The sequence below is a fragment of the Mesoplodon bidens genome, assembly GCF_964165515.1.
Source record: "Mesoplodon bidens genome assembly, chromosome: Y".
In the NCBI taxonomy this organism is placed as follows: Eukaryota; Metazoa; Chordata; class Mammalia; order Artiodactyla; family Ziphiidae; genus Mesoplodon; species Mesoplodon bidens.
The window spans coordinates 53807762-53933607 of record NC_138180.1 but is presented as its reverse complement, the minus strand read 5'-3'; the positions used below and the strand labels follow the sequence as shown (position 1 = coordinate 53933607).

Below are 125846 nucleotides of genomic sequence, written 5' to 3'. Positions count from 1 at the left end.
TTCCGTCTGCCCCGAGCCCAGGCTCTGCAGGTACCTGAGCAGGGGGAGCTCGGCCAGTGCCACCTGCAGCCGGGCCTCCTCGGTGCGGGCGCTGCAGCGGAAAATATGAAGAACCACCGTGAATCGGTCGAACACCCGCACGCCCCAGGCGGCTTCCAGTTCTTTCTAGAAGATGGAGTGCGAGGGAGGGGACCTGTGGTGACCCCAGGCCCGTGGAGACCTGTGTCCTCACGGGGACACTGACCCACTCCCTCAGCCGCCGTGGGCGGGAAACAGCGAGCTTCTGAGGTACCTTGGTGGCTGCAGCCATCCTCTCCGCATTCAAGAAGACGGCGGTGATTTCCGGGGACCCTCTGATTTTCTCTAGGAAAAGAGGCTGGCCTCTCAGAGGCCTGCATGCCCACGATGTCTGTCTGGGGACCCTGCACTTTGGCCGTGTTCGCCGGACACCCCGAGCCTCTGAGCACAGTATTTGTCAAGTGTGGGTCGGGGAGGACCGGACCGGGTCCCTCGTCAGGGGAGTAGATCTCACACACATGGGGGTCCCGTGACCCCACGGGGACTGAGTGCCCGTTAGACAACAGATGGGCGGTGAGCGCCCCCCTTGGCACGTCTCCGGCTCTGAGCTGTGAGCTAGACATGGGTTTGGGGCGGGGACGTCGGGGTCCATGGAAGGCAGGGGTCACACGCAGGACCCCCTCCGCCGGGCACTGGCGGGGCGTGGGCTGGGCTGGGCTGGGGCGCGGGGCTGGCGTGCGCCCGACTCTCACAGGTCCCGCCTGTGTCCTGGGGCCTCGTTTGAATTCTCACGCGGGCGTGGTGGCTTTTGCCGTCTCATCCAAGTTCCTGTGAGGCCCAGAGGGACGGCCATGCTTGCTCTGTTTCTGGGAGGGTGATGGGGACACGTGTGCTGGACTCACCTGTCAGGCGCTCCAAGGTCCCTCTGCCGAAGATGAGCTTCCGGTCTGGCGTTTTGGTGGGCACCACCATCGTGTCCACCACCGACCAGCCATCCAGCGTGCGCCCCAAGCCCCACGGGAGGCCAGCCCCCCATCCCGTCCCCACGCCCCCGCCCCCTGGGAGGCCACCCTCGCACAGAGTCTCAGAGCCGCGGCCCCTCTGTGGCGCCCCTGCTTCGCTGTCTGTCCCCACTCCCCGGACACCTGGGTGCTGCCGTCTCTGGGGTCACCTGACCCTCCTCAGGGCACAGCCAGGACACAGGCCAGAGGCTCGGGAGTAGGGGCCGGGCAGGGCCTGAGGCCACAGAGCAGGGTCCCCCCATTCTCTGGGCTGTGCGGGGGTCCCCATCTTCTGGGACATGGGGGGTGGGGTCTCCCCATCCTCTGGGACATAGGGGGCGGGGTCCCCCATTCTCTAGGCCAAGGGGAGGCGGAGTCTTCTTGGGTGTGACTCCCCATGGGCCCGCCAGCTCGTCCCACCTCCTCCAGCTGCTGGTCGCTCAGGTCAGCAGGTGCTTGGTCACGCCTGACCTCCGTCCTTCAGCTGCAGGTCTGACCCAGCAGTAATCCCTGCAGGTGCTGTCTCTCCCGATCCCAGGTGCCGCGGCCCCAGCTCCGTGGTGAGAGCCTGCGCGGGGGCCAGCGGCCTCCCTCCTGCTGCGCTGCACAGCTGCTCGCTTGGGGGTCTGGCACCCCGCAACCCCACCCCGAAGGCCAGGGTTAGGATTCGGTGGGGATGGAAACGGAGAAGCACTTGTGCAGGTGACAGCCCAGGGGCACAGGCACCGTAAGGCACTGAACCCTGATCCCAGGACCACAGCAGGCTTCCCCTCCCCCACACATCAGCCCCTCCCCACAAAGGTCCACTTACAGCAGTTCCTTTCACCTCGTGCATCACGTCCAGCTATCGAGAAAAAATTACCAGGCGCACCAAAAGGCAACCCGAAGAGACACAGCAAGCGTGAGAACCAGACGTGCCAGGGATGCTGGAATTACTGGACCAGGAATTTACAATCATCAACTATGATGAACGTGCCAAGGGCCCTGATGGATTTAGTAGACAGCATGCAAGGACGGATGGGCAAGGCAAGCAGAGGTGGAAATCCCGAGAAAGAACCAAAAAGACCTGCTAGAGATCACAAGCGCTCTGGCAGAAATGACGAGCGCCTCTCATGGGCCTGCTGGTAGACTGGACTCGGCAGAGAAAGGATCCCGGAGTCTGAGCATATGACAACACGGAAAATTAAACACGCCTGCTCTGCAAAGACGTCATCAGCGGACTGAGAAGTTAAGCCACAGACCTGGGAGAAAATACGTGCAAAACACGCATCCATAAGCACTGGTATCCAAAATATAAAAACAATTCTTAAAGTTCAGCAATAAGGAAACAACCTACTACAACGTGGGCCAGAGGCCGTAACAGACACCTCACCAAAAAGATATACTGATGGCAAATGAGCGTGTGACAAGATGCTCCACGTCCTCTGTCATCAGGGAAATGCAAACTAAAACAGCAATGAGGCACCACCACACACCTATCAGAACAGCCGGAATCCACAATCCTGACAACACGAAATGCCGACAAGCATGTGCAGCACCCCCCCCCCACGCATCGCTGGGAGGGACGCAAGATGGTACGGCCACGTTGGAGGATGGTCTGGCAGTTTCTTACAAAGCTAAACACACGCTTACCACACAATCCGGCTCTCACTCTGATCCCTGGAAGATCCTGCCCACTGTCAACGGACTTACAACTGTCCCCACTTCGTCGTTCTCAGAGTCTGGAGGACATCCACTGAGAGGGACGTCAGCGCACAGCAGTCACACGGGGGCCGCGTCGCCCCCGAGACGCCCAGGGATGGGGCCCGAGTCCCATCCTCCTCACCGGGGGCTATAGCCCTCCGCGAGCACCCAGTCTCGCCGGGTCGGCAAGCGGGTTCTCCTAGCGCACCCCGCCCAGCCCCGGCGGGCCCACTCCTCACCGCAGTTTGTGTAGCCCACCACGGAGACCACAGGGATCTCCCGCCGCCTCCGCTGCGGGCCCAGGAGAAGCCTCTTCCGGCGGAGTCTGTCCAGGGCCTTCCGAATCTTCGCTTCCTTATCTTTCAGGAGGCGCTGCTGCCCCTGCAGGAAAGACTCTCCTAGAAACATGCAAGATGGCAAGATGTCAGTGGGCAGACACGAAAGGCGCAAGAGACACGGGGGTGCCTGCGGGGGACGTGGACAGGCTCCCTCTTGGGGCTGCAGGGACCCCCCTCCCCATCCCAGCCTGCTCCCCTGTACACTTGGCCCCCACACCTTCTGTCCTGAGACAGCTCTGCCCAGCGCGAGGCGGCCTGGCACTTCTGCCCTCTGAGGTCACCTGGGCTCCCCTTTACCCAGGAGGAAGAGGCCAAGGGGAGAGCCTCAGAAGGGCCCCCATGATACCCACAGCGGGCTGAGTGGTGCCCCAAAGATGTGTCCACACCCTGACCCCCAGGACCTACAAATGGGGCCTTATTAAGAAACAGGGTCTCTGCAGGTGTGATGCAGGGAAGGGTCTGAGATGAGGTCCTCCTGGAGGAGGGTGGCCCTACGTCCAATGACAGGGTCCTTCTAAGAGACAGAAGAGGAGAGACACAGAGGAGAAGCCACGTGAAGATAGAGGCAGAGACGGGAGGGACGCGGCCACGAGCCCAGGGACGCCCGGAGCCCCCAGAAGCTGGAAGGGGCGGGAAGGACCCTCCCCTGGAGCCTCCAGAAGGAACCAGCCCCTGTAACTCCTTGATCTGCTCTGCGGGACTCACGGAGGATCAATGTCTGTGGTTTTAAGGCACCGGTTCGTGGTCCTTCGTTACGGCCGCACCAGGGAAACACCTTGACACCCTCCTTTGACTGTGACCACGGACGAGGCCCCAGCAGGACCTCTGAGGGACGTCGTCCCCTTTGTAGGGGTGGTGGCCACGACACCCGCCCTTCTGAGCTCCCGGTGACAAGACGTCAGACACTGTACCTGACCCCGTGACGTTGCGGGAGTCCCGCCCTCGGCCGCCCAGGTGGGCAACGTGGTTTTACAGGCAGGACCTGGCGTGGAAATGGGTCGGCGCAGGAGACGGGGGCACGTGCCCGTGGGAGGCTGGCACAGAGCCCTGGGTGGGGAGTGGGCATCTAGACAGGAAGAACAGGCTCGCTCGGGACCTCCCCGCCGCGTGGGCCTTCACGGGCGGGGACGCAGGGTCCCTTGCTGGGTGGCGCTCCTTGTGGGCCGCGTGCCCTGGTAGGTGTGCCGCTTGGCCACGTCCCCACTGGCCACATTCCACCCTCACCACCCTGGCAACACTCCAGGTAGGGAAAGCAAGAAGGGGTCCAAGGAGGGTTCCGTCTGCCCCGAGCCCAGGCTCTGCAGGTACCTGAGCAGGGGGAGCTCGGCCAGTGCCACCTGCAGCCGGGCCTCCTCGGTGCGGGCGCTGCAGCGGAAAATATGAAGAACCACCGTGAATCGGTCGAACACCCGCACGCCCCAGGCGGCTTCCAGTTCTTTCTAGAAGATGGAGTGCGAGGGAGGGGACCTGTGGTGACCCCAGGCCCGTGGAGACCTGTGTCCTCACGGGGACACTGACCCACTCCCTCAGCCGCCGTGGGCGGGAAACAGCGAGCTTCTGAGGTACCTTGGTGGCTGCAGCCATCCTCTCCACATTCAGGAAGACGGCGGTGATTTCCGGGGACCCTCTGATTTTCTCTAGGAAAAGAGGCTGGCCTCTCAGAGGCCTGCATGCCCACGATGTCTGTCTGGGGACCCTGCACTTTGGCCGTGTTCGCCGGACACCCCGAGTCTCTGAGCACAGTATTTGTCAAGTGTGGGTCGGGGAGGACCGGACCGGGTCCCTCGTCAGGGGAGTAGATCTCACACACATGGGGGTCCCGTGACCCCACGGGGACTGAGTGCCCGTTAGACAACAGATGGGCGGTGAGCGCCCCCCTTGGCACGTCTCCGGCTCTGAGCTGTGAGCTAGACATGGGTTTGGGGCGGGGACGTCGGGGTCCATGGAAGGCAGGGGTCACACGCAGGACCCCCTCCGCCGGGCACTGGCGGGGCGTGGGCTGGGCTGGGCTGGGGCGCGGGGCTGGCGTGCGCCCGACTCTCACAGGTCCCGCCTGTGTCCTGGGGCCTCGTTTGAATTCTCACGCGGGCGTGGTGGCTTTTGCCGTCTCATCCAAGTTCCTGTGAGGCCCAGAGGGACGGCCATGCTTGCTCTGTTTCTGGGAGGGTGATGGGGACACGTGTGCTGGACTCACCTGTCAGGCGCTCCAAGGTCCCTCTGCCGAAGATGAGCTTCCGGTCTGGCGTTTTGGTGGGCACCACCATCGTGTCCACCACCGACCAGCCATCCAGCGTGCGCCCCAAGCCCCACGGGAGGCCAGCCCCCCATCCCGTCCCCACGCCCCCGCCCCCTGGGAGGCCACCCTCGCACAGAGTCTCAGAGCCGCGGCCCCTCTGTGGCGCCCCTGCTTCGCTGTCTGTCCCCACTCCCCGGACACCTGGGTGCTGCCGTCTCTGGGGTCACCTGACCCTCCTCAGGGCACAGCCAGGACACAGGCCAGAGGCTCGGGAGTAGGGGCCGGGCAGGGCCTGAGGCCACAGAGCAGGGTCCCCCCATTCTCTGGGCTGTGCGGGGGTCCCCATCTTCTGGGACATGGGGGGTGGGGTCTCCCCATCCTCTGGGACATAGGGGGCGGGGTCCCCCATTCTCTAGGCCAAGGGGAGGCGGAGTCTTCTTGGGTGTGACTCCCCATGGGCCCGCCAGCTCGTCCCACCTCCTCCAGCTGCTGGTCGCTCAGGTCAGCAGGTGCTTGGTCACGCCTGACCTCCGTCCTTCAGCTGCAGGTCTGACCCAGCAGTAATCCCTGCAGGTGCTGTCTCTCCCGATCCCAGGTGCCGCGGCCCCAGCTCCGTGGTGAGAGCCTGCGCGGGGGCCAGCGGCCTCCCTCCTGCTGCGCTGCACAGCTGCTCGCTTGGGGGTCTGGCACCCCGCAACCCCACCCCGAAGGCCAGGGTTAGGATTCGGTGGGGATGGAAACGGAGAAGCACTTGTGCAGGTGACAGCCCAGGGGCACAGGCACCGTAAGGCACTGAACCCTGATCCCAGGACCACAGCAGGCTTCCCCTCCCCCACACATCAGCCCCTCCCCACAAAGGTCCACTTACAGCAGTTCCTTTCACCTCGTGCATCACGTCCAGCTATCGAGAAAAAATTACCAGGCGCACCAAAAGGCAACCCGAAGAGACACAGCAAGCGTGAGAACCAGACGTGCCAGGGATGCTGGAATTACTGGACCAGGAATTTACAACAACTATGATGAACGTGCCAAGGGCCCTGATGGATTTAGTAGACAGCATGCAAGGACGGATGGGCAAGGCAAGCAGAGGTGGAAATCCCGAGAAAGAACCAAAAAGACCTGCTAGAGATCACAAGCGCTCTGGCAGAAATGACGAGCGCCTCTCATGGGCCTGCTGGTAGACTGGACTCGGCAGAGAAAGGATCCCGGAGTCTGAGCATATGACAACACGGAAAATTAAACACGCCTGCTCTGCAAAGACGTCATCAGCGGACTGAGAAGTTAAGCCACAGACCTGGGAGAAAATACGTGCAAAACACGCATCCATAAGCACTGGTATCCAAAATATAAAAACAATTCTTAAAGTTCAGCAATAAGGAAACAACCTACTACAACGTGGGCCAGAGGCCGTAACAGACACCTCACCAAAAAGATATACTGATGGCAAATGAGCGTGTGACAAGATGCTCCACGTCCTCTGTCATCAGGGAAATGCAAACTAAAACAGCAATGAGGCACCACCACACACCTATCAGAACAGCCGGAATCCACAATCCTGACAACACGAAATGCCGACAAGCATGTGCAGCACCCCCCCCCCACGCATCGCTGGGAGGGACGCAAGATGGTACGGCCACGTTGGAGGATGGTCTGGCAGTTTCTTACAAAGCTAAACACACGCTTACCACACAATCCGGCTCTCACTCTGATCCCTGGAAGATCCTGCCCACTGTCAACGGACTTACAACTGTCCCCACTTCGTCGTTCTCAGAGTCTGGAGGACATCCACTGAGAGGGGCGTCAGCGCACAGCAGTCACACGGGGGCCGCGTCGCCCCCGAGACGCCCAGGGATGGGGCCCGAGTCCCATCCTCCTCACCGGGGGCTATAGCCCTCCGCGAGCACCCAGTCTCGCCGGGTCGGCAAGCGGGTTCTCCTAGCGCACCCCGCCCAGCCCCGGCGGGCCCACTCCTCACCGCAGTTTGTGTAGCCCACCACGGAGACCACAGGGATCTCCCGCCGCCTCCGCTGCGGGCCCAGGAGAAGCCTCTTCCGGCGGAGTCTGTCCAGGGCCTTCCGAATCTTCGCTTCCTTATCTTTCAGGAGGCGCTGCTGCCCCTGCAGGAAAGACTCTCCTAGAAACATGCAAGATGGCAAGATGTCAGTGGGCAGACACGAAAGGCGCAAGAGACACGGGGGTGCCTGCGGGGGACGTGGACAGGCTCCCTCTTGGGGCTGCAGGGACCCCCCTCCCCATCCCAGCCTGCTCCCCTGTACACTTGGCCCCCACACCTTCTGTCCTGAGACAGCTCTGCCCAGCGTGAGGCGGCCTGGCACTTCTGCCCTCTGAGGTCACCTGGGCTCCCCTTTACCCAGGAGGAAGAGGCCAAGGGGAGAGCCTCAGAAGGGCCCCCATGATACCCACAGCGGGCTGAGTGGTGCCCCAAAGATGTGTCCACACCCTGACCCCCAGGACCTACAAATGGGGCCTTATTAAGAAACAGGGTCTCTGCAGGTGTGATGCAGGGAAGGGTCTGAGATGAGGTCCTCCTGGAGGAGGGTGGCCCTACGTCCAATGACAGGGTCCTTCTAAGAGACAGAAGAGGAGAGACACAGAGGAGAAGCCACGTGAAGATAGAGGCAGAGACGGGAGGGACGCGGCCACGAGCCCAGGGACGCCCGGAGCCCCCAGAAGCTGGAAGGGGCGGGAAGGACCCTCCCCTGGAGCCTCCAGAAGGAACCAGCCCCTGTAACTCCTTGATCTGCTCTGCGGGACTCACGGAGGATCAATGTCTGTGGTTTTAAGGCACCGGTTCGTGGTCCTTCGTTACGGCCGCACCAGGGAAACACCTTGACACCCTCCTTTGACTGTGACCACGGACGAGGCCCCAGCAGGACCTCTGAGGGACGTCGTCCCCTTTGTAGGGGTGGTGGCCACGACACCCGCCCTTCTGAGCTCCCGGTGACAAGACGTCAGACACTGTACCTGACCCCGTGACGTTGCGGGAGTCCCGCCCTCGGCCGCCCAGGTGGGCAACGTGGTTTTTCAGGCAGGACCTGGCGTGGAAATGGGTCGGCGCAGGAGACGGGGGCACGTGCCCGTGGGAGGCTGGCACAGAGCCCTGGGTGGGGAGTGGGCATCTAGACAGGAAGAACAGGCTCGCTCGGGACCTCCCCGCCGCGTGGGCCTTCACGGGCGGGGACGCAGGGTCCCTTGCTGGGTGGCGCTCCTTGTGGGCCGCGTGCCCTGGTAGGTGTGCCGCTTGGCCACGTCCCCACTGGCCACATTCCACCCTCACCACCCTGGCAACACTCCAGGTAGGGAAAGCAAGAAGGGGTCCAAGGAGGGTTCCGTCTGCCCCGAGCCCAGGCTCTGCAGGTACCTGAGCAGGGGGAGCTCGGCCAGTGCCACCTGCAGCCGGGCCTCCTCGGTGCGGGCGCTGCAGCGGAAAATATGAAGAACCACCGTGAATCGGTCGAACACCCGCACGCCCCAGGCGGCTTCCAGTTCTTTCTAGAAGATGGAGTGCGAGGGAGGGGACCTGTGGTGACCCCAGGCCCGTGGAGACCTGTGTCCTCACGGGGACACTGACCCACTCCCTCAGCCGCCGTGGGCGGGAAACAGCGAGCTTCTGAGGTACCTTGGTGGCTGCAGCCATCCTCTCCACATTCAGGAAGACGGCGGTGATTTCCGGGGACCCTCTGATTTTCTCTAGGAAAAGAGGCTGGCCTCTCAGAGGCCTGCATGCCCACGATGTCTGTCTGGGGACCCTGCACTTTGGCCGTGTTCGCCGGACACCCCGAGTCTCTGAGCACAGTATTTGTCAAGTGTGGGTCGGGGAGGACCGGACCGGGTCCCTCGTCAGGGGAGTAGATCTCACACACATGGGGGTCCCGTGACCCCACGGGGACTGAGTGCCCGTTAGACAACAGATGGGCGGTGAGCGCCCCCCTTGGCACGTCTCCGGCTCTGAGCTGTGAGCTAGACATGGGTTTGGGGCGGGGACGTCGGGGTCCATGGAAGGCAGGGGTCACACGCAGGACCCCCTCCGCCGGGCACTGGCGGGGCGTGGGCTGGGCTGGGCTGGGGCGCGGGGCTGGCGTGCGCCCGACTCTCACAGGTCCCGCCTGTGTCCTGGGGCCTCGTTTGAATTCTCACGCGGGCGTGGTGGCTTTTGCCGTCTCATCCAAGTTCCTGTGAGGCCCAGAGGGACGGCCATGCTTGCTCTGTTTCTGGGAGGGTGATGGGGACACGTGTGCTGGACTCACCTGTCAGGCGCTCCAAGGTCCCTCTGCCGAAGATGAGCTTCCGGTCTGGCGTTTTGGTGGGCACCACCATCGTGTCCACCACCGACCAGCCATCCAGCGTGCGCCCCAAGCCCCACGGGAGGCCAGCCCCCCATCCCGTCCCCACGCCCCCGCCCCCTGGGAGGCCACCCTCGCACAGAGTCTCAGAGCCGCGGCCCCTCTGTGGCGCCCCTGCTTCGCTGTCTGTCCCCACTCCCCGGACACCTGGGTGCTGCCGTCTCTGGGGTCACCTGACCCTCCTCAGGGCACAGCCAGGACACAGGCCAGAGGCTCGGGAGTAGGGGCCGGGCAGGGCCTGAGGCCACAGAGCAGGGTCCCCCCATTCTCTGGGCTGTGCGGGGGTCCCCATCTTCTGGGACATGGGGGGTGGGGTCTCCCCATCCTCTGGGACATAGGGGGCGGGGTCCCCCATTCTCTAGGCCAAGGGGAGGCGGAGTCTTCTTGGGTGTGACTCCCCATGGGCCCGCCAGCTCGTCCCACCTCCTCCAGCTGCTGGTCGCTCAGGTCAGCAGGTGCTTGGTCACGCCTGACCTCCGTCCTTCAGCTGCAGGTCTGACCCAGCAGTAATCCCTGCAGGTGCTGTCTCTCCCGATCCCAGGTGCCGCGGCCCCAGCTCCGTGGTGAGAGCCTGCGCGGGGGCCAGCGGCCTCCCTCCTGCTGCGCTGCACAGCTGCTCGCTTGGGGGTCTGGCACCCCGCAACCCCACCCCGAAGGCCAGGGTTAGGATTCGGTGGGGATGGAAACGGAGAAGCACTTGTGCAGGTGACAGCCCAGGGGCACAGGCACCGTAAGGCACTGAACCCTGATCCCAGGACCACAGCAGGCTTCCCCTCCCCCACACATCAGCCCCTCCCCACAAAGGTCCACTTACAGCAGTTCCTTTCACCTCGTGCATCACGTCCAGCTATCGAGAAAAAATTACCAGGCGCACCAAAAGGCAACCCGAAGAGACACAGCAAGCGTGAGAACCAGACGTGCCAGGGATGCTGGAATTACTGGACCAGGAATTTACAATCATCAACTATGATGAACGTGCCAAGGGCCCTGATGGATTTAGTAGACAGCATGCAAGGACGGATGGGCAAGGCAAGCAGAGGTGGAAATCCCGAGAAAGAACCAAAAAGACCTGCTAGAGATCACAAGCGCTCTGGCAGAAATGACGAGCGCCTCTCATGGGCCTGCTGGTAGACTGGACTCGGCAGAGAAAGGATCCCGGAGTCTGAGCATATGACAACACGGAAAATTAAACATGCCTGCTCTGCAAAGACGTCATCAGCGGACTGAGAAGTTAAGCCACAGACCTGGGAGAAAATACATGCAAAACACGCATCCATAAGCACTGGTATCCAAAATATAAAAACAATTCTTAAAGTTCAGCAATAAGGAAACAACCTACTACAACGTGGGCCAGAGGCCGTAACAGACACCTCACCAAAAAGATATACTGATGGCAAATGAGCGTGTGACAAGATGCTCCACGTCCTCTGTCATCAGGGAAATGCAAACTAAAACAGCAATGAGGCACCACCACACACCTATCGGAACAGCCGGAATCCACAATCCTGACAACACGAAATGCCGACAAGCATGTGCAGCACCCCCCCCACCACGCATCGCTGGGAGGGACGCAAGATGGTACGGCCACGTTGGAGGATGGTCTGGCAGTTTCTTACAAAGCTAAACACACGCTTACCACACAATCCGGCTCTCATACTCCTTGCTATTTGCCCAAAGGATGAGAAAACTTACAGCCGCACAAAAACCTGCACATCGATGTTTATAGCAGCTTTATTCATAATTGTCAAAACGGAAGCAACAAAGATGTCCTTTAGTACATGACTAGATAAGTAAACTGTGGTCTATCCAGACAACAGAATATTATTCAGCGCTAAAGTGAAATGAGCTGTCAGGCCATGAAAAGACATGGAGGAACCTTAAATGCATATGACTGAGTGAAAGAAGGCAGTGAGAGAAGGCTGCAGACTGTGTGATTCCAGCTCTATGACACTCTGGAAAAGGCCCAACAATGGAGACAGTAAAAGGCCCACTGGTTGTCAGGGGTTTAAGAGGGGGAGGGAGGGATGAATGGGTGGAGCACAGGGGATGTTCAGGGCAGTGAAACTACTCTGTGTGATGCTGTAACGGTGGATACATGTCACCATCCATTTGCCCAAACCCACAGAATGTACACCACCAGGAGTGAACCCTAATTAATGTAAACCGTGGACTTGGGGTGACGACGTTATGTCAACATAGGCTCGTCAGCTATAACAAATTCACCGTCTGGCGGGGATGCTGAAAACGGCAGAGGCCATCCATTGGTGAGGGCACTGAGTATATGTGAAAAATCTGCATACGTTCCTCTCAATTTTGCTGTGAAACTAAAAGCACCCTAAACAAAAGTTTTTAAGAAAAAAAAGGAATGAAGCACTGACACAGGCTACGACATCCGTCTGCCTCAGAAACGTGGCGCTCAGTGAGAGAAGCCAGACACACAAGGCCACGTATCACTCACGTGAAATGTCCACGACAGGCAAATCCACGGGGCCAGAAGGCCGATTCCCGGTTCCCAGGGGTTGGGTGCGGGAGAAGCAGGGGGGAGGCCTGCTACTGAGGGCACAGGGTCTCCTTCCGGGGAGATGAGCACGTTGTGGAACCAGACACAGGTGGTGGCTGCACAAGGCTGTGAACGTACTAGTTGCCTCCGAGTGGTACCCTTCAAAGCGGTTCATCTTACGCTCTGCGAACTGTATCTCAATAAAGGTCTAAGAGGAGGAAAGGAATACGGAGAATGCCACCCCTCCCCCGCAACTGGGTCACTGCTCTGCTCAAACCCAGAAGACCTGTGATGACCTGACTCCTCGCATGGCTGCACCACTGCAGTGACTTGCCTCTGACAGCCCCGAAACAGCCGAGGAGCGGCGGTCCCAGGAGGGCCCAGGACGTGCTCGCTCAGGAGCCCTAACCCTGGACACTGTCCCTGTTCATCCGTGGGGTCCGTCTCCCCAGGCCATCCAGGACCACCCTGGTGAGACGGCCCCGTCCCCGCCCCCCTCCGTCCGCCTTCCCGCTGGGTTCTGAACACAGCACTCAGGTCAGGCGGCGGGCTCCTGCCTGGCGTGTCTGCTGTCCCCCCAGCCCCACCGGAGCGGGTACAGTGGGGTTGCTGATGGCCGAGGGCCATGGAGGCAGGTCCCAGGCGTCTCAGGGGCTCAGCCGGGCTCACGGTTTCTGCTACAAAGGGCCTGTGAACACGCCTGTGCACAACCTTTGGGCGCAGTACTCAGTGGTACACAGTGAAAGCGGGTCAATAAAGGCTTAAAGCTGAGGGACACACCCCGTGCAAACCGGCGTTAGTTGTTGGATTCTCTTCCTTTACAGATGGGGATGCTGCGCGCGGCAGCAGGGCCGAGCGACAACCTGGGGCGCGTCCGAAAGGGGAAGGGGCCCCGGACCCGCTGTGTGCACGGGGGAAGGCGCCCCAGCCCAGAATTAGCATTTCCAGGCCCGCTGCAGGGATGCGGCTCCCGGGAGCGGGTCGGGTGGGGGCGGCCCAGCCTCCGAGTCCCCGCCCCCATAAGCCCGGCCCTAGGGGTCCCAGCCCTCGGAGTCACGCCGCCATAAGCCCCACCCCTTCAACCCGGCCACTCAGGAGCCCCGCCCCCGACGTCCCCGCTCTACGAGCTCCAGCTCTCGGAGCCCCGCTCCCTGAAGCCCTGCCCTATGGGCTCCAGCCCTCAGAGTCACGCCCCCCAACACCACGCCCCTTCAGTCCGGCCAATCAGAAGTCCCGCCCGTCGGCGTCTCTGCCCAGAGCGCCAGACCTCGAAACCCGCCCCCGGCGTCCCCGCCCTTTAAGTTCCGAGACTTGGCCCTCTTCATGACTCCCACCCCCACCCCCACCCCCACCGAGTCCACGGCCACAGTCCCGGTCACCTCGGGTCCCCTGCGGCTTCCCGGGTCCCCACGTGACGTCAGGGTGAAGCAAGCACACGCGCTGGGCTCCCGCCGGCAGCAAAGGGTCCCTCCTCAGCAGCTCCTCCTCCTCCGCTTCCTCAGCCTCCTCCTTTCCTCCAGTCCGACTTCTCCGGCCACCTGCATGTGGGCCCCGCCCCCCACCCCCTCGCCCCTCCGGGCCCCCCAGGCCCCCGCGGAAGGCGGCGAGCGCGCGCTCGGGGCAGGGTGGCAGCGGCGGCGCGGCCCTCGGAGCCCCGCAGCCACGAACGACGCGAAAGAGCCAGGACCCCGGGCGGACAGCGGCTCGCAGGGCGCACATACCGCAAGCGCTCCTACGCCACGGGCGGGGCCTCGGGAGCGTGCTCTCGTGCAGTTGCCCATTGGCCGCCCGGGTCACGTGCTCGCAGACGCCTGATTGGTGCGCGCGGTCCGGGCCGGGAGGCCAGTCTGGGACGCCGCAGCCTGGGGATATGCTTTTCTCTGCCGCGGGTGGTCGAGGCGACCTCCCAAGGCAGGTGGTGCCGGAGCAGGGCCCGGCCGGGCACCCAACCCGGTGGGCGCTCCCCCACGCTCGCCACCTCTCCGCGCCCCGGTCAGGCCTCCGCGCAGGGTCCGGGTCCGGTCCTGGGGATCAGTTCCATCTGGGGATCAGTTCCGGAACCCTGAAGTCTGCCTTGGTGGATCCGAGTGTGGCTCCAGGGGTCCCAGACCCTGCCTTGGTGGGGGTCCGAGGGCGGCCCCGGGAGTCCCAAACGCTGCCTTAATGGTCCGAGTGCAGCCGTGGTGTCCCAGGTCCTGCCTTAGGGCTCTGAGTGTGTCACAGGAGTCCCAGATCCTGCCTTGGGGGTTCAAGTGCATTTCTGAGGGTCCCAGACCCTGCCCTAGGCGTACAAATGCCCACCCGGGTCCTAGACGCTGCCTTAGGGGGAGTCTGAACTCTGCCTTAGGGGTCCCGGTTCAGCCTGGGTTTCAGACCCTGCCTTGGGGAGGGGTCCCGGATCTTACCTTAAGGGTCCGAGTGCGGCCCCGGGGGTCCTGGACCCTGCTTTGGGGATCCAGTCCCATCCCTGGAGGTCCCGGACTTTACCTTGGGGTCTGGAGTCTGGACTGGATCGGTATTGCAAACACTGCTTGGGGGGTTCAAATCCAGTCCGGGGATCTGAAGTCTATGGTGGTAGCTTGACTGTGGCCCTGGGGGTCCAGGCAAGTCGCGGTGGATCCTAAATTCTGACTTGGGGCTGTGTGTCTGGCCCAGAGGTCACAAACTTGGCCTTAGAGTCTCCTGTCTGGCCCTGGCAGGATGAAGTCAGCGCTGGTAGCCCGAGTGTGGGAATGCAGCCCGGGGGCCCAAGACCCTGCCTTGCCGGTGGGGGTGGGGGGTCCTAGTGGGACTCCACAGGTCATGAACCCTGCTTTGGGGGTCCCATCCTATTCCTGGAGGTCTCAAACCCTGTCTTGGGGGTTCCACTCCATCCTCGGGGATCCCAGACCCTGGCTTATGGGATCTGAGTGCAGCCCTGGGAGTCCCCAGCCTTGCCTTGCAGGCCCAAGTCTGTGACAGTGCATTCCCAGGCTCTGCTCTGGGGGGTTGGAGTGCCGCCCTTTGGGTCCCAGACCCTGCCATGGGAGTCCAAGCCCATCCCCAGGGGCCCCTGACTTTGCCATGAGTGTCCGATGCTGTCCTCCTTCAGGGGTCCCAAATGCTGGTCAGAGCTTCCCAATAGGATAAGGGGGTGTTCCAAAGTCTGCGATGGTAGCCTGAGTGCAGCCTTGAGTGTGTGAGTCATGCTAGGGGTCTCAGGCCCTGCCCTGAAGGTCCGAATCCAGCTGGCAGATGGAGCTTGGTTCATGATAGCAGAGTCCTCGGCATCACAGAAAGTGGGAGGCGGGCTGATTCCAAAGGAGCACCCCTCGCGTTCACACTGTAATCAGTCATGTCCTCCTGGCAAAACTTAAAGATGGCATATGGTGTGGAGAGCGTCACAAGGAACCCCAGCCGTCTCTAGGGGGGTCTTGTTTTTACGGGAGAATGGTTTCAATGGGAATGTTCCTTCATAAGTGTCTGCAGAAAGCCATGGCCTTTCTGATGTTTCAGGAGACGGTGTTCAACCACATCACTGTAACATAGAGAAGGAGGGAGACCCCAGAGGGACGTGGAGACGTGTGGCCTGAAACGGGGTTGCAGACACAATTTCCATTTAGGAATGGGTGTGGAGGCTGAAAAGGAACCTTTGAGGCCAGGACCTGTCATGTGCACAGCTTGGCAAGTGTGGTCAGGCTGTGCACAGTTACAAGTTTAAATTGAGATGGAGATTATCAGCCTCAAAGAAAATGGGTGAAGGCTTAGAATCTTGACCCAGGGTTGCCAGTGGGGCCCCGGACAGGTGGTCATTCCTGGGGGCCATTTCCCCGTGGATAGAAGGAGAGGCGGAATTAAAACCCCCAACACAGAAATCACGCATGTGTAAGTTCTGGTGGCTGGTCCTTTTGTGGCTAGTCCCCCTGCCCTCCTCCATCACAACGGCGGGACACAGCCGGGAGGCCCAAGGAACGCCGTAGACCGGGTCCTGTTAAAACCTTGAGCTCCTTTGTCCCAGCCAGCACGGGTGCGTCCGTCCGTAGGGCCGGCTCCGGTGCTGGGGTTGTGCAGGGCTGCATGGGGAGGGTGGCTGACTGCTCCGGTCCTGCCACGCCACCTGGCGGGAGATGCGGAGAGGTCACCTCGTTCCAAGCCCTCCTGCACGGCCTTACTTGGGGGGTGGAAGGCCCGGAGCTCCTGTTTCCTGAGCACTCGGTCTGAGGGAAGCGCTGGTCCCCTCCTGCACACAGACCTCTCCGGCTTTTCTCTGCTTTGGGACTTGTCTCTGTGCTGCCCTGGCGTCGTCACCAGGCTGTCCCCCAGAGCCTGCCTTCTCCGGGGTTTCCAGGGGTGTGTGGGGGGAGAGTTAACAGACTCGATCATGAGGTAACGCAGTTGTTTACTGCTTTACTATTGATCGCATGTCATACGGCTGCTGACAGAGGGCAGATGGTTTCCCCCTGAGTACGCTGGGAGCCCTAAAACCTCACCGAGATGAAACTGCAGGCCTCTGTGGAGACGACTCAGCAGACAGTCGTAGAACATCTACCACTGTTCATGGTAAACAGCATAGATGTTGGTGTGACGACGATGATGAGGCTGCGGGAGGAGCTGGGAAACCGGGTGAAAGAAGTGACCGCTGCCTGGTGTCGTCCTGTGAAGGCGGGTTCCCAAAGGTGCACCGAGGGCCACAGGGCTGGAGACACAGCGTAGACCGCAGCTTGCAGTGGAACATATTCCATGTCCTTGATTCTCTCCTACCAGTGATTTTGAGACACATCGTTGATTTAAAAACTTTTTACCACCCTTCCCACCCCCAACGCAAAAAAAAAAAAAAAAAATACAGACAAGCCCCAGCCATTACAGATTTGCTTGTGGGGGTGCGGTGAGAAGTCTCGGATTCACGGACGATCCTGCACTTAGAACCAGCGGAGCTGGTGGGTCACCTCTCCCCCTTCGCAGCAGTAGGAAACGATGACTTTGATGCGGTGCCTCTGTCCCCATGGTTGTTGCCAGTTTTTTTCAGTGGTTCCCTTTTGTAACTTGCTTCCCTCTACTGACAAGAGGTGTTAAGAAGTCTAATGATGGGCTATGCACTTAAAATCCCCAGGGTTCAGGGGTGTCCGCACCTTTGCGAGAGATGTCGTGGGTGAGTCGGGGTGGCAGTGTCATTACATGGCTTACAGCTTCAAGGGCTGCATTTAGCAACGTGACTTTTCTTGTACCTTAGATGAAGGTCTGGCCAAATTGTGATGAAATCAGAGTCTGTCTCAAAAGGCAGTGTCCCTGAGAATGTGTGTAAATGCTCCTTATTAGGGATTTTGTCAGTACAACAATCTGCTCAATTTATATACGTTCGTTACTTGGGCTTGAAAATGCATTTTCCCTCCATGGAAAAAAGTGACATCTTTGTGTAGATACTTAGAAGGTGCAGAAAAGAACCCAGAAGGAAATAAAGATCACCTACAATATGACCATACAGAGATAACTGTTGTTAAGATTTTGTTATGTATTTTTCCAATTTTTTTAAGGTACATATACACACAGGTTTGTGGATTTATATAGTATATATTGTTTTATAAAATTTTTAACTTAAATTGTGTCCTGCATATACTTTCAGTACATAAAGTAGCACTGTGTCTTGACTGCGTAGAATGTGATTCAGTGGCTATTTCATCAGTGACTTCATCCCTCATGTTAACTGGGCTTACATGCACGCCTGGGGATGTGACTGCCGTGTGGCGAGGTTACTGTTCTCTAGTCACTCCTCATGCGTTTCATATGAAAATAAGTGGCAGCCCGACTATAATTTGGATAGTTATACCGGGCAAATCACTGAAATGTAGAGGAGTTTCCCATTTGGGCATTAAGCGTGAGTGAGTGAGAACCGTTTTTTCTTAATTGAAGTGTAGTTGATTTACAATGTTTCAGATATACAGCAAAGTGATTCGTTTATATATATATATATATATATATATATATATATATGTGGTTTTTCATATTTGGCTTTTATTGTGTTGAGATAGCTTCCTTCTATTCCTAGTTTTCTTTTTCTAATCATGAAAATGTGTTGAATTTTGTTGAATGCTTTTTCTGCATCAATTGAGATGATCATGTGGTTCTGTCCCTTAATTCTGTTGTTGTGGTGTCTTATTTTGATTTTGCATGTTGAACCATATTTGTAATCCAGGAATAAATCTCACTTGGTTATGGTGTATAATTCTAATACGTTGCTGAATTTGATGTACTAGTATTTTTGCATCAGTGTTCATAAGAGATATTTATCTGTAGTTTCCTTTTCTTGTAGTGTCTTTGGGTTTGGAATCATGGTAATGCTGGCTTCATAGAATGAGTTAGGAAGTGTTCCTTCTTCTTAAACGTTTGGAGAAGTTTGAGAACGATTGGTACTAGTTCTTTAAATATTGGGTAGAATTCACCAGTGAAGCCATCAGATCCAGTGCTTTTCTTTGGGGAGATTTTTGATTACTGACTGAATCTCCTATTAGTTATAGTGCTATTCAGATTTTCTACTTCTTTGTGACTTAGTCTTGGTAGGTTTTGTGTTTCTAGGATTTTTCCATTTCATCTAGTTATTCCATTTGTTGGTGTACAATTATCCTTAGTACTGTCTTAGAATCCTTTTTTTCTTGTTCTGTAGAATTGGTAGTAATGTCCCCACTTTCGTAATTCTGATTTTAGTAATTTGAGTCTCCACACTGTTTTCCTTAGTCCACCTAGCTTTAGGTTTGTTAACTTTGTTGATCTATTTGAAGAACCAACTTTTGGTTTCATTGATTTTTTTTCTATTGTTTTTCTCTCGTCTATTTTATTAATCTCTGTTCTAACCTTTATTATTTCCTTCTCTTTGCTAGCTCTGGATTTCATTTTTTCTTGGTAATTCCTTAACTTATAAAGTTATGTTGTTGCGATCTTTCTTGTTTATTAGTGAAAGCATCATACAGCTATAAATTTCCCCTTAGCACTACTTTCCCTGCATCTCATAAGTGTCGGTATCTTATGTTTTCATTTTAATTCATCTCTAAATATTTTCTAATTTCCCTTGCTATTTCTTCTTTGATCCATTGATTATTTAAATGTGTGTTGTTTAATTTCCACAGTTTTGTGAATTTTCTGGTTTTCCTTCTGTTACTGATTTCTCACTTTATCCCATTGTTGTCAGAGAAGATAACTTTGTATGATAGCTATCTTTTTAAATCTATGGAGACTTAATTTGTGGCCTAACATATGGTATCTCCTGGAAACTGTCCCTTGTGCACATAAGTGGAAGGTGTGTGCCGTTGTTTTGGTATTTGCCTGGTAACCTAGTTGGTTTGTTGTGTTCATTTACCTTTTCGTCACTTATATTCTGTCTGGTCGTCCCATTCCCGAGAATGGAGTATTGAAGCCACGAACCGTTTCTGTAGTGCACTGTCTGTTTCTCCTTTCATTTCCACTAACATGGTATATCTCATTGTTTCTTAAGATATTACTTGATTTTTTTCATCAAAGTCTTGTAGTTTCCAGCCCACAGATCCTATACCTATTTTGTTAGATTGATACCTAAGAACTTACTTTTTAGGGTGCTCTTCTAAATGGTGCTGTTTTTTAAGTTTCAGTTTCCAGTTTTTCATTGCTTGTTTACAGAAGAATGACTGATTTCTTCATACTGACCAACCTTGTATCCTGCGGCCTTGCTAATAAATTCAGTTTTGATTTCGAGGAGACTCTTCGGTTACGTTCTTTGGGATGTTCTGCGCAGCCCATGACGTCATCAGCAGATAGGCGTGGCTGTATCTGTTCTTTCCCAGGCTTACTGGGCCTTTCATTCCCTTCTCTCCCTTCCACTGACCAGGACTCTGGGACACAGGAGGAGCGGCCGTCTCTGCCCTGTTCTCGGCCCAGAGCACATGCAGGTGTGCACCTGCATCCCCTCCTGCATAGGAAGGACACTGGTGCCTGCAGTGCTCGCTGGTGCTCAAGGGCAGCCCTGCCAGCCACAGGGAGCAACTTTTACCTTTGGCCTCGACTTGTCCTGTTAACATCTGAGGAGTGGGTTAAAAATGAGATACAAAAGGCATTTTCCGCAGTATTATGTATAACAGCAGTAAATGTCCCAAGGGGGAGTGGTGGTTAACTGAGTTACGTTACATCCAGGGCTGGGGGGCACAGGCAGCAGCAGACAAGGTGTTGAAGAACTTCAAAATGTTTTAAACCTGTGTGTGTGTGTGTGTGTGTGTGTGTGTGTGTGTGTACACTTGTCGTTTTATTTTCCTGAAGACACCTGGGAGCATGTGGCTGAGGTGAGGTCCCTTCCGTGTACTCGAGTCAGCAGTGCTTCCTTCAGCCAAGACCAGGGGCCTGTCGCAATGGGGCTGTTGGTGGCAGGGAGCCACCTGGGCTCAGCGCTGTAGCCTGTGGACATTGGCCACAGTCCTGTCGGGCAGCTGTGTCCACATGTGGCCCCTGGTTTCTGCTGTCGAGGCCATACCCCCAGGTTGTGCCATCTCCAGGCATGACCCCTGGGTTCCACCATGAACCCAGGGTTCCGTCATGATTCCAGGCTCTGCCGTGACCCCCAGGTTCCACCATGACCCTGGGTTCCACCATGATTCCAGGCTCTGTGACCCCACGAGGCTGCGGTGGTCTCGACCCCTCCTGCCAGGCCACTAGGCTGTGCCCTCCCCGGAAGCGCAGGGAGAGCGGTTCCCTGCCTGTGTTTTGTGGTCTCACTCATCCCACAGGACTTCTGTCCCTAGTCGCTGGCCTGAGTTCCCTGTCTCCATCCTGGGTCCTGACAGGTGGGGTGATGGGTGCCCTGTAACCCTGCAGACAGGGTTGGGGGACAGGTCTCCAACCCTCCAGGCATGCACATGGACCTCCCTGGACGCTGGTGGTTCATGGCCATGGTGGCAGGTCAAGGACCCCGGCTGTCAGGCTGTGGCAGGGACAAGGGCGGGGAAGCCCCCATGGAGGCTGGAGGCTGTGATGCTCCCCTCAGGGCCCAGGGAGGATCAGAAACCCTGGCTGAGGCCCCGCCTGCAGACCGTGTCCCCTCCCCCGACCCCAGATGGGGTGTTCGGTCCCCTGTCCTCAGACCCAGTGTCTCGTCACGGGTACCTAATAGTTCACATTCACAGGTGTGCTCACCGCTGCCTGTCGCCCCCAGGCCACGTGGGTCGAGTCCTATGAGCAGGTCGGAGTCTCCCTGCTGGACCTCATCAGCCGGTCCAGGGCTGCAGCTGCGAAGAGGAGCCTCACACGGGTGCTTCCTGGCGTCCTTCACACTCGGGTCCTGAGGCGCACTCTCCTGCCCAGTCAGTTTCCAAGAGACCAGGCAGGCTCGGACCTCTTGGAGGGGCTGGCTTAGGTAAGGGGCTGGCTTGTTTCCTGGGCAACGTTATCTGGTATCTCAGAGGGAAGGGGGACTGTGTCCACCCAGGGAAAGAGACGTTCACGTCCTGACCCCAGAGCCTCAGGACGTGACCTCGTTTGGAAGTAGGGCCTGGTTGTGTAAGTAGGTGAGACAGGGGCCTTAGGGTGGCCCCAGTCCTGTGTAACTGCGTCCTTATAAGATGAGCGGAGACACGGACACAGAAGGGAAGCCACGTGAAGATGAAGGCAGAGACGGGAGGGACGCGGCCACGAGCCCAGGGACGCCTGGAGCCCCCAGAAGCTGGAAGGGGCGGGAGGGACCCTCCCCTGGCGCCTCCGCACTTCCCAGCTAGACGGCTACCGTGAGTGGGCCTGAGCTGAAGGCAGCACCATGGCGCTGACCATCCGGTCTTGCCCGCGTGGCGCCCTGGGGAGCGGCTCTCACAGGACACAGACCAGCGAGTTGTTTTCCCTTGAGACCGTAGGACGCTGGTCCTGTAAACAGGCAGGCCTGTCTCACCCTTCCTCCTGGGCTCTGGTCTCACAGGGGACTGGGCACCGTGTGGGGCTGGGCGTTCAGCCTCTGCACAGGACCCCTGGGTGTTGCTGAAAAGTGCGGGTTACACCCCAAGAATGACGGAAGGTGAAATTCTCATCTGTCTCTGGGGATCTGACTCTCCAGGGGCCTCGTGTGAGTGGAATCACACAGTATTTGTCCTTTTCTGTCTGGCTTATGTCACTGAGCATAATGCCCTCAGGGTCATCCACGCTGTAGCCTGTGTGAGAATTCCCTTCCTTTTTAGGCTGAATAAAATTCCTTTGTGTGGATGGACCATGTTTTGGTTTTTTGTTCACCCATCAATGGACACAGGTAGTGTCTACATTAATGCCTCATGTCTCATAATATTCAGGGAGGAACTCGCTCAGTGCAGCCGCAACTCAGATGGGCCACCTCCTCTGTCCTCACGGGGTCCTGACGCCCGGTCAAGGGGGTTCATTCTCGCCAGACTCGGCATCAGGAGGGGGTTTTTGACACCCCACATTGGGTCTCCTTCCTGTGAGACCCTGTGTTGTTTTTTTTAAAACATCTTTGGAGCATAATTGCTTTACAATGGTGTGTTAGTTTCTGCTGAATAACAAAGTGAATCAGCTATACATATACATATGTTCCCATATCTCTTCCCTCTTGCATCTCCCTCCCTCCCACCCTTCCTATCCCACCCCTCTAGGTGGTCACAAAGCACCAAGCTGATCTCCCTGTGCTACGTGGCTGCTTCCCACTAGCTAGCTATTTTACGTTAGGTAGTGTATATATGTCCATGACACTTTCTCACTATGTCCCAGCTTACCCTTCCCCCTCCCTGTGTCCTCAAGTCCATTTCCTATGTCTGAGTCTTTATTCCTGTCCTGCCCCTAGGTTCTTCAGAACCATTTTCTTTTTGTCAGATTCCATATATATGTGTTAGCATACGTTGTTTTTATTTTTCTCTTTCTGACTTCATTCTGTGTGACAGACTCTAGGTCCATCCAGCTCACTACAAATAACACAATTTTGTTCTTTTTTATGGCTGAGTAATATTCCATTGTATATATGTGCCACATCTTCTTTATCCATTCGTCTGTCGATGGGCATTTAGGTTGCTTCCATGACCTGGCTATTGTCAATAGTGGTGCAATGAACATAGGGATTCATGTGTCTTTTTGAATTATGGTTTTCTTTGGGTACATGCCCAGTAGTGGGATTGCTGGGTCATATGGTAGTTCTATTTGTAGTTTTTTAAGGAACCTCCATACTGGTCTCCATAGTGGCTGTATCAATTTACATTCCCACCAACAGTGCAAGAGGGTTCCCTTCTCTCCACACCCTCTCCAGCATTTGTTGTTTGTAGATTTTCTGATGATGCCCATTCTAACTGGTGTGAGGTGATACCTCATTGTAGTTTTGATTTGCATTTCTCTAATAATTAGTGATGTTGAGCAGCTTTTCATGTGCTCCTTGGTCATTGGTATGTCTTCTTTGGGAAGATGTCTATTTAGGTCTTCTGCCCATTTTTGGATTGGGTTGTTTGCTTCTTTAATATTGAGCTGCATGAGCTGTTTATATTTTGGAGATTAATCCTTTGTCCGTTGATTCCTTTGCAAATTTTTTCTCCCATTCTGAGGGTTGTCTTTTCATCTTGTTGGTAGTTTCCTTTGCTTTTCACTTTCAAGTTTCATTAGGTCTCATTTGTTTGTTTTTATTTTCATTACTCTAGGAGGTGGACGAAAAAAGGTCTTGCTGTGATTTATGTCAAAGAGTGTTCTTCCTATGTTTTCCTCTAGGAGTTTTATAGTGTCCAGTCTTACATTTAGGTCTCTGATCCATTCTGAGTTTATTTTTCTGTATGAGTGTTCTAATTTCATTCTTTTACATGTAGCTGTCCAGTTTTCCCAGCACCACTTATTGAAGATACCATCTGTTCTCCATTGTATACTCTGGTCTCCTTTGTCATAGATTAGTGGACCATGGGTGCATGGGTTTATCTCTGGGCTTTCTATCCTGTTCCACTGATCTACATTTCTGTTTTTGTGCCAGTACCATATTATCTTGATTACTATAGCTCTGTAGTATAGTCTGAAGTCAGGGAGTCTGATTCCTCCAGCTCTGTTTTTTCCCCCTCAAGACTCAGCTTTGGCTGTTCAGGTCTTTTGTGTCTCCATACAAATTTTAAGATTTTTTCTTCCAGTTCTGTAAAAAATGCCATTGGTAATTTGATAGGGATTGCATTGAATCTGTAGATTGCTTTGGGTAGTATAGTCATTTTCACAATATCGATTCTTCCAATCCAAGGACATGATATATCTCTACATCTGTTTGTATCATCTGTAATTTCTTTCATCAGTGTCTTATAGCTTTCTGCATAGAGGTCTTTTGTCTTCCTAGGTAGGTTTATTCCTAGGTATTTTATTCTTACTGTTGCAATGGTAAATGGGAGTGTTTCCTTAATTTCTCTCTCAGATTTTTCTTCATTAGTGTATAGGAATGCAAGAGATTTCTGCGCATTAATTTTGTATCCTGAAAGTTTACCAAATTCATTGATTACCTCTTGTAGTTTTCTGGTGGCATCTTTAGGATTCTCTATGTATAGCATCATGTCATCTATAAACAGTGACAGTTTTACTTCTTCTTTTCCAATTTGTATTCGTTTTATTTCTTTTTCTTCTCTGACTGCCGTGGCTGGGTCTTCCAAAACTATGTTGAATAATAGTGGTGACAGTGGACATCCTTGTCTTGTTCCTGATCTTAGAGGGAATGCTCTCAATTTTTCGCCATTGAGAATGATGTTTGCTGTGGGTTTGTCGTATATGGCCTTTACTATGTTGAGGTAGGTTCCCTCTCTGCCCACATTCTGGAGAGTTTTATCATAAATGGGTGTTGAATTTTGTCAAAAGCTTTTTTTTTTGACATCTATTGAGCATGATCATATGGTTTTTATTCTTCCATTTGTTAATATGGTGTATCACATGGATTGATTTGTGTATATTGAAGAATCCTTGCATCCCTGGGATGAATCCCACTTGACCATAGTGTATGATGCTATTAATGTGTTGTTGGATTCTGTCTGCTAGGATTTTTGCATCTATATTCATTAGTGATATGGGTCTGTAATTTTCTTTTTTTGTAGGATCTGTCTGGTTTTGGTATCAGGGTGATGGTGGCCTCATAGAATGAGTTTGGGAGTGTTCCTTCCTCTGCAATTTTTTGGAAGAGTTGGTGAAGGAGATGGGTGTTAGCTCTTCCCTAAATGTTTGATAGAATTCACCTGTGAAGCCATCTGGTCCTGGACTTTTGTTTGTTGGAAGATTTTTAATCACAGTTTCAATTTCATTACTTGTGATTGGTCTGTTCATATTTTCTATTTCTTCCTGGTTTATTCTCAGAAGGTTATACCTTTCTAAGAATTTGTCCATTTCTTCCAGGTTGCCCATTTTATTGGCATAGAGTTGCTTGTAGTAGTCTCTTAGGATGCTTTGTATTTCTGCCATGTCTGTTGTAACTTCTCCTTTTTCATTTCTAATTTTATTGATTTGAGTCCTCTCCCTCTTTTTCTTGATGAGTCTGGCTAATGGTTTATCAATTTTGTTTATCTTCTCAAAGAACCAGCTTTTAGTTTTATTGATCTTTGTTATTGTTTTGTTTCTATTTCATTTACTTCTGCTCTGATCTTTATGATTTCTTTCCTTCTGCTAACTTTGGGTTTTGCTTGTTCTTCTTTCTCTAGTTCCTTTAGGTGTAAGGTTAGATTGTTTATTTGACATTTTTCTTGTTTCTTGAGGTAGGACCGTATCGCTATAAACTTCCCTCTTAGAACTGCTTTTGCTGCATCCCATAGGTTTTGGATCGTTGTGTTTTGTCATTTGTCTCTAGGTATTTTTTGATTTCCTGTTTCATTTCTTCAGTGATCTCTTGGTTATTTAGTAACATATTGTTTAGCCTCCATGTGTTTGTGTTTTTTACGTTTTTTTCCGTCATTGATTTCTAATCTCATAGCGTTGTGGTCAGAAAAGATGCGTGATATGATTTCAATTTTCTTAAATTTAGTGAGGCTTGATTTGTGACCCAAGATGTGATATATCCTGGAGAATGTTCCATGCACACTTGAGAAGAAAGTATAATCTGCTCTTTTTGGATGGAATGTCCTATAAATATCAATTAAATCTATCTGGTCTATTGTGTCATTTAAAGCTTCTGTTTCCATATTAATTTTCTGTTTGGATGATCTGTCCATTGGTGTAAGTGAGGTGTTAAAGTCCCCAACTATTATTGTGTTACTGTTGATTTCCTTTTATAGCTGTTAGCAGTTGCCTTATGTATTGAGGTGCCCCTATGCTGGGTGCGTATATATGTATAATTGTTATACCTTCTTCTTGGGTTGATCCCTTGATCATTATGTAGTGTCCTTCCTTGTCTCTTGTAACACGCTTTATTTTAAAGTATATTTTATCTGATATAAGTATTGCTATTCCAGCTTTCTTTTGATTTCCATTTGCATGGAATATCTTTTTCCATCCCCACACTTTCAGTCTGTATGTTTCCCTAGGTCTGAAGTGAGTCTCTTGTAGACAGCATATATATGGGTCTTGTTTTTGTATCCATTCAGCCAGTCTGTGTCTTTTGGTGGGAGCATTTAATCCATTTACATTTAAGGTAATTATCGATATGTATGTTCCTATTCCCATTTTCTTAATTGTTTTGGTTTTTTGTTGTTGTTGTTGTTGTTGTTTTGCAGTACACAGGCCTCTCACTGTTGTGGCCTCTCCCGTTGCGGAGCACAGGCTCCGGATGCGCAGGCTCAGCGGCCATGGCTCACAGACCCAGCCGCTCCGCAGCATGTGGGATCTTCCTGGACTGGGGCACAAACCCATGTCCCCTGCATCGGCAGGCGGACTCTCAACCACTGCGCCACCAGGGAAGCCCTGGGTTTGTTATTGCAGGTCTTTTCCTTCTCTTGTGTTTCTTGCCTAGAGAAGATCCTTTAGCATTTGTTGTAAAGCTGGTTTGGTGGTGCTGAACTCTCTCAGCTTTTGCTTGTCTGTAAAGCTTTTGATTTCTCCATCGAATCTGAATGAGATCCTTGCTGGGTAGAGTTCTCTTGGTTGTAGGTTCTTCCCTTTCATCACCTTAAATGTGTCATGCCACTCCCTTCTGGCTTGCAGAATTTTTGTTGAGAAAACAGCTGTTAACCTTATGGGAGTTCCCTTGTATGTTATTTGTCGTTTTTCCCTTGCTGCTTTCAATAATTTTTCTTTGTCTTTAATTTTTGCCAATTTGATTACTATGTGTCTCGGCGTGTTTCTCCTTGGGTTTATCCTGTATGGGACTCGCTGTGCTTCCTGGACTTGGGTGGCTACTTCCTTTCCCATGTTAGGGAAGTTTTCAACTATAATCTCTTCAGATATTTTCTCGGGTCCTTTCTCTCTCTCTTCTCCTTCTGGGACCCCTATAATGTGAATGTTGTTGCATTTAATGTTGTCCCAGAGGTCTCTTAGGCTGTCTTCATTTCTTCTCATTCTTTTTTCTTTATTCTGTTCTGCGGCAGTGAATTTCCACCATTCTGTCTTCCAGGTCACTTATCCATTCTTCTGATTCAGTTATTCTGCTATTGATTCCTTCTAGTGTAGTTTTCATTTCAGTTATTGTATTGTTCATCTCTGTTTGCTTGTTCTTTAATTCTTCTGGGTGTTTGTTAAACATTTCTTGCATCTTCTCCATCTTTGCCTCCATTCTTTTTCCGAGGTCCTAAATCATCTTCACTATCATTATGCTGAAATCTTTTTCTGGAAGGTTGCCTATCTCCACTTCATTTAGTTGTTTTTCTGGGGTTTTATCTTGTTCCTTCATCTGGTACATGGTCCTCTGCCTTTTCATCTTGTCTGTATTTCTGTGAATGTGATTTTCATTCCACAGGCTGCAGGATTGTAGTTCTTCTTGCTTCTGCTGTCTGCCCTCTGGTGGATGAGGCTATCTAAGAGGTTTGTGGAAGTTTCCTGATGGGAGGGATTGGTTGTGGGTAGAGCTGGGTGTTGCTCTGGTGGGCAGTGCTCAGTAAAACTTTAATCCACTTGTCTGCTGATGGGTGGGGCTAGGTTCCCTCCCTGTTGGTTGTTTGGTCTGAGGTGACCCAGCACTGGAGCCTACCCGGCTCTTTGGTGGGGCTAATGGACTCTGGGAGGGCTCACGCCATGGAGTACTTCCCAGAACTTCTGTTCCCAGTGTCCTTGTCCTCACAGTGAGCCACAGCCACCCCCTGCCTCTGCAAGAGACCCTCCAACACTAGCAGTTGTGTGTGGTTCAGTCTCCTATGGGGTCACTGCTCCTTCCCCTGGGTCCTGATGTGCACACTGCTTTGTGTGTGCCCTCCAAGAGTGGAGTCTCTGTTTCCCCTAGTTCTGTCAAAGTCCTGTAATCAAGTCCCGGTAGACTTCAAAGTCTGGTTCTCTAGGAATTCCTACTCCCGTTGCCGGACCCCCAGGTTATTAGGAAGCCTGACGTGGGGCTCAGAACCTTCATTCCAGTGGGTGGACTTCTGTGGTATAAGTGTTCTCCAGTTTGTGACTCACCCACCCAGCAGTTATGGGATTTGATTTTATTGTGATTGCGCCTCTCCTATTGTCTCATTGTGGCTTCTCCTTTGTCTTTGGATGTGGGCTATCTTTTTTGGTGAGTTCCAGTGTTCCTGTCGATGATCGTTCACCAGTTAGTTGTGATCCCAGTGTTCTCACAAGAGGGAGGGAGAGCACGTCCTTCTACTCTGCCATCTTGAACCAATCTCCTGGATTGCCTTTTGAGTTTTACTTTTGGGACGGGTTCTTCTCTGTTTGCAATCTCTGACCCCCCGGGGGCTTTTCAACGAGGGGTGAGGACACAGTCTCACCGGGTTTTTCTCCTTCCTTTGTTGGGTTTTCCGTGCCCCCTGGAGACTGCATCTGCACGTGGCTCAGCTCAGCTCTGGTCAGCGTGGCTGTGTAGCCTCACCGTGGCCGCCTCGCTGCCCTGGGGGCCCCACCCTCCCCACAGAAGGAGCGTCCCCGGTTGAGGGCCCAGCACGGCACCCTTCCTGCCATCTGCAGGAACCCCAGGGCATCTCAGGGGCCGGGTGAGGGCACCACTTACCTACATGTGCGTCTGCGTCTGCCCGGGACAGGCGTCCCTCACCCCAGGGCCTCTGGGCAGTTCCTGAACCCGCCTGCTCTCTGGTCAGGCTGCAGACTGTCCCCTCCATAGACCCGCCCACTTGGGCATCCCCGCACACCCGACCTTGGCCCATCCTTACACAGGGTACCAGGGAGGGCCCCGTGCATGAGCTTCGTGTTGAGTTTGGGGACTTGTGCTGCTGACAGTGATGCGGGGAGGGGTCTCCCCGTCCCTCGGGGTGGGCAACTGTCTGTCCTCTGTCTCATCTGAGCTGTCATGTTGTCATGACGACGTGCAAGGCGGCTGGTTTTCTGATTCTTCGTCTTCGTGGAAGAGTTGACCCTAGAATCGTGGAGTCCGGGGTGTGGCGAGTGGCTGTCTCACGCTGGGTTGTGTTTCCTCGTGTGTTTCCCACACCAGCACCCCTGCCTTCACATCGGGGGTTACTCACAAGTGTCGGCAGATTCTCTGAGGAGCCCGCCTTGAATCGGGGGCCAACCTGGTCTCGGTCCCGAAAGCATCTTGGAGGAGATGGTGCTGTTCTTCTCACCTTGTCCACTCGTCTGGGTTCGGCACCATGTCTGAGCCATGGTAGGGACAGCCTGCAGCCCCCGGGCCTCAGGCTTTCTTGCTGCTGCTGCAGATTCTCCCATCTCGGGGGTTGACCCCGTCCCTCGCGCACTGCAGCGGTTTCTCAGGAAGGGCCGGGACGGAGCCCCTCTCTTGAGCATGAGCACTGGGCGGGCGGGTCCTTCAGGATCCAGGGCTGTGCACAGGCCAGGTGCCCAGCTTTCCCTGGACAGCCGTCGGACGCCCTTTACCCTCCCCGTCCTGCAGCGACGTGGCGACCCGCCTCCCCATTTCTGCAGATTCTGAGATCTTCACACTCTGGTTTCACGTTAGGTTTCCTGCAGTTTGCTCCTGGGAGGCAACAGCCTGGTTTCTTTCTCGTTGTGGAGTAGCCTGAAACGTCCAGACGATCCCCAAATTCTAAGAACCGAGCATCGGCGTTGGTGGCCACGTCGGGCCCCACGCAGGCTCTTCTCTCTTGGTAATGAGTCGTGAGCGTCTCCCCTGGTCAGCGGGTTTCCATCCGGGTCGTTGTGTTGAAAGGCTGTGAGGGCGTCCGTGGATCGGAGGTGACATGGCCGGTGTGGGTGTAGCTGGATGTGGGCAGACTCTGCCCCCAGCATCTCGGCCGTGGATCAGTGGCCTCCATGTGTGTGTGTTGCTGTGGATCTGTGCCCCCACCCTGGCCCCGTGTCTCCAGCCTCAGGGGTCCCCGTTCACCTGCACAGCATCAGCCTGTGGGTCACCCTTCCCTTGACCACACACCTGTTTCCCAGGACCCTGTCATTACTTCGCCTCTGGGGGAGGCAGAGATGGGGAGGCTCCTCCGGATTCTTCTCTGGATTGTCTTGAACCTGGGTCACCTGGGAAGGGGGCTCTGCCCTGCTGTCTTGGTTGACAACCTGATCCAGACACCGGCCCACTCCCCTGAAGTATGGGGGCCAGGGGAGGCCCCAGGCAGGTCTGGGGTCCGAACCCCTGTGGCTCGGCTCAGACCTGGGTCACAGGCCTGTGGGTGTGGCCACGGTGCACAGAGGTTTTCCAGCCTCTGTTGGGGGTGAGCAGACCCACCCCCTTCCCCTGTAAGGAAAGGGGGTGTCAAGGTCGCGATGGCTTCTCTTGGTAGAACATGCAGATATGGATCCCCAGACCTGGGACACTGCCTCCTCCCACCCCTGCAGGTTCACCCGGACCCTGGCATATTGGGTGCCCCCAGACCGCCCACCCCTGCACATGGGAGGGCCCTGACACGCCTGCGCGTCCGTGGACACATACAGCCTGGGCAGCAACCCCACTGAGTTCATGTGCGTCCCCTGCCACTCCACGGGGCTGCTGGCTCACAGCCTGGTGCTCACGCCACCCACTGGGTGCACAGGTTAGCTTAGGTCCCGCCCCTCTGCCTGAGCCCCGCCCATTTCTCTGAGCTCCAGTTCCCTCCCATCAGAACTCTGCCGTCCTGAGCCCCGCCCACCTCTGGCCCCGCCCTAAGTCCTGCCCCTCCTCTGCACCCACCCTGGCTCTAAGCCTCACCCCTCCACCTGAGCCCCGCCCACTTCTCTGAGCTCTAAGTTCCGAGCCCCGCCCACACCTGGCCCCACCCACACTGGCCGCGCCCCTCCTCTGGGCCCATCCCTGTATAAGCCCTGCCCTCTCCCTGAGCCCCGCCCCCAGGGATGGGCAGGCCTTTGCCTTCCTGGAGGCCCGAGGCCCCGGAGCCCCAGGGGAAGGACAGAGGAGGACCACAGCCGCCAGCACGTCCCCAACCTCGGCGTCCTGCTCCTGCTCGGCCAGTTCTGCAGAATCCTGGCAGAGCGTGAGTGCCCAGGCGGCGCCGTAGTGAGGAGGGCCGGGGGGATTCCCAGGGGGCAGGGCGCTCCCCCGCCCCCGAGCCTCCATGTCCCCGCACGGCATTCTCGCCGTGAGCGTGGAGAGGGGGCACAGGTGGGCTCCTGGAGGGTCCCCTCCCCTCCCCTGTCCCCATCCAGGTACCCTGTTACTGCAGGCTCGCCCACCTGTGGGACTCCATCCCCGAGGGTGTGCAGGCCTTGGGGGAGGGGGACACGGAGCCTGTCGACAACACGTTGCCGCCCCCAAGGGGTCTGTGGGGAGGCGGGGGGTGAGAGGCCAGCGTCCTCAGAACAGGGAGCGGCCTCGGGAGGGAGCAGCGGCCCTGCTGGGCCACCGCGGCTGACCACTCCTGCCACTGCAGAGCTGCCCGCGGGGACGAGCTCCACCTGGACCCACTGGCCGACACCTCCGTGGTCGGCAGGGAACCCAGAACCGTCTGCAGGGTCCCCAGTCCAGCAGGTGAGGCGTCCCCTGCGTTGTGGGAACTTGGGGGGCAGCGAGGGAGCAGGTGGGACTTTGCAGCCACCGGGGTCTCCCAGCTGAGACCTGAGCCCAGCGTGGGGATGGGAGGGGCCGCTGTGCAGTCAGCACCAGGGATACAGGCCCTGGTCCCAGTGACCCAGGGCCACTGTGTACACCATCACCAGCGGCTGGCTGGTTGTCAGGTGGCCCAGGCCCCGCTGAGCTACCCCAGGTGCTCTGATACCCCAGGTGTGGACTGGGGCTTGCTTGGGAGCCTCAGGCGTGTGCCCAGGCCCACGTGGCTCAGACCACTGGGTTGGGGGCACCCTGGGGTTCTGACGTCCCTCCTGACTCCGGGCTGGGGCAGTGCTGCCAGGGCCCTGGGACGGCCCTTTAGGAGCAAAGGTGCCCCCCTCCGGGGCACCCTGTGCAGACCCCGCGTGGTCAGTGCACCAGCCCGGGGAGGGGGGGCTCCAGGCGGGAGTGCGGCTGGCCTTGCCCCCAGCCATCTTCATGGCCCCCACAGCCATGGCAGGTGAGGGTCCCCCGTCTGCCTTCTGGGGACTTGCCAAACTGTCCCTGAACTGACTGGGAACCACCCTGTGGGCGGCCAGGCCGACCTCTGGCCCCGTATTTGTTGGTCCCGGGCTCTAACGTTTGTGCATCTGTCCATGTGTCCTGAGCACCTGTCCTGTCTGTCAGCAGGGCGGGTCTGACTGAAAGCAAGCCACACTGCCGGAGCTCACATTGGCAGTTCCTCCTCCATCGCCAGGGGCCCAGGGGCCAGCGTGTGCCAATGACCCAGGCCTCGGGGCCCCCAGGCTGCGGGGCGGGTGACGGCAGCCCTTGCCCAGGACAGGGCTGTGTGACCATCAGCTGGGGACCCGCCTGCCCCCAGCCCACTCAGTGGCCAGTCGCCGTGCCCGGCTTGGAAGGCAGGTGCCAGAGCTGGCCCTGCTCCCATCCGTGGGGCTCGGTGCATGGTGCCTGCGGCCCTGTGTGGCCCCACGTGGTCTGGCTCCTCCTCTCGCTGCCGGCCCTGCCATGGGCGCGTCTTCTGTCCAGCGCCGCGGGCCCAGCTGCAGGGTGGACAGACTCATTCCCTGAGGTCTGCTTAGCACCCAGACCTTAGACGACCTGTCCCCGGCCTGGGCAGGGGGCTCGTCGGCCACCTCCCCTTCGACACGCGGGCTGCGCCCTCCCCGTAAGTCTCAGGTTGGTGCCGACTCAGCTGGGCGGACCCGGGAGTGGCCCGAGCGGCGTGGAGGGTGGGCGTCGGGACCTCCCCGTGGTGTCCGCACGGAAGGCTCGCACCCCGTCACGCACAGGTCAGAAGTGACCGCAGGTGAGAGTGGCCATCCAGATGGCGTCAGCCCCCGCACCGCGCCCAGAGGGTCAGGCTGCGAAAGCCCGGGGACCTGCGCCCCCGGCTCCCTGCCCTGAGGGCCGCCACACCCTGTGGTCTCCCTGCAGTGACACCACTGTCTGTCCCCACGTCCCTCTGTGACCTGAGTTCGAAATCCCTGGCCGCTGTGTCCGTTTTTGTCCCAAGGTGAGCCTGGGGCTCAAAATCTTTAACTTCTTTATTTGAAAATACAAACGTGATCTCATAAAACGTTTTTAAACTGCTCTGCACGGCAAATAAAACTCAACTTTACATATGCTGTACATTTACACAAAAACAGTTAAAGATATGCTGACGTGGGCACTCCCTCTGGGGGAGAAGCTGCGGCCGGGACAGTGGCCCCTGCGGGGGCGCCCACGGGATGGAGGCGCCGGGGCTCTGGAATGTTCCTGACGACCACACCCCGCCCCGAAGTCAGCGCACATCCACGACCGCGGGCAGATCTTCTGGGGCGGCGCCTGGTTGCCGCTCAGCCAGACGACGCGAGCCTGGAAACACCTACACTTGGAAGCTGGACAGCGGGGCCGAGGTCACCCTGCCCGCCGGGGACGCTGGGGCGTGTGCGTCCTCACCGCCAGGCCGGGCCTGGGGCCCTCGCACGCGCATCAGCTCCTCCGGGGTGGGTGGGGACCCACCTCAGTGACCATGACCGTCTCTGACCAGCTCCTGTGCTGAATAACTAAGAATGTCTCTCCATACAAACGCACTTCACTTCCTGTAAAAGGGCTCAACAAGCACACAGTTCTGTTCCTGAGGCAGAGGCTGCGCTCACGCCCCACGGAGGCCACAGGTCACGAGGGCGGCAGGTCGTCACCTCCGCGCTCGTACTCATATAGCTCGACGGCGCCCAGGCCGGTTGGCACCTCGAAGAAGGGCCTCTGGGCCAGCGGAGACCGCAGCGCACTCAGCTTCTGGTCCACGGGGCTGAGCTCCGCCTCGTACCTGTAGGGAGGGGCTTGGTGAGGACGCGGGCGGGCGCGCACCCCCCTGTGCTCCCCTACGGCCACAGGTGCTGCTGGCAGCCCCCTGGCGCGTGGGCGCAGGGCCGCCACACCGACGGCCTCCTTGCTGAGTCCTGCCCGTGGGGAAAACAGGCCCGTCTTCCACCCAAACTCCTCCAGAGGGTGGGCGGAGGCCCCCTCACTGTTGCAGGAGGCCGTGACCCCGATTCCAGGGTGGCTGCCAGGAGGCCAGCGTGAGCCCGGTGCCAAAGCAGGGCACAGTGTCACAAGGAAGTGCGAGTCACCTCTGCAGCACAGTCCAAGGACAAACGAGAAGGCCCACGTACTGTGACCAGGTTTGTCACGGGAAGGCAAGGCCGGTTCAAGCACGAGAACCTCGCCGTGTCTGTATCGGCAGACGACAGGCGAGCAGCCATCTGGCCAAAAAGGCACCTGACAAAGTGCAGGACTCAGAGCCTCCGCGGACGGCAGTGAAGCGCGGTGTCCGCAGGCTGGGGAAGCACGTGGGCTGAAACATCCCACAGCAGCGTCACGCTTTCCGGGCAGCGGGGGACTCCACACCTGACGTGGGATCAAGGCCACGCCGTCCCCCATCACCACTTTCATTCAGCATCGTGCCGGGTGGCGGAGGAACCACAACACGATGAATAAACCACATTTCTCTAGGTCACCAGTGAACTGCCGGGATGGAGACTTTAGCAGGACCTTTTCAACACTAAAAATGACGACGTACTCAAGTACAAATCTCACAAAATACGTGTAAGATCCACACACTGGAAACTACAAGACACTGGCAGGAGAAGTCAGAGACCTAAATAACCGGAAAGGGTGCTTTGTGGATCAGGAAACTCGATGTCACTAAGGTGTCACTGTTCCCAGAGCACGCGTTCCTTCCTCAGAGTCTCAGCTTAATATTGTGTAGAGACAAGCTTGTTTGTAAACATCCACGTCCAAACAAAGGAACCAGGACAGCCAACACCGCGCTGGAGGATGCAGGGTCTCACCACGCAGAGGCCGGGCTTCCTCGGAGCTGCAGGAAGCACAGCTGGTGGGGGGGGGGGGCGGTGCGGCAAGAGGCCAGCCACACCGGTCACGAGACAGACGGTCCCGAGACCAACTCACAGGTGGTCACCTGGTCACAGTGCCAAGTCTCACCATGTAGAGACCAGGCTCAGCCCAGTAAATGTCCCCCAGGCTCTTCCTGGACAGTCAGGCCGACTCTATATGATTCACACAGAAGCCAGAGCAACCGGAGTGACCAAGACGATTCTGAGCGAGACCAGAGTCAGAGGCCTTGCTACGTGAGTCCACTGCCCACACCCCGAGGCCACGGCAGGCGAGACGGCGTTGCACTGGTGGCTGGACAGAGATGAGCGTCAACAGAACCGAAGGAGCTCACAGACCCCACAGACACGGTCAATTGATTCTCAACAGAGATGCCGATTTGGTGGCCTTGCGTTAAACTGGACATCCACGTGCATAAAAAAGTAACCTGGACCAGACCCCATGCCCCCCAGAGGAGGTCACTCAGAGCAGATCACAGACCCAGCGTAAAATGAAAAACGCTGAAACTTCCAGAAGGGTCTCTGTGGCTTTGGATTAGGCAATCCTTTCTTACACATGACACCAAAGCCCAGTCCACGAAGACAAAGTGACAAATGGCAGTTCATCAAAGTTCAGAGCGTCTCCTCCGTGATACACAAGGTTAGGAGAAGGAAAAGATACACCACAAACCGCTAGGAAATACAAGTCCCCTCCCTCCTGAAGGACTTGTATCCAGAAGACGTAAAGAACCCCTGAGACTCCATCAGAAGGAAACAAGTAACCCACGATGGGGAACAGAAGACACAGCCCTTCACCAGAAAAGAGCAACAAGGACACGAACAGCTAAAGCCGGGATGCAATCCTGCTGCACACGTACGAGTGGCTACAATTTAAAAAACAAACCAACCGTAACCACGGCAGAGCCGGCGAGGATGTGGAGCCGCGGGAACTCACGCCCGACGCTTGCAGGGGCGCAAAGTGGCGCAGCCACGTGGGAAGATGGGTGGGCGGCTTGTGGAGGTAAAGGTGCATCTGTCTACCAGGCGACCCGGAACCCCCCGCCCAGGTTCTGAGCCAGGAGATGAGCGCTTACAGCCCCACAAATCCAGCTCGCGCAGCTCGACAGCAGCACTGGCCACGCGTTCCCAGGCCCGAAGCAACGGACACCAGCAAGCCAACGTCCCCTGCTGGTGAGGACGCAGCCAGGTGTGGAGGGGCCCCACCTCCTGACGCGCCCAGGGACCCGCGGGGCTCTCGGAGGCCTCGTGCTGAGAGCAAAGGCGGGCCTGGAGGGGGTCCACCTCCATGACCTTCTGGAGAAGGCCAAACCCCTGGACCAAAGACAGGGCCCGAGGGTGGGCGGGACCTCGGGTGACGGGCGTGCTCACCCTCCTGCCCACTCTGAGCCCCCTCGGGGTGGGAGTCTGAGGACCCCTGGGCAGGCAGCACTGCTGGCAGCAAACTGAAGCCCCCCCTCAGAGGCGGAGGGTGACCCTCGGGCCCCGGGCTCCACTGCCCCCCCGAGCACCACACGAGCAGCTGTGCCAACCCCGGCCCTGGTGCCGAGCAGCCACGCCAGGGGAAGAGGCAGGTCGGGAGGCTCTGGGCGGGACTGGCGGGGGTCCGAGCCCGCCAGGGACCCAGGCATGAACACTGGACCCCAACCCTCCTCTACCGCAAGGCTGCTTTTAAACCTGAGGACCAAGGCCCTGGGGGAGACGCCCAGTCCCCGGCCCCGCCCCCCTCACCTGTCCACACCCGTCAGCCACGGAGGAGGAGCATCGTCAGCAGACGTGCCCACTGAGCTACAGCCACGCTCCCCGATGGGAGACTCCACGAGGGGCCGCCCCTCCGCAGGGGTGGGGTCTGCGCCCCTCCAGCCGTCTGCCGGTCCCAGCCCCAGAGGGCGGAGGGAGCTCGGGAGACGGGGCCCTGGAGGAGCCCATGGGAGCCGGGGAAGGGACTGCCTCAGCAGGAAGCCCTCCCGGGCTCAGGGCGGCGTGAGGCCGGGCGGTGGGGCAGGGGGCGGGGGGCTGAGGGCCCGGCCTCCGTGGGTGCCTGCCCTCGGGGCGGGGAGGCGGCAGGTGGAGCGGAGCAGGCGTCTCTTGCCTGCGGCCTCAGGCCCTGGGCCGGCGGGCTCCTCGGGCTGTGACACGGGGCGAGCGTCCCCGCGTCCCGGGCCCCCGTCTCCGCCGCACCCTTACCCGTCCTCCCAGGGCTCCCCCACGGCCTCCTCAGCCACCAGGATGTCGTACTCCTCAGCGGCGTACCTCTCCCAGTCGGACAGCTCGGGGCCCTCGCTCTCGCTGTCCTGCGGGAAGCATGCGCGTCGTGTCACACGGTGGGGGGGACCCAGAGGTGCCCCCATGCGCCCCCCCCGCCCCACCGCGCCCCCCCTGCCCCCACGCCCCCACCATGCGCCCCGCGCCCCTCCACGCCCCACGCCCCACGCCCCCACCATGCGCCCCCCCGCGCCCCCCCTCACCCTGAACAGCGAGATCTGCTCCCTCTGCTCGTGGTCCAGGTACTTCTCGATGTTGAAGAAGGTGTCGAAGAAGACGCTGGCCAGCTTGCACCTCTTCAGGTCGTGAAGCGTGATCCTCCCTGCGGGCAAGGGCGGCACGTGAGCACACGCAGCTCCCACGCACGCCCAGGAACCACGTCCCCTCCGTGCGTGCGTGCGTAATGACACGCCTTAGGACACGGCACCCCCTGCCGCGAACCGGGCCACGGGTGTGGGCAGAGCCCGGGGGGTGGGAGGGGTCGGGAGGCAGGGCCCAACGCAGTGAGGGCCGCCCGCGAGTCACCTGAGGGGGGGACCCAAGCTGCCCTGGACCCGCGGACACGGGGCAGGAAGGCCCAGGCCACCATGGCCCCCGGTGACGACACCTGAGACCAGGGTCCAGGACATGGACGCACGACACCGACTGAGGCGGGTGGCTTCAGGCAGACCCTCCCTTTGACGCTGGAAGGTGTCCTGGGCGCCCCTGGACGGACGCACCTGGGGGGCTCCCGGCTCCCACACCCACGACACACACCCCGGGGGCCCCAGCACAGGGCCGGACGAGGGGGAGCCGAGGGCGGGGGGCCTCTGCAGTGCCCACACTGGGGTTCCCGGCTTGGCCTCCCCACGTGGGCCCTGAAGGAGCACAGGCACAGGGCCATGGGGTCGGGGGACCACCTTCCCAACCCCCAAGGACCCACTCCCCCTGGGGTGCCCCTGTCTCACTGGGGGACCCCACCCCCAGGCACCACCTTCGCTCTGGGGCTTCACAAGGTCCAGCATCTGGCACAGGCAGTCCTCAAAGGGCAGGGCCTCGATGGCCATGCTGTCCAGCCGGCGGCACTGCTCCTCATAGAAGTATTCCAGCTCGAACATGGACAGCACCCCGTCCCCATCCAGGTCCATGCAGCGGAACCAGTACTCAATGCTGTGACACCGGGCCACGGTCAGCATGGACGCCCAGGACGGACCCCACCACCTGGGGACGCCTCCCCCAGTGCGAGCCCTGCGTGGGACAGACGCCACCACCCGGGGACGCCTCCCCCAGTGGGACCCCGCCTGGGACAGGCGCCACCACCCGGGGACCCCCCCCCCAGTGCGAGCCCCTCCTGGGACAGGCGCCACCAGCCGGGGACCCCCCCCAAGCGCGAGCCCAGGTGGATCATGGGGCGGGGGCGCCTTGGCTCAGGGGTGAGCTCTAGCCCCTGCTTCTAAGGGTTCCAGCAAGTGGAGCGGAGGGCAGCTGCCAGACACTCACCTGGTCGGGGTTTTCTTGTCTTCCTCAGAGATCAGGAACCAGACAAAGTCAGCGTAGCTTATTTTTCCTTCTTTCTGCACTTTTTTCCCTCTGGATTCAGGGCCGGAATCGAGAGACAAAGACTGCGTCAGGGAGAAGCAGCCTGAGGCGGGGACCCGCCCACCTTCCCCGGGGCGCAGGGAACCCTGCGTCTGGCCCAGGCCTGTACCCTTGGCTCCTACTGGGGACAAGGCCTGAGAGAGACCACGTGACCCGGAGGAGGGTCCCTGGGGCCCAGCTCGGGCAGGAGCAGCCGCCACGGTCACAGCCACCTCACAGCCTCTGGTGCAGGGGCCTGTGTCCCCGGACTCACGACCTCGTGGCAGAGGCGTGTATGCGTCCCAAGTTACGACCCCGTGTGACGATGGCGTGCCCCTTACATGTGACCTCATGTGGCTGGCATGTGTCCCCCGACTCGTGACCTCGTGTGACAAAGGTGTGTACGTGTGTCCCTAACTCACGACCTCCTGTGACGATGGCACGCACTCCCAGAGCACGGCCACCTCACATCAGGAGCGAATGAGCCAGAGCCGGATGTGCGTGTGCAACGTCAGCCCAAACCCTGACGAGCCCCGCTGGGCGGCTGGGACGCACCGCGTCACGGCTCCGGAGAAGATCCTGTCGATCATCTTGGTGGATATGGCTGCAAAAGAGGACGCAGGCCGTGAGCCCCGCACGCTGCTCCTGGCCCAACGTTGCGGCCCTGCAGATGGCTGGGCGGGGCCCAAGCCCAGTCAGGGGAACCCTCGGGACCAAATCTCCTGCTCCAGGCCTCCCTCGGGCGCTGCCCGGCGCGTTCCAGTCCAGGACCTGAGCCCAGAGCAAAGCCGGAGTGAAGAGCTGGCCCAGGGGCCCCAAGACAGAGCGGCCGGTAAAGGCAGGACGCGCACGTCCACCCTCTCAGAGGCTCTGCTTCCAAACACTGTTTGTTGTGATCAGCACACAAGTGCGTCCAACCCCCAGGCAACTAAGAGGATGAAAGAGTGAAAGACATCAAATTAGTCGGCTGGGGCTGCCATAACGAAGCACCGCAGACGGGGCGGCTTAAACAGCACATGTTATGTCTCCCCCATCCCGAAGGCTGGAGTCTGAGATCCCGGTGTGGGCAGGGCTGGTCCCTCCCGAGGCCTCTCTCCTGGGCGTGTAGACGGCCGTCTCCGCCCTGTGTCCTCCCAGGGTCGTCCCTCTGTGTGTGTCTGTGTCCTGATCTCCTCTTCTTATAAGGACACCAGTCCTCTGGGATCAGGACCCACCCTAGTGACCTCACTGTACCTTCGTCCCCTCTTTAAAGGCCCCATCTCCAAATACAGTCACATCCTGAGGTCCCGGGGGTCAGGGCTTCATCGTGTAAATTTTGGGGACACTTTGCAGCCCATATCCAAGATCTATAACCACGAAAATGGAGAAATAAAGACAAAGTGTCTTTTCCCCCAAGTCATCCTGCCTCAATGAAAGTCACCTCTAATGGGAAATGACTGGATGGTATCAGAGGCTGAACAGTGTTTCTCAGAAAGAGATGTCCACATCCTCACTCCTGGGCTGTGAACAGGACCTTATATGGAAACAGGGTCTCTGCAGATGTGATGCAGTGAAGGGTCTGAGATGAGGTCCTCCTGGAGGAGGGTGGCCCTACATCCAATGACAGGGTCCTTCTAAGACACGGAAGAGGAGAGACCCAGACACAGAGGAGAAGCCCCGTGAAGACAAGAGGCAGAGATGGGAGGGAGGCGGCCCCAAGCCCAGGGACGCCTGGAGCCCCCAGAAGCTGGAAGAGGCGGGAAGGACCCTGCCCTGGAGCCTCTGGAGGGACCACAGCCCTGGGACACCCTGACCTCAGACGTCTGGTCCCCAGGCTGGGGGAGGATGGATTTTAAGCCCCTGATTTGCGCTCATCCGATACAGCCGCCTCAGGAATCCCCTCCTGGAAGACAGTCCTTCATAAATGCGTTGATTTTGGACCTCTGGCCTCAGAACTGGGAGGATGATTTCCTGTTCTTTGAGGGTCCGCCCCCACCGCCCGCCATGACGACAGCCCCAGGGACCTGCACAGCTGACTCACTCACTGCCACGGCCGGCAATCTGGGAGCAGAGCCCGCTCGTCCGTGGGACCCGCGACAGGTCAGCCCTGCCTCTCCGCCCACCCCTCCCCATGACGTAAGGGGGAGCCCCGCCGCCTCTCACGCAGGACCTGGCAGGCCAGGAACCGGCAGGTGGAAGCGGGGGGACGCGTCACGGCGCTCACGTCCACAGCTGGGGGGCTGTGCCCGAAGCCACCCAGTGTCCTGTGCTGGCCGCAAGACCACGGTCCCCACAGTCGGTCGTGTCTCGAGGCCACAATGCCACCAGCCCTGGCTGGTGACAAAGCCCCGACACCGGTCCCACGAGATGCCCTGACGTGAGACCTCGACGGGGTGGACACAGGGACACGGGGATGTGGGCCCCAGGAGAGGGTTGTGGGGACGGGCGGGGACAGGTGACCCCCGATCTGGGGAACCACGTGCCGGCCACCACGGGTCTGTGCCTGGAGCTATTCCCGAGATCACAGAGGGAGTTGGAGTTGAGACCAGGCGTCGACTTTAGGGACCGAGTTGAGAGAGACCCATGTCCGCTCAGGCGTCCACAAGCCAGCGCTCACGGCACCCTCGCGAGGCCAGTCTGAGAGATACAGCAAGCAGACGGTGCCCTGGGGAGCTCACATCAGGGGACCATCCGGGCCCCATCGACCACAGATGAAACACACGCCCGGAGAATCAGAAATTCGGGCGTGTGTGTGGGTACGTGAAAAATCCGTTACATGAAAACGTGCAGTCTTAAGAAAACTGTTTCTAAAACTAAGAACCCACGGCGCACTTAAATTCTGGCCCACTCTGTGCACCCTGAGCATGTGACTTCTTGTCACAGGAGGTGGGAGGTGATCATTTTCTCTTATCACAGAAGCGTTTACACTGGATCCCCCCGCTGCTCCTGAGCTGTGCGCAGGCCACAGTTCACCTTCTCAAGCCTCTGTGATGAGAACGCACGGAAGCTCAGCCAAACCCAGAAGCCAGAAGTGAAACCTCTCAGGGAACCGCGTCTCTGCTCCGCCGTTCCGGGCCCTCAGAATGGCTCCTGGAGGCCGCCGCCGCCGTCCCACCCGCTGCAGCCCAAGTGGCCCCGAGCTGGAATTTGGCCTCGGGACGGTGCCCAGAGCCATCCACGCAGACAGGGCACCATCCACTCCGCGGACAGGCCGCTCGAGGCCCCAACACAGAGCAGGAAGCCGCGGGAGGAGGGAGGGAGGGAGGGGGGGAACGCTGCCCCACCTGCAGAACAGGTGTTTGCTCAGCTACAGGAACAGGTGCTGGGAGCTCAGGGCGACACCCAGACTGGCCCACGCCAGGGCTCATCAGGAGACCTGGCGTGAAATGACGGGTGAGGTGGCCCCCAAATACCTGAGGACAAATGGAGGGGAGGTGGGGCGGGGAGAGCCGGGGGATGGACGGATGCGGCCTGTGTGGGGCAGCCGCTACCTCTGCTCAGGACGGGGGCTCCACGCCCCCCAGAGAGCGCCTCCACCAACGGCAGGACCTGTGCGTCCCAGTCCCCGCAGGTCCTGTGCTGTGTCCCGTGCCCGCCCCGGTCCCTGTGGGTCCTGTGCTGTGTCCCGTGCCCGCCCCGTTCCCCATGTGTCCTGTGCTGCGTCCCGTGTCCGCCCCGGTCCCCATGTGTCCCGTGCTGTGTCCCATGTCTGCCCCATTCCCCATGCATCCTGTGCCGTGTCCGGTGTCCATCCCGGTCCCCGTGGGTCCTCTGCTGTGTCCCGTGTCCGCCCCGGTCCCCGTGGGTCTTGTGCTGTGTACCGTGTCCGCCCCGTTCCCCATGCATCCCGTGCTCTGTCCCGTGTCAGCCCCGTTCCACATGTGTCCTGTGCTGTGTCCGGTGTCCGTACCGGTCCCCATGCGTCCTGTGCCGTGTCCTGTGTCTGCCCCATGCCCCACGCGTCCTGTACTGTGTCCCGTGCTGTGTCCCGGTCCCCATGTGTCCCGTGCTGTGTCCCGTGTCTGCCCCATTCCCCATGCATCCTGTGCAGTGTCCAGTGTCCGTCCCAGTCCCCGTGGGTCTTCTGCTGTGTCCCGTGTCCGCCCCGGTCCCCACGTGTCCCGTGCTCTGTCCCGTCTCTGCTCCATTCCACGTGTCCTGTGCCGTGTCTGGTGTCCGTCCCGGTCCCCAGGGTCCTGTGCTGTGTCCCATGTCCGCCCCAGTCCCCATGCGTCCTGTGGCGTTTCCCGTGTCCGCCCCGGTCCCCAGGGTTCTGTGCCGTGTCCTGTGTCCGCCCCGGTCCCCAGGGTCCTGTGCTGTGTCCCTGTCTCCCGTGTGTCCTGCAGGAGGACACCAGAGGCAGTACAAGGTTCAGGCCTCGAGGGTCAGGGAAGGCAGCCATGCTGGTCTCCCTGGAGACGCAGGAGCCCAAGGGCAGCGCCCGCCCCAGTGCTGTGTCCCTGCTGCCCGCAGGCCACGTCCTCACCGTGGTCATTGTGCCGGGCCAGGTCCTGCGCGTCAATGAGCAGGTCGTGGTCCGTGTCCAGCTCCCAGAACTTGCAGTAGATGACGTAGAAGTGCTCGTAGGAGAAGAACTCCGTCAGCTGGTTGATGTCCACCTCATCTTCCAGGAGCGCCACGTTCTGCCACGACAAACCCAGAAAACCACTGCCAGGCACCCCCGGCTGCAGCGTGGGGACGGGCCTCCCGCAGGTGGGAGCCCCCCCAGGAGTCTCACGTCATGAGGGCGGAGGGTCAGAGCTGGTGGAGACCTGCTTGAGGGCTGGGAGCCCAGCACCCAGGTCGGGGTGCACCTGGTCAGGGCCGCGAGACTGCAGCACGGAGCAGCCCAGGCACGTTTGCTCCCGTGGCCGGGGGCTCCCGAGGCGAGCGGGTCGGCCCCGCCCTTGCTGTCATGCAAGGTCCACAGAACCCGGGTGCACCCGCTCCCCAGAGGGCGGGGCCGTGCCTCCGGGACGGACGAGGGCAAAGGAAGGGCACACGACGAACGGAAGAAGAAAAAGCGTGGGCGGGTGGATAAGTGAGAGGCAGGACAATGAACGGATGACGGACGAGTCAGGGGGTGAGGGGTGGATGACGGTGGAGGGCTGGAAGGTGGGTGGGGTGACGACGACAGGTGGGCAGGTGAACGGGGTGACCGCTGGGAAGCTGGGTGCTGGGTGGGTGGAGGGAGGGGGAGGGAGGCTGGGAGGGCGGACAGACGGATGACCCGGGGTTGGTGTAGCGATGGGTTATGGTGGTGGGGGACGGATGCAGGGACAGGCGATAGGGTCGGGGAGGAGTGGGTAATGGCCGGGCGGGGGGACAAGAAAGAAGGTGGACGACGGGTGGGTGGACTGCATGGGAGGAATAGGTGATGCGTCAGTCGATGGAGGGACGGGTGACAGGCTGGTGGGTGCAGGGAGACACGACGGGTGGGCGGACCGACGGACGACGTGTATGTGGGTAAAGAATGCGCTGCTGGCGTGTGGGTGGAGAAATGGATGGCGCTAGGGAAGGGAGGGAGGGGGTCCGGGTGGGGTAATGAGGACAGCTGGGTAGACGAGTGGGGTGACCGCTGCCAGGCTGGGGGAGGGATGGGGCATTGATGGGGGGCGGGTGCGGGGGGGTGGATGGGTCGCGGTGGAAACTGGGGAGGATGAGTGGGCGGCGCATGCAGGAGGCCCCGTGTCCCCTCGGCCAGCCGCCACACACCTGCAGGAACGTGCTCCTCCGGAGCTCTGCGCACGTGATCCTCCCGGACCAAGACCTGTTGACCGTGTAGAAGATCCTCTGTATGACCTGTAGGAGGAGGCCCGTCGGCTAAGCACTGGGACGTTGGGCGCTGGGGGCCCCGCACGTGACTGTGCAGCAACCCCACGTGTGGTCCTGCAGGTACCCGGCCTGGGACCTCGCCTACGAACTCCTGCCTGGCCTCACCAGGAGCTCCGCACCCTGGACCGCAGGGCCCCGTGTCGCCGGCAGAGGGCGACCGCCCCGCACATCATCAGACGGGGGTGGTGGGGGGAGCAGTCCCGCCTCCAGCTGCAGGGAGGACACAGGTGGCAGGAGAAGCGGACCCGCTGCCACGTGCGGGGGGACGTCCGGGTGAGACGGCCGCCCCTGAGCTGGGACGGCGTGGGCACGGAGTTCCTGCGTGGCTGGGAGCCCGTCTTACACTGCAGGTGGTTTGAGAGACTGCCCCCAACGCTTCCACGGACACTCAACTGACCACTGAGTGAAAAACGTTAACTTAAGGCCAGAGAGTGCCCCTGCCCCCTGCACAGTGAGGCCCACCTTGGCCACGGGGCTCAGCTCCGCTCCCAGGTGGGGATGTCCCCACCTGTGATACCCCTCGCCTGTCCCTGTCACGGGCCGTCCCCTCACCTGCCCTCCTCCCGGGGCATCCCCGCCAACCTGTCCTCGTCCGAGACATCCCCTCCCCCCCTCCCTGCTGGAGGCTGTCCCCTCCCCCCGGACGTGCCCTGCCTTCTTGTCCTGTCTGCACAGGGAGGTCGGGGCATGGGAACGGAGCACCTGGAGCACAGCCCCGTTCCCACGCTGCGCTCCCTGCCGCCGCTGGAATGAGGCACGGCTCCGGGGACCGCTCCTCGGCCACGAGCCCTCAGGGCGACGCGGACCGGTGAGGGGGCGGAGGGAGGCCTGGGGAGCCGCGGGCACGCGGACTGCCACGAGCGTCCGCTCCGCGCCGCACGACAAGCGCGCCCCCGGCCGGCGTGCCATGGGGCCGCCGCGCCGCCCGCCTCCACCTACAGCCGGAGGGCGTCCTCCCCCCGTGACCTCAGACCGGGGCGGGGGCTGGGCCACGGGGTCCTCGTGTCCCCGAGCCAGGCCGGCACCCCGCCTGCAGCGCTCAGAGCGCCGCGCTCCAACTCGCTGGGAGTGCTTGCCTGGACCCGAGGAGACCGGGCCCTCAGGAGGAGGGTCCCGGGCGTCCTCTGAGGCCCCTCCTGCCCAGAGAGGGAGACCGCTGGGTCTCTGGACGTCCCCTCGCCTGCCCCGCCCTGTCTGACCCCGGGGCACGCGGCCAGGACCACCCAGGCTCTCGCTGAGTGCGCCCAGCTGGGGACCCAGGGGGGATACACAACCCGCCCGCGCCCGAGGCCCACACCCGCTTCCTGGTGAGAAAGCGGGCCGTAAAGGGCCATGGGTCCAGGAGCTGGGTGTCCATTCCCTCACGGTGGGCCTGGAGCCCGGGCCTCAGGCGCCCACGGAAGCCACAGGGGCAGCGGACGTGCTCGTACTCACTGTGGTGATGTAGCGGGAGTGGAACTCTGACGCTTCCTTCAGGAATGCCAAGCCCGGGTGGGTGTTCACCACGTCCTGCACATGGGGGACAGGACACGGCCCTGGGATGTGCTGCCAGGCCCAGGGATAAGAACGCACGTGTCCACCACCAACATCCAGCTTCACACATCCAGCCACAGAGCCGCTCACGCGTCACCCCAAACACACGGTTACATGAAATCACATCAAATTAACGGATCACACAGAATCATCTGGGCCACGAGCTAAGGAAGCACGTCACCTCTCGCGGCCAAGGGTAATAATCTGACACGTGGAAATGTATAAAAGACCACTGTGGAAGTCCATCCCGGATTCTGAGAAAGAAACCTTGCGATATCCTCACTCAACAGACCACTGCAGTCCCAGGAACCCTTTAAGTCTCTTCCATTCAAATGGTTTTGGTAACTTTGGTTACTCCGTGTTCACGGGAAACACGCGGGTAACCAGGGACCGCCTTCGATTCTCCTCTACAGGATGTAACACAGAGCGCTAAATAAAACCGTGTTTACAGGAACCAGAACGGCATTTGGAAACAAGCGTTCTGCAAACCGCGACCGGCCGGGGTGCCCGGCGCCCCGAAGGTGCTAAGCCCTGTCCAGCTCCACGCTCCGCAGGCTCAGGTGTGGAGCTGTCCACGCCGTCCTGCCTCTCACGTGGGTTTGGAGGGGCTGCATGGAGCCAGCTTCGGAGGAGCCCGCCCGCCCGCCCCTGGGGTGCAGACACTGGGGCGCTCCTGCGAGGAGGGGGCAAGGGCGTGTGCGGCGGGGAGGCGGGGCCGCACCTGCAAGAAGGGGACGAAGTCCTCCTGCGCCAGGGAGTTGCCGCCGGGGCTCGTGAGCAGGTGGACGAACTTGGCCGCGTCATCGTGACAGCTCTGGAGCATCCTGGGCGACAGAGAGCACCCTGGCTGCACCCCGCGCGCGCGTCCACAGGCCCCTCCCCAGACTCCGGGGTCGGGTGCTCCGTGAGGACGGGCACAGACGGATGGGGCCCCGCAAGGGACACGACGGCCGTGCCGGGCACCCCTGGACATCCGTCTCATTCCCTTACTGTCCCGGCCGCAGGAGCACCGGCCAGTGGAGGCAGAGGCACGGCCGGGCCACCATCCCGCCCCGGGACTCACTTTCTCCACATGGCGACGAACTTGTGCACGGAGACGGAGCCCGTGCGCTCTCCCCCGGCGCCGCAGAAGAGCGGCCCCTTCCAGTAGAGCGGGCAGCCGCAGGCCTGCGGGGGGAAGGGGGGACGACACAGGGTTAGCGCGCGCTGGGACCCCGGCTGCCCGAGCCCCCGAGGCGGCCGGGCGCGCACCGCGTGCAGACAGCCCTACCGCGCAGCCCAGCGCCTGCGCCAGCCGCAGGGGCCTCGGGGGGAGGAGCAGCCTCTCCCAGTGGACACTCCGGAGACGCTGACGGAAACGGCGCTCCCGAGTACGGGGCACAAACCACCCGCCCCAACTGGTGGCGGCTCATAAGCAGCTGTACAGAGGCAACGAGCACGTCCCCAGCCCTGAACGTGCAGCACCTCCGATGATGCGTCAGGACGGCGTAAACGACAGAGCAGGTCAGGAGATGCTCGGGGTACGACAAGGCCGAGGCTGCGGCCCGGGCACATCTCCGGGGTCGGGGCGACCGCAGGGCCGTCAGCGCAGGTGCTGACCGGGAAGCAGGCGGGAAACCTGCGCTCTGAGCTTCCCTCCCGAAGACGCAGAAGAAGGGCGGAAACAACGAAGGCTGAGAGAAGAGACAGAGAGGGCGGATCCGCGACAGAGAAAAGCCAGCACGGCCGAGCCAGCTCTGCGGAAAGCCTCTACGCTGGCAACAGCCCTCAGCGACACTCCTGCAGGAGCAGAAAAAGGAGGCGCGCGCTCCGCACATCAGCGGTCACTGCAGAGCCCACCAGCGCCGCGCAGACAGGCAGTGGACACTCCCAGCAGTGGAGGCCGGGCAACGCGACAACTGCAGGCGAACGGGCGGACTCCTGACTAGTGAACGTGTCTAACCAGAACTGACAACGGACATCAGACGGTTCTACATTTCAAGAGAGCGAACCCGTGGCTTAAAACCTTCCCACTGAGAAAATCCCGGGCCCAGCTTTAGGGAAGAAATCACGTGGATGTACCCACACTCTTCCAGAGAATGGAAACAAGGGACGTCTCCCAACTCCTGTTACGAGGCTGCACGTCCTGGACCCGGACACCTGTGAAGGGAGATCAGGCGCCCTCAGCTCCCAGGAACAGAGACGCCAACATCCCCCACAAATCCAGGCCGCCAAATCAAATCCAGCAGTAAAAAAAAAAAAAAAGAAAAATTACAGTGAAACAAACAACAGGCCAGGAAACTTAAGAACAGGAGGGAACACAGCACTGTAATTGGGGGTGTACACAGGAGCCCATGGCTCGCATCTGCACGTGGGGAAGCGCGCAGGCCAGCTCTGCCCTGAGCTGGAACGGGACAGGCTCCACCAGCAGAGATGGAGGAGGGGACGCTCGGGGCAGAGACAAAGGCGAAACTGGTCATTCAAAAATACGTGACGGTAGGGAGAATTCCGAAAGGGTTACGAAATACCAGAATGACACTAAGTCCCCTACACATGAACGAGTTCCATCCCGAGAGCACGTTCCGAAGTCCAGTTTGTCCGTAAGTCCAACAAAGTCAGCCTAGGTACCCAACTAACACAATCGGCTGCATAGTACTGAACTGTAACAGGTTTCTAATGCTTTCCATGCAAATGATACATTAAAAACAAACACAAAAGATGAAAAAAACATTTTTACAGTCCCTTGAAAAGTACAGTAGTGCAGTACAACAGCTGGCACATGGGGGCTGGCATCGAGGGAAAAGGCCAGAAGGGTTACTGCCTGGAGGAGGGGGAGGAGGTGGGAGATGGTAGAGCTGAAGGGTCGCCAGCAGTACCCGGCGGAGGGCCAGCTGCAGTGCCACTCGCACTCGTGCCTGACGCTGACAGGAAGCCCGTTTGCATCTCGAAACGTTCCCAACTTGAAGGTTGTGTACGTAGGGGACTCACGTGTAACAGAAAACCAGCAAAGCTGCGGGATCCCAGGACAATGTACAAAAATCAATTATATTTCCACACACTGGCAACAAGCAATTAGAAAATAAAAAATGTTAACAGTGCTGTCCATGAAAAGCATAAAAAACATCAACCTACAGGTAAACGTAACTGAAAGTGCGAGATCTCTACAAAGGGAACGAGAAAGCGTGGCTGGGAGAGATCAAAGACCCCCCAAATGGAGGGACAGACCATACAGATTCCTGGACTGGACACTTAATGCTGCTGACACATTTTGGACCGGAGACGTTATTACAGGAACAGGCGTTAGTTTCTGCAAAAATCCCCCGGTCAATAATGTGTTAAAATGTCAACTGTTCCCCAGATGACCCACAGATTCAACGCAAAGCCAATGCACACCCAGCAAGGTGTGTTTTGCAGAAATCAAGCAGCTCATTCAAAGCCCACATGCAAACGCACACGACTGTCAAGCCTTCCGTGCAGTCACAGCAGTGAGGCTGTGCATCAGGGCAAAGAGGAAGTGGCCAGTTTAGGGTCAGACCCCCCACGTGCCACCCACCAACTCAGCACACAGACAAAGCTGGCGGCAGCTCAGAGGGAACGAGTGTCTCTAGTGAGAGCCCAGCTGGTCAGCGGGGCAACTCTACAAAACCATGAGGGAGGGATCCCAGCCCCAAGCGTGGACGGTGAAACTCCAGAAGGAAATGTAGGAGATCGTCCCGATGCTGGAGAAGCAAAGGTTCCCTAAACGTGACTCAAACACCAAAACTCTGAAAGAGAAGGTGGGTGAGCTGAACCGCTTCCCCACCAGAACTCCGGGGCAGAGGTCACCGAGAGCATAAAAACAAGCCGCAGACCAGGAAAACGTTCGCAGGGCATTATCCTGACAAAGAGGTCACACACAGACTTTAAAGCAAAGGTACAGGAAAAAAGGCAAAGGGCCCAAGAGAGCGACAGGCCCTGCAGGGAAAAGGGTGTGAACACGGCCAGGACTCCGGAGGGAGAGGCAGAGGAAAGGCGCAAACCGGGTCCCCACAGAAGCCCACACGGGCGATGGCGCTCACAGGACCCGGGTCACGGGCATCGCCCGCAGGTCGGGGAGCTGCCGGCAGATAGTCTGGCAGGACGCACCGCCCGACCCGAGCACCGGCCATGCACGCCCGTGGCCAGGGGCCGCCCTGGGGGAGACCACCGGAGTCCGCTCCTGCCCACTGCGCCAGGCCCAGAACGTACCGGCGCCTTATCCTCGGAGCCCCAGGAGGGAGCAGCCCAGCTGCGCGGGAGCCGTGCGTGTGGACGCTCTGTGGCTTCGCGCACACGCTGGGGTGGGGACCACGGGGCGAGGTTCGGGCACAGTGTGGGCTGAAAGGCCTCTGCTCCGTGCAGGTGAGCGCGCGTCCTGGGGCGACAGGCAGCAGAGGCCTCCTGCCAGGGATGCTGGCGCCAGGGCCCCAAGGGGGCTGCGTGAGCCGGGGCGTGGAGGACACTGGCTGCTCCCCGGGGCGGGAGGCCGCAGGCGGCAGGGACAGGGGAGCCAGGGGCCTCGGGCATCTCGCCTGGGGTGCTCGTGCGGACACGTGAGAGCTCGCTGGGCGGACTTGGGCGACGGCACCGTCCCGTCCCACGGCCGTGCGTCCGTCCACCGCACGGCAGTGGTGTGCCCTTGCCCGTGGGGTGACGCCTGCATTCCCGTCCCCAGACGAGCGGCGCCTGCACTTCCAGGGCCACCGCCCCCCCCACAGGCAGCTGCAGAGTCCATCCTAACGCTGTCACTGTGACCTCTGTCCGCTACCTCTCAGGACCGTCTACAAACATTCTAAGGGAACGGGAAACACCAACTCTGAAATCCAGAGGTACGAAGAAACGCGTTTAAAAATACGGTAAAATGTCACCCTGAAAGGAAAAACACACGACATGGTAAGGTTTTACAGGTTTGTAACGTCTATCTAGTGTACGTGATGGGAGACCCGGGCAAACGTCGAGGCCCGTGTCACCCCGTCAGGAGCAGTCCTGCGGTGACCCCGATCCCCGCCCTCACGCCCTTTATGGCACCCCCCGACGCCTGCGCACACACAGAGCTCTCCATCCGTCCATACAGCCTGTCCCGAACACGGCAGCATCTGGCTGGGGCCTGGGGTCTGGCTCTTCTCACGTGGCACAGGGCATCTGACGTCCACCCGTGCAGGACTCTGCATGTGGACCATGAGCAGGTGCACGCTCGTCTTTGCCCGGTTCCCCCTACGGGGCCCCTGACCGCGTGGGATCCCCTCAGAGAGGGAGTCCCAGAGCAGCTGTGCTCCCGCCACGAACACCTGGTGCCGGGAGCGTCTTCTGCTCTGATATTTGGCCTCTGCCCCCGGCTCCTGACACGGAGCCCCCAAGTCCCTTGGAATCTCCTGGGGGGACGGGAGCCTGTTTGGTCGTGGGTGGGGCTGTCCTTACAGAGCTCACGCCATGGTTCCTGAGCCAGAACTGTCAGCCCCCGGCATTCTCTGCAGAGGGCGAGGGCAGAGGCGGAGGGAAGCCTCGATCATGCGCACGGGATGAAGCCTCTGAAACACCCCCTAAGGGAGCGGGTGCGGGGGCCTTCTAAGTTAGGGAACGAATCCACCGCACCAGGACAGAGGTGCATCCCAACTCCACCAGGACAGACTGCTGCACTGGGGACCCCCGACGCCCCACCGCGACGCCTCTTCACCAGGCCGCTCACCTGCACCCCTCATCATACCCTTTATAAGGATCCCTTTATAGTGAACTGGTGTTTCCCTGAGTCCTGTGGGCTGCTGAGCAAACTGCGGAACTCAAGGGGGGGTTGTGGGAACCCCCGGAATCCAGAGCCGGTCAGATGGACACACAGGTGACAGCCTCGGAGTCGGGCCTGGCGTGTGCAATGAGGGCGGCCCTGTGGGTTCAGCAACCCCCGTGCTAACTCCAGGCCGAAGGGCTCAGAACTGGACGGACTGCAGGATGCCCAGATCAAAGCCCACGCGTGTGCTGACAGAGGCCTCCGTGCGCAGGGAAAGGAAGCGGAGACTGTCCTTCTCACGGATCAGCCGTTTGCCCCTCTCTGTGTTCAGAGAAGCGGGTCCACTGATCGCGGGCGCGCAGGCTCCCGAGAAACATGTCTCAGCAAGAACAAGAGTCGTGTCGCGATGACGGGAGAGAAGACGGGGTGTGAGGATGGAGCTGATCTGGGGACAAGAGGTCCTCACACGACACAGCCGCCCACAGAGGCACAAAGGCCACGGCCCCCAGCCCACAGCTCCCCGGGGAGACCCAGCAGCCACTCAGCATCAGGAGCAGCACCCTCTCCCGTAAGCGACGGAACAGGCAGAAGCTGCCGAAACGCCGGGACCTGGACACGCTCGGAACCCAGGGAGCAAACCGACACTCAAGGGCTGGAGGACCTTCAAGTGCACGTCTACCAAGACGACCACCCTCAGCCCAGAAAACACGTCTCAGTACATCTGGAAGCCCTGAGACCAGAGCACCCCTGCCCACGACAGAACGAAACTGGAAATCAGTAACCAAAACATGTCTAAACAAGCTGCAGGAGTTGAAAATCAAAACAACGAAATTCTAAACAACACATCGGCCAAAGGAGAAGTTACAAGACAAACACAAATGTAGTTTGCACTGAATGAGAAGGAAAAAAAAAAAACACGAACAAACCCCAAAACCAACACATCAACCGCGTGTGGGATGTCGGTCAAGCAGCACCGGAAGGAAGTCCACAGCACTGAGTGCTTGCGTGAGCAAAGCAGAAAGGCTGAGTGGACAAAGCTGCCTCATAAGAAACCGCAAGGAGACCACTTAGCCCTACTGTGAGCAGAAGCGAGGAAACAATGAGGACGGGAAATCGATGCAATAGGACATCATTACAAAAACGTCAGCGAAACCAAAAGCTAGTTCTCAGGAAAGGCCAGGAGGATGAAGAGCTCGGGGCCCAGCTGACTGAGGGTACAGACAGAGAACACCAGTGCCAACATCGCAAGGGGCAGAGGGAGGTCAGTACCGGCCCTAAACGTGCGGAATCTCATCAGCGACGTGCGCCGATAAGCTCCCCAAGTCATGGGAGCCGGGCACACACTTGAAAGACGGGGACGACCCCATCAAGTGCAGCGTCCACAACCTTCCCAGGGAGAGGATGTCCAGCCCCGATGCCGCACTGTGAATTCTGCCAACGTTTAACGTAGAACACCAGCCCACTTCCAAACACGCGGCTCCAGAAAAGAGGGCAATAGCCCAACCAAGTCTGTGAGGCCAGGCCACCCTGCTACCGAGCCAGAGAACTCACTAGACAAGGCATCTCCAGATGGGAGTTTCTCCTGAGCCGGGATTTACACCCTAACAAGACACAAGCAATCAGAATCCAAAAGCACGTAAGGAGGAAGAGACAGGATTTATGATGAAATGGGATTCATCCAAAGGCGCAAGGCAGCTTGAGGGAAGAAGAAAAACCACAGGAGCACTCAATACGTGCAGAAAAGCACTGGGCAAATTTCAACACGCCTTCAAGATTTTACACAGTAAAAGGGCTCTCAGCAAACTAGGTTCCTCAACCTGATACAGGACACAGGAGCAGCTGCAGCTCCCACGCTGCGTCTGCGGGGAGCGACACGCCCTGAGGCCGGGGGTTGAGGGCTATGCTGCTCCCACACCCCGAGTCAACGTCCTCACGGAGGCCCAGCCAGCACAGTGAACAAGGCAAGAAAGAGGATACAAGACACGCAGATTACAGAGGAAACGGGGACACTCTCTTGATCTGTAGAGCACCTGATCCTCTATTAGAAACTCCTAAGGAACCTGGAGAAACTGACCTGATGAGTATGTTTCGTCCAAAGTCAACACACAAAAACCAACGGTAGTTCTGTACCCTTCCAGGAACAGCCATAAACTGAAGTAAAATAAGGCTACTGACAGGATCATCAGATATGAAACACGGGCTTGTGCCCAAGTATTCATACATTTGATGAAAGATGAACATGACAAAACGGTACTGAGAGAAATTAAGGATGACTTAAAGTCTGAGAAATGTCGGGGTCATAACCCAGCAGACGCGATGTTGGAAAGGCGTGGATTGTCCCCAAATTCACCCACACACTCAAACGATCACAACCCGAATCCCAGCAGGCTTCTTTCGCAGACGTGGGAAAGGTGATTCTGAAGTTCATGTGGGAATGCAGAGACACCAGAACAGTCTCAGCACTTGAGAATCAGAGAGAAGCAGGAAAATCAGCACTGCCTGAAATGAACACAGCAGTGAAGCTACAGCAGCGGGGCCAGTGCTGTCCTGCTGTGACAGACAACCCGTCACCGACACCCAAGAGCGTCCAGGACAGACTCACGTGCAGCGGTTCCTGTCGGAAGGAGGTGCCGAGGCAAGTCAGCAGGAGGACGAGGTGCCCAACGAGCGGGTCTGGGGCCACTGGACTCCGTGTGCACAGATGCACCTTCCCTCCTACCCCACGTGTGCCAGTACCCAGCTCAGAGTGGAGCAGAGACCTGAAGCGAAGAGGCACCCGAATCGGCCTTGAGAAGAAAACACAAGAGAAAAATCCTACTGGCCTTGGATTTGCCAACACTTCCCATCAAGGATACAAATGCATAAACCAAGTAGGGAAAAAATCTGAAAACTGGACACAATCAAAATGCAAAACGTTTGCAATTCCAAAGACTGTTACGACATCAGAAAGACAAGTGAACATGGGGAGAAAACGTCTGCTACACAGCACCTCTGACGAGGGCTTGTATCCAGAATGCATGCAAAGCACATATAACTCAATAGTAAGAAAACGCCAGATTTTTAAATGGGCAAATCATCTGAACAGGCGTGTCATCAAAGAAGACATTCAATGATAAATGGGCACATTTAAAAGATGCTCACCCAGTACTGTCAGTCATTAGAAATGTGCAAATTACAAGTTATCTCCATATACCCAAGAGGATAGAGCTGTGGTCTGAATGTTTGTGTCCGCCCCCCACGGCCCGTGCAAAGTTCTTATGTTGAAACTTAATCCCCGAGGTGATGGTGTCAGGAGGTGGAGGCTTTGGGAGGTGAGGAGGTCATGAGGGTGGTGCCCTATGAACGGGATTAGTGTCCTTAGCAAAGGGACTCCAGAGAGCTCCCTCACCGCTTCCTCCATGCGAGGGCACAGCGAGAAACTTCTGTACCCCAGAGGACAGCCCTCACCAGAACCAGCCCTGCTGACACCTTGATCTCAGACGTCCAGCCTCCAGAACTATGAGGAGTAAACTTCTGTTGTTTATAAGCCACCCGGTCTGCAGGATTTGGTACATCAGCCTGAACCAAGACAAATGGCTACAATTAAAGAGAGAGAAAAGCAAGCGTGCTGAGGATGTGGAGCGACGGGAACCCACACGTGCTGCTGGGGATGCAAGACGGCGCAGCTGCCGTGGAAATCAGCTGGGTTGTCCCTCGGTAAGTCAAACACAGAATTACCATATGACCCAGCAATTCCACTCCTAGGTATGTGTACACACACACACACACCACTGCCCACCCCCTCCCCATAGCCAAAAGAACTGAAAACGGGACCTCACACAAACACTCATACTCAAAAGTTCACAGTAGCACTGCTCACAGCAGCCAAAAGGTGAAAACCACCAAACGCCCATCTATGGATGGTGGAATAAGCAGAATGGGGTCCAAGCACCTAATGGAATATGACCCAGCCATGAAAAGGAGTGAAGCTCTGACACAGGCTACCACACGGATGGACCTTGAGGACATGATGCCAAGTAAAGGAAGGAAGTCAGACACAGGACAATTAGTGTATGGCTCCATCAATATGAAATATTTAGAATAGGCAAATCCACCGAGACAAGAAGCAGATGAGTGGTGTCAGGGGCTGGGGGAGGGGGAAGGCCGTGACTGCCAAGGGGCCCAGAGCTTCTTTTGGGGTGATGAGAGTGTTCTGGAACTAGACAGTGGTAAGGGTCATGCAACACTGTGTATGTAATAAGGGGCTCTAAATTTTAGATTTTAGAATGGCTAACATGCCGATAGATTTTTATGTGAATTTTACCACAATTAAAAAAAATAAGTACCTACTCTGTGATTCTGTTTACATGAAGTTCTAGGAAACTCCACTCCACAGTGACAGAAAGTAGACCAGTGGGGGCCTGGGGCTGGGCCAGGATGGACTGGAAAGAAGCCAAGTTTGGGGGATGCTGGAAATGCTTCTCATCTCAATTGTCTGCCTAGCTTCATGGGGATTCACACACATCAAAGCTCACTAAATGGTACACAGTAAACATCTACTGTTTACCTCACATCAGTTATACCTCAAGAGAGCTGCCAAAAAAAGAAAAAGATGCTGATGAGAAACAAACACATAACCAGGGATTGAACATAATCATTAGGGAAATGAGACACGAAGCCACAGTAAGTGACCTCTGCACAGGCACCAGCTCGGCTAAAGTTAAAAAGCGTCAACACCAAGTGCTGACAGCTTACAGAGCAACTGGCGTCTCACACACTGCTGGCTGGACACACATAACGGACAGTCACACTGGAAGACAGTTTTACAGTTTCTTATAAAATTAAAGATATAGTCACCAGATGACCAAGCAATTCAACTCTGTAGCATTTCTTACCTCAGAGAACTTGCAAAGGTGTTGCACAAATCCTGTGTACAGACATACACAACAGCTTTATTCATGAGACAAAACTGGGAACAACCTTTCATCCACCAGTAAACAGATACACCAAGGGACATGCGTGCACAGAATGCTACTCAGCAGTAAATGCTAAGGACAAACATTGACGATTAGGCTGGGTGAAAGAGGCCAGAAAAACCCAAGACAACCCACCACATGATCCCATTCATGTGAAATTCTAGAAGAGGCAAAACAACAGCACCATAGGGCCAGGGAGTGAGGGTGAGGTAGGCCAGGACCTGGGACCCTTTGCTGCAGGGCTTGCACATGGACAAATGTCTCCTCCAGCAACAGATAAAATAAACTACAAGGGACTAAAAATAACTGCACACACGTGCAGCTGGGGCAAATTATGAACAAGACACAAGAAAGTCAGAACCTAACTGTCACTTCTGCGGTGCCAGGAGCAAAAGCAGGGTCCTGCACCCATGATCCCTGTACACGGCACCACCAAAGGGGTGGGCAGATGCCCAAGCCACTCCCTCTGGCCCAACCCACTGATCAAGGAGTCCAAGGGACGTCCCTGGGAATTAGTGTTCCCTACCTTGCCGGTGATGTGGATCCACAGGGGTGAACATTTATCAAATTCCGTCAAACTGTATACTTAGAACTGGGGAGTCTAACTCTGTGTCAATTATATCTCAATAAAGCTGACTGAAAAATAACTGTTCAAGAAGCTGGAAAAAAGTGACAATAGAAAAAATGTAAGAAAGTAACAAAAATGAAAGCAGAGGTTCATGAAGGAGATGAACAAAAAATTATTCAATGAAGCTGACAGATTCTTATCTGAAAAAATATAAATTAACCTCTAGCATGACTAGTCAAAAGGAATCAGAGATAAATAACCCTACAAAGACAAAGGGTCAAATGTTCAGATTTGATGTTCTTGGATTGAAAGAATCGATGCTGCCAAAATGAATATACTACCCAAGGCAATCTACAGATTCAATGCAAACCCTATCAATTTACCAATGGCATTTTTCGTAGAACTAGAAGAAAAAATTTTTAAATTTATATGGAAACACAAAGACCCCCAAATAACCAAAGCAATCTTGAGAAAGAAAAACAGAGCTGGAGGAATCAGGCTCCCTGGCTTTGGACTACACTACAAAGCTACAGTAATCATAACAGTATGGTCCTGGCATAAAAACAGACACACGATTCAATGGAACAGAATAGAAAGCCCAGAGACAAACCCATGCACCTATGGTCAATTAACCTATGACAAAGGAGGCAAGAATATACAATGGAGAAAAGACAGTCTCTTCAATAAGTGGTGCTGGGAAAGCTGGACAGCTACATGTAAAAGAAATAAATTAGAACACTGTGTAATACCATACACAAAAAAAGCTCAAAATGGATTAAAGACCTAAATGTAAGACCGGATATTATAAAACTCTTAGAGGAAAACAAAGACAGCCACTCTGGCATAAATCACAGCAGTATCTTTTTGGACCTAGCTCCCAGAGTAATGAAAATAAAAACAAAAATAAACAAATGGGACCTAATTAAACTTACAAGCTCTTGCATAGCAAAGGAAACCATCAAAACAAAACAAAAAGACAACACACAGAGTGGGAGAAAACATTTGCAAACGAAGCAACTGACAAAGGATTTATCTCCAAAATATACAAACAGCTCATGCAGCTCAGTATGAAAGAAAACAACGCAATTGAAAACTGGGCAGAAGACCTAAATAGACACTTCTCCGTAGAAGACATACAAATGGACAAAAAGCACATGAAAAGATGCTCAACATCGATAACTATCAGAGAAATGTAAATCAAAACTACAACGAGGTATCACCTCACACTGGTCAGAATGGCAATTGTTAAAAAATGTACAAACAATAAATGCTGGAGAGGGTGTGGAGGAAAGGGAACCCTCCTACACTACCAGTGGGAATGAAAGTTGGTGCAGCCACTGTGGAGAACAGTGTGGAGGTTCCTCAGAAACCTAAAAACAGAGTTGCCATGTGATCCAGCCAACCCACTCCAGGGCATATATCCAAAGAAAACCACAATTTGAAAAGATAAACGCACCCCAATGTTCATTACAGCACTATTTACAATAGCCAAGATATGGAAGCAACCTAAACATCCATCAACAGGTGAACGGATAAAGATGTGGTACATACGTACAATGGAATATGACTCAGCCATCAAAGAGAATGAAATAATGCCATTTGCAGCAACATGGATGGACCTAGAAATGATCATACTAAGTGAAGTAAGTGAGACAGAGAAAGACAAATACCATATGATATCACTTATATGTGGAATCTAAAAAATGATACAAATGAACTTATTAACAAAACAGAAACAGACTCACAGACTTAGAAAACAAACTTATGGCTACCAAAGGGGAAAGGCAACGGGGAGGGATAAATTAGGGGTTTGGAGTTAACCTATACACCCTACTACATACAAGACAGATAATCAACAAGGACATACTGTATAGCACAGGGAACTCTACTGAATATTGTGTAATAACCTAAGTGGGAAAAAAATTCTGAAAAACAAATAGGTATATGTATAAGTGAATCACTTTGTTGTACACCTGAAACTAACACAACATTGTATATCAACTATACTCCAAAAGAAAACAAAAATTGTAAAAGAATCATACAAGAAGATAAGGAAAAGCTTTAGAATAATACATTTATAATCATGCCAAGGATTGTTTTAGAAAAAAACATAAATAACCAAAATCGACCCCAGAAAGTAAAACCCTTAATAAAGCAGTAACGTTAAAGGAAATTAAAACTCAAAGAGGAAAATGTGGAGGAAAGAGATCACGGTGGAGGAGGAGAAGGACGAGAAGGACGTGGAACTCACGTCCTCCCACAAATACATGAAAAATCCACCTGCGTGTGGAACAGCTCTCACCGAACACCTACTGCACGCTGGCAGAAGACCTCAGACTTCAGAAAGGGCAAGAAAATCTCCATGGAACCAGGCAGGGCAAAACAAAGAAGAAGAGAAAAAGAGAGAGAGAGAAAGGAATGGGGACAGGACCTGGGCCCCAGGGAGGGAGCTGTGGAAGAGGAAAGGTTCCTGCACCCTGGACAGTGCCCTCGCTGGCAGGGAGATCAGCGTGGACAAAGAAGGAGCTTCAGGGCCTCAGAGAGAGCACAACAGCAGGTCTGCAAAAGGCAACACAGACAGTGACCTGCACATACGGTGCTCACTGCTGCCCTGTGCTCCCCAGACTGAGACACCCGTCCACTGGGGCGGGCGGGGGCTGGGTGCTGAAGCTTGGGCTTCAGAGGTCAGACCCAGGGAGAGGATGGGGGTTGGCCTGCCGATGCAGGGGACACGGGTTTGTGCCCCGGTCCAGGAGGATCCCACATGCCGCTGAGCGGCTGCGCCCGCGAGCCATGGCCGCTGAGCCTGCGCGTCCGGAGCCTGTGCTCCGCAACGGGAGAGGCCACAACAGTGAGAGGCCCATGTACCACACACACACACAAAAAAAACCTAGGAAAAAATCAATAAGACCAAAAGCTTGTTCTTTGAAAGGGTAACAAACCCAACAAAAATTGACAAACCTCTGGCCAGGCTCACCAAAAAAAGAGAGAAGACTCAAACAAAATAAGAAATGAAAAAGGAGAAATATCAACCAATACCACAGAAATACAAAAAACCGTAACAGAATACTATGAACAACTATATGCCAACACATTCGACAACTTAGAAGAGATGGACAACTTTCTAGAAACATAAAACCCACCAAAATTGAATCACAAGAAATAAGATACTTTGAAAGCCTGAAAACTGGAAGTGAAATAGAATCTGTAATAAAAAAAACTCCATACAAACAAAAGTCCAGGACCAGATGGCTTCACAGGCAAATTCTACCAAACATACAAAGAACTTTTACCAATCCTTCTCAAACTCTTTCAAAAGACTGAAGAGGAGGGAATACCCCAAAGACATTCTATGAAGCCACCATCGACCCAATACCAAAACCAGACACTACCAAAAAAGAAAATTACAGGCTAATATCTTTGATGAACATAGATGTAAAAATTCTCAACAAAATACTAGCAAACTGAATCCAACAACACATAAAAAAGATCATACAACATGACCCAGTGGAGCTCATCCCAAGTTCACAAAGATGGTTCAACATATACAAATCAATGTGAAACACCACATCAACAAAAGAAAAGACAAAAACCAAATGATCATCTCAATAGATTCAGAAAAAGCACTTGACAAAATTCAACATCCATTCATGATAAAAACTCCTACCAGAATGGGTATAGAGGAAACATATCTATAAACATAATAGAAGTTATTTATGACAAACCCACAGCCGATATACACTCAACGGGGAAAAGTTAAAAGCCTTCCTGCTAAAATCTGGAACAAGGATGCCCCCTCTCACCACTTCTATTCAACATAGTATTGGAAGTCTTAGCCACAGCAATCAGACAAGAAAGAGAAACAGGTATCCAAATTGGAAGGGAAGAGGTAAACTTGTCACTATGTGCAGATGACATGATACTATATATAGAAAACCCTAAAGACGCCACACAAAAACTACTAGAACTGATAAACGAATTCAGCAAGGTACCAGGATACAAGATTAACATACAGAAATCAGTTGCATTTCTTTACACTTTAACATACAGAAATCGGATGCATTTCTTTACACTAAAAATGAAAGAGCAGAAAGTGAATGTAAAAAAAAACAAAAAAACACCAAACCCCCCCCCAAAAACTAAGGAATAAACCTGACCAAGGAGGTGAAAGACTTACATGCTGAGAACTACAAAACATTAACAGAGGAAGTTAAAGATGATTCAAAGAAATGGAAAGATATCTCATGCTCCTGGACTGGAAAAATGAGTATTGTTAAAATGGCCATACTGCCCAAAGCAATCTACAGATTTAATGCAGTTCCTATCAAATTACCCATGACATTTTTCACAGAACTAGAACAAATAATCCTAAAATTGATATGGAACCATGAAAGACCCAGAATTGCCAAAGCAATCCTGAGGGAAAAAAACAAAGCAGGAGTCATAACCCTCCCAGACTTGACAAAATACTACAAAGCTACAGTAATCAAAATACTGTGGTACTGGCACACAAACAGACATGTAGATCAGTGGAACAGAATAGAGAGCCCAGAAATAAACCCACGCACCTATGGTCAATTAATCTTCGACAAAGGAGGCAAGAATATACAATGGAAATAAAACACTTTCTTCAACTGGTGGTGGGAAAGTTGGACAGATGCACGTAAATCAACGAAGTTAGAACACACCCTCACACCATACACAAAAATAAACTAAAAATGGCTCAAAGACTTAAATACAAGACATGACACCATAAAACTCCCAGAAGAGACATAGGCAAAACATTCTCTGACATAAACCGTACCAATGTTTTCTTAGACCAGTCTCCCGAGGCAACAGAAATAAAAACAAAAACAAATGGGACCTAATCACACTTTACAAGCTTATTTTTGCACAGCAAAGGAAACCATGAACAAAACGAAGACAACCTATGGAAGGGGAGAAAATGTTTGCAGAGGATGCAACCGACAGGGAACTGATTTCCAAAATATCCAGCCAGCTCAGCTACTCAACAACAAAAAAACACCCAATCAAAAAATGGGCGGAGAACGTAAATCGACATTTCTCCAAAGAAGACAGATGGCCAACAGGCACATGAAAAGATGCTGAACATCGCTAGTTATCAGAGAAATACAAATCAAAACTACAATGAGATACCACCTCACACTGGTCAGAAGAGCCATCATTAAAAAGCCTACAAATAACAAAGTGCTGGAGAAGGTGTGGAGAAAAGGGAAACCTCCTACACTGTTGGTGGGAACGTAAAGCTGGTGCAGCCACTACGGAAAACAGTGTGGAGGTTCCTCAGAAAACTAAAAATAGAGTTACCATATGTTCCAGCAACCCCACTCCTGGGCATATATCTGGAGAAAACTACAATTCAAAAAGATATATGCATCCCTATATTCACAGCAGCACTATTCACAACAGCCAAGACATGGAAGCAACCTAAATGTCCAGAGACAGAGGAATGGATAAAGAAGATGTGGTACATATATACACTGGAACATTACTCAGCCATAAAAAAAGAATGAAATAATGCCATTTGCAGCAACATGCATGGACCTGGAGATGATCATACTAAGTGAAGTATGTCAGACAGAGAAAAACAAGTATCATATGATAACGTAAATATATGTGGACTCTCAAAAATGATACAAATGAACTTATTTACAAAACAGAAACAGACTCACAGACATAGAGAACAGACTTTGGTTGCCAAGGGGAAGAGGGGTGGGGGAGGGATGGATTGAGAGCTTGGGATTAGCAGACGCAAACTAGTATCAGGTTGGCCAAAAGGTTTATTTGGTTTTTCTTTGTAAGATGGCTCTAGTAGCACTTAGATGTCTTTAACTTCATTCAAAACAATTTTGTTAGACTGTATGTGGCAGCTGTCATACCAGCATGCATTTAAAAAAAGACTTATCAAAATTGGTTAAATTTTTGTGTAGCCATTTTAATATTGAAGATGGGAGAAAAAAAGCAACATTTTCAGTATATTATGCTTTATTATTCCAAGAAAGGTAAAAATGCAACCGAAACGCAAAAAAACGATTTGTGCAGTGTATGGAGAAGGTGCCATGACTGATCGAACGTGTCAATAGTGGTCTGCGAAGTGTCGTGCTGGAGATTTCTCGCCGGACGATGCTCCACGCTAGGGTAGACCAGTTGAAGTTGGTAACAATCAAATCCAGACGTTAACTGAGAACAGTCAATGTTACACCACGCGGGAGACAGCCGACATACTCACAATATCCAGATCAAGTGCTGGAAATCATGTGCACCAGCTTGGTGATGTGAACCGCTTTGATGTTTGGGTTCCACTTAAGCGAAAAAAACCTTCTTGGCCATATTGCTGCATGAGACTCTCCATTGAAACATCATGAAAACGTTCCATTTTTAAAACAAATTGTGAAGGGTGATGAAAAGTGGATACTGTACAATAATGTGGAACGGAAGAGATTGTGGAGCAAGCGAAATGAACCACCACCAACCACACCAAAGGCCGGTCTTCATCCAAAGAAGGTGATGCTGTGTATATGGTGGGGTTGGAAGGGAGTCCTCTATTGTGAGCTCCTTCTGGAAAACCAAACGATTAATTCCAACAAGTGCTGCTCCCAATGAGACCAACTGAAAGTGGCACTCGATGAAAAGCGTCCAGAATCAGTCAACAGAAAACGCATAATCTTCCATCAGGATAACACAAGACCGCATGTTTCTTTGATGACCAGGCAGAAACTGTTAGAGCTTGGCTGAGAAGTTCTGATTCATCCACCGTATTCACCAGACATCACACCTTTGGATTTACATTTATTTAGGCCTTCACAAAATTCTCTTAATGGAAACAATTTCAATTCCCTGGAAGACAGTAAAAGGCACCTGGAACAGTTCTTTGCTCAAAAACATAAAAGGGGGCTTCCCTGGTGGCGCAGTGGTTGAGAGTCCGCCTGCCGATGCAGGGGACACGGGTTCGTGCCCCGGTCCGGGAAGACCCCACATGCCACGGAGCGGCTGGGCCCGTGAGCCATGGCTGCTGAGACTGCGCGTCCGGAGCCTGTGCTCCGCAACGGGAAAGGCCACAACAGTGAGAGGCCCGCATACCACACACACAAAAATAAATAAATAAATAAAATAAAAGGTTTTGGGAAGATGGAATTATGAAGTTGCCCGAAAAATGGCAAATGGTAGTGGAGCAAAAGGGTGACTACGTTGTTCAATAAAGTTCTTGGTGAAAATGAAAAATGTGTCTTTTATTTTTTACTTAAAAACCGAAGGCACATATATATACAATGGAATATTACTCAGCCATAAAAAGGAACGAAAATGGGTCATTTGTAGAGACAGGGATGGACCTAGAGACTGTCATAAAGACCGAAGTCAGAAAAAGAAAAACAAATATCGTATATTAAGGCATATTTGTGGAATCTAGAAAAACGGTACAGATAAACTGGTTTGTAAGGCAGAAATAAGAGACACAGATGTAGAGAACAAACATATGGACACCACGGTGGGGAAGCAGGCGTGAGATGAACTGGGAGATTGGGATTAACATATATACACTAAGCTGTATAAGACAGATGACTAATAAGAACCTGCTGTATAGCACAGGGAACTCCATTTCAGTGTACGGTAGACACTAACAGAACACTGTAAAACAACTCTACCCCAATTAAAAATAAGTTGTAAGTATGTGAGGTTATGGATGTGCTAACTAACATTACTGTGGTAATCATTTTGCAATAAATACATCTATCGAATCACTATGCTGTACACCTTACACTTACACAATGTTGTACGTCAATAAACTCAATAAAGCTTACACAATGTTGTATGTCAATAATCTCAATAAAGCTAGAAATAAATAAATAAGTACAAAACCCAAAACCGAAGTCACTTTTTGGCCAACCCAATATATATAGAATGGATAAACAACAAGGTCTTACTGTATAACACAGGGAACTATATTCAATATCCTGTAATAAAGCATAATGAAAAAGAATATACAAAAGAATGTGTGTACCTGTATAACTGAATCACTCTGCTGTACAGCAAAAATTAACGCAACAATGTAAAACAACTTTACTTTAATATTAAAAAAGTGGAAAAAAAAGTGAAAAAAATCACCCAGATAATGGGAGAAAATATTTGCACACTATATATACCCGATAAGGGATTCTATCTAGACCGTATAAAGAACTCTTACAATTCAACAATAAAATGACAAATACCTCAACTGAAAAAATAGTCAAAGGATCTGAAGAGACGTTTTTCCAAAGAAGACATAGAAATAGCCAATAAGCACATGAACAGAGGCTTAACATTAATCATGAAGGAAATGCAACTCCAAACCACAAGGAGGCACCGCTTCACACACACTAGGATAGGATGGTCTACAATCAAAAAGGCCACAAGTGCTGGCGAGGATGTGAATACACGGGGGCCCACACACGGCGCTGGTGGGTGGGAAAGTAAAGCGGGGCCGCTGCTTCAGAAAACAGTCTCCTAGTTCCTCAGACAGTTAAATAGTGTTACCGTCCAACCCAGCAATTCACTCCTAAGTATCTACCCAAGAGAAACGCAAACATGTCCGTCTACACAAAAACTTGTAGCACCTGAATGTTCACAGCAGCACCACTCACAAGAGCCAAAAGGTGGAACAACCCAAGTGTCCACGAAAGGATGAATGGATAAATATGTAAAGGAATATTAAAAGGAGTGAAGGGACTTCCCTGGTGGCGCAGTGGTTAAGAATCCGTCTGCCAGTGCAGGAGACGTGGGTTCGAGCCCTGGTCCGGGAAGATCCCACATGCCGCGGAGCAACGAAGCCAGTGTGCCACAACTACTGAGCCTGCAAACCTAGGGCCTGTGCTCTGCAACAACAGAAGCCGCAAGGAAGAGTAGTCCCCGCTCGCCGCAAGTAGAGAAAGCCCGCGTGCAGCAACGAATACCTAACACGGCCAAAAATAAATAAATTTATCAAAAAGGAGTGAAGCACGGGCTACAGCGTGGACGAACCTTGAACACATGATGCTCAGTGAGAGAAGCCAGACAAAGGACACACAGTGTGTGATTCCACTTAGAGGAAACGTCCAGAACAGGCAAATCCACAGAGACAGAAGGTAGATTAGTGGCTCCCTAGGGATGGGGGGAAGGGGATGGGGGGAAGGGGATGGGGGGATGACAGCCAAAGGGTATAAGGTTTCTTTCTGCGGTGATAAGAATTAACTGTAGTGATGGTTGCACAACTCTGTGAATACACTAAAAACTACTGAGTTGTATACTTTAAATGGGTGAATTGTGTGGCATGTGAATTACATCTCAAAAAAAGCTGTTAGAAAAAGAAGAGAAGGCAACTGCTGAAAACTGAAAGCAAAAGGGAGTACATGAATTTATTCAGCAAACAGAACAGGAGAACTTTTCAGAATGCACATAACGGACAGAGGATCAGCCACCAGGACTTAGAAATTTTACAGGCGGAGAGGGAGAATGAAAAAAGAGAACTCACCCCAGCAGCACCAGGGGCAAAGGAGAGGCACAAGCAACCCACTGAAGAAACCTAATGATGAATTCAGAAGCACTTTGTAAAAGCAGCCTGACCCACGGGGGACCAGGAGGTACAAACTCAAACACCCAGGAAATGCCTGCGCGCAGCTGCCAACGACACAGAGAGCTGGGGGGCTGGGTGCGCGGGAACCTCCCACGGGGGCACAACTCTGCTAGGCAACCTGGGGCATCTCATGGAGGTGAGGGTGAGGACTGTCCTCTGTCCAGCAAGCCCGCCCCCAGGGTGAGACACCAGAGGGACCACGTGGAACCCAGGTCCCTCGCCACAGGCAGACAGCCAGCCATCGGGGATGGACGAATACACCGTGGTGTGTTCCCACAACAGAGGGTGCAGCAACCAAACTTACTGGGCGTCCACACGCGGGACCCTGACACACACTGTTGGAAGGAAACACCGATATTGATCAGGGATGCGCACGGCGTGAGAACACCTGGGTTAAGTTTAAAACCCCACACACGGTGTTGCTCCATGTGGACTATGGGTCCACATGCGTCCGCCCAGAACACCACCACCCTGCACAGCAGAGACACAGAGCCCCTGGGCAGGGTCCCTCCAAGCTGCCCACACCTGGGAGGACGGCACACAGACACGCCCGAGGACAAAGCGTAGCACGAACCCCTCTGTGCCTCAGGTCGCTAAGGACCGAAGTAAGCGGGACGCAGGCGAGGTGAGCTCACGCGTGGCCACGACGCAGGGGGGCCGCGGGCCACGGCTCCGTGCGCGGACACCCACCTTGGCCACTCTGCCCATGTCCCCCATGGTGGCCCTCTCGTGCGGGAACTGGGCGAAAGTCCTCTCGATCTTGGCGATGCTGGCGTCTACGTTGACGGTGTCCTGCGGGCGGCCTCGGGGGAAGTAGAACGTGGGGATACTCAGGCTGGCGGCGGGTGGCAGGGGCTGCTCCTTCCTCGTCTGCACCTGAGAGAGAGAGCGGTGAGAGCACCTGCTGCCCGCCGGTGCGCACTGAGCAGGCGCGGGCTGGACCAGAGCGGCTGCCCCGAGCCCAGCGAACCCGACTGTGGACAGAACGCCCAGACCATCGCCGGACTGACTGCAGACACGGGAGGTGATGCGGCCCGTGGCGGAGCGCCACACACACAGCCCTGCTTCGCCCGATCCTGCCTCGGGCATGACCCCTCAGGACAAGGACAGCTGCTGAGAGAACCTGCCCTCCTGCCTCCCGGGAGGTCAAGGTCGGCACAGGCGGGCTGTCCCCTCGTTTGCATCTCGCGCCTGGAACCGCCTGTCCCCACACCGTCCTTCCCTGTGGATGGGATGTGAGGCAAGCGCCGTGGCCGGGCATGGCCCTCAGAAAGCACCGCAGCCCCGAGGGCTCGGCGTCCTGGCACAGGGAGCAGCCGGGAGCCATCCTGGAGCGCACACCGCGCCTTCCAGACGGCAGCGTCAGGATGTCTGCCTGGTGGCCGGCGGGGTGACCTGTGAGCTCAGTGCAGTCACAGGTCAGAAGCGTGCACCACGCACGCAGAGGAGGGCTGCGTTCGCCAACACCCCTGAGTAGACGGAACCAGCCAGTGGAACCACTCAGGAAGCACCTGCCGGGAGTGGATGCGCTGGGACTGGGCAGGTCTGGGGAGGCCCGGAGGGTGGCCGCACTCGGTGAGGCGTGCTGTCCCTGGACTGTGGGACACTGTCCCCCTGCATGATGTGCAGTGTCCCTCTGCACTGACCCGGGAAGGCCTCCTGGGTGCCAGAAAGAGCTGCCCCGAATCACGGCCCGTAATGCCCACGGAGACTCACGCATCCAGGCGTCCCTGACGGGCAGGGACGGGGAAGCACGGCCCGCCTCCTAGACACACCCCAGGTTCCCTGGGGACACGAGGACACACCCCGGATTCCCTGGGGACACGAGGACGCACCCCCGGGTTCCCTGCGGCTGGGGACACGAGGACGCACCCCCGGGTTCCCTGCGGCTGGGGACACGAGGACACACCCCGGGTTCCCTGCGGCTGGGGACACGAGGACACACCGTGACGCAACAGGAAGAGCCCAGGGTCCTGGTGGGAAGCGCTGGAGCAAGGGAGGAGCACCCAAGGCCTCAGGCCACGGGACCGGTGGAGGATGGGGAGTGACCAGGTGTTCCAGAGAGGGGACGGCGAGGGGTACGCCTGCCAGCGAGGTCTGGGAAACTCAGAGCACACAGGGCACTACGGACACACGGAGCCCACGGCCCCTGGGCATCCAGAGACACACGCGGAAAAGCAGATGGAAGGCAAACGCAGGAGAGGGGGCTCACAGGCAGCACTGCCCGGCCAGGGGTGGTTACATCCAGGGGGTTGGAGCGGGCAGCCAGGCCCGCACAGCCAAGAACAGGGCGCGGTGGCGGTCTGCTCACGGCGGGGTGCCCCCATCCCAGCTGCCCCGACCAGGCACACACAGCACAGCTCCACGCCCACAAGTGCCAGGGGCCCCGCCACCGGCCTGCAGCCGAGGCGCAGCACACGGCCTTCAGGAGTCACGCCGTGCACTGATGCTAACGTTGTGAGTGGACGTCACCCCTACAGCCTACGACCCAGACTGCTTCTCCACCCGCGACACAGCAGGAGACGGCAGGCACCCGCCTCGGTCACACCTCGAGACCTCCAGCAACCCCTCGGTCACATCAGGGACCTCCTGCGACCCCTCGATCACACCTCGGGACGTCCCGCGACCCCTCGGTCACACCTCGGGACCTCCTGCGACCCCTCGGTCACATCAGCGACCTCCTGCGTCCCCTAGGTCACACCTCGGGACGTTCTGCGACCCCTCGGTCACATCAGGGACCTCCCGCGTCCCCTGGGTCACACCTCGGGATGTCCCGCGACCCCTCGGTCACATTAGCAACCTCCCGCGTCCCCTGGGTCACACCTCGGCACGTCCCGTGACCCCTCGGTCACATCAGGGACCTCCCGCGTTCCCTGGGTCACACCTCGGGACGTCCCGCGATCCCTCAGTCACATCAGTGACCTCCCGCGTCCCCTGGGTCACACCTCGGGACGTCCCGCGACCCCTCGGTCACATCAGCGACCTCCCGTGTCCCCTGGGTCACACCTCGGGACGTCCCGCGACCCCTCGGTCACATCAGGGACATCTCGCGTCCCCTCGGTCACACCTCGGGACGTCCCATGTCCCGTCAGCCACATAGGGGATGTCCCGCGTCCCCTTCCGTCACATCGCGGATGCCCCATGTCTCCTGTGTTTCCTAAGGCCCCAGCTGACGAGGCAGCTGTTCGGTGCTCCATGACCTTGCACGGGGCAGTGACCTTGCACAGGGCGGTGACCTTGCACGGGGCGGTGACCATACCGAGAAGAGGTGGAGCCCTCATGAGTCAGCCGTACCAGGTCCGTGTGGCAGCCTGGGGACACTGGGCGACGAGCTCTGTGATCACCACGGGGCCAACGTAATCCTGAGGGACTGCGTGCAGACTTGGCTCAGTCCTGAGAGACGAGGGGAGAGCTGGGAGGCGCACGGAGAGGAAGGAGAGGAACAGCAGGCGGCCCTGAGGGCCGGCACGGCCACGGGCTGGGGCAGCGACAGCACGGGCATGGGGTGGGGGGACAGCAGGAAGCGGGAGGACAGGCCCCAGGGGAGCCCCTGCCCCGGGAGGGGCCGCGGGACGCCTCGGCCCACGTTCCATTCAGACTCGGCCCTGTCGGCGCCCAGGGACAGAGGCTGACCCCCTCCTCCCAGCCCTAGGACGTCCTGGCTCCGGGATTTGGTTTCGCGGCAGAGCTGCTGGGCTGTGATGCCCGCCTACGGTGGCAAAGAACAGCCGCGGGGGAAGCGAGACCCAGCGCCGGCCCTGCGGACGGAGAGATTCGAGGGTTCACGCGTCTCCTGGGGATGCCAGGCTTCACCTGGGGAAGGTTTCCCCCGGGTTCACTCCTCTGGGCGGGTTCAGTTTTCCCCAGTTTGCCTCGCCTCTGTGTGGAGGGCAGGATGGAGCGCAGGCCCCACGTCCTGGCTGTCACCTGTAGCAGCTCATGGCTCACGCCAGCGGAAAGGGCTGCTGGCTTGCACGGACGCCTCTGGCATCCTCCCCGGCACGGCGGCACTCAGCGCCGGGTGCCACCATCGCCCATCCCCGAAGCAGCCGGGCCGGCTGGTCCCAGGGCAGGTATCCCCACCTGCCAGGCCACGGCCGCAGACACACACAGACGAGGTGCCGCTCAACATGCGCTCTTTTCTCCGCTGTCAGGACGGGGATGCCGCCCTCCCCAGCCACCCGGGAAGCGGAGGGAAAGGCAGCCGCCAGGGACACGGCGGAGCCGAGCGGAGCCTCCTGAGAGCAGTGAGCTCCCCCCACGTCCCCAGCTCCACGGCGCCTGCCCCTCGGTCAGCTTGTCGACACCTCCTGGGAGAACTGGGCTCGGGCAGGAAGCGACACGCTCCCAAATGGAAGGTCTGAAGTGCAGGACGGAACGAAGGGAAAGGAACGTGGTGCCGACCTGGGTACGTCCACGCACGCGCCCTTCCCACACGTCGGTGAGAAGAATATTGTTTTACCTCCTCTTTAAAGACTCTCGGGACCACAACGTGAAACGGGAGGGGGCCGGCGGTGAAGGGCTTGAAGGTTCTGAGTTCGAGGGTGAAGATGCTGACTCTGTACCTAGAGAAACGAAGTCACTGCCTTGTAAGACGAGCAGTAAGCTAGTATTAACTACTCCGGCGAGGAAAAGATAAAAAAGAGGGAAAGGAGAGCATGAACAGAAACATAAATAAGATGTGAAAATAAATCAGAACGGATTCATAGTCCTTATAAATGAAAATGGGTGAAATGTTCCAATTAAAAAACAAAGATCAGATGGAAAAAAGAAAGAGTGACTTACAGGAAACACATGTAAGATGTAAGGACACAGAGGCTGAAAACTTTTAACAAGTGGAAAAAGATACAGCAGCCAAGAGTGACAAAAAGAAGGCTGGCATCGCCATATTCACGCCCAGATGGGGCTGAAGGTCCGGATGTGACAGAGAGAGATGGTCAGGACACCACGCTGGGCGTCCATCACGGGAAGCTCTGCCGACCCGGAGCTGACCGGTGCCCCAGCACAGCCTCGGCGCCGACCAAGCCAAGGTGCTGGGGAAATGCAGGGACGCGGCACAGAGGCAGGCCAGGCCTGCTCCCCCGGCACCCCTGACGGACCACCGGATGACGGAAAAACAAACAGCTGGGCACGGACACGGGAGATTTTTCAGTGTAATCTCTGGGCCATAAATAGAGCGCGGCCGGCACAGCTGCAGGACACGCGTTCTTTTCCAGCACACATGGCGCTGTTGGGAGCCGGCCACCTCCAGGCCCCAAACAGGCCTTAGCAGAGCCTGAGGGGACCACGGGGGCTGTTTCCTGAGCTACCGGCGGCCAGGCTGGACGTCCACAATGAAAGCAGACGTGGCACAAATACGTGTGTGTGTGTGTGTGTGTGTGTGTGTGTGAGACAGACAGACAGACAGGGAGGATTCTCAAGCAGGGCTGACGCCTCTCAGAAGCCAACACAGCAGGTGGGGCACTCGGCTCCCAGAGCAGGGCAGCTTCCCTCCCAGCGACACGCCTGACACCCGCCTCCCGGCTGTCACCCGGGCACCGGTCAAGATGACACCTGCTCGCAAAAGCTATTTCTGTCGCCGGCACGGCCACCAGCGCAGCCTGACTCATCACGATTCCAGGCAGCACGGAGACGCCCGGGGCCCCCAGAACACAGGAGGGCTGAAAACTCGGCCTCATGGGAAAGCACGGCCATCCCTGCGCAGCAGCAGGGGCCCCGGGAGGTGGGCCCGCACAAGTGCGCGCCCAGGCCAGCCTTCTCTAAACGCAGCCTCGCATGGCCAGCGCCCCCTCGGGCAGACGCACTAGCTGGGGCGGCGGAAACGACCGCGGCTCCGACTCTGCCAGGGCAGGACGCAGGGCGAGCGTGGCACAGCCCGGGGGCAGCAGCCAGCGGGCCGCCCCATCGGAGCCGAGACCCAGGGGCAGCGGCCGAGTCCGGCGGGCGGCGCAGGGACAAGGGCGGGCACAGCACCCATCAGAGTCCACCACCGGGCTGGGAGGCCGTGCAGGCCAGAGCTGCTTCTCTTCCGACCCCAGGGCCCCTCTCCACCGGCTGGCGGCAGGCTCCCCAGCTAGACCTGCCAACGGCCCGCTGGACGGACAGCAAGAGTCCAGCTGTGAAAGTTTAAAGCAGAGGCGCCAACCAAAACAAAGATGAGAACGGCTGGCCCTGCGCGTGGGTTTGTTCAAAAGTCCTCTAGCCACCACAGGAGAGGGACCGGCGTCGAGGGGCCACATGAGCCACGGAGGTTTCCAGGGGAGAAAAGGCGGCTGGAGAGCAAACTCTCAGACCCACGAAGCGATGGGCCGAGCAGGGCGGCTGCCGTGAGGGGACAGGCTGGGGCTCCACGTCCACGAGGCAGGGGCCTGAGACGTCGGCTGGGTCTGCACCCCCAGCCAGAGGACGCTGGGGCCCACAGGGCCGGAAGGCAGGGCTGGGGGCATGGATGGGACGGGGGGCAGCGTGAGGGGTCACATCTGTGGGCTCAGGGACCTGGGGGCCCACGTCCGACCCCTGGGTACTGGGAGCATGGATCAAGGGGGTACTCAGGGCCCACCCTGCGCAGCGCCGTGACCCCGTGCGGTGTCCGGAAACGGTCAGAGTCCCCAGACCAGGCTGTCACCGTGTGGAGGAGAGGTCAGGTCAACACCCAGCACTGTCCTCCAGGGGCGGCTGCGCTGTGTTCTCGGTGCCCCATGGGGCCCGTGCATCCACCTGAAGGACCCCACGGGGAAGCTGGACGGGCGTGAGCGGGACCAGGGCACAGTGACAGCGGAGGAGAGTGTGTGCAGAGCCCGAGAGTCAGTCGCCGGGGGACGGAGGGTCGGGACCCGGCTTGGACAGGGCGGGCAGCACGGCCATAGCAGGCCCGCGAGGGCTTGGGACAAGGTCTGAGGGACGTCGCGGGGCTGCTCAGAGCGCGCAAGGCGCGGGCGCCACAGGCGGGGCAGGCGGGCGGACACGGGCCGCAGGGGCAGGACAGCCTCCCACGCACGACACAGCCTCGCTGCACACCTTCCCTTGGCCCCGAGTCCAGCGCGGATGCCTCACGCTGGCAGCAGGGCCGGCACGTACGAAGCATCCCCCCAATCCCTTCACAGTCCCCCTCTGCCCACAAGGCCAACCCCACCTCCCTCAGGCCATCCTCTCCGGCCACACCCCCATCTCCACACCTTCCCCAGCTGCCCTCCGCCCCCATCATCTCCCCACGCCCCCCCAACTCCCCACGCCCTGAGGTCTGCCGACCACCCACGGCTCTGCACCGAGTCCACGCTCAAACACCAAGGGGTGAAGGAAGCCAGGAAAACTCGCCTCCCCGACACTCCCCCGATGCCCGCCCCTGAGAAGCACTCACTCCACGCAGCACGTGCAGACGTTCGTGGGAAACGTCATTGGAACACATCTGCCATAACGTGAAACTTCTTCCTCTTAAAGGCAACCGCGAATCGCGTATCCCAAAAAGTGATTCTGTAAGACGAACAGGCGTCCTGGAACAACCGGGCTTCCATGAACAGTTCTGCGTGGAGCCAGGACCCCCCATACACCAAGATCAAGTCACAGCCGCCGTGGGGGGAGGAGGAGGGCTCCCCAATCCAGGGAACACCCCGGCGCACCCTGTGTGCACCATGTGTGCGCCACACACACAAACGGTAACCAGCAAACATCACACCTCCTCTCTAGAAGATCACCCTTAGCTGATTCCACTTTAAGGTCTCCACGTTCAGATTCTAAATAGACTTTCCTTCTCCACAAGCAACAAACATACAAGCATCAGCCACTTGCAGACAGAATTTCACAAGTTGAAGGAGAGAAGTCAGACAAAAAAGTACCAGAAGCCCTGTAAAATTTGAGACATGTTCCCAGGAAAAACATCCAATTACACTACCAGCAGAAAGCAGGTCTTTTTTCCCACCCCAAACAGCCTGGTTTGATTCGATGTGATTTTTTTTTTGGCCACGCGATGACCTTTAACTCCTCGCCTGGGCGAAAATACAAGTGATGAACGTGCCAAATATCCGTAAGGCAGCAGAACCTCCAGTTGCCAAAAGATCCCAGGTGGCCATGACTTTTAAATTCCATAGTCCCCTTACACGAATTTACAAAGCACACACGAGGCACAGACACGGGGTTTGCTTCTGTGCGCGCTGAGGAGAAGCGCCGTGATGTTTACAAGCCGAGTCGTCACTGAAGCCGCGGAGAAGGCGCTCCGGCTGGTACGTGCCTGCGATAAAGCCCTTAAAACATCGCAGGCGCTCCGGCTGGTACGTGCCTGCGATAAAGCCCTTAAAACAACGCAGGCGCTCGCGGCAAGCCGCGCTCTCCTTTCCAACAGCGCTGCGCTGTTATTACCCAGGGCTCCACACGCTCCAACGACACTGGGAGGCTCGCTGCGCACCTGCGGAGGGTCAAGTCCCCAAGCCTCCTACTGCCCGAGGTCGACACCTCCCCGCCTCGCGCAAGACCCACCACGACGTTGCCCCGCGCCGCGCCCGGGGTATCCGCTGCTAGAACTCCAGGAAAGGAGATGCCGGCGGCTCCCTTCACAGCGCTTTCCCTGACAAACCGCACGGGCACACCTGCTCTCTGCGCGCACGGGCGCTATTCCAGGGGAGCCGCGCACGGGCGCAGGTGGAGCCCCCCGAGCCCAGGCAGCCCCCCACCCCAACCTCGCCAGAGCGGCGAGGAGCCCGCGGACGCAGCGGACCCGTCCGCCCGCCTGCCGCACCTGCTGGAAGGCCTTGAGCCTCTTCTTGAAGCGGGAGGGCAGCACGAAGTCGCAGCCGCGGGCCAGCGAGGCCAGCTCCTGCCGCAGGTCGGGGTCCTGGCGCAGGGACAGGTCCCGGAGCCGCATGTCGGCTCGCATGGGCCGCCGGGGCCCGGGCCGGGCGCGCTCGCGGGGCTGGAGCTGCGGCTGGCCGGGGCCGGCGGGGTCGGGGCGGTCCAGACGGCCGGGCTCAGCGCGCTCCATGCATCGCCGGCCGGCGCTCTGGGGGCCGGGCCTCGGGCGCGCGCATTCCTCAGGCGGGGCCGGGCGGGCGCACGCGGCGGCGGCGGGGACAGGGGAGGCGTGGCGGACGCGCGGCCCCTCCCGCGGCCCGGGCTGTGCTCCGCGGTGCAAGACGGAGCGCCGGACGCCGGCCCCGAGCTGGCCTGCTGCGCGCGGAGGCGGCTCTCCCGCCGAGAGCCTCCCTCAGCTCAGCCAGTAGGCAGGCCGGCAAGGGCAGCGGACCTGGAGACGCCGCCTGCCGGCTCCTGGGAGGGTGGGCCTTCTCTCCGGACAAGGGCAGCCTGTCCAGGACTAAGAGGAACCTGCTACAGAGCCCGCGGCCGGCGCCCCGGCCACGCCCGCCCGACAGCCCACGTGCGGCCCAAGAGCTGGTACTTCGGGAAAACGGCCCCAAACGAAGGGGCCACCCACCAGCCCTTCAGGAGTTGAGAAGATACACTTAACCGGCAGAGGACGCTCTGACGGCCTTTGTGTAAAACTCGGGGTTGGGGTGGAACTCGGGGTCTTATAGCTTTCGCCATGGCGTACACGGCTGTGTAGAGTATAGTGGGACGCAGACGACATAGATGGTGTGCGTGGTGTGGAATACGACACCGATGACGCATACTATCGTGTCACGTGAGCCATGAGAGCACGCGACTCAGCCCCTAACACGAGGATGAAGCAGCAGCAGAGCCAGGCCCCACCTCTGGGCGGTCTTTCCCCCCACATACCGTCTAGATCAGGCCTGCATGTCCCACCCCTGAAATCCCAGGACCCCAGGAATGCCTGTTCCGGCCAAAGCTGACCTTCCCTGCTCCCTTCCCTCTGCCCCCAGACAAAGATGTTGGGGAAATGACCCCGGGGGGTCGGAAGGCACTTCACCCACCCACCCTCCTCCTTGTCTCTCTAATGGACTTTTTTGGGTGGGCGGGAAGTTTTTGTTTTACAGAGACGCTGGGCAGAAAGTAGAGCTCCCGTGGGCTTCCCCTGCGGAGCGCAGGTTCCCTGTCACAAACACCCCGCACTGGGCGCTGCATCTGTTACAGCGATGAGCACACAGATGACCCCATACTGATGCTGCTGTGAACAGAAGTCCGCGGTCCCCCCTAGCGCGCGTCGTGGTGGTGCACGTTCCGTGGGTCTGGACAAACGCACAGAGACGTGTGTCCACCATTACAGCATCACGCAGCGCGGGGTCGCTGCCCTGGAGCCCCGGGGCCCGGCCTGTTCACATCCCTCCCCAGCACTGACTTCTTACTGTGTCCGTATCCTGTCCCAACCCTAGCTGGGGTCTGCCCGTCCCGGCGTGTCCCCTAGCCGGGATCGCAGGGGTCTGCCCGTCCCGGCGTGTCCCCTAGCCGGGACCGCAGGGCTGCAGCCTCTCAGACCCGCTTCCTCTTCCACCTGCACCATCACCCTGCCCCAAACTCCTGTTCAGGGGGCCGCCCTCTCTCCGTCCTTCCCCTCTGCCTCTTTCCCATCTCTTTACCCTATTCCGTCCTTCTCCCCATTCCTGGAACATCCTCAAAGTTTCAGAGGTTGGCTGGCGACCCCTCTGGCTCTCCGGACACACAGACAAGGGCAGTGTATGCACCACACCGTGGCCACAGAACCAGCCTAGCTGGTGTGAGACCACAGGGCCTAAGCTCTGCCCCGTCCAGACCCGGACACAACACGCAGGAAGGCCCCCAATACCACGCTCCGGGCAGGGACCAGGCTCAGGACAAACTTCTGATTTCAGGGTGTCGGCAGCGGGTCATCAGTGGCTCAGGGAGACTTCCGGGCCCAGGCGCAGCCCTGTCACTCTGCGCTACGCCTCTGCCACGAACGGCCGCACCTGCAGGTTCACTCTTGTTCCCCCTTCCCCTGCAAACCCCAGGGCAGAGGTGCTCCTCCTGTAGCTTGAAAAACTGTCCAGGTCCTCCACTGCTGGCCCCTGCTATGCAGCTCCTCCCAGGGGAAGGCAGAGCATGTGTCCTGCCCCACACCTGGGCTTGTCCCTGGGCCTGGCCCTGGCCCTGGCCAACCAGCCCACGGGATGGCCGCAGGTCCCGTGCCGGCACAGACTGGGGAACACAGACTGCCGAGAACACAGGGGCTGCTAAGCCCAGGGGTGAGTTTTCACAGCAAAGCTCGGTGCTGCTGCACTGAGCAAGAGAGACGAGCACAGGGGCAGCTGGGGCAGCACAGGAGCTGCCCGCAGGGCCTCCCGGCCACACAGACGCTGCGTGTCCAAGTCAGCTCTCAACTTTCCTGCTTTAAGTTTCTGTAGCGATGCTGGTACGCGTGCGTCAACTGCAGTGCTGAGGGTGCGTGAAACCGACACGGAGAGAGTCCCCAAGACCCCTCGCTTGTAGCTTACAATTTGGCTACAAACCAGAAATTTAACCCAAGTAGAAAAAAGGAATCTTTTACTCATTTCTCCACTTCTAGGTAAACTGGGGAAAAATCCATAGCTCCTCCAATGCTCAAAGGTAGCTCAGGAGAGAGGGAGACCGAGACCCCCAGCAACCTTCAGTAACGTTTCTGCCCCAGAGCAAGGGCTCACCTGCAGGACCCCGGACGGAGGGAGGAGGTGAGGAAACAGGCCGCAGGCCACGGGGTGGAGTGGGCCCGGCTCAGGGAGGCAGCTGATCCTGCGCAGCACTGACGGCTCCAGGCCGCTCCACAGATGGGGAACATCTGCCCCCCGTGGCCACTGCTCTGAGAGCAGCACACCCACCGAGGCAGCGTCTAGAACCACGCGGGCGCTCGGCACGTGCAGACACAGCATCACCGGCTCTCTTTCCCCTCCTTCAGCCCAGGCCTTGGTGCTCCGGAACCTGAGCCACTAGCCAGGCTGCAGACCCTGTCACGAGGAACAGAAAGAGCCACGGGGGCCAGGGGGCGGCCCCTCGCTGGCAAAACACCCGTGAAAACTCCTCTTAGCCACGCCCGGTATGGACGGCGCCCAACTCCGGCGGTGCAGACCCTGGGGCTGGCAGCAGGCCACGGGCACCCCTGAGGCCCCGGGTCTCCATGGAGGCCTGAAGTCCCCGGGACAGCAGAGAACAGCCCACCCCTGCCAACAGCACCCGCTCCGCATGTTGCTCATCCCATGATTCTCTGAGCTTGGAGCCAAATGCTGGCCAGAAAAACTAACACGTGATGGACTGTCCACAATTTAGCGTCGATTCAGATAAAATAACGATTCCCGACGATTAGCTCTGCAGCCCAGCTACAGAGTCACCTGGGCCCTGGCCCATCTCCTGCCCCAGCTCCTAAATGGCCCAGAGGCAGCCAGGCCACGTGCACACGAGATCCCCAGACGGAGGCGGCCAGAGACAAGGAAGTGCCAGCCTCCTCGTGTGGTCTGAGCGATCTCAGAAGGCTCACGGCGCTTCCCCTCTGGCGAAGGAGTTTTCTGGAAGTCTGTTCTTAAGTTTCTGGACTTATCTGACAGCGCTGACCTCTACGCTGCTCTGTGACGACAGCGTGTTGTCTGTAGGACGGAAAGGATCTGACGTTTGTTCAAACGGGCTCTGTGGTCTGGGACTCGACACCCAGGGAGGTATCTTTCAACAGTGACGGTGAAACTTCTGCTTCCAGACAAAAGAGGAACGGAAACCAGATTCACCCCCTGCCTAGATTCTATAGAGCATTTTAAGGAAAAAATGATACCGACATTGAACACTCTTACAGAAAACAGAGCAAGGAGTAACCATTCCCAGCTCCTCTTGGGAGGCCAGCATCCCCCTGACACCACGGCCAAGGACATCACACAGAAGGTGGGAGACGGGTGTCCCCCGACCACAGACACACTGATCTCACAACACGGGAGCCCTCAGAGCCCAGCAGCGTGCGAGATCATCAGCTGGGATCAGTGGATTCATCCAAGGAAGCAAGGTTGGTTAACACCCACAGATCAAGTGAGAAAACATCACGTGATCATAAAGAACTGGACAAGATTCAACACCCATTCATGTTAACAGTTCCCAACCAACTAAATATACAGGGTAGCTTCCTCAACCTGCGGAGGGCGTTATGAAAACACCTGTATCTATGTCATCCTGAGGAAGACGGGATGCTTTCTGGCTGAGCCGGGACAAATCGAGCACCTCCCCTCTCAGCGCTGCCCCCTGACCAGGCCCCGAGACCTCAGCTGAAGTGTCGGGCAGGAAGGAGAGTCCCAGGCACGCCGGCCGGGAGCGGTGACGCGGGACAGCTGTCCCTCACGCCGGCACGTCCCTGGTGCAGAGTCCTCGAGCACCTACCGACCACAGAACTGATCAGCGGGTCAGCGACTTCACAGGGTGGGGACTCAAGTGCACGGCTGTCGGAAGTCAGCACGCGGAGGTGCCGGGAAGACAGTTCCACTCCCAGCAGCAGCACAAGGAGCAAACGCCCCAGCAACTCGTCTAGGGGAGGCACCGTAAGACCTGTCCACCCAGCCAGAAACCCCGCGGACAAGGACGGGAGCCTCCATGACGGGTGACCCGCACTGCCGGGCGGCCACTGCCCCACAGGGTCTGCAGACAACGTGGCCTTGATCTAAACCTCAGCCGCCTTTTTGTGTAGAACTTGACACCATGATTCTAAACATCTACGGCAGCAAAAAGCACCCAGAAAAGCCATCCCAACAGCCGTGCACCGGGGTGGGCAGGGTGCTGGTTTCAGCTCACCAGAACGCGGGGCGGCCTGCACAGCGACCTGCAGCGCACGCACAGGTGCTCACAGGCGCAGGACAGAAGGTCCAGGAACCATCCAGACACCTGCGGACACGGGACTTCCGGCAAAGGCGCCGGCACAATTCAATGGGAAGTCATTTCAGAAAGCGACGCTGCAGCAATTGAGTAATCACGTACAAAAAAGCACGCTTCGAAACTTACCTCAGACTACACACAGAAATTAACCTGAACGAGACCATAAGTCTAAGCATAAAAGCGAAATTTGGAAAAGTTCTAGAGGAGACACAGGAGAAAACCTATCTACCCTAGGGTATGACAAAGATTGTTTAGATTATGGACTATACTTTTGGGAACATCAAATAAGCAATAAATTGGACGTCATCAAAATTAAAAACTTTTCTGCTTCAGGAAACACTAATAAGAATATAAGAGAAGGTGAAGGAGACTGAGATACAGACTTCCAGTTGCAAAATAAATGAGTCAAGGGTATAAATGTACAGTGTGGGAAACAGTAATTATGTAACATCTTTGTAGGGTGACATATCATTACTAGATTCATTGAAATGTATAGAAATGCCAAATCACTATCTTGTAGAACAAGAACATAGTTTTATAGGTCAATTATACTTCAAAACAAACACTCATAGCAAAAGAGATCAGATTCCTTACTAGAGGAAGTGCAGGTGTGAGGAGGGAATTGGATGAGGAGGTCAAAAGATACAAACTTCCAGTTAAGGGATACCTGTGTACTAGGGATGTAATGCACAACATGGTAAAAATAATTAGCACCGCTATATATGGAAGTTGTTAAGAGTAAATCCTAGGAGTTCTCATCACAGCAAAAGAAAAGGTATCTTTTTTTTATATATCTTTAATGTTGTATCTATATGAGATAACGAACTATACTTATCCTGGTCAGCATTTCACCATTACGCGAGTCTAATCATTACGCTGTACACCTTAAACTTAGGAAGTGCTGCGTGTCAACTATATCTTGATAAAAGAGGTAGAAGAAATGGAACATAAGAGAAGTCATTCACTAGGAAGACAATTTGCAGATCCTGTACGTGATAAAGGAGTTGTATCCAGCATACACACAGGACTTACCAAGTGAATAAGAAAACCAACGACCCAGTGGGGAAAATGGTAGAGGATCTGAACGGACACTTCAGCAAAAAAGCCCAACATCACCGTCACCAGGGAAACGCAGATAAAGCCGCAGAGGTGCCCCCAGAGGCCCACATTCCAGAACGGGGCAGGTCAGAGGCCTGGCGATACCCAGGGCTGGTCAGGATGGGGCAGGAACACCAACCGCGCAGCCCTTTGGAAGGCAATCTGACAGTCTCTTCAACAGCAAAATGCACATGTGCCATAAAACTCAGCGATTCCTCCTTAGGCCCGTCCCTAAGGTGAGTGCAGACATGGTCCTCACGAGGACTCACGGGCGAATGTGCTCAGCACGATACCCGTGAGCTCAAAGCCCAGGACAGGCCCAGGGTCCAGCAGACACAATGCGAGGCAGCCCCGCTCAGGGAGCAGTGCTCAGCAAGGAGATGGGGTGCAGAAGCACACGCTTGAACTCGGTGAGCTTTATGGGATGAAGGACACGAGAACGCAGCTGGTAAAAGTCCGCCTGCAGTTGCAGAGGAGACCTCGGACTGCTATGGACGTTGTTGAGAGCCCTGGCTGCCTCGGGGTGGCTAAGGCGGGAGAGGGTTTGTGCACAACTATTAACGTCCCTGGAACCCTAAATGGAAGGGCACCGCATCTCCAAAACTAAGCCATCCACTCTCAGCCAGCCAGAGGGACACTACAGCTCTGCCCTGGATGGTCTGCCGCAGCTCTGCACAGCCCGGTGACCTGCAGCACCCTCCAGCACACGACGCTACCGACACCAGGCCACCCCACTTCAAAGCGGAGACGCGGCTGACACACTGGGAACAGCACTTGCCAGCCACTCTGTGGCAGTTGGAGAAGCCCAGGTCACAGTCAGCCAGGACCTCCACCCAGGGAGGCAACAGAGCCCTGCAGCTGCAGGCCTGAGAGGACCCCATCAGCCACAGGCAGCCCTGCAAGTCCAAGGACCAGCAGCTGCCCCCCACCTCCTCATGGAGACCACGGCACCCACGTCCTCCTGGAGACCCTGCACCCACCTCCTCGTGCAGCCCCCCAACCCTCCCCTCAGCCCCTGGCCTCTGTATCCTGAGGAGCCCCGTTCCGTTGCCTCTGACCCCCTCCTGGGTGCCCAGCTAGGTGCTGGTGCCACCCCCAGAGCTCCGCCATCCTCCCCAGCAAGCGTCCTCCAGGACCCCCCTGCGTCCCTTCTCCTGGGGCCCCGGGGATCCTCAGGGACCCGTGCACCACGCGTCCTCACTCTCCCTTCCAGCACAGCCTTGCAAAGGTGCTTCCTTCTTCCAGGACCACTGATGGGGCACCTGCAAGAGGCAAGGAGCAGGGAAGGCCCAGCCCCACCTCCCTGGGGCTGCAAAGCAGACAGACGCGAAGCAGGTGGCTCCAGGGGATGAAGAGGTGCACGGTGGGTGGTCAGGCTGGCAGGACACGCAGCACAGCCCGGGAGCCGTTCCCAGGCCCAAATGCTGCCCCCGACCCCCCACATGCGAGACAACCACCACTCTGGCCCCGGCGGGTGCAGGGGGAGCATCCACGGGGACCCTGCCGCCTTCCCCCGGTGGGGACCCAGAACGGTCGCACCCGGCCCCTGAAACGCGAACTCTGCCCAGAAGACTCTGATCCAGGGCGCTCCGGAAACCTCCTCCTTTCGTCCCGGTCTAATTACACACGCGTCCGTACCAACAGCCCGTGTCGGGACACGAAGTGCTCTTCAGCACGCAAACGTACTCTTGGAACACGTCTGCGTGGACAGGCTTCCTGTGGGACCGCGCCTTCCTGGACACCCGAGCCTAACCACGCTGTTAAGAGCAGGCAAACAAGGAGCCGTGACAGCGGGGTCTGACCTCTGACCCACCACAGGCTCTGCTGGCTCTGTGCTCGTCAGGACACTGCAGCCCGGGGCAAGGAGGTGACATCGTGAAGGGACCGGCCAGCCGGCCTCCCGAGCAGACCTCGGCCTCGGCGCTGTGCGCACGGTGGGTGGACGACTGTCTGCGGGGCGGGGGGTGGGTCGGGGGCAGCCCTGGTCTCCACCCCAGATGCCGGGGCCCCTCCCCCAACCGCAACAACCAGAAACGTGGCGCACGCGGCCGCCGGGTGAGCAGTGGTGCTGTGGCCGCAGACCGACACACTCACTGGCCCCCCGGGCTCTGTGCTGGCAGCTGGTCTCGGGGCACCGGCAGCTCAACTTCCACCTAATCCTGAAAAGCACAGACTCCAGAAACGGCACAGCGTCACTCGGACAGACACGTTCCAACGTGGGAGCACCATGGGCCTACTTCCGAAAGCACGGACGCCTCCGCCGTGGCCCCCCCGCAGGCCCGCTCGTGGCGTGAGCACAGCGGCTCCGAGCGCCCAGGGCCCCTGCTCCACAGCTTCCCCGCAGGGAGCTGACGGTCCCGTCCTAACCGCGCGGACCAGAGGCGGCGCACGCGCGCGCGTCGGCCCAGCTCCCGCCGCAGTCACGCGCGCCGGCCCCTCCAGCCGCGCCTCCTGCGGCGACGCCACTTCCCAGCCAAGGTGAAGACTGTGTAGACGGCAGGGCCCCGGTCCTCCTGCGGGGTCCGAAGTGCCTCCCCAGAGCCCCCCCCCCCCGTCCCCTGCACTGACTGACTGTCCCCACTGCTCCGAGCACGGGTCCTCCCAGGGGTTCCCAGCAGCAGACCCTGGAACGGGGCAGAGACGCAAATTCCACCACCACCGCAGCCCCCGAAACTGGAATTCTGGAAAGGGGCTCAGCAGCTGTTTTCACGGGCCTCCCTTGCACCTGTCCACCTGTCCCCAGGACACCCACGCATCCGTCCAGCCTCAGGACTCTCCCGTCCACGGCCCACCTGTCCCCAGGACACCCACGCATCCGTCCAGCCTCAGGACTCTCCCGTCCACGGCCCACCTGTCCGCAGGACACCCACGCATCCGTCCAGCCTCAGGACTCTCCCGTCCACGACCCACCTGTCCGCAGGACACCCACGCATCCGTCCAGCCTCAGGACTCTCCCGTCCACGGCCCACCTGTCCGCAGGACACCCACGCATCCGTCCAGCCTCAGGACTCTCCCGTCCACGGCCCACCTGTCCCGAAGACCGTCTCATCTGTCCCTGCATCCGTCTGTCCCCAGGGCCCTCCTGAAGGATGTCATCAGCTCCGCCAAGCAGGTCACCAGGTCACAACACTCACAGAGGATCCCATAGCGCTCTCTGCTCTGGACCTGTTCCCAGATTGCCCTTCAAGGCTCTGAAAGACCCCCTGAGTCTGACGCTGACCTGAGACCCGCACAGTACTGCCTAGAGTGCTGAGAAAATGAATGCTCCAAAGAAACAAGTGTAAATCCTAGGCAATTCTGTCACAAACAGGGCTGAGGGGTGGTACACAGCTCTGCTCTAGACAGTCACTAACCCAGCTCCTGAGGCCCTGGGCTCTGAGGCGCCGCCATGAGGACTCCCCCTGGAGGCACACACCACCGGCGACTGTGCAGGTGAGTCCTCCGGGGTGGGGAGGGCCCTGATGCTGCCCCCTACAAGCCCCACTCAAAGGTCCCATCCCACGTGGGGCAACATGATGGGCGCGTTCTGCCTTGGTGGGGCCCTGGGGATAACAGAGGCCCAGGCTGAAGGCGCCTGCTCTACGGGGAACCCATGGAGACGCCCCCCGGCTTCAGCTCCAGCACCCTCCTGAACCAGAACTAAACCAGGGCTGAGCCAGGACCACTGAAGCAGGGCCCTAAACCAGGACTGAACCAGAGCCCTGAACCAGGTCTCGTGAACCAGGGCTCCTAAACCAAGACTGATCCAAGACTCCTGAACCAGGTCTGAACCAGGACTGGATCAGGGCCCCTGAACCAAGACTAAGCCAGAGCCTCTGAACCGGGACTGGACCAGGTCTCCTGAACCAGGACTGGACACGGGCCATGAACCAATGCTCCTGAGCCAAGCTAAACCAGGACTGAACCAGGACTCCTGAACCCGACCAGACAAGGGCCCTGAACCAGGACTGAACCAGATTGAACCAGGACCCCAGAGCAAGGAGTCAAACACAGCTCCTGAACCAGGGCCCCTGAACCAGGACTGAACCAGGACTGAACCAGGGCCCCTGAATCAGGACTGAACCAGGACTGAACCAGGGCCCCTGAACCACATCCTCTGAACCAGGCTCCCCTGGACTGGGTTCTGCCATGTAGTGTTCCCCCACCCAGGCCTCAGTGGCCATCCAGTGGCCGAGCCTCAAGTCGGCCCCTTTCGACCCAGCAGCCTGGACAAGGCCTGGGGAAGCTGGTCCACGGGGGGCCCACAGGCAGCTTTGGGGGAGCTGAGGGCTTGGGGGCGAGGCGATACCCACCATCGCTGGGGAGTGGGCTGTGGCCAATCTGCATCTCAGGCCCCTCAGGCTCCTCATGGAGCCCTCTCTGTGGCCAGTCAGGAACAGGAGTGGCGGCCCAGGCAGCAGCCAGGTGGACGCCGGGTACCAAATGAGGTGCCCTTGGCGGGCACATGCAGGCTGCAGGTGCCGGGCCCTGTTTGGGAGGCCTGAGAAGACAGGACAAGATCACGCACACCCCCCCACCACGTGATCGCGAGAAACCTCCAGGTTCCACTCGTCAGGAAGAGAACGGAGGGCGTCTAGGTTCGCACCGCTTCAATGTGGCAAACTCCTGACCAGTGATTAAAAGTTCTCAATATTTCCCCTCCTTCCTGCACAAAGATTCTCGTTGATGCCAACTACGAAAACCAGAAATCGTTCTTCACTAAGAGATCCACAGAATGCAACGTGGCCAAGCTCAGCCCCTCTGTGAAGTCACGGTCACCGGGCAAACTCAAGGCTCCCGTCAGACATGCTCTCAGGATCCTGACCTTCTGCTCTGAGGACTTCCAGGTCCTTTCTGTCTCCAACACATCTGCTGGAAAATCTAAGGACGCGTCAAAGTAAACACACGTGCCTGCTGTGTGTACACGCATCTGCACGTACCCACGAGCGTGTCTCCAAGGAACGCACTTCTAACCTAGAACATGGTCACATGTCCTGAGGGAATCAATGGTTAACTGGATACCCCCAAAACTACAAAACGGCTGCAGAGAAAGATCTAAATAGATGGATAATAAATTTAACCAAGGAGGTGCGACACCTGTATGCACACAACATTGCTGAGAGAAATTATGGGACACGTAAGTAAATGGAAAAACATCCAGAGCTCATGGGCTGGAAAACTCAACTGTTTTGGGGTATCAGTTACACCCAATTGTTCTACAGATTCACTGCAATCCCAATCAAAATGCCAATAGGCCTTTTTTGTACAAGTTCATAAGCTGATTCTCAATGTTAGGTGGAAATGCGAATGTCAGCATAGCCAGAGCTGTTTCAAAAGAACAGAGTTGGCTGTACACCACCCACTTTCCACATGTTAGTCTACAAAGCACCCCAGAGTGAGAACACAAACACAGATCAGTGGGTTAGGGATGAGAAAATAGACCCAGACGCATACGGTCAATTGATTTCAGACAATGCAACTCAATGGGAAAATGATAGATTTCAAAACTGCTGTGTACCTGGATATCTTACACCACATGCAGAAACTTACATGAAATGGATCAGAAGTTTAAATGCAAAAGTGAAAACCAGGAAGCTTTTAGAAGGAAGAGAGCAGATAATCCTGAGAGCTTGGGATAGGCACATATTTCGTAGATCGGATGTAATAAATAAGAACCATAAAAGAATAAAATTGAAAGAATCAAAAAACTAACAGCTTTTGCTTTCAAAACACATGTTAAACAAATGACAAAACGGGCCAAAGACTGAGGAGAAATATGTGAAAACATGTGTCTCATAAAGGAGCCGCACCCAGATTCTACATAAAGAGCCCTTACAACTCAATGACAGAGAAATACCCCGTTTTCAAAAGGGGCAGCAGATTTGGACAGACGGTGCACAATGGCTGATACGCGATGAAAAGATGCTCGCCGTCACCAGAAAACAGGGAAATGCAGATAAAACCATGACACACAACACGCCCGCCGGGACGGCTGAAGTAGAAGTCTAAGGACAGCCAGTGCCGGGGAGGCGTGGACGAGGACCCGCACGCACGGCTGGGGAAACGGGACGTGACACCTGCCTCAGAACAGTGTACGGGCTTTGGAGGCTTTTCAGGTTTTTTTGTTTTTTAAGTTAAACACACACACAGCGCACAGCCCAGCAATTCCACTCCGAGGTCATTCATCCAAGAGAGATGCAAACACCCGTCCACACGAGGTTCTCAGCAGCTTCATTCATGAGAAGCACACGCAGAAACAGCTCGAGTGGCCTCCAGTGCTAAAGTGACAATCAGGCTGTGGTCCATCCACGCAACGGGACCCTACTCGGCAGGGAGAGGGAAGCAGGGCCCGCCGCACGGCGGCAAGCACCTCAGACAGATCCTGGGAGCCGGAGTGGCTGCCTGGGGCGAGGCGCGCGCGGGGCCCTGGGGGCGGGAAGCGCTCTGCTCCGTGGTGTGTCCACATGTGTGACGACCGGCCCACACACCTATAGGCACCATTCACTGTACGTGAACTAACCCCCCACAAACTGGACTCTTCAAAAATCAAGGGTTAAGAACAAGCCCCCACCCCCACCCCCACCCCCGTCCCTAACACCTCTGGGAAACCAGCAGACTAAGTGACGGGGGAAGTCCCTCCTCCTGATATGCTCAGCGCTGCTGATGGGATGGATGCGGGCTCAACCGAAAAAACTTAAATGTCATCAGCAAGTCCCAGTGGAACAGTCACACTCCTTCAGGCTTAGGCGTATGCTAGGGGTACGATATGCAGCAACCATACGTTTTTCCGTAACACCTGGAGACGCTTTATTACTTTTAACCGACACAGTATTAAATATCAAAAAGCACCTTTTTAAAAAAATTAAATATACTGCTGTCCAGCTGTCCTTATTGTAGATAAATGGAGCATAAAACCTCTAGGTTCAGAAGCTAGGCAGAATAGAAGAAGCTGAGCCATGGATAACTAAAACCAACCGGAAACAAACTCCAGAATGACGACCAACTTGGGAATCTGTCAAAGACAACATTTTTCTGTGTGCGAGACTTTCTTGGCAGCGGGAAGAGACTAGACGTGCAAGCGCTTTCACGCCTGACATTCCTCCAGCATCTTCGACCACCCTCAGCTACACGTCGGTAGGCGACCCGAGTTACCTCCGCAGGCGTTAGAAGGAAGAGTAACTTACTACTCTCGTCCCTGCGGATCGACGAGGCCCTCGAACAGGTGGTCCACTCCGGGCACTAGAGGCGGCTCCCAGGGGGAGAGCGGTGGACGCGGGGGACGGGCTGGGCGCCACTGGGCTATCCAACCCGCGCGGCCTGCAGGCGAGGGCCGGGGCTGCGAACGGGGGCCCGGGCTGTCCTGAGTCTCCCCCGACCCCCTCGGGCCCCCCGGGCATCTTGATCCTCTGCAAGCAGTCTTGGAGTACTGCCTGCGTGCTGGACTCGCTGAGCCAGCACAGGAAGAGCTCGTCCACCTTCATCTTCAGGACGGGCTGCAGGACTTTGCCGGGCGGCATCTCCGGGGCTCGGCCCCTCCTTCCAGGGGGACTCCTTCCTCCTGCACAGGTGCCTGGAGCCGGGACCGAAGTCCGGCCTGAATGGATCTCCGCGTAGTAGGCGATGGCCGCCGGAGGGGACGAGCCCCACGGGGGTCCCGGACCCGTGGTCCCGGGTGAAGTCGCCCGGCCCGGCGGGCGTGGCGCGCCCGGGGCCCGGTGAGGAGGCAGCGGCCCGGCGGGCGTGGCGGGCCCGGGGTCTGGTGTGGCATCAACTGCCCGGCGGGCGTCGAGGCCCGGGGTCATCGGTCAGGGGTCAAGGGGTACGGCGGCGCCCCGCCCAGGGGCTGCGCGGACTCGGGAGCCCGGCGGAGGCGGAAGGCCGGACCGCGGCGGGGCCCGCCCAACTCAGGGCAGCTTCAAAACGGGCGCGCCAGCTACGCTCCCAAAGAAGGTCGCTTATGTTGTGCGTCACCGTGACGCGCGGCATCATCACGGCGCCGCCCATCGGCGCCTACGACTCCAGCCGCGGCTGTGCTGGGGCGCTTCGGTGGGCTGGAGGGCGCTCAGGAGCTGGAGCGGGGGCGGGGGATGGCGGGCACCCCACCCCATGTCTTTCAGCTTTTAGGTTTTCTTGGGGTGGGGCCCGCACCAGCCACGTGCCCTTATGTCCGCGGAAGTGCAAGCATGGGCGGTGCGATCTCGCCGGGATGGGCGGGGTTAGTTGGCTGGTCTGTTGGGCACTACAGTGCATGCCTGTGGTGGCGGCGCTCGGGAGGCCCGTCGGTCGAGCATGAGCAGTGCGTGCTCGCCGGGAGCTAGTCGGAGACCGGGCATTGTGCGCGGACAGGGCGCGGTACAACGGAGGAGCATGCGCAGTGCGTGCCCGCCGACGGCGGCAGCGAGCACGCGCGCTGCGGGAGCGAGCGGGAGGTGGGCGTGCCGGCGGTTGCGGGGAAATGTAGTTTTTAGATAAAACGGGCCCCTTCGGACCGCAATGGTCACGGTTACGTTAAGTTTGTTAAATGATAGTGACGGGTTGGAGGCGTGCAGCTGCTTTAAAGCTGGCCTTTCAGGCTGAGAATGAACTGCTTTTGTAATTGCAAAAATAATAAATTAATTTTGATGGAAGTGGAAGTAATTACTTAAGTGACTTTGGCCCCATGACTAGCTTATTTCAGTTTATCCTTTTAATAGTGTCTATAAATAATCCACACAGCACACATGCACCTCTTTTTTTTTTAATGCCTTGATTTTTTTTTTCTTTTCTAAGTTTTTTTTTTTTCCTCTCTTAACATTATTTTAGAGTTTTCACTTGGGTTTGCTCTTTTTTAGGAGGGAATTTCGAGGTCTTATGAGCTGGGCTCTCCTATTTCTCAGGAGTATAAATATAACTAGACTCACTAAATAACTCTTAAACTATGGTTTTATTTTGTGCCTACAATGATTTCAAACTTCGTTTGTGTTTGTTGACTGAAGAAAAATGCACAGCCTAAGAATTGAGAATTATGTTTTATTCCGTGGACTTGCTGAGGACTTAAGCCAGGGAGGTGGCCTCTCAGATGGCTCTGACGGGCTTCTTCCAAGAGGTCAGGGAGGAGCCAGGGTACAGAGGCCTTTTTTTGCAACAAAAAATAAGATAGTTGGAAGGTTACTGTTAATGAAAGAAAAACAGACATCTCAAGTTAATGAATTTAGCACTTTTCTATGGATGGGAAGATGCTAAAGATAGGAAATCACTTTTTTGATAGGCACCGTAGCTATCTGGGACCAGTATCCTGCTTTTCTCCATCCTGAGTCCCCCCAGGGTGTACAGTCCAGGGTGCCTGCAGTGGCTGAGGGCTTGATGGATGCAATAAACTTCGTTTACTGATATGGCTTGAAGATAAAAATTCGACTATCCTGGGTCAGGACAGGGCCATAACGCAGGAATTCTGTGTGGTTGTTTCTGTTCATTGGGAAGCTAATGCTTGTGTGCGCAGGCTGTCACTTCTGGAGAGAGGTAGATATTAATACACGTCTCTGAGTTTATCACATACAGACATCTTGTCCAAGAACAAATGTGCTTTTCACTCGGGGTCTGTAAGCGAGCTGCCATTCATCCACGTGGTTTTGGGGGGAAATGGTCTTTCTGAGTCCCTGCACAAGACGGCTTTATACCCTGGGGCTCGGCGGGGCCTAAGGAAAGGTCTGTGCGTCTGCCAACGGGACAGCAACAAACTCCGGGAAGGAAACAGAACCTCCTTCAGTCTGTGCGGTGGATCCTGCCGCAAAGGACAGAGAGGTGCTGTGTGGCCCGAGGACGGCGGGGCAGAGGCCGGAGGGGCCTGGGATGTGCACCGCCCACCCCTGAACAGAGGCAGGACTCTGCTGATGGCAGGAATGGAAGCACAGCTGGCTGCATCCGCCTTCCAGGGGTGGCGGAGGTCTCAGGGCGGTGTGTGTGTGGGAGGGGGGCGGTGGACAGCGTGCACGTGGAGAGGAAGATCCCAGAGGGCCCCCTGCGGGAGGGCATGCACTGCGCATGCTCCCCATGTGGGAGGGCGGAGCTTATCCAGGGGAGTGGGAGGGAGGGCAGTCCTTCCTTCGTCCATGGGAGCCCAGGTCCCTTCTGTGGCCGTCAACTCAAAGCCGGTGGGACGCACCAGCTTCAGCCCCATGGGCAGGCGCTCCAAACATCCTGTGGCTCTGAGTCACACCCGCCTGTCACCAGAGCCCAGGTCGGGTGGTTGATTGCACACTCAGGCGTGAGGCATGAAGACGCCCTGGACAGAGTGTGCTATGTGGTCAGTCTCACTGGTCCTGGGCTGACCCTGAGCTCCAAATATACGTGTTCTGTGCAGCTAGAGGTCAGAGTGATCAAGTTTATATCTGCCACGGCTATCCCACCTGAGTTTCTTCTTTCTTCCCTCCTTCCTTTCTTCCTTTCTCTCCTTCCCTCTTCCTCCCTCCCTCCCTCTCTCCCTCTCTTTCTTTCTTTCTTTTTTTTTTGGTGTTTGTCTTTCTTGTGAAAACGGACTCCTGAACAGCCACGGGGGTGCATGTGTTTGATTTCAAGTGACTTCCTCTCAAAGTACTTAATGGGGAGTTCCATCAAGTACAGTGTGGAGGCTCTTTTCTGACTGGCGTGTCTTTTCCATCTCTGTCTTCTCCCTTCCTTGTCTTTATTTGCTTTGCTTTATTCCCGACTGATTTCCTTTTCAGCCTTGGTTTCTTGCTGGATAAGACTTCCTTTCAGACCATGCGAAAGTGGAGGAAGTGGCTGGTGCATCCCATCACTGTGGGGCAGCCCCGGCAGACACATCCCCTTACGGGAATACTGCACATTCCCTGATTGTCGAGGAACCATTTCCTTCCTGTGAACCTCGCTCACCCCTGCACCCTCTAACTTGGGGGACTCAGACAAACCCCGGACCCAGTGCCCCCGAGTTTCCCTCCATTGAAAGCAAAGTGGTTTTGGGGAAAGGTTTCCAGACACAGAACCAGGGATCAAATGGCCTTTGAACATTTTTTCAGCATTCATTATGTGCTAAGGTTTTCCTGCAGCCAGGACAAAAAGGAGGGGGAAATCCATTGAACTTTTGCTATATAAGTAGTAGCATTTTAGGTAAAATGCGATATGGACCTGATAATTAAAAACAAAAATTTTTTTTGTTAGCACCCATTTTGATAAGCTTTCAAAGAATAAGAATGTTGAACAAAAGAGGAAAAATGAAACGAATTCATAGCAGTTCTAACCAAACTAAAGAGAACTGAAAAGTCTCAAATGCTAAAAATAAAAAAAATAATAATAATTTTAAAGATTGGAGGGGGGAGGGATAAATTGGGAGACTGGGATTGACATATACACACAACTATATATAAAATAGATAACTAATAAGAACCTACTGTACAGCACAGGGAACTCTACTCAATTCTCTGTCATGGCCTATATGGGAAAAGAATATGAAAAAAAAAGAGTGTGTATATATAACTGATTCACTTTGCTATACACCTGAAACTAACACAACATTGTAAATCAACTATACTCCAATAAAAACAAAACCAAAAAAAAGATGGGGAGTGTGCATATAATCTGCCTTTTTATCCACAAGAAAGGGTTTTACAGAAGTTGTGTATGTGCATGGTTTTGTACTATTTATAACGAAACTTTCCAGACATCCACTGATGGTCTTGATTCAACATCCCAGCTCTAAATGCTGGCTCAGGACCCCATCCTCTAAATGACCTTTGACTCTGCCCCATTTTTTGTTGTATTTGTCCAGCTGTCAGCTGTAATGGTTGTGATCCGCTGTAACTTCATGACATCAGCTCGCCCGCCTCTATCAGTCCCTTGTCTTTTAATTTACTAACAATTTATTTGTTATGCTGGGACGCAGCATAATTAAATGGGTTAGTATTGGGTCGTCTGAGTGTGTGCAACACGCCTGAGGACATAGATAAATAAAACAACTCATGATCTCAGAGATCCGGTAGTGGAATGGGGTGGGAGAGGGGAATTATTTAATTAGATAATTCAATGTTCAATTATACGGTATGATGCAGAAGGATGATAGAAAAGTGAAAGTGGGGAGACAGGACAGGCTTGCGGGGGGTCGGGGGGAGCGCTATTTAAGCAGAGTTGTTAAGGATGATTAATAGTGGAAAGCAGGCTGTGTGGAAAGAACACACAAGAATTGAAGCTAGAACCATTGTTTGAGGGTCTGTCGTGAGGGGCTTCTGTGCCAGGCAGAGACTTCGGACATTCTCTTGTACAAATACCTTAAATTAGGAGGCTGGAAAAATAGTGATCATGTTAAGTTATGGTGGGATAGTTGGTAAAACCATGACTTGCATTAACCTGGGAGGCAAAACATGTGCCTTGTACACCAGCAGCTCTGGGAAACCATCTAAAAACAAGACTGCAGGCTGGTTGTGACCAACTGCATTCCATCAGTTTCTACATGAAAGAAAAGTAAAGAATGGGCCAGTTTGCCACCGGAATTTTACAGAGAATAAGGCCAAGCCCCCAAACTGCAGGGTTAGAAATTGAATCCATTTTCTTTCATCCAATCAGAAGTGTGTCCACATAACACAACCTTGGAGAAAAGACCTAATGCGGGTTTGATTCCCTTTGTGAAGACCTCTGAAAGAACTAGAGTGGGCAAATTGGGGTTGGGGGACTCTGAAAAACAACCCAGAATCCTTGTCACTGAGTTTAGAGAGAAGGGCCAGCCCATGTCAGCCAACTCTGAGCCGTGGATACAGATGCGCAAGGGAGAAGAAATGATTGTTATTGTAACCACAGAGTTTGGGGATGGTTATTACACACCACTAACTGCCTGATACACAAAAGGCAGACTGTTGAAATGCAAAAGGCAGGGATTGAAATGATCCAGTATGTCTGAGGCCTTTAACTCTGACAGTGAGGAGGAAGATGAGTTACAGGCATGGGAATCTAGACAACGATTCCAAGGCTGTAAGGGATTTTAGCGGGTGCATTAGTTGCCTAGGTCGGCTGTAACAAAAAGCCACAAACTCAGTGGCTAAAAACAACCCAAATGTCCTCTCTCACGGTTGTGGAGGTCAGAAGTCCAAAATCAGTCTCACTGGCCTTCAGTCAAGGGCTGGTTCCTTCTGGGGTCTCCAGGGGAGAATCTGTGCGGTGGCTTTTCCAGCTTCTGGAGACAGCTGCCTTCCTGGGCCCGTGGCCCCTTGCTCCATCCTCAAAGTTCATCACTCCAATCTCTGTTGCTGTAGTCGCACAGCCTTCACCTCTTCTGCCTTCAAATTTCCCGCTGCCTCCTCCAAAAAGGACCCTTGTGGTGACATTGGGGCCACCCAGATAATCCAGAATCACCTCCCATCTCAACACCGTTGATTTCATGACATCTGCGAAGTCCCTATTACCACTGGTGTTAATTTCCTGGAGCTGCCATAAGGAAGTAGCACAGCTGGGGGCTTAAACAACAGACATGTATTTCCCAGTCCTGGAGGCTGGAATCTGAGATACAGGTGTGGGCAGGGCTGGTCCCTCCCGAGGCCTCTCTCCTGGGTGTGTAGACGGCCTCTCCTCCCTGTGTCCTCATGTGGTCGTCCCTCTGTGTGTGTCTGGGTCCTGATCTCCTCTTCTTATAAGGACAGAAGTCCTATGGGATCAGGACCCACCCTAGAGACTTCATTTTACCTTAATCACGTCTTTAAAGACCGTATCTCCAAATACAGCCCCATTCTGAGGTCCTGGGGGTCAAGACTTCAACACAGGAATTTCGACAACACGGTTCAGCCCGTAACAGGTGAAAGGGTGGGCTGGGGAGGGGTCTTGGGAACATGAGACATCGTGAACGGTAGCCATGACTATTGCCTGGAAACCTCACCTGTCGAAAAAGCAGCAAAGAACTCAGAAGCAGAGAAAAGACTGCTTCTTCTTGCTTCCTCTTTATAATTTCTGTCTCTTTATTGAAATTCTCTTGGTCTCCTTTAGCTCTTTGAGGTTATTTTAAGCATCCATTTAAAGCCTGTTGGGGACTTCCCTGGCGGTCCAGTGGTTAGGACTCCGTGCTTCCACTACAGGGTTCAATCCCTGGTTGGGGAACTAAGATCCAGCAAACCATGCGCCATGGCCAACAACAAGCAAACAAACAAAACAACAACAGAATAAAGTCTGTTGAGTGAGTGCAATGTCTGGGCACATACTGTGTGATTCCTTTTATGTGAGATGTCCAGAACGGGCAAATCCATGGAGACAGAAGGCAGATCAGTGGTTGCCAGAGGCTGGTGGAGGGGGATGGAGAGTGACAGCTCATGGGGACGGGGTCTCCTTTCGGCATGGTAGAATGTTCCGGAACAAGACAGAAATGGTGGTTGCACGATATTGTGAATGCGCTTAATGTCACCGAGTTGTCCAGTTTAAATGCTTATTTTTATATCATGTGAATTTCACCTTAATTTAAAAAATAAAAAAAGAAAAGAAAGCACACAGGTAGAGAAAAAACGAGAAACAGCCAAGAAAGGGACCCTAGGTCAGGAGCTGGAAGACTAGATGTGGTGGAGTGTTTCCTCTGCCGTCCCCTGAATATTTGAGGCTTCCGAGCAGACTCAGCACTAAGGCGAGTGCTGCTTCTTGTTTTGCCTTAAAAGCGCCTGGTGACGTAGGTCTGATTAGCCACCCGTGTGTAACTGATGGGGGCATTTGAAGCAAGTTGACAAGTGGCTGGGAAAGTTCGGAGAACGAAAACCCAGCCAAGTCATCCCAAGCTTCGTGTGGCCTCTGAAAAGGGAAACACTGTTCTGATGGAGATGACTATTCCCTCATCACCCCGGTGTAAGGGATTCAACGGGGCCCCCAAAAGTTATGCCCTCATCTTGACCCCAGAACCTGTGGATGAGACCTCATTAGGAAACAGGGTCTTTGCAGGTGTGATGAAGTGAAGGGTCTGAGATGAGGTCCTCCTGGAGGAGGGTGGCCCTACATCCAATGACAGGGTCCTTCTAAGACACAGAAGAGCAGAGACACAGACACAGAGGAGAAGCCACATGAAGATGGAGGCAGAGATGGGAGGGAGGCGGCCACAAGCCCAGGGACACCTGGAGCCCCCAGAAGCTGGAAGAGGCAGGAAGGGTCCTCTCCTGGAGCCTCCGGAGGGAGCTCAGCCCTGGGACACCTTGACCTCAGACGTCTGGTCTCCAGGACTGGGGGAGGATGAATTCCCGTGGTTTTAAGGCCCCCATTTTTTGGGTGATGTGTTACGGCAGCCCTGGGACATTCACACTCTGGGTCCTTGTGAAAATGGGGTCGTCCTGGAGGGAAAGTCCAGAAATCTGAGCTTTAATCCAGCCCCATTGTCCGAGATGCTCTGTGAAACTCTAATAAGTACACTGTGTCAATTTTGCGTGTCTCAAGTCGGAGGAGAGGAAACAGAAGAAGCAGAAGAAGCCAAGAATGGCTGGCGCCCCATCTCACAAGAGAGCACGGAGGTTGCTTCTCCCTCCCCTATAACTCCTCAGGCCTGCATCCTGATCCATCGGAAGGAGACCCTGACAAACACCTCTTTGTCCTGGACCCTCTCACGGCCACTTGTTTGGCAACATAAAGGGTCCGTTGAAAAATGCTCCTTTTCCACTTTCACGTCTAATTGAATTCTCTCCCTGACGCGCCCCCCCCAGTTCCCCACGGCGCTATTTCAAGGTTTTGATGATAAGGAAAAGAATCTCGTATTTGGATAATAAAATTTTCTGACTTGCCTTCTGCCACCTTCAACTCAATTTCCCGTCCCCGGAGACGATGTGTATGATAGAATAGAATCAAATTCCTTATTCATGGGGAAAAAGCTCCAGTTTAATCTGAATATGCAGCACTCTGCACGGGTCAGGGTGATGGATGGCATGTGGAAATGCTTCTGGGGCAGGTAATCAAATGGGAGAAGGCACGGCGGGAGAGCTGGAAATAATGAAGTCGATTGAATATCCCTGCAAAGTGCAAAAATGCACATTACACCGCGAGACCCCGCATCCTCCTATTACTGTACCAATAGCAGCTCTGTCGCAGTGGAAAAAATGATAGGTCACAAATTAGGACTTAATGTATGGGAGCACATGGAAATGCATCCGCTGGGCTGGGCAAGGTGGCAGCCACCTGCCACCGCGGTCATGGAGAAGGACAGATGTCCTCGCAGGAAATGAACAGAAGCTGTGGGTCTCGCCAGACCTTGACGTGTGTCCGAAGGATTCAAAGGAGAAGATGAATCTGCGGGAGCCGCAGAGAATTGGAAACACCTTGTTAGAGACAAGCATGGGAATTCACAGCATGGACAGCCTGGAAGGTTGAACCCTGGCCCATCCCAACACCAGAGGCAGGACTGGGGTTCTCGGGCATAGAGGTGCATCGGGGTGGAGAAATCAGGCTGAAAAGGCAGAGATTTGGAGCTTGGAAGGAGCAGCCCAGGTCCTAGGCTGCTGGGCCCTGCGCTTTCACTGTTCTGGAGAAGCACACACGGGAATGTTCCTTGCTGTCTCAGGTGCCCCGTCCCTCAGCCTGCTTTGGTGGGGAGTGATGAGAGTCACCGTGGTCCAATGAAACCTGCCCACAAGGAGCGCGTGGGGAATGTGTGTTCCGTTGTCTATTTATGCTGCGAACGCTGGGTGTTTAGTTTGTTTCTTCCTTGGTCATCAAGGCAGGGACGTTGTAGAGGGAGACTCGGGGGCCTTAGTGTGGCGACACGTCTTTCTGGAAAGTATTTAGGGGAGGAAGACTCTGACTTCCCATCAAAGTCCCCTTGAGACACGTGCGATTTCCACAGGGTCCCAGATACAAGAAGGGGCTCAGCACCGTCCTTGTGTGGACTGGACGGTGAAGCCGATCATTAGATCCCCAGACACAGGGCTGGACCAGCAGGGCATAGGGGACTGAGATGTCAGACTGACCTCCATGACCCCAAAATCATCCCCTGGGTGACCTCTGAGACCCCACCATCCCTGATCTGTCACAGACATGGCCTCACAGTGCCCTGGACTCCCTGATCTGTCACAGACATGACCTCACAGTGCCCTGGACATAGACATCATCCTAGGTGACCTCTGTGACCTCACCATCACCCAGGTGACCTCTATGACCTCTGTGACCTCACCATCCTCTGGGTGACCTCTGAGATCTCTGTGACCTCGCCATCCTCTGGGTGACCTTGACGTCGCCATCCCCCAGGTGATCTCTGTAACTGAGCCATCCCCTGGTCTGCTCTCAGGCATGACCTGGATGTGGGTGGGCCCTGTCCTTGGATGACCCCAGTGACCCCAGCTACGCCCACTTTTTTTCTCTCAGGTCACAGCTTTTCCAGCCCTTCCTCGCCTGGGCACAGGTGGGAATCCAGGTGGCCCCGCCCCGCCCATCACACTGATCTCCTGGGCTTGACTCATGGGCAGTAGAGCAGGGAGCAGGGCTGTGCAGAGGGCCCTGCTGTAGGAGGCTCTGTCCAGCCCCTGGCCGCACCCCCAGCCCCGCTGCTGGGGGAACCAGGTGGTCTCCGGATGGTCACCTGGCAGAACCGCTCTGTCGCTATGGTGGTTCCCAGAGCTACCGGAACCCCTTCCTTTTGTCTATGACCCAGAATGTCACATGCTGGCACACAACTGTTCCGTTTTATAAAATTTAGTTTTTAATTTATTCAGGTGAAATAACATAAAATTAACCATTTGAAAGTGGGTAAGTCGGTGGCATTGAGCACATTCACAGTGTTGTACAACCACCACCTCTATCTTCTTCTCATCCCCCCAGGGAGTCCCCGTCCCCATCAGCTGTCACTGCCCATGCCCCTCCCCCAGCCCCTGGTAACCATGAACCCACTTTCCATCTGTGGATTTTCCTGTTCTGGACGTTTCCTATCAATGGAATCACACTGTGTGTCCTTCTGCGTCAGCTTCTCTCACTGAGCATCCTGTGTTCAAGGTCCAAACGCGTTATAGCCTGTGTCAGAGCTTCACTTCTTTTCATGGCTGAGTCATATTCCACTGTGTGGATGGACCCCATTCTGTGTATCCATCCATCTATCCATCCATCCATGGACACTTGGGTGGTTTCTGCTTCGTGCCTGCTCTCAATCGTAATGCTACGAAAGCCTTCATGTTTTAAGGGAAAATGGTTATCATTCGCTGTGTCACTGAGGTCTACTCGGGGACCAGAGCTTTGACTCAGCCACTCTGACCCTCAGTTGCCTCCTTGGCAATGTTGCCTTCATCACAGCCCTCACCTGGCAGATTCTGACACACATTAGATGAGCTGACATGGGCAAGGCACTCACAACCATTCTGGAACCTTGCAATGAGGGCTCGGGATGTAGTGTGGGCCCCTCGCTGGGGTCACGTGAGCCCTGCTCACTTTCAAACACCCACACAGACCCTGCCCTGCCCCCACCGGGCACAGACCATGGTTATGGGCTGGACGGTGGCCCCAAAAAGCTACGTGCATGTCCTGACCCCCAAAATATGGGAATGAGGCCTTATTTAGAAACAGAAGCTGGAAGAGGTGGGAAGGGCCCTCCCCTGGAGCCTCTGGAGGGAGCAAGGCCCTGGGACACTTTGACCTCAGACATCTGGTCTCTAGGACTGGGGGAGGATGAATGTCTGTGCTTTTAAACCCCCGCCTTTGCAGTCATCGGCCACCTTGAGGAACCCACAGAGTGGGAGACATCAGAAACTGAACACAGCCTGTCAGCCTGGTGCCTGGGTGTGGGCACAAGTCCCAATGACCGTCTTAAACAGTGCAGGGTGGCGTCTTGTGACAAACCATTCAAACGAGGCTGCCCCGACCCCGTGCTCTGTCTGCCCCCAAGGTTGAAGAGGCCACACGCTCAGCTGCTCTGGCCGTGTGCCGTGTCCCCCCAGGAGTCTCGGGAAAGGCATTTCCTCGTGGGGACAGCTGAGCACAGGCTTGTGCTGGCAGCACATAACTCGGGTTATTTTAAGGGCTCTCGTTAATGCCCCAGGGGTTACGTACCAGCAAATTTCAGGAAATCACAGCCACGCATGGCATTAAAGCTGCATTACTGCCGGGCTCTGGAATCTGAAGAATGTCATTAGCTCCTAATCCTCACCGGTGACCTCGGTCGGGCTCTTCAAGGAGAGAGAGGCACTGAGCAGTGGGCTTTCGCTGGAGGGAGGGGATGCAGAACCCGTGTGGGTTCAGCGGGCATGGTAGTTGGTGCTGCGTGCGTGGGGCTGGGCACGGGCACGGGACAGGATGGTTCCGTAGCAGCAAGAAGCGCCTTCATCCACCTTCTGATGGGCTTTCCTGGTGACGTCACATGCACGCTCCCACAGGGCTGGTGGCAGTTCTTTGGTTTTTTTTAATTTTAAAAAAATATGTATTTACTTTATTTATTTTCCTTATTTTTTTCGGCTGTGTCAGGTCTTAGTTGCAGCATGCGGGCTCTTCGTTGAGGCACGTGGGATCCTTTGTTGCAGCACGCGGGCTTCGCTCTAGTTGTGGCGTGCGTGTTTTCTCTTCTCTAGTTGTGGCCTGCAGGCTCCAGGGCGCTCTGTAGTTTGCGGCACGCGGGCTCTCTAGTTGAGGCGCGCGAGCTCAGTAGTTGTGGCGTGCGGGCTTAGTTGCCCCGCGGCATGTGGGATCTTAGTTCCCTGACCAGGGATCGAACCCACGTCCCCTGCATTGGAAGGCGGAGTCTTTACCACTGGACCACCAGGGAAGTCCCAGGCTGGTGGCAGTTCTGATGTTCAAACAGAGCAAACGCCGTCAGTGGGAGCTGAAGAAAGTCCCCCACCACAGTCAGGAATGTGAAGGGTCAGACAGCTCTGGCTTCTGTGGTGTCTGAACTTCTCTGCTGAATTGCCGTGTTCTGGCCACAGGGGGCGTGGCAGAGTCAGAACTGGGTTTCAGGGAGGAAGTGGGTTATTCACTGGGGATTTGTTTCTGACCCACTTTAAAACCAAACCTCATCGTGTTGCCCAAACCAATTAAATTCTTTCTGTGCAAATGCACTGAGAGGGTGGACATTTGATGCTTTGAAAAGTAACTCATGTATTGAGCTTGAGTTTCCTTCCAGACATGGGATGAAAGGGAAATAGACAGTAGATAGATAGATAGATTAGATTAAACTAGATGGATATATAGATTAGATAGACAGACAGATGATAAATAGGTAAGTAGAAAAATGATAGCTAGATTAGATTAGGTTAGATTGATAGATAGATGCCAGATAGATAGATAGATAGGTGATATGTATTTCCTTTAAGATACATACACATATGCCACTTGGAAATAAAGAGTTTATGAGATACGTGAATATATATATAATGTGTATTAAAATTATATAATTATATATTATAGTTTATAGTATTCTATAACATGCATACAATGTGCATCATATAAAATTGTACAATACGTAGTTATATATTACATACATATAATACATATGTATACATCTTATGTAACATAACTTTAATATATATGTACATATCATATAACAATATAATATTAGATGCTTTGTATTATGATACTATATTATTACATAGTATATATGTTATATAATTAACATAGTACAATATAATAATACTATACACTATAAGTTTCATATGCACATGACACATGCATATATTATTATACAATACAGTAGTATGCTACATTATATATAATTTGACTTCTTTTTTTTTGCATCATTTTTACAATCCAACAAATTATTAAGATGGCTTTGAAGTTTTACACATGGATTCCAACCTTGTGCCCACCCCACGGAGTGAATTCTCTGGAGTCTTCCTGCCTGGAACCTCCCCAGGGCGGCCGTGCGGTGGGGTCTGTGGACAGGTGCTGCCTTCCCACTGGGGTCAGATCTGCGTCTGGCCAGAGAGGGATTCAGGACAGCCCCTGCCTGGGTGGCTTGGGCCCCAGAGGCTGCGGGTCCCCAGCTGCGCTTCTCACCTGCTGTCAGGCACGGCCCAGGTCCCCCCGCCTGGATGCCAGAGCAGCTTACCCACACTGGTGCGCCACGAGCACTGAGGTCCACAGAACGCACCTGTGGGCAGGTTTCCCATCTTTCTCTTTCCCCCTTGAGCCTGTAGACTTGAAATGCTGACTGTGCCCCATCTCTAGGTGTGGGAGAGGGGACCTGACTTTACAGCAGCTGATGGGAGGGATCACAGGCCTCAGCTGGGGGGATACCCACTGCAGAGGCCACGGGCTCAGGTCACGACCTGTCACCCCAAATGCCCAGGGAGGATCCCCATGACCTGTCACCCCATGACCTCAGGTAGTGTCCCTGAGAACTGCCACCCCATGCACCTGGAGAAGGTCCCCACAACCTCTCACCCTATGTGCCTGGGGAGGGTGCCTGGGTTCTTCCACCCCACAACCGGGGGCTGTGCAAGGCTGGGAGCCAGGCTCCTCTGTTAATAGGTTTGTGTGTCCACCTCTTTTATTAGCAGTTTTCTCATTAAAAGCTGAGAAACCCAATTAAAAGCTGGAATCCATCCCTTGTAAGCAGGAGCCATCATCGGCTCACGCTTTTAGAAGGCTGCACCCACAAGCCCTTGATGGACCCCGACCTGTAGGGTCTGCATGCACAGGGAAGACAGTGTGTCCCCCCCACCCATCCCCTGGGGGGGCATAGCCATGTCCCCTTGGATGTGATAAACGCTCCAATGGAGGCGTCAACCAAAAGCCCCCTGCAGCTCAGACCTGCTTGCCTGGCAGGGGCTGTAGGTCAATAACGCACAGTTATGGCGCCACTGAGGGCGCGATCCAAGCAGACTGTGTTGTTACAGCTCGGGGGAGGGACCCCCAGACTGATGCCAAGAGCCAGGAGGACGCCTGGGCTGGTACTTTAGCTCGTGAATAAGAGTGTGGTGGAGACACAGGTACACAACCAGAGTGAGGACCCGGAGAGGGAACACTGTGTATTCTAAGAAAGGGCAGCGCCAGCGTGAATCCTCGGGGTGAGCCAGCGAACGTCAAGGCGTGGACGGGAGTTCGCGGGACCAGGATGGCCTCTCCGGGCTCCGCCTGGGCCATCTCTGCAGAGCAGGGAAGTAGACCAGATGTCGTCAGGCCCGCGTCTCCCGGACGCCTGACCCGCCGGAGTGGGAGAGTTTATTTCTGGCCACAGCACAAGTGGACTAGATTCCGACACTCTAAAAACATCCCCGCGAGTGTGCAGGGGCCATCTGTCCGCATACCTCTGCACCCGACACCTGATACTGGGCGTCCTGGGCAGCTCTATTTTTGGAGGGCAGCTGCAGGAAGGATGAAACCGTGTGGTTTTGCTGTGTTGAGTGGGGGATGACGGAGGGATTCCCAGCCCGGCTAACATTTTTATTCTTCGGGCTTCCTCCACTCAGCTTATGAAAGAGGGGTTGAAACGTCCGAATGAAGGGCTTGGGTGCCACGAGGGAATGACAGCCTCACGGGGTGTCTGCGATGGGATGCTCTTTCTCGTGGCAGAGATTAGAGGCTTTCTCGCTCGGTTGCAAAGGCTGTGCTTTGCGGCGGTGGGTTCTCACGCTTTTCCTGCCAGGCCAGCTCGCTTTTGGGGGGGACCCTTTTGTCATTCAGTGCATCTCGTGGAGCCTGACCCTATGTTCGTAGTTAATTCCCCCACTCCCGTCTGCAAGCCTTTGGCTCTGCAGGAACTCATGGTCCAGGTTCTCTCCAGGTTGATAGCACAGAGCTGCTGCTTCTGATGGCCAAGAGTTCCCCACATGAGCTTCCCTTTTTGGGTCTAGATTCTCATCCTGGTCTCCCTGCAGCGCTGTGGTGGCCCCAACGGGCTTTCAGAGATGCACTTACATTCTGGCTGAACCCCCAGGAAAGCAAATTCAAGCAAAAGCAGCTAACAGCTTCCCCGGGACAAGCAGGGCAGTGAAGGGATTGTTGTACATATTTTTCTTTTCCTGCAGCAGTGTATGATTTTTATTTTTTTAATTAAAATTTTTTCTTATATTATTTTTTTTGGCCGTGCCCCGCGGCATGTGGAATCTTAGTTCTCCGACTGGGGATTGAACCCACGCCCCCCGCACTGGAAGCATGAAGTCTTAACCACTGGACCACCAGGGACGTCCCAAGTGTATGATTTTTAAATATGAAGCCTCAAGGATCCCACTAGTCCCTACCCTTCTTCCTTGTGTATTGAATCAATCCCCCCGACACCCCTAGGAGCTAGCCTCCTGGGTTCTCAGAGGCTGGCTTGTTTAAGGGAAGCATGCGTGAACTTTCTTCCTTGTCATAAAGGAATAAGATGACCCCATAGCTGGCCGTGGTCTCAAGGCATTTGGACACTCCCGTAGCTCGGGTGCTGTGTGCTGAGTCTTGAGGTGGCGGAAGCGGGTGAGATGTGCCTTCAAGGTGGGAGGCTGGAGAAGGTGGGCGGGGTGGCTGGGGGAGTGGGGAGCAGGGTGAGGGCCTCCCAGACAGAAGAGACGGCCGTGCAAAGGGAAGCAAGCAGGAAGCGGGAGACCGGTGTGGCTGACACCTGTGATGGGCTGAATTGTGTCCCCCAAACTCATCTGTGACCCCCAGGACCTCAAAGTCTGACTGTGTTTGGAGACAGGGGTCTTTATAGAGATAATCCAGTTAAGATGAGGCTGTTCGGGCGGGGCAGGGTCCGCTGTGCCAGAGGCCTGGATAAGAAGACCCTGGGGCCTGAGCAGCTTCTCGCTCAGAGCCCCTAGGAGGGGCTGCCCTGACTCCAGACTTCTGGTCTCCAGAACCGAGAGAGGATAGACTCCTGCTCTTTTAGCCCCTCGGCTGGCAGCCCTTTGTTAGACCAGCACCAGGACACTCATACAGAGCCACACGGGGCAGGGACACTGGATAAGCATCTGTGGGGACACCATGAAAGGACTAGGCAAACCCAGAAATGGCCAGTGACAGCCCCTTGCTGGGAGCACTCCAGGGAACACGTCCCGCTCCTGGCAAATCCACCGTGTATGTCATCCTGCTAACCAGGAATGAGTCGGCCCTGGCTCTTGTTTTATGCCTGACATTTGATTCTCACGTCTCGGACAGATTTGGGGGCTGTCTTACTGCTGCCTAACGACTTCAGTGGAAAGAGAGGTGCTGAGAAAAGTTCTTCTTTTGATCACTTATTTTTTCCCAGATTTGTTTTAAAGCCATTGTCGTAGTCTGCTGGGACTGCTGTAACAAAATACCCCAGGCTGGGGGCTTAAACAACAGACATTTATTTCTCACAGTCCTGGAGACTGGGAGTCCGAGATCACGGTGTGGGCAGATATAGTTCCTGGTTTGCAGACAACCACCTTCTTGCTGTGTCCTCACATGATAGAGAGAGAGCTCTGGTCTCTTCCTCTTCTTAAAAGGACACTAATCCCATCTTGAGAGCCCCACCCTCCATAACCTCATCTAACCCTAATCACCCCCAAAGGCCCTGCCTCCTAACACCATCCCACTGGGGGTTGAGGCTTCGACATATGAATTTGGGGGGGGATACACTCAGTCCATTACAGCTATGCTGGTGAAAGTTTTAAAGAGATTTAAATAATAAGGATGTAGGATATGTAATCACCCACATCACTGGCATTTCTGAAACTCTGAATTCCTTCGACTAGATCCTTATTTCCCCCTGATGCTGTTTTCCTTCTGCCTGAAGGAAGTCCTTTAATGTTTCTGGAATGTGGATGAGCTAGAGATAAATTCTTTCAGTGGTCCTGCCCCTGAAACATCTTTGGTTTTGCCTTCATGTTTCAAGTCCTGGGGGAAGATTTTATAGGGAAGGATGTTGATGCTGTGACATAAAATAAGGTGTTTTTGGACTGTCTGGATGTCACGTCCCCATTGGAGCACCCCCCCCGCCCCCATTAGAACATATACCCCTGAGGACAGGGAACAAGTCTGTTTCACCCACTGCTGGGACCCCCAGCTCCTAGATCTGGCCTGGCACTGGGTTGGCGTCTACATAAGTTTTGTGTGATGAGTACACGAGTGGATGAGCTGGTGAGGCAGCATGTTCTGTTGAGAGTGAGAAAAGATGAGCTTAGGTGGGTTTCTCTAGCAGACCCCCTCCCTGTCTCAGAAGAGCACGGACACCGTGCCCCATCGAAGCTGTCTGCACAGGGAATAGGCGTGCTTTTCAGTGTGAAAACCAGCACTGTGGATCCCACCTTTACTATTCCTTTACGCTACATCAATTTGGAGTAGAGGTGAGTTGGGAAAAAGGGAGGTTTGTTCATAAGTTAACGCAGTATTTTTTTTCGCCATGTCCTCGCCCGTGGATATTAAGGAAGGCTTCTATTACAGGACGTAGTTCTGAGCATTCTGGAACATTCCGATGCTAGGTGAAGCTGCCAGAACAGAGCCCTGCCCCCTTGGGCAGGAAAGGGGGGGGGGTGAGTCGTGGGCCTGATGTGTTGGGGTCAGTATTTTCCTAGTTGGGAAAATATCACCCCTGAATCTCATTGCTCAGCACTGCTGTGTGTCTGCAACCGCGATTTAGGAATAAAATATCTGTGGAGAGATGGGTGTGTGTGTGTGGTTGCCGAGGCTGGCAGGAACGGGCCGTGACACGGGGGTGGGGGGAGGGAACTTCCTTCCTGCCCCTCCTTCTCTCCCTCGATGCTCAGGAGGGGGCGTCAAGGGCAGGACGCGAGGGGGTCGGGCGGGAGGTAGTCGCAGGGTTTTCTCCACCTGGTGGATACCTGACACCTGAATGGACGATGCACCTCTTTGGGGCGGGGCGGTGTCATCCTTCTCCGTTTGAAGCAGAGGGACCTGGGACACCGCGGAGTTGGGGTACGCACGACGGAGCTGAGACGACTCGCAAGCAGCTGGACACTCTTGTAACTCCCAACGTGCACCCGCCGTGCACTCTGATCGCCCCGTGTGCACGGCAGGGCAGAACCACCTGAGGGCATCCTGATGCCGTCACACCAACAGGCCTCTGGCCACTTCAAAAAAAAAAAAAAAAAGCAAGATGAGCATATTCCAGTTGGGGGATCAGGGCTCAGTCCGGACCTCCTGTCCCAGAGGCTCCCAGCTCAGATATCGACTCCCTGTTATTAAAGCTCTTTGTTATTTTCCTCCAGGTTGGAAACAGAAACTGCCCTAAATCATAGCCATACGATTTCATTCCGGAAGCGACACGGTTTGGGGGACGCAGGACTCCGACTTCCGGCACCTGCACTTGCCCGTGTCAGAAACCCCTCCTCCCTGACCCCCATCCTTCATACACAGTAAGTGCTGATGGACTTAAGTCATCTCTGAGACAGCCCTGAGTCGTCAGAGTTTAAAGAGAAAAGCAGGAGGGTCACGCAGGACGCTGACCATTCTCTGAAGAGAAACGGCCCTAGATCCGCGGCAGCTGTTTCATGACTTCTCAAAAGGATGTGGACTTATTTTATAAATGGAAGAATTTTTTAATCAAGTCATAAGACGGGATGTATAAACTCCATTATTGATTACATGCTCGTAGGATTAGACTTCCTTCCTTCCCTCAGGTTTCTGTGGGGTAATTTAATCCGAACTCTTACTTTGTATTTTTTTTCTTTTATTACTTCATATGACAGTACATTGTTGGAGCCACAAGTTGAATAGCATAATTGTTTTTTCTTCCCAAGGCCAAAAAAAATGGGCTTTTTGTTCAAGCAGGTAATAATTCTGGACAAAACGTCATGGTTTTAATGCAAAAAAGTTCTACCAAAAAATAAGAAGAAAACCCCAAACCGCTCACTGACATTTATGCATGTATGTGCACCTTTGATCTCAAACGATGTGGCCGTGTAATCTCTTTTTCAAAGGAACAAAAGAGTGCTTGGTTGTAAATAGTCTGTTGGAACATTTGCTTTGTTACCTAGTTTTAAATAAACCTTTGTCACTGCCTGTGTCACCTCCTTTGTGGGCTGTGGGGACCCCAAAGTGTCCTCGTCTTTCTGGGCCACGCCAGGCTGGGTAGAGCGCCAGATTGGGGGTCCACTGCGACCCCTCCTATCCCGTCCCTGCTCTTTCCCTGGTGTTTGGTAAACTCAGACATTGAAGGTCTGTGTTTCCTTTGGCCTTGAGAGGGTTTTTTTTCCCAATCAAGCTTTTGTTTTCAAATTGAGGTAAAATTCACAGAAACGTTTTTCTGCCCTTAATCCGGTTAAGGGAGATCTTTCTGTTCCTCGTGTATTGAGTTTTTATCATGAAAGGTGTTGGATTTTTTTTTTTTTTCAAATGCTTTTCCTACATCCATTGCAATGATCGTGGGTTTTTTTTGTCCTTTATCTTATTCGTATAGAGGATGACATGGATTGATTTTGTAAAAAAGGGGCTTTATTGAGATATAGTTCACATAACACAATTGACCCATTTAAACTGTTCTATTCAGGGCTGTTTTAATGTGTTCAGAGTGGACAGTCATCACCCCAGTCAATTTTAGACCATTTTCGTCATCTTAGAAAGAAACTCCACATCCCTTTGCCACGAACCCCAAACCCTCCCCCAACCCCCCAGCCCCTGGCACTGTAAGAGGGACCAGCCAATCCTGACTCCACGTTGGATCTGTTTCTTTCACTTTAACCCTTGCTTCCCGCTGCTTTTGTTCACGAAAAGGATACTGTCTACACACAGTGGTCTGCCTCGGGGAACCCTGCCGCTCTGCCTGGATGTTAAACCAAAGTGTCTTTGTTCAGGGAAGCATCCGGACCCTGCCCACCTGCGGATGGCTGTGAGAAAGAAGAAATGAACACGTCCCCTCCCCGAGGCTGGCCATTCCAGGGGATATTTGCAAAGCTTACGGCCTTTTTACTTTACTTCCTCATGTCCTCCCCCTCTCTGTGCTATAAAAGAAACTGGCATCCAAACCCCGATAAGATGGTCTTTTTGAGGCACTTGTCTGCCATCTTCTCGGTCTGCCGGCTTTCCAAATACAGTCGTATCCCTGCCTCAGCACCTCATCTCTGATTTATTGGCCTGTCGTGCGGCAAGCAGAGTGAGCCTGGACTCTGTAACAGCACCACTAACCCACTTTCTGTGTCTCTGGATTTGCCTGTTCTGGACGTTTCCTATCAATGGAATCACACAGTGTATCTGCTTCTCTCACCCACTGAGCATCGTGTGTTCAAGGTCCATCCACGTTGTAGCCTGTGTCAGAGATTCACTCCCTTTCATGGCTGAGTCATATTCCGCTGTGTGGCTGGACCCCATGTTGTTTATCCATCATCTATCCATCCATCTGTGGACACTTGGGTTGTTTCCACCTTTTGCTGATTGTGACTTGTGCTGCTATGAACATGCATGTACAAATTTTTGTAAACCTGGTTTCGATTCTTTTGGGTACCAGCTAACTTGTATGCAGGGCTCTGAGTAGGGGTGTCCAGACTGCTGAGGACAAGGCACCTAGGTGTCCTTTATCCAAGAGTTGGCTTTGCTGTCGCTGCGGTGGCCTCAGGGACACATCCTGCCCTCTGCACCACGGCAGCTGGACGGATGGGCGAGGGTCCCCGAGGGTTTGCTGGGAAGAACCACGTGGGACAGACAAGATTGGTCCACCTGGAGAATCCACAGCCCTCGGGCCCAGGGCGCCGTCTTGGTCGTGGGTGTGAGTGTCTGGCAGACGGGAGGCTGCAGGCATCAGGACTGGCTCCATGTTGATCTCTGGAAAAGAGCCCCGGGCCCGAATTTTTTATCTGGAAATCTGCTGACTCAGTTGGCCAGGGAGCCTTCCATCCAGACACATAAATGTAACGTAAGGACACGTAAGGCAGTCGTACTAAGGCTTGTCATGGAGCCGCGTGTGGCGAGGTGTGAAAAGTAGGCAGCCTTGGTGTGAAGAGCGTAATTATGAGCCTTGGATATGGCAAACCCACCTCTTTGCTCCTCTGGGTCCCCGTATCAGCACCGTCATCTCAACACAAACGGAAGGACTCTTTCAGCTCCAGCTCCAGCGGATGAGGGTCCTGGTGTGGCCGAGTCCCGGGAGCGGCTCGTAGAAATGAACACGAGATGCCGAGGAAGAGGAAAGCTCCACATGGAACAAAGATGGACCAACGGTGAGCTGGCTGAAGAACACACAGCTGTCTTCCCGCTGATTCCAGAAGATTCCAGAAGGACCTTTTCTCAGCGAGGGTGGGCAGAAATAAAACAGAAAGGAGATAAAGGAAATGGCGGTGCTGTGACTTAGTCCTTTGGGGGGACATTGCCTAGGTACCAAATGCTTGTGAAAATTATGGAAAAGGGCATCTTCAGAAAAAGCCGTCTTGTCTCATTTGGATTCTAATGAATGACGCACCCCTCAGACAGGCCACGACTGTCAGGTCTGGGTGGGCGGTGGTTCGGAGTCCAGCCCATGGGCTGCACGGTGGAGGAGTATCTGCCTGGAAGCTCCCTGTCACAGAGAGCAGAGCCCTCATCCTCGACCTATGTGACCCACGCCGGCCAGGACGGAGGTGTCCCTCTTCCCTTGTCCTGTATTTCCTGGTCCCACCTTATTAACCGATGCTTGTCTTGTACTCGTTCAGGCCAGAACCGGCCCTGAGTTGGAATCTGGGGCTGAGGTTGGCATAGCTGCCATCTGCGTAACTGTGTGTTGTTTAGTTAATCCCTGAATAAATGGGATCAGAGCCGCTGCTGGACTCCACCTACTTGGCAAAACTATGGAACTCAGATGTACCTCTTGGGATTCTTAAAAGCTACCCCAGGGGGGCTTCCCTGGTGGTGCAGTGGTTGAGAGACCGCCTGCCAATGCAGGGGACACGGGTTCGTGCCCCGGTCCGCGAAGATCTCACGTGCCGCAGAGCGGCTGGGCCCGTGAGTCATGGCTGCTGAGCCTGCAAATCCTGAGCCTGTGCTCCACAACGGGAGAGGCCACAACAGTGAGAGGCCCGCGTAGTGCAAAAAAAAAAAAAGCTACCCCAGCAAACTCCCTGCTGGTCCAGTGCTTAAGACTTCCACTGCAGGGGGCATGGGTCCCATCCCTGGTTGGGGAACTAAGGTCCTGCATGCTGCGCGGTGCAGCCAAAAAAACAACGATACCCAAACCGTGGTCCGTGGTCATTCCTCCTAAGACTGTCCTGGACCCGGCCTCACACCGGTGGGCAGTTGTGCAGCTCTATTGAGTATAAATGTCCTTCAGAGATGACCCTCGGAGGTGAATCACCTTTTGGATTTTAGAGAATCTTCTCCAAAGGCTCGCTTCGGGGAGGCTTACAGAGAGGGTGGGAAACTTCAGGGCAGACCATCTTTGAGACCCTCCCTCACACACCCGCCGGTCTGTGGGTTGGGTGGGTGACACCGGGGCATTCTACAGAGGGAGGTGGGGTTGCCTTTGGGATTTGGGGCCTGAAGCTCAGGAGAAGGGGCGGTCCACCTCTCCGGGAAGCACGTGCCCGGTGGAGCTAGCTCAGGGCTCCTGGGTAGAGACCCGCGCTCGACTTTTCTTTTGCTATGGTTTCTGAAGTCTTTACAGTTTCGTATAGTTCGATGAACTTTATTGCAGAAAGAAAACGTGTAGTAAGACTTTTAAAATTGTGGTAAAATACACATCATGTAGAAATGACCATCTTAACCATTTTTAAGTACACGCTTTAGGGGCATTAAGCACATTCATGGAGTCATGCAAGCATCTGCAACATCATCCCCAGAACCACTTCATCTTCCCACACTGAAGCTCTGTTGTGGTTAAACACTCACTCCTCATCCCCCTCCCCAGTCCCTGGAAGCCACCCTCCTGCCTTCTGTCTCTAGGAATCGGACTCCTCCAGGGACCTCATATGAGGGGACTCACACACTATTTGTCCTTTTGTGTCTGGCTTTTTTCACTCAGCATCATGTCCTCAAGGTCTGTACCATGTGTCAGAATTCCTTTCCTTTTTAAGGCTGAATAATATTCTACTGTGTGGATGAACGAAAATTTGTTTATCCATCCATCCATCCGTGGACACTTGGGTTTACACCCAATACCTCTGTGAGCAAGGCTGTGCAAATATGTCTTTGAGACCCTGCTTTCAGTTCTTTGGGGCAAACCCCCAGAAGTGGGATTGCTGGGTCACATGGTAGATCTATGTTAATTTTTTCCGCAGCAGCTGCACCAATTTACATTCCCACCAACACGGATAAACCTTCCCTGTGAAAAGTTCTGTTAACAACTGCGGGGCTGCAGACTTTTTTGGTGTCAAGTGTGTTTGAGGGTATTTCGTGCGGTGTGTGATTTATACATTATCTCACTTGATTTCCTGGCAGGTCTGGGGACGTGGGGTCTGCTAGGGGTGAAAATATGGCCCCAACCTATACCTGTGCTGGGAATCAATGCGTTCTAAAGCGGAGGCTGGTGGCGATTTGCGCCACCTGGTGGGCTAGAGGGAAATGACAATCGCGGCCGAGCCCTTCCAACCTCTTCTCGCAACAAGGTCTTCAAGGGTTCTCGGCTTGAACACGGAAGCCTGGCCGCACACAGGAGCCCAAACCTTGCCTGACAGCACGGAAACGCTGGTCTCTGCAAACCCTGCCCCGCACGTCAGTTTATCCAGGACCGTAACCTGGGACGTGGCCCCCTCTCAGGTGTGTCTGTTCCACGTCACACGGCCATCCTTCTCCTGGTCGCAGCCTCGGGGGCGGGGGGCGAGCAGCTGCCGCGGGGGGAGGAGGACAGCTGGGCATGACCTCCTGCCTGGCCAGGTGGCCTCCTTCCGCTTGGCAGGGCTGGCGGGTCTGTTTACCCGTCTTCGTGTGCGTCGCTATGGCCACCCAGTGTGACATTTCCTGCCTTGTCCCCCAGGGGAGTGGGCTTTCTATCCTGCAGGGATGACTGGATGCCCTCCCTCTCCCAGGAGACCTCCCCACTCTGGACCTGCTGGAGGAGAGGGATTCCAGGGGATGGGAGGGAGGTTGAGGGGCTTGGTCAGGGAGCTCGGGGTGAAAGGTTTGGAAGCAGGGGGCTGGGCTACGGAGATACCGAGCTCATTCTCCCAGGCTGTGGGCTGTCGGGTCCAGACACCCACCCATCTGTCAGTAATCTCTCAATAGCTCTATCTTTTACCTATGCATCCATCCATTGTCGATTTATCTCTTATCTGTCATCTAGCCACCCATCTACCCATCTATCAGTAATCTGCCTATATCTCCTTTATCTATCTATCTATCCATCCATTCATCCATCTATCTATATCTATCTATCTATCTATCTATCTGTATTTATCTATATCTATTGATCTCTATCTATGTATCTATATCTATCTATATCTATGTATCTATATCTATCTATCTATCTCTATCTATCTCTATCTATCTATCTATCTATCTATCTATCTATCTATCTATCAACCCTCCATCCATCCATTGGAGATTCATGCTGTGAAGAAAAGGAAAGCAGACACGGGCACATCAGGATGGCAGTGTGGATGCGTGCACGCGCGCGCGTGTGTGTGTGCGCTTGTGAGTGTGTGTCGGACACATGATCGGGGTATTTGAGCAGAGCTCCGAAGGACATGAAGGAGGGCGCCGTGTGGGCAGCCAGGGGAAAGCACTGCAGGCACAGGGACCAGCGTGAACACACACGCCCGGGGTGTGTGTGGTGATGCAGCCGAGGTGGACAGACCTGGGGGCTTGGGGAGCAGATGGTGCCGGCCTTGCGAGGCTACTGCGGTCCTAGGCTTTCTCCCTGAGTGACATGGGGGACCATGGGGGACTTTTTTTGGTATTTTAAATTTATTTTTATTGAGGTGAAATTCAGTAACATAAAGTTAATCCTTTTAAAGTAAACGACTCAGAGGTATTTAGCACATTCACAATATTCTGCAACCACCACCTCTGTCTGGTGCCGGAACATGTTCGTCCCCTAAAGGGGACCCCGACCCCGTGAGCAGTCACTCCCCAGCCCCTGGCACCACAAACCCACTTTCTGTCTCTGTGGATTGGCCTGTTCTGGATATTTCCTACCAACGGAATCACACACTGTGTGTCCTTCTGGGTCTGGCTTCTCTCACTGAGCATCGTGTGTTCAAGGTCCATCCACGTGGTAGCCTGTGTCAGAGCTTCACTCCTTTTCATGGCGGAGTCATATTCCACTGTGTGGATGGACCCCGTGCTGTGTATCCATCCGTCCCTCCATCCATCCATGGACACTTGGGTGGCTTCCACCATTTGGCTCTTATCCACAAGCAGAATTTTGAGGCTGGCTTGCTGGATCTGTCTCTGGCTCCAGGTGAGAACTGACCATCGGGGAGAGTGTGGGACCAGAGAACCCAGAACTGGGGCCTAGACCTAAGACCAGTTCACACCCCAGGTGATGGCAGAGACCTTCCCGGACCGGGGCACAAACCCGCGTACCCTGCATTGGCAGGTGGACTCTCAGCCACTGCGCCACCAGGGAAGCCCCTGATTCCTCTTTTTTGATTAAAGTATAGTTGATTTACAATATTATATTAGTTTCAGGTGTACAACATAGGTAAATAGTCTTTAAAAACATGAATAGTCTTTACTACTTTTAAAGACTGTACTCCATTTACAGTGATTATAAAATTTTCCCTGTATTCCCTGTGCTGTACCCAGGGAATTTAATAGCTTATTTAGTTTATGCCTAGTAGTTTGTATCTGTTAATCCCCTCCCCCTATCTTCCCCCTCCCCCCTTCCCTCTTCCCACTGGTCACCACGAGTTTGTCCTCTGTATCTGTGAGTCTGCCTCTGTTTTGTTGTATTTGTGCATTTGTCTTTTCTATTCCACATGTGAGTGATATCATACAGTATTTGTCTTTCTCTGACTCATTTCACTTGGCATTATGCCCTCTAGGTCCATCCATGTGGTCACTCTCCTTTTAAAGGCACCCAGAGCGGCTCAGACCTAGAGGCACCTGGGCTCGCAAATCTCCATGAAATGCCTTCCCTGGCTGTGGCCCCATCCATGCCACACCCTCTGGCCCAAGCCCGGCCAGCACTGCCCTCAGCCTCGGGGACCGTGGCGCCCTCCCTCCGAGTGAGAGACCTGAACCCACACATTGGGGAGATGTCACAGCCTCTCACCCTCTGGGTCCTGGCTGGCAGCTGGGCTCACGCAGAAAATCCAGCCGCCCCCAAGCTGGGGGGTCGGCTCAGGAGTGGGGACCCCGGATGCCTTGGGGCTCAGGTCTTTTTTGGGCCCGTGTAAAGAAACAGGATCTGCGCATCTAAGACCTTGGGGCCGCGCCTTTGCCCCTCAGCTGTCACAAGAGCTGTGTTTGTATGGTTGCTGGGAGATGCAGGGTTATAAATAGGAGGGTCAGCCAGGGTCAGAGCCAGTCATGGGCCAGGACAGGCTGCTGTAAACAGTGACAGCCCGGGCCTGGCCTCTCGACGCTGTGGGTTACGGGGGAGACGACGCCTTCACAGATTACGCCGGGGCTTCGTGATGCCGTGCGCACACAGTGACAGCGGCTCTGCAGACCCCAGCGTGTGAGGGCCAAACGTTTCCTTGTCTGATCTCCGTTTTCAGAAACACGGGCAGGGGGCTGGCTGGCGAGGTCTATGCTGCTTTTAGGACACACAGTTTTGAGTCACTTTGCCCAAGAAACGGGCACCAGCCCGGAGGGGTCAGGCGCCCGCCCCTGCTGCCTGGTTGTCTTTGCAGGAACAGCTCACAGGCGGACCGACCCCTGGGCGTGTACCGTGGCTTCAGAGAGAATCTCTGTCTTTTTCTGCAGTGTTGCCTGCGTGAATGAAGCAGCTTCAGTGTCCTTTGAAAAGCACACAGAATTTCCCAAAGTCTGAATTCTAGGAGATACGGATGCTTGTGAGCTGGAGGGGGTCGGGTAGGAAAGCGGAAGAGTTCAGAGAAAACCTGAAGACTGTAAGATGGACCTCTCAGAAGTCCGGTCATCGGGGTGTTTGTTCGAGAACGGTGGATGTGGGTGTGGAAAGGGGGAAAATCAACCCTGAAACGTTACCCGGGAGGCACTGGGGGCTTTGTGCAAAGGGGAGGAGCCGCCATTCCTGCTGATCACCCCAGGGATCTGGGGGGACCCCAACCCCTCTGAGTCTCCCTGGTGCTGAGGTTGCAACGACCAGGCCGCCATCCTGCAGAATGGCACGTGGCCCCGGCGTAACTAAGGTCCCAGGGGAAAGAATGCAGCTGTGCTGCCCCCAGGGACCCGTCCGGCAGGGCTGGGTGAACGCTCCGGAGGGGACGCTGCCCCCCCCTCCAGGGCATGTGGTCTTGTCCTCCTTCACGCAAAGCTGGCACGTCTGCTGCAGGATGCTGACCCTGTCGGGTGCGGATCAGCCGTGGGCATCCTCACCTCCAGGAGCGCACTCGCCCCGGCTCGGGTGACGGCGCCCTTATTTTGGGAAGGGGTACGCGGGCCCACGGGTGTGTGGCGCTGTTGGGGCCACGGAGGGTGGAGACGCCCCATGTCAGGTTTAGGCAAAGTTGGGATGGGAATTGGGACGCTGTGTAAGGAGCCCAGAAGGAACCCCACCACCACTTGCCGGGGCCTGGAGTGCTCCCCGGGGCTGGGGGACTCCAGGGTGGACCTGAGGGTCCCTGCTCATGGGGGGCCCACCGGCCACGGAACTTCACGCATCGGTGGTGCCGATGGTCAGACTAGCCACGCTGCAAAACAGAGTCCAGAATTGCGGTTTAATGTTTCCCAAATGAGAGGGAATGGGGGTATGGTGGTGCCGTGTATGGTGGAACGGGTGGCCCTAACAGGCCAGAATTTATGGCTTTTCCTGCAAAGGGTCATGGCAACCAAGCCTCCTCGGCTTGGTCAGGACTAAATTCGGGTGATGAGTTTCCTGGGGTTTTTCTTAACAAATGACACCAACTGGGAACTTAAAAGCACAGGAATCCATCCTTCCCCATTCTGAAGACCAGACGTCTGAGGTCAAGATGTTCCAGGGCCATGTTTCCCCCAGAGGCTCCAGGGGAGGGTCCTTCCCGCCTCTTCCAGCTTCTGGGGGCTCCAGGCATCCCTGGGCTTGTGGCCACATCCCTCCCGTCTCTGCCTCTGTCTTCCCGGGGCTTCTCCTCTGTGTCTGGGTCTCTGCTCTTCTGTCTCTTAGAAGGACCCTGTCATTGGATGTAGGGCCACCCTCCTCCAGGAGGACCTCATCTCAGACCCTTCACTGCATCACCTCTGCAAAGATCCTGTTTCCACATAAGGTCCCTTTCCCCAGGTGGACAGGAAGCTGGGGTCTCTTTCATAAGGACACTAACCCTTATGACCACGCTCAGGACCTCAGGACGTCCCAGAGGCACCATCTCCATCACAAGCGTCAGCCTGTCACACCTGCTCCCTCACTTTCCTTTCCTGTGAGACGGGACTGGAAGGGCTGGCTCTGCTGCCCTGGGGACCCAAGACCGCCAGCAGCTCACAGGGCTGTGCCGTCCCCCTCTTCCCCGCCTCCCACTCCCCAGGAACGCTGTCCTGGGGCTGAGCGCAAGTTGCCTCGTCTGAGGTCGGACCATCTATAAGCCTTACAGTGAAATACGACCATGCGGACCAGACATCCAGGTCTGCCGCGTTTATAAGCCTGGACGGCTCTACGCACCGGCTGGGGGTCCTTATTCCTCTCCCTGCTGGTGAAGGCCCGTCCCCCTGCGTCTGCGAGCCACAGAGGCCCTGGGAAAGTGTTGTTTGTTTATTGGGTGTAAACGTGTGTGTAAGAGAACAGTGTGGGGGGCTCTGGACAGCCCCCGTCTCCCGGGACGTGAGGTGGTCACAGGAGGACTGCCGCCGGGGCAGAGCTGGGGGCCTGCGGCGGGGGGGGGGGGTTTGCACGGCTGACCGCGGAGGAGGCTGAGCTGAGGATATGGTCCAAGTCGCGGGCCCATCGGCTCAGGTCTGAAGCTGCCTGGGGCCGGGGCGCGTTGGATGCAGGCAGGCGGAAATTCATCACCACCTTGCTGGAGGCGGGGCGGACGTCCGGAGCCGCCTGGGCTGGGACTTCTCTGTCCCACGCTGGCCGAGGGCGAGGTCCTCGGAGTGCTGTCTGCTTCAGGATGGAGACCTCGGTGATCCAGGCAAAGAGGGCCCCTTCCTCCTCCAGACCCTGGGCAACGAGACGTGCCTTTGAGATTCAGATCCTGCCCAGGGCTGGGTCTCCTGTCTGATCCAGGAGCTGGCGCTCAAACGCGTTCTCCCCAGTAACGGTACGGTGGGACTTCGGGAGAGTAGACAAAACACAGCGATGGAAGCACGATCATCTGCCAACAGAGGCTGTGTCCCCGTATGTATGGCTGACTCGCCCGTCTCCCAGGGTGGAGGGAGGTCCGGGGCGGGGCAGGGTCCCTGTTCCCTTGCTGGCTCCTCTGCTTTGCTGTACAGATGGGGTCCAGTCCTCTTGCTGCTCCGGGATTGCAGGTAAGAAGGGTAAGTTTTCAGTCGTCTGGGGTCAGGGAGGGAGTCTCTTTACTAAGCTGAGGTCCTAAGTTACTGGGGTCACAGCCCCACCCAGTTTCCAGCTCAGCTCGAGTGTTTTACCTGTAAACGTCTGAGTTATAATCAGAAATGCTATCCAAAAAGGAAAGGGCGATTCCCACGCTTCAGGGTGAAAAATGAAGATGAGGTCTCCCTGCGCAGCCACTGGAGAGACGGTCCCCAGTGTCACCACCCTGTCCTGTACGTACACAGGCATCACCGCCACCGCCAAGCGCCTCATCCTACCCACTTCTGTAAAGACCCTATTTCCAAATACAGTCTCATGATGGGGTCCTGGGGGGTAAGGGCTTCAACATACCTCATTTGGGGGACACAACCCACCCGTGACAGTTTTGGGTTTCTTTTTTTCTGTAAAAAATAGTCAAGGGAGTTAAGAGCCGTGCGGGGCACCTCCGGACATGTGGGCGGTTTTGAGTGTAGGTTTGTGGATTACACGGGTCTCTGCCTTCATGCCAGGGTGGCGGGTAATACCCTTCGTTTTACTTTTTAAGAGAATCACCCCAAGTTTCCCGATTTATGTGTTTGGACAGGAGATCTTTATGGCACAGGTTTGAAAAGCAAGAAGATCGTGACCAATAAAAAAACTGCTTTCCGTGAAGGGTTAACTTCCTTGGCAGTGATCATAATTGCTTTGGGGTTTCCCACAGTTTCTTAAACGTTACATTAGCAGATGTTATATAATTAACCATAGCTCGAAAAGGATATCAATTTACACATCATTCAAATAGCAAATAATTTTTTTCTACAGTCTTATGCTCTGTGTTTTGAAATGTAATAGGACATGATAGACGTTTACGTAGGAACTTAATTTTGTGCAAGCCTGCCAGAGCATTTCACCAGTTTTGAGGTTTTCTTTACTTTTTTGAGTTTATTACAAGTAGAAATAACAGTGGTACTTATTTTGCTATACCATACCCAGGACGGACTCCCTGGGCTGCCCGAAAGAAGGAAGTGTGTCTGCGGCCACTGGGCGGGGAACCTGCCTGGCACAGACACAGTATGCGGTGGGGCCGGGGCGCCTCGCCGGAGATTCACCTGTGTGGGCACCAGGGGCCGTGCGGACAGGTGGCCTGGGCTTCTGACCGTGGCTCCAGCACCTGCTGGGTCTGCTGTGCGGGCAGTAAAGGGGTTATTGTGCCGGGTGCGGCTCCCTCATGCTGGACCCGTCACCTCCCGGATCCAGGCGGACGCTTGGTACCTGCCCCGGAGAGCGGGCCTCCTTTCTTCCTGCAGAGGCTCTGGAGGGGTCCAGCTCTGCCCCTCCAGGCCTGGCTGTCCTCCAGACCAAGACAGAAGGAAAGTTTCTCTTGGCTTTTGCAAATCATGAGATGCTGGCCTCTGATTGCAAAAGCAATCCGGACAGCCTCCTGGTAAAAAAATTCCAGAAAACAATGAAGGAAAAAAGAATTGAGTCTTAAGAAAAGTAAAGGTGAAAATAACGCCAGCACCTTGAGAGAGTTTTGGGTACGTACTTTGGTGTCTTTCCCTCTGTTTTGTTTTGTTTTTTCCATGTGTTTCCTTCCATTTCTCCCCCCTAATCAATTATCTGGGCATCCACATTGATCGTCCTCTCCCCCGCCCCCCCAGGGAACAGATAACACACATCTCGTCTTATAAGTTAGGGATCCCACCAGATTTACGGCAGTTGCTTTTATACCCAGCATGTATTTTTCCAGTGAAATTGTGTGATGAGCAGTCTTCTTGCCATGAAAAACCTTTGAAAATGTCTTTTCTTTTTCCCAGTGAGGATGCTATTTTGTGGTGTGGCTCCTCCATGGTTGATTCAGCCATTTCCTTGATGTCCGAGCGTTTCGTTTGTTTCCAAATTCAACACAAGAAATTTCTCAGCGAGGATGGTGCCCACACACGATCCCTTGGGCACAGCTCTGATTTACGACTCTGGGAGCAGATCCCGGAAGGAAGGGAGTGGATGAACTTTCTCGAGCCTTTGATCCCCAAACGCTGAATTGCTTTCGCAGAAGGCTTCCCCATAGCAGGAAAGAGCCGTCCTCCGCTGTGGTATCGGTTCCCCTGAAGCCTGCCAACCTCACCGCGGAAAATGGCTCTGTGGGAGTTTCCAGTGGCTGCTGCCACGAAGGCCCAGACTGGGGGCTTAAAACCCCAGGCATCCATCCTCCCCCCAGTCCTGGAGACCAGACGCCTGAGGTCAAGGTGCCCCAGGGCCGCGCTCCCTCCAAAGGCCCCAGGGGAGGGTCCTTCCTGCCTCATCCAGCTTCTGGGGGCTCCAGGCATCCGTGGGCTCGTGGCCGCCTCCCTCTCGTCTCTGCCTCTGTCTTCACGGGGCTCCTCCTCTGTGTCTGGGTCTCTCCTCTTCCGTGTCTTAGAAGGACCCTGTCATTGGCTGTAGGGCCACCCTCATCCAGGGGGACCTCATCTCAGACCCTTTACTTCATCACATCTGCGAGGATCCCATTTCCAAATAAGGCCCCATTTGTAGGTTCTGGGGGTCAGGATGTGGACCCGTCTTTATTGCGGCACACCATAAAGCCTATAACACAGTTTTTTTTTACTGTTTTGTTTTGCATTTTTGGGGGAACCACCGGGGCTGTAAACTCACCTCATTTTTCTGTTTTTCCCTGTAAAACGTCTGTACGTGTTTTTATCCCTTTTTCTGCCACGAGTGGCTGTTTGCTTATTGGTTCCCAAGACCTTTGGTAACAAACCTCCCTCACTGTATTACTTGCCTTGTGAATTTTCTTCACATCTGTGCATCTAAAGTTTCTGTGTCGCCGAATTCTGCAAACTGATATTTTAAGGTTTTTCATAATGGGGAGGCCTTCCTGGTCCTGGAATCTCGGAAACACTTGTGTGTTTCCTCCGCATTCTTTTCATGCTTCTGCTTTGCCGATCCACACGGGATCCGTGGTGGAGTCTTTTTCGGGGCGAGTTTCCCACGTGATGGTTTTGCCCTGTGGAGTGAAGTCACCAGGACGTAGGCTAAGTGGTCCGTCCTCACCCACTGGTTCTGCGTTGTGGGTCCTTGTGTGGGAGGTATCCCTTTAACGGTTTCCCTTTAAGTTTTTGTCTGGAATATGGCAGACCCCCAGGCCGGGGTTGGGGGTGGCCTGACCAGCAGTCACGTGGGAATAGGGGAGACACAGCCCTTGCTGTTGCACCAGCCCTGGGTCAGGCCGGGGGTCCCGAGCCAGTGACCCCAAGGCGGACACCTTTGCTACGCAAACTCCGGCTTCCTTCCTGTATGTCTGTCTCCCTTTTCCTGGTTTTTGGGACCCCTGGGAACCTTCTGGTTCGGGCCACCCCTGGCCCTACCCAGGAACCTGGTAAACTTGGGGAGGAGGCCTTAATGGCCAGCCCAGGCCTCATGCGTTTCCCAGCCAGACAAGATGTGTGATTTGACAGCTGCCTTAAATTCCTCCCCTGCAGAAAAAGTGCGGGGTTTGGGGCACCTGCAGGGGGGCTGGGGGTTGGAGGGTGGTGCTCCTTGTGTCCCTGGAGCCACTTCATGTAGGTGGCTGCCGGCTCCGATGGGCAAGGAGCCTGCTCTACAGCCCATGGTGCTGGCAGAAGATTTATCACGTGCGTGGCCTCGGAGACGCAGAAGGAAAACAGAAGCTGTAAGTGGTTCTGGCACTTGGAGGGGCCCCGGGGAATCGGCCCAGAAAACGCTTTTCTCCTCCCCACTATGCCTCATGGGCATGCCCTGTGGAGTTCACCTGAGTAGATGCTGGCTGAGCATCCGCTATGAACACTGAAAGTGCATAGACAAACAAAATGATATATAACTGCTGCTTGTGGGGAGTTCCCTGGGGGGATGTGACCTCGCAGGGTGTGCAGAAGGGAAGAATGAGGATGTCAGCTCAGGCTGGTGACAGAGTTGCCCAGGAAGAAGGAACAACATGTAAACCAACACCTAAAGGGCCAGGAGAAGCCAGCCATGTGCCGGGAACAGCAATCAGGCAGAGGGAGCAGCATGTGCAAAGACTATGAACTGGGAAGGAGCTTGGCATGTCCTGAGATCTCAAGGCCATCAGGGTGGTATAAGGGCCAAGGGGAGAATTCCTGGGGGTTGGGGGTGTTTAGAGGCAGTCAGAGACCCTGTCATGGAGGCCTTGCAGGCCTGGTGAGGGGCCCAGAGTCCACTCAAAGGACAAAGGGAAGCAGAAGGCGGCGTTGGTGTCCACCTGTGTCCCGTTGCTCTGACCCACTCAAGGCTCTCAGACCCAGAGTCCAGGTTCTCACACCCACACAGGGTTCTCTTGGGGCTGTGCAGCCCACCGTGTGGAAGGTCGTGAGAGCATGGAAGTAACCCCCACCCTCAGAGGTGAATCTCAATCAGTCCAGTCCTTCTTCCCTGCATCCCCACAATCACTAGTCTACGTTCTGCGTCTGTGGATTTGTCTGCTCTGGACGTTCTGCTTCCTGAGGCTCTGGGGACCACAGGGAAGGGGGGATGGGGGCTCCCGAGGAGGCTGGCGGGGCTGGGGGTGTCTGTGTGCATGGAGGGATCATACACGGTGGTTTCCTGGACTCCGCCTACAATGGAGCCAGCCTGAAGGGCATAGAGAGAAGGGAAGGCTCTCCCTCCCTCCCTCCCTCCTTCCTTCCCTCCCTCCCTCCCTCCCTCCCTACTTCCTTCCCTCCCTCCCTCCTTCCTTCCCACCCTCCCTCCCTCCCTCCCTCCCTCCCTCCCTCCCTCTTTCCTCATCTCCTCACCTCTCTCAGGAGACGCCCCCAGGCACCCTGGGAGGCTCACAACCCCGGGCTCTGTCTCCGAGCAGCACTGATCGCAGGCAGCCTGCCCCCGGGGACCCTGCTGCGTGGTGGACAAGGTGACCCAGGACATCAGACCGACCGTAAGAGGCAGGGGCCTCTGACGGGCGCGAGCAGGGCAGGTAGGGGGAGAGGTGGGGCCGATGTCTCCAGAGAAGGGATGAGGAAGGGCCCGACGGGGGCGGGAGCAGCTCAGGCAATAGCTTGGAGGCTGGGGAGCCCTGGACTCGTGGGGACCACCTGGGCAGTGCGAGGGGTACAAAGGTCTGTGCCAGTGTGGTGGGGACAGGGCCGCACTGCTCCTGGCTTCCTAGGGCCATTCAAAGGCTTTTCTTTCATAACAAGGTGTCTGGAACACAAAACCCAGAGCCCGGCCGCTCGCCAGCTGTGTGACCAAGGGCAGGTGTCTTGATCTCTCTGTGCCCCCGTTTCCTCATCTGTAAAATGGGGCAATTATGACACCCATACAGGGCAGAAGAGCCATCACTCAGCTATCGTTTGCTGATGCTGTTTCCAACCCGTGGAAATGTAGGACACAGACTCACAAACCTGCAGGAGTGGGGAGAGAACAGAGGGGGTCAAGGAGGCTGCCGCCGGGCCCCGCAGGTCCTGGGATCTCGGGGCCAGAGCCTTTTGTCTGTCTGTGGAGCTGGATGGCTAAACACAGAACATGGCTCAGAATGTTCCAGGATGCATCTCCTAAAAACAAGTCCACACGACCTCTAAGATAATTATCCATCCCCTAAACACAGAACACCAGTTCGTATTCCAATGCCTACAGTTCTCCCCTCAGATGCACGGCGTGTTAGCTTTGCTCCCCAACCAGGTTCACGTGGAGGCCTGCGAGGCTGCCTGTCCTGAAGGATGCTCCCTAGGCCGGGAGGAAGGCAGCTGCCACTGACTCTGGATCGGAGCCCCGGATCTGGGTGCCCGTTCCCCGTGAAGCCACACGATGGCGCTGTCACCCACGGAAATGCAGAGACTTCCTGGCTTGTGCAGAGTTTTGAAATACTTATTTCCTTTACCAAAGGCTTTTAAATTTTTCTCTGCTGACCAGCGGGAGAAAGAGAAGGCTGGTGTTTCCGGTTTTTTAACAAGGCTGGTGTTTCCGGTTTTTTTTTTTTGAAGTTCATTATAAACCAGCATCAACCCTCCCCCATCCCGACGGGGGTTCCTAACTTGGTCCAGGTTACACTGCAAACCAACTAATTCAGAACTGACGTTGGCATGCCTGCAGGCTGCGCCTAACAAACCCATTCCCTCGGCCACCTTTCTGACTTCTCCCGGCTTCTCTGCATTTAAGGGTCATGGCGCAGACCTGATGAAAACCGACGGGGAAAACAGGTTCCCTTAAGGCCCCGTGTCCACGCTGGCCAGCCAGTGATCCCAGTGAAGAAAACGTCAAAAACCAGGGTGGCGTGGAATTGTCCAGAACACGCTGAGCAGAGTTCTTGCTGCTTCCAGACATGTGCAG

The 125846-nt window shown here is 55.5% G+C and overlaps 3 protein-coding genes and 1 long non-coding RNA gene across 7 annotated transcripts in view; all 4 read right to left on the bottom strand.

The window, feature by feature from the left end:
* Window positions 1-316, bottom strand: part of LOC308609744 (putative GTP-binding protein 6) — a 2340-nt gene extending 2024 nt beyond the window's left edge. Inside the window, exons 1-2 of the mRNA XM_081223454.1 lie at window positions 293-316; window positions 35-165 (exon numbers count right to left, since the gene is read on the bottom strand). Of these exons, the coding sequence (XP_081079580.1) occupies window positions 35-165; window positions 293-310 (149 nt within the window). The 5' untranslated portion in view covers window positions 311-316. The remainder of the gene's footprint in view (window positions 1-34; window positions 166-292) is intronic.
* Window positions 317-4232: 3916 nt separating this feature from the next.
* On the bottom strand, window positions 4233-9660 carry LOC308609742 (putative GTP-binding protein 6). The gene is made up of 7 exons (XM_081223452.1): window positions 9545-9660; window positions 8917-8987; window positions 8659-8789; window positions 8262-8332; window positions 7252-7410; window positions 4607-7064; window positions 4233-4479 (listed from the first exon to the last, which is right to left on the bottom strand). Exons 1-6 carry the CDS (start codon window positions 9612-9614, stop codon window positions 7018-7020), a joined length of 549 nt encoding a protein of 182 aa, XP_081079578.1. The 5' UTR covers window positions 9615-9660; the 3' UTR covers window positions 4233-4479; window positions 4607-7017.
* A 43-nt stretch (window positions 9661-9703) lies between these two features.
* LOC308609747 lies at window positions 9704-12688 on the bottom strand. The gene is made up of 3 exons (XR_014014339.1): window positions 12099-12688; window positions 10710-10884; window positions 9704-10578 (listed from the first exon to the last, which is right to left on the bottom strand). It is a non-coding gene; the product is annotated as an uncharacterized lncRNA (long non-coding RNA).
* Window positions 12689-33611: 20923 nt separating this feature from the next.
* Window positions 33612-90236, bottom strand: LOC308609740 (serine/threonine-protein phosphatase 2A regulatory subunit B'' subunit beta-like). 4 transcript variants are annotated; one of them, XM_081223447.1, is made up of 14 exons: window positions 89488-90236; window positions 68183-68368; window positions 55831-55920; window positions 47707-47810; window positions 47365-47467; window positions 46545-46619; window positions 44991-45077; window positions 43762-43918; window positions 39852-39900; window positions 39219-39308; window positions 38713-38888; window positions 37943-38061; window positions 37662-37768; window positions 33612-34393 (listed from the first exon to the last, which is right to left on the bottom strand). In XM_081223447.1, exons 1-14 carry the CDS (start codon window positions 90103-90105, stop codon window positions 34243-34245), a joined length of 2112 nt encoding a protein of 703 aa, XP_081079573.1. In that variant the 5' UTR covers window positions 90106-90236; the 3' UTR covers window positions 33612-34242. The 4 variants fall into 4 exon arrangements, with proteins under 4 accessions (XP_081079573.1, XP_081079574.1, XP_081079575.1 ...); XM_081223448.1 differs by lacking the exon at window positions 55831-55920 and having other exon boundaries at window positions 89488-90233; XM_081223449.1 differs by lacking the exons at window positions 55831-55920; window positions 68183-68368.
* Window positions 90237-125846: the final 35610 nt, after the last annotated feature.

What these genes read in the sequence shown, in the direction of transcription:
- LOC308609742 (XM_081223452.1), bottom strand. Translation starts at nt 9,614, where the DNA reads ATGGTGGTGCCCACCAAAACGCCAGACCGGAAGCTCATCTTCGGCAGA. An exon ending in GACCTTGGAGCGCCTGACAG is followed by an intron (nt 8,988 to 9,544) that starts GTGAGTCCAGCA and finishes CTCTTTTCCTAG; the next exon opens with AGAAAATCAGAGGGTCCCCG. An exon ending in GCCGAGCTCCCCCTGCTCAG is followed by an intron (nt 8,333 to 8,658) that starts GTACCTGCAGAG and finishes TTTCCACGCCAG; the next exon opens with GTCCTGCCTGAAAAACCACG.
- LOC308609740 (XM_081223447.1), bottom strand. Translation starts at nt 90,105, where the DNA reads ATGACCCCGGGCCTCGACGCCCGCCGGGCAGTTGATGCCACACCAGAC. An exon ending in TTCGTCGCCATGTGGAGAAA is followed by an intron (nt 47,468 to 47,706) that starts GTGAGTCCCGGG and finishes TCTGTCGCCCAG; the next exon opens with GATGCTCCAGAGCTGTCACG. An exon ending in GGCCCGGCACAATGACCACG is followed by an intron (nt 39,901 to 43,761) that starts GTGAGGACGTGG and finishes CCTCTTTTGCAG; the next exon opens with CCATATCCACCAAGATGATC.